At 42.7% G+C, this 144,179-nt stretch overlaps 1 protein-coding gene and 1 long non-coding RNA gene across 6 annotated transcripts; one reads left to right on the top strand and one right to left on the bottom strand.

Moving 5' to 3' along the window:
* Positions 1 to 7,608: 7,608 nt before the first annotated feature.
* Positions 7,609 to 120,464, top strand: SYT17 (synaptotagmin 17). 4 transcript variants are annotated; one of them, XM_077275091.1, is made up of 8 exons: positions 7,609 to 7,947; positions 51,063 to 51,085; positions 54,126 to 54,283; positions 55,266 to 55,414; positions 57,351 to 57,970; positions 84,819 to 84,939; positions 86,913 to 87,068; positions 119,034 to 120,464. In XM_077275091.1, exons 3-8 carry the CDS (start codon positions 54,273 to 54,275, stop codon positions 119,228 to 119,230), a joined length of 1,254 nt encoding a protein of 417 aa, XP_077131206.1. In that variant the 5' UTR covers positions 7,609 to 7,947; positions 51,063 to 51,085; positions 54,126 to 54,272; the 3' UTR covers positions 119,231 to 120,464. The 4 variants fall into 4 exon arrangements, with proteins under 4 accessions (XP_077131206.1, XP_077131204.1, XP_077131205.1 ...); XM_077275089.1 differs by having other exon boundaries at positions 51,068 to 51,085; XM_077275090.1 differs by having other exon boundaries at positions 51,068 to 51,085; positions 54,126 to 54,274.
* Positions 14,731 to 21,675, bottom strand: LOC143785946 (uncharacterized). 2 transcript variants are annotated; one of them, XR_013218166.1, is made up of 3 exons: positions 21,565 to 21,675; positions 16,725 to 16,832; positions 14,731 to 14,885 (listed from the first exon to the last, which is right to left on the bottom strand). It is a non-coding gene; the product is annotated as an uncharacterized LOC143785946 (long non-coding RNA). The 2 variants fall into 2 exon arrangements; XR_013218165.1 differs by lacking the exon at positions 21,565 to 21,675 and adding an exon at positions 20,022 to 20,113.
* Positions 120,465 to 144,179: the final 23,715 nt, after the last annotated feature.

Raw genomic sequence — 144,179 nt, forward strand, 5'->3', positions numbered from 1 at the left:
TCCTCAACCACTAAGGATCATAACAGTAGAGCAGGCCAAAAAGTGTTTAATGCATTGCAGAAGTGGGATAAAAAGAAGACCTGAGTACATTTTTTTTTTCTCCTCCCGCTTTTCCTTTGCTGCAGTCTGTTTAGCTTCTTTCATCCCCTTGAACTCTGGGTGGTTTTGAGCTCAGCTGCAGACATGAATGTTCAGACTCTGACTTCTAGTGTGGATCATCTGACTGCATGGGTGCAAAGTATTCAGGATTTTGTTATTCATAGCCCTATGTCAGAACCAAAGATACCCATTCCTGAGTTGTTTTTTGGTGATAGATCTAGGTTTCTAAACTTTACGAATAATTGTAAGTTATTTCTATCTCTGAGACCTCGTTCCCTTTGGTGATTCCGCTCAGCAAGTTAAAATTGTTATCTCCTTGTTGCGTGGCGACCCTCAAGATTGGGCTTTCTCTCTGGCGCCAGGAGATCCTGCATTGCTTAATGTAGATGCATTTTTTCTGGCTCTTGGACTGCTTTATGAGGAGCCTAATCTTGAGAATCAGGCAGAAAAAGCGTTGCTGGCTATCTCTCAAGGTCAGGATGAAGCAGAGGTGTATTGTCAAAAATTTCGGAAATGGTCGGTGCTTACTCAATGGAATGAGTGTGCCCTGGCTGCAAATTTCAGAGAAGGTCTTTCTGAGGCCGTTAAGAATGTTATGGTGGGGTTTCCCACCCCTACAAGTCTGAGTGATTCTATGGCTTTAGCCATTCAGGTTGATCGGCGTTTGCGGGAGCGCAAATCTGCTCAACCTTTGGCGGTATTTTCTGAACTGAGACCTGAGTCTATGCAATGTGATCGAACTCTGACCAGAATTGAGCGACAAAGTCATAGACGTCAAAATGGGTTGTGCTTTTACTGTGGTGATTCTACTCATGTTATCTCAGCATGCTCTAAACGCTTAAAAAAAAATCGCTAACCTGTCACCATTGGTACTATGCAGCCTAAATTTATTTTGTCTGTTACTTTGATTTGTTCTTTGTCATCCTACCCGGTTATGGCTTTTGTGGATTCGGGTGCTGCCCTGAATCTGATGGATTTGTCGTTTGCCAGGCGCTGTGGTTTTGTCCTGGAGCCTTTGGAATTTCCTATTCCTCTGAGGGGAATTGATGCTACGCCATTGGCTGAGAATAAGCCTCAGTATTGGACGCAAATGACCATGTGCATGACTCCCGTACATCAGGAGGTGATTCGCTTTCTTGTTCTGCATAATTTGCATGATGTTGTCGTTTTGGGTCTGCCATGGCTGCAGGCTCATAATCCAGTTTTAGATTGGAAAGCTATGTCTGTGTCAAGTTGGGGTTGTCAGGGAATTCATGGCGATGCTCTGTTGGTGTCTATTGCTTCTTCCACTCCTTCTGAGGTCCCTGAGTTTTTGTCTGACTACCAGGATGTATTTGATGAACCCAGGTCCAGTGCCCTGCCCCCTCATAGGGATTGTGACTGTGCTATAAATTTAATTCCTGGTAGTAAATTCCCTAAGGGACGACTTTTTAATCTGTCTATACCAGAGCATGCCGCGATGCGGAGTTATATAAAGGAGTCTTTGGAGAAGGGACATATTCGCCCATCCTCTTCCCCTCTTGGTGCAGGATTTTTATTTGTGGCCAAGAAGGACGGTTCTTTGAGACCTTGTATAGATTATCGTCTTCTGAATAAAATCACAGTCAAATTTCAGTATCCTTTACCACTATTGTCTGATTTGTTTGCTCGGATTAAGGGTGCCAGTTGGTTCACCAAGATAGATCTCCGTGGTGCGTATAACCTTGTGCGCATTAAGCAGGGAGATGAATGGAAAACAGCATTTAATACGCCTGAAGGCCATTTTGAGTACTTGGTGATGCCTTTTGGACTCTCTAATGCTCCTTCTGTGTTTCAGTCTTTCATGCATGACATCTTCCGAGAATATCTGGATAAAATTATGATTGTTTATCTGGATGACATTTTGGTCTTTTCTGATGATTGGGAGCCCCATGTGAAGCAGGTCAGGATGGTGTTTCAGGTCCTGCGTGCTAATGCTTTATTTGTGAAGGGCTCAAAATGCCTCTTCGGAGTACAGAAGGTCTCCTTTTTGGGTTTTATTTTTTCTCCTTCTACTGTGGAGATGGACCCAGTCAAGGTCCAGGCTATTCATGACTGGACTCAGCCCACGTCTGTTAAGAGTCTTCAGAAGTTCTTGGGTTTTGCTAATTTTTACCGTCGTTTCATCGCTAATTTTTCTAGCGTGGTTAAACCTTTGACGGATTTGACCAAGAAGGGTTCTGATGTGACTAATTGGTCTCCTGTGGCCGTGGAGGCCTTTCGGGAGCTGAAGCACCGGTTTTCTTCAGCTCCAGTCTTATGTCAGCCAGATGTCTCTCTCCCCTTCCAGGTCGAGGTTGATGCTTCTGAGATTGGAGCAGGGGCTGTTTTGTCGCAGAGAAGCTCTGATGGCTCTGTGATGAAACCATGTGCTTTCTTTTCAAGAAAGTTTTCGCCTGCCGAGCGGAATTATGATGTTGGTAATCGGGAGTTGTTGGCTATGAAGTGGGCATTTGAGGAGTGGCGACATTGGCTCGAAGGAGCTAAACATCGTGTGGTGGTCTTGACTGATCACAAAAATCTGATTTACCTTGAATCTGCCAAGCGCCTGAATCCTAGACAGGCTCGTTGGTCGTTGTTTTTCTCCCGTTTCAACTTCGTGGTCTCATATCTGCCTGGTTCGAAGAACGTGAAAGCTGATGCACTTTCTAGGAGTTTTGTGCCTGACTCTCCGGGAGTTTCTGAGCCAGCTGGTATTCTCAGAGAGGGAGTGATTTTGTCTGCCATTTTCCCAGATTTGCGACGAGTGCTGCAGAAATTTCAGGCGGATAGACCTGACCGTTGTCCACCAGAGAGACTGTTTGTCCCGGATAGATGGACCAGCAGAGTTATTTCCGAGGTTCATTCTTCGGTGTTGGCGGGTCATCCTGGGATTTTCGGTACCAGAGATTTGGTGGCTAGGTCCTTCTGGTGGCCTTCCTTGTCGCGGGATGTGCGTTCCTTTGTGCAGTCTTGTGGGATTTGTGCTCGGGCTAAGCCTTGCTGTTCTCGTGCCAGCGGTTTGCTTTTGCCTTTGCCTATTCTGAAAAGGCCTTGGACGCACATTTCCATGGATTTTATTTCGGATCTTCCAGTATCTCAGAAAATGTCTGTCATCTGGGTGGTGTGTGATCGTTTTTCCAAGATGGTCCATTTGGTGCCCTTGCCTAAGTTGCCTTCTTCCTCCGATTTGGTTCCTCTATTTTTTCAGAATGTGGTTCGCTTGCACGGCATTCCTGAAAATATTGTGTCTGATAGAGGATCCCAGTTTGTGTCCAGGTTTTGGCGGACTTTTTGTGCTAAGATGGGCATTGATTTGTCTTTTTCGTCGGCCTTCCATCCTCAGACTAATGGCCAAACCGAGCGAACTAATCAGACGTTGGAAACTTATTTGAGATGTTTTGTTTCTGCTGATCAGGATGATTGGGTGACTTTTTTGCCGTTGGCCGAGTTTGCCCTTAATAATCGTCCAAACCAGAAAAGATAGACTCATATGGTGTGCACACTCGCAAGAATAAAAAACATATATGTAAATGTATCAAAAAGAACACCTTTATTACATCTCAGCAGTGTCAGCACACATATTAAAAACATCTAAAACATAACACACATCATACCCCAAAATTGTAATGAAAACACCCCATCAATATGCCAGCAACATCATATGAATGCATACAGATGAATATCCCCTATACTCAAGTCAGCACTTCCTGGTATAAGGTGCCTCTAGTACTGGCTATCCTGATCTCAATGAGATAAGTGTGTATACTGACAAAGCATACAAATACACCATGGATGAAAGTCAAGATATGCAGAGTCATCCAAAGGAATACTACCTGTTGGTGGTCAAAGGGCAGTGGGACAAAGCTGTCAGAGATGTAGCAGATCTAGGAGGGCCAGAGATATGAGCAAGGATAAAATCCCTATGCAGCCAGTAGGGGAATGGGCATAATAGCCTAAACAAATGCCGGGGGTATGGTGCGAAGAGGCCCCACGCGTATCGCTGCCGCAGCAGCTTCGTCAGGGGAAGTGGCTGAGAGCATAACAGGTGAGTTTAAATAGTAACTCAAATGTAAAAGATTACATACCGCTGTGTGTGGCGCGTCATGTGCGAGGGGGAGGCGAGGAGAGCGGGAGACGCCAGGTGCGTCACGTAAAGGTAAACGGCATAATACTGGAGCAAAGGCAGCGTCCATTGGATACAGTGCGCATGCGCACACCGCGATTCCTGATAGGGTCGCGTTGCGCAAGCGCCGTCCCAGGCCGGCCGGACGCTGCATAGCAAAATATCCAAGAGTGGGGAGAAGAATGAGAGCACAGATGGAGGGGCTGTGTTGGAGTTGCACGAAAGGAAACGTAGTAGTCAACAGGAAACATCAATATTCATAAAAGCCGTAATAAGCTATTCGTATGGATGGCAAGTGAACTGATGTATAATAATCGGGCTAGTTCTGCTACTTTGGTTTCGCCTTTTTTCTGCAATTCTGGTTTCCATCCTCGTTTTTCCTCGGGTCAGGTTGAGCCTTCTGACTGTCCTGGGGTGGATTCTGTGGTGGATAGGTTGCAGCAGATTTGGAACCATGTGGTGGACAATTTGAGGTTGTCACAGGAGAAGGCTCAGCGCTTTGCCAACCGCCGCCGCGGTGTGGGTCCCCGACTTCGTGTTGGGGATTTGGTGTGGCTGTCTTCTCGGTATGTTCCTATGAAGGTCTCCTCTCCTAAATTCAAGCCTCGCTTCATCGGTCCTTATAAGATCTTGGAGATCCTTAACCCGGTGTCTTTTCGTTTGGATCTCCCAGCATCGTTTGCCATTCATAATGTGTTCCATAGGCCTTTGTTGCGGAGGTATGTGGTACCTGTGGTTCCTTCTGTTGAGCCTCCTGCTCCGGTGCTGGTCGAGGGCGAATTGGAGTACGTGGTGGAGAAGATTTTGGATTCTCGTATCTCTAGACGGAGACTTCAGTATCTGGTTAAGTGGAAGGGCTATGGTCAGGAGGATAATTCCTGGGTTGTCGCCTCTGATGTTCATGCGGCCGATTTGGTTCGTGCCTTCCACGCGGCTCGTCCTGATCGCCCTGGGGGTCTTGATGAGGGTTCGGTGACCCCTCCTCAAGGGGGGGGGTACTGTTGTGAACTCTGTTTTTGGGCTCCCTCTAGTGGTCACAAGCGGTACTGTGTAGTGTTGTCTTTCTGCAGGTTGGCAGCATCAGCTGGTTCGTTATCCTTGGTTGGTTTCCTATTTAGCTCACCTGGATACTCAGTTCCTTGCCTGCTATCAATGTATTCAGTGCTCTTCAGATTCCTTGTGACTACCTTGCTCCCAGTCTCTCCAGGACAAGCTAAGTTTTTGTTTGATCATTTTTTGATTATCAGCATTTATTATGTTTTTAGTCCAGCTCGCTAAAATGTGATTTCCTCGCTTGCTGGTTGCTCTAGGGGACTGAGTTTCTCCCCCCCACACCGTTAGTTGGTGCGGGGGTTCTTGAAATCTCAGTGTGGATATTTTGTAAGGGTTTTTTACTGACCGCACAGACCCCTTTACTATTTTCTGCTATCTAGTATTAGTGGGCCTCATTTGCTAAATCTGTTTTCACCCCTGTGTATGTGCCTTCCTCTTACCTCACCGTTATTATATGTTGGGGGCTTCTATATCTTTGGGGATTATTTCTCTGGAGGCAAGAGAGGTCTTTTCTTTCTCTCTAGGGGTAGTTAGTTCCTAAGGCTGGCTCGAGACGTCTAGGATTTTTAGGCACGTTCACCGGCTACTTCTAGTGTGTTTGGATAGGTTCAGATTTGCGGTCAGTCCAGTTTGCCACCTCCCTAGAGCTTGTCCTATGTATGTTACTTAGCTGGAGTAATTTGTGATCCTCAAGCACTAAGGATCCTAACACAGTACCTTACAGCGCTTATCCCAAGACATGGACTCTAGAATGCACTGATTACAAAAAGACAGCGAGTTCTCATAAACTCCCATTTACCACCAGAAGCCACCGCTGGTCACCCCCTTGGGAGGTCAAGGCTTTAGGAGACCTGTGTTTCGGTTTAGTTGATTTGTGCTCCACTGCCATGGACTTTGTGACCTCCAAAGGCCAAAATGCAGTTTGAATGACAAAGAAAAAAAATAAAATAAACTTGCGCTTTATTTCTAATCTGTTTGCAATCAGTAAATGAATGGGTATTACATGTGGCAATAGTTCATTATAAGCTTGACTTAATAATCAGTTCCCACATTTTTGCACCATAATAACCAGCAAAATGCACTGAATGGAGGAGGATGGGTCTGTATTGGTATGATTATAGTTATACTTGTGAATGTGATCTATTACATCGTTGTTAGATTAACAAATTAGAAATTTCCACAGTTTGAGACCTAATAGAGTGTCAACAAGCAGGCACTGCCGTCTGCTGTTTAAATGGTCAAATGTTGTAGGACGCGATGGGACAACATGTGAGTGCAGTCCGATTTTTTTATGGACCTATAGACTTACATTACTCACTTTGATATGACCCCCGGATCAAAATTGGTCAGAATGGTGGACCATTCTGTCCGCAAAAAAATCCCAGACATATTAAAGGCCACACAGACTATCAGAAGTATGAGTGCTGTCTGTGAAAAACACGGATAGTACAAATCCCCTAATAAAGTAATATGTAACGTTTATTCACTTTCCATGCTGGACAAAATTAATAACAACAAAGTAAACTGTATAATGTTCAAACAAATGACTTGGAAACCAAAGTAGTAAAAAAGCAAATTAAAAATGTTGTTTTGGAAAATGTTAACAAGGAAGAAAAAACTCTGATTAATATTTAGAATTTTCAAAATAGTATTTAGAATAAAAAATCAAAATATTATTATTTTTTTACCACAAGGTGGCGATAGACAGCCAGTCTTTGCACTGTTTGGTCTAATCCACCTGTCTGACTCTTTCTACAGGCTCTGTTTTTTATTACCCCTCTTTATGGAACTTTACAATGAGATTATTGATTTATTCCTTTACCTGGACAGACTGGGAGTGTCCTATAGAATAAAAGGCTGCTTTCATAATACATTTAAAGAGACAGCACGCATTTTATATTTACAAGTGGCACAAAATTATTATAAATATATATATATATATATATATATATATATATATATATATATATATATATTTTTTTTTTTTCTGGTTTAAACTAAGGGAGGGCCATTAACGTCGTTTAATTAGAGGGCACCGATTCTTCCACTGCAAATTTGTTATTTATTTTACACCAACATCTCAGAAGGAAACTGAATTAATAGCAAGGAAATACAAGTTTTAATATAAGGCAAATTGTATTACCAATCAGAGCCACACTCTGATGCTGGAAGCACAAGAGAACAATTACATCAATGCTCATTTATACATTGCCTTAGGGCTCTTATTAGGTAAAAGAAGACAAAAAATACTGTTGGTGGCCACAAGGTGGCGACAGTGAGTCTATGCTGGCAATATAGGCACTATTCAAAACAAAATAGGGAAAGCAGCAAAGAGGACACTAATAATCAAAGCGACACAGTGTGTAAGTGACAGGAGGAGGGAGCCTTTCCCTGAAGCAGGCTCTGTCACTGAAAATGGCCCCCAAATAAAGCAAAGGGGGCACCTGATGTGTCATGCAAGCAACAAGTAGGAGTCGCCTCCTGTCTACTGATGGGGACGTGTCACCATGAAGAAGAGCCATCCAGTAATCTGATCATCAACTAAACAAGTCACGTCTGTGTCTCTTTTTTTGCTTTTATTGAGGGGAAAGAAAAAGGAGAAGGAGGAGGCCATGCACAGGCAGCACCCCAGGCACCTGATGGCACTGTGAGGGAAGATGGCATACATACAGGTAGGTGGCATGCACTTACTGATTGCCCAAAATCAAGTTGTGCTAAGAACTTCAGCCAATGAAGAAGTCAATGGGCAAAGGCTGTGTATATATATATATATATATATATATATATATATATATATATATATATATATATATATATATAATATGAATATATATAAAAGTTCTTCTAGAGGAAGAAATATGCAAAACGGAATATTCTCATTTCTAGATTACATTAATACATGTCATGTGTTATTGATATTATGCTAACTATGCCTTCTAATAAAGCAGGGTTAGACTCACAATGCCAGTTATGTCAACCTCATTTTATATATATAAAGAAATAAAAAAGAAAGACAGATAGCATAGGTTACTCCTACTTTATGCTATCTATCTATCTATCTATCTATCTATCTATCTATCTATCTATCTATCTATCTATCTATCTATCCATTATCTATCTATCATCTATCTCCATCTATCTATAAAAATAATTTTGTTCATCTATCTATTATCTATCTATATATTTATTTATCTATCTTTATTTGTTTATACATATGTAAACTAACTGAGTAAAAGTAGAAGTCACTTATGCTATCTATGTTTATTTTTTATTTGTATATATATATATATATATATATATATATATATATATATATATATATATATATATATATATATATACAGTACAGACCAAAAGTTTGGACACACCTTCTCATTTAAAGATTTTACTGTATTTTCATGACTATGAAAATTGTACATTCACACTGAAGGCACCAAAACTATGAATTAACACATGTGGAATTATATACTTAACAAAAAAGTGTGAAACATCTGAAAATATGTCTTATATTCTAGGTTCTTCAATGTAGCCACTTTTTGCTTTGATGACTGCTTTGCACACTCTTACCTTGACAAGCCAGAGATGGTATGTCACTCTCCATAAGGAGAAACGATACCCCTTAGACCCCATGTCCAGAGCCTCTCACCTAGCCAAATCAGTTCTCATGCTTCGCACTGACGAGGGCCAACAGCCCGAAACACTGTGTCTGCGAATTGAGATACTGATTTGGCTTTTATCCTAAGTCATATTGCACGACTCGTTAAAGGGTTGATTGTGACTTGTAGGATCGCTACTTCCAATAGGTGGCGCTATAGAGTTTAAGTCCTCTTTTTCTCAGAAGAGGCAATTTGCATATTGCACACTCTTGGCATTCTCTTGATGAGCTTCAAGAGGTAGTCACCGGGAATGGTTTTCACTTCACAGGTGTGCCCTGTCAGGTTTAATAAGTGGGATTTCTTGCCTTATAAATGGGGTTGGGACCATCAGTTGTGTTGTGCAGAAGTCTGGTGGATGCACAGCTGATAGTCCTACTGAATAGACTGTTAGAATTTGTATTATGGCAAGAAAAAAGCAGCTAAGAAAAACGAGTGGCCATCATTACTTTAAGAATTGAAGGTCAGTCAGTCCGAAAAATTGGAAAAACTTTGAAAGTGTCCCCAAGTGCAGTGGCAAAACCCATCAAGCGCTACAAAGAAACTGGCTGACATGAGGACCGCCCCAGGAAAGGAAGACCAAGAGTCACCTCTACTTCTGAGGATAAGTTTATCCGAGTCACCAGCCTCAGAAATCGCAGGTTAACAGCAGCTCAGATTAGAGACCAGGTCAATGCCACACAGAGTTCTAGCAGCAGACACATCTCTACAACAACTGTTAAGAGGAGACTTTGTACAGCAGGCCTTCATGGTAAAATAGCTGCTAGGAAACCACTGCTAAGGACAGGCAACAAGCAGAAGAGACTTATTTGGGCTAAAGAACACAAGGAATGGACATTAGACCAGTGGAAATCTGTGCTTTGGTCTGATGAGTCCAAATTTGAGATCTTTGGTTCCAACCACTGTGTCTTTGTGCGATGCAGAAAAGGTGAACGGATGAACTCTACATGCCTGGTTCCCACCATGAAGCATGGAGGAGGAGGTGTGATGGTGTGCGGGTGCTTTGCTGGTGACACTGTTGGGGATTTATTCAGAATTGAAGGCATACTGAACCAGCATGGCTACCACAGCATCTTGCAGCGGCATGCTATTCCATCCGGTTTGCGCTTAGTTGGACCATCATTTATTTTTCAACAGGACAATGACCCCAAACACACCTCCAGGCTGTGTAAGGGCTATTTGACCAAGAAGGAGAGTGATGGGGTGCTACGCCAGATGACCTGGCCTCCACAGTCACCAGACCTGAACCCAATCGAGATGGTTTGGGATGAGCTGGACCGCAGAGTGAAGGCAAAAGGGCCAACAAATGCTAAGTATCTCTGGGAACTCCTTCAAGATTGTTGGAGACCATTCCTGATGACTACCTCTTGAAGCTCATCAAGAGAATGTCAAGAGTGTGCAAAGCGGTCATCAAAGCAAAAAGTGGCTACTTTGAAGAACCTAGAATATAAGGCATATTTTCAGTTGTTTCACACTTTTTTGTTAAGTATATAATTCCACATTTGTTAATTCATAGTTTTGATGCCTATAGTGTGAATGTACAATATTCATAGTCATGAAAATACAGAAAAATCTTTAAATGAGAAGGTGTGTCCAAACTTTTGATCTGTACTGTATATAAATATAAACTATATACAGATAGATAAATAATAGATAATAGATAGATAGATAATAGAAAATAGATAGATAGATAGATAGATAGATAGATAGATAGATAGATAATAGATAGATGATAGATAAAAAGCCAAAAAAGTGGAACCGCACAACAACAGGCCTTCTCAGCAGTTCATCCAATACTTGCCCAAGTCCAACGTTTCAGCTCATAATGAGCCTTCCTCAAGGCTTGAGGAAGGCGCATTGTGAGCCCAAATGACGCCACGCCATGTTGGTTTAAAATAAATCTGCTTTTCATTTGAATATATTCGAGTGCTGCCTTCCTTTTTTCATGTTATAGATAGATAATAGATAGATAATAGATGATAGATAGATATACCGTAGATAGATAGTTAGATAGCTAGATAGATAATAGATAAATAATATATGATAGATAATAGATGATAGATATAGATAGATAGATAGATAGATAGATAATAGATAGATAGATAATAGATAGATAATAGATCGATAATAGATAGGTAGATAATAGATGATAGATAATAGAAGATAGATAGATAATAGATAGATAGATTAGTTGACAGATAGCATGGGTTACTACTCAGTGATGCAGAAAGTTGTACACGTCCTTGCAGCCATCACATAAAGTCCGACCCTATCGGAACCTCCCACCACAAAGAAATACGGCAGGCGCGGCATAATGATGGTGACCGTACGCCAATGTGTGGGTGACACATTGCTGTGAACTTGATTCAGTCCGACCAGCCCCCTGTAACACCAGTATAGTATAATTCTAATAAATGAGGACACATATTTGCTCCATCATTAGGGACCTTCACCCTCGTTCTTTTCTCTTATGTGGTTACTGGTAACGGCGTCGGTATGGTGCCTGTTTTTTAGCAGGAGATACATTTATTTGTGCCACTTACAATTTTCAGACTTCATCAGGTCAATGCTTCTTTGTTTTTTTTGTTTTTTTTTACTGACGTTCCTCTTTAAGCCTAGCATAGCGTTTATCATGGGGCTAATCAGGATGTGACATGCACACGGCTCTGCGGCATATTGTAGGCAGGTTGTTTTCTGGCTGCTGGGAGTTTGGACGGGCGCTGGGTGTAATGCAGGCGCTGAGCAGTATCTGGGAAGCAACAGGTGAACCTGTCGGTAGCAGATGTTCCTCGCTTGTTATAAATGTGTCATGTTACCTGCAGCCGGGACTGTATCCGTGTATTGTGTCACAGAGGCCATAATGTATCCACGTTACCATTCATCTGTCACATGGGGATTATCGTCCAGAATGATTATTTACTGTTACATAGTGTCAATAATGACAGGTTGTCATGGTAAACATTAAATATTTGTAAAATAAATGATCTATATATAATAAATACATGGCCACTGATGAGCACCAAACCCACTGACTCATTGATTATCTCATCTCAATGACGGCTCGCGAAGGTTGGGATTAGGCAGCAAGTAAGCGATCAGTTCTTGAGATTGATGCATTGCGATCAGGAAAACTGGGTAAGAATAAAGATCTGAGCCAGTTTAATAAGAGGACATGAGAATGATAGATGACTTGGTTACAGCATCTCCAAAATGGCAGCTTTTATGGGGTGTTCTGGGTATGCAATCATAAGTACCCAACAAAAGTGGTCCAAGGAACGGCAATGGGTGAACTGGCTACAGGGTCATGGGGTGCCCAAGACTTATTGGAAGCAAAGCCTAGCTTCCTAGCTTTTGTCTGTCCGATCCAACAGAAATCTACCTTGGCAGTGACTATGCTGAACCCTGTCCATTTACTGTGCTTATTTTCAGTGCCCCGTTGGGGCTCATAATCTAAATTACTTATCGGTATGACATTGGATGTACTGGAAAAACAAGCCCGATCCTTGGACGCTGCACTCATGAATTTAAAGGAGTTGTCTGGGATCACGGTATTTGTGCCCCTCTGATTAGCTATTTAAAGGGGCAGTTGTCTCTTCTGTGTGTATTCTGCTCAGTATCCCTGCACGCAATCTACCTAGTAGTATCAGATTTTGCATCAGTCTCACAATGGTGCAATATTCATTACATGCGCTATTACAGTAAGAAGATGATGTGCAGGTAGGCGAAGTAGAGTGTACAGTGCACATGCGAGTGCAGAGGCCACATCAAAAAACTGATTGTCAGGGGTGCAGAGAGTCAGACCCACATTGATCTGACATTAATGGTCTCTCCTAATGATGGGAAATCAATATTATGATCTTGAAAAACCCCTTTTATTTGGTGCAAAATACCTGTCATGCTTCTACTCAAAGCAAGGCAAAAGGTGGAGGAAGCTCTACCACTAGAAATGGATACAATGTGGCACCCCTGATACTTTCCCTACATCATTCTGAGCCCCCTAGCATCCCTAGATGAGTTCTTTCACCCCGGCGATCACGTTCCTATCCCAATCTTACCCTAAGTACCACCCTGACATGTGAGTAGAATAGCAGGAACGCCAGTCCTGCCTTAACGTAATGACACACAGGGGAAACGGACAGGGATAACAGAAAACCACAATTATACAAAAACACTCTCAAACAATCGAGTGGCAAATAGAGAAGGAGAGAGTGAGGCAAACCAAATGGGAATAGAAACTGGGAGACACACACACAAATCAACTACACGCAGATATCTCCTGAAACAACTCCAAATGTCAGCTCATTTCTCAGCTCACTCTTCCAGCTCCAAACCAGGTAGTTGCAATATATCACTGGCAACAGCTGAAGCTTGAGGAGAGTATTTAAACCAAAGGGAAGTGGTGAACTCAGAACAGCTGAGACAACTAATTGCAGAGAGCTCCAGGAGACAAACAGGACTGTTTAACCCTTTGTAAGAACATAGCAAGGAAAGCCTGAACTGCTAATAGGAGGGTGAAGCAGCTCTAACTAACACAGATGTACGTGTAACCAGGCACCGCGATCTTCTGGCACCACTATGTTGTGAAATCCCTGTGACAATACCACAGAAGAGTGTCGTATATTTGTCATTTACATGGCTTGGTTGGGGAGAGCTGTTTTGGTGTAACATGTAGTGGCTGCATAAGGTGGTTTTAATTCTAGGGCTGATTGGTGTGTAGGCTCTTTGTACATAGGTCTACTATATTAATAAATTCTGTGTTGTATATACCCATTGTTTATAAGCTGAACTGTGCAATCAGTGCTTGTCACATAAAGCGCTCTGTATCTATCCACGGCCCAAGGGCATTATTCCCCAAAGCCTGTGATAGATCCAGAGCGGTGTTTGTAATGACACACAGCTCTGCTCTCTGAGATCTGTGCCACCTGGTTAGCTATGAGTCTTATTATATCAAATTGAAAAAAGCTGGTTCTAACATTTTCTGGGGACGTCATTCCTTTTTTTTTGCTGCCTGCCTTTGGCCCAATCATAAGTAGGAGACATCAAAAAGTACACTCCCGAGAAAAATCTGTGCTAACACCCCCTTAGTTATAGTGGAAATTAGGCTACGTTCACACTAGCGTTGTGCGCCGTTGCGTCGGCGACACAACGCACAACGCACGCAAAAACGCGTCAAAACGCACGCAAAAACGCTGCGTTTTGCGACGCATGCGTCGGTTTTTGCCGAAAATCGGACGCAAGAAAAATGCAACTTGTTGCGTTTTCTTGGTCCGACGCTTGCGGCAAAAAAGACGCATGTGTCGCACAACGCAACAAAAAAAACGCATGCGTCCCCCATGTTAAGTATAGGGGCGCATGACGCATGCGTCGCCGCTGCGTCGCCGACGCAAACCCGACGCACATTAGCTTAACGCTAATGTGAACGTAGCCTTAGTATACCAAGATTACAAGGTAATAGCTCTGCAACCGAGATGAAACATAAAAAAATAATAACTATGTTTTATTGAGATCTTCAGTCACTTCATCATGAGGTTAGCACATAAAATGCTGTGAACGGTTCTCATGAAAAACAGTTGGTGACCAAATTGATTAAACAAAAGATTTGACTTTTCATTGTTCAAACCAAAGTGAAGAAAACTCATAGAATCTCATGTATGGCACAGAAGCTTACTTGCTGAAACTAGAACGTTCTAGAACATAACAGTGTTATCAACAAATAGACTCCAACTTCAAGTGGGCCATTGTTAACTTCACCGAGACCACATGCATACTTTATCTGAGGCCGTCAGCTCAGAAAAGGCTACCTTAGACATTAATTAAAAAAAAGGATAAAAAACTATCAGGTCACCACCATGCCGCAGCCTGTGGAGGATGTATTAGTTCGGAGATAGATAATCCTCGGATCTTCTGGGCCGGTATCCACAAATAGACAATAGTGAAGTAAGAAGGTTGTTCCGGCACTGAAAAAATAATAAACAATAATACAATTTTACTCAGACTTAATTCAAAGTGCTGTACATAGAATAAAACAAAAATTTCAGGACATGGGAAAAATCCTTACGCATTTTGGAGAATAATGTCTTTACTCATAGGTATACCATGGGCAAACTTGGCACTAGCCACTACCTCTAGTAGATACCAGATGAACCCCAACTGCAACACCTCAACCCGTATAAAGGGATCTGGACTTACAAAGGGCCCTCTGAGTTGCATATATGGAGTAGCTGCTAGCTGGAGGAGTGAGCATGGGAAAGGATAGTCAACCTACAGGGTCCAGGAATAACCAGGGTCTGATACCAGGTGGTCAGTTTAATTAATAAATCTAAAATGTAAAGGCGGATTAGCCCATAATAAATTGCTTGAGAAGCCTCACAAATGTATGGGGAGACATTAAACACTCAAATATATATATATAGGCAACAAAATGAACTTGCCAAAATGTGCCCAATCATAGCCATGCTCGGGTAGTAATGGTTAGATCTCACTCATGCTCAATGAAGTCATGTCTTGATGGACGGAGCAACATAGATACAACTATAGGGATAGTTGTGTATTAGGGTCAACTGAAATCCCTGTCGTCCCTCATGTAAGTGCTCCCATTAGGGCGGTACCCAAGTGTGGCCGTAACCTTAAATAAATCCCTCCTGATGCATTTTTTCATGAAAAAGAGGAGTCATCTGCGAGTGGCTAGTAAGAAAGGACCCAGCAATAACAGGTACCCTACATAAGGTGCCCTGAGTGCTGCACCACCTTTAAAGTCTACCAACATTTAGGAGGCCCCTTTTCTGCAGCTGTCATTCTTCTGTTTTTTTCTCAGGATCCATGGCATCACATATTGTACATTGTTAATGTTTATTTCTGAGGAGAGGGCACTGCCTCAGTGTACGCAATGTCATCAATCAAGTGGCGATCATGGGACTGGGCGACTTAATGTAGCTTTGAACCTGGGCATAGGAAGCAGCAGCTCCAGCCCAGTGTGCATTAAAGAGTTTTTTTTTCCATTTCATAGAAGGATTTTGTAGTGTAATGATTGTAAAACCAAGCATTTTTATTTCAATTTACTTCCTATTAAAATTTGCACCAGTTCTTGAAATATTAACAATTTTCTTTTGTTTACTGCTTGTTTCCTAGGAGACCGACCACTGATGTGTCTAACCTGTAAGCACTACGCCGAAGCTGGTCGGGTTTAGGCGCTAACAGCGCTCTCCAGCTACCCCGGACAGTTATAAAATAATGCTTACAAGCTTAACATAACAAAGCTTGTAAAATAGTGCATGATCTGCTACTGTATCTAGCAACGGTGGTCGGACTCCAAGGCAATGAACTGCAAACAAAACACGGCTGACAATTTTAATATACAGTAACATGAAAACTTGCAAGCTGAATTTAACAATATCTGTCTATGAAGATGGAAATAACCCTTTACATAGGACAGGACATTTTACCTGCAGTATTGTGCTGTTGTGAAAGTGTAATGGACATTAGTGAGAGACTTAGGAAGTATAGTGGGCAGGTTGAGATGAAGACAACAATACAGTTTGCAACACTGCAATGAGGGAATGGTCACTTCTACGTGCCCCAAAAAACGGAGTAAAAGTAAGCGTTATGTGCCAAGAAAAAGGGGTCAAAAACAACAATGTGCACTAAAAGGTATGAAGTCATTATTATTTACCCAATGAAGCACCTAATGAGCATCTATCACGTCTGGTGCTGCTCTTTTATTTAAAGCATTATATTTGTATTTTATCCCCGGAGTGGTATCACTAATGCATGTTTCCTGTCCCTAGTCTTATACTTACCGTTTCTCCTGTTCTCAGCACCGCTCCGGTTGGTCTCCTGCAGGTTGTGACTTGCTGGATCTCTTCAGTGTTTGCTGGGTGAGTCGGAGGTCACTTCTCAATGTAAGCCTATAAGAGCCAGAACAAGGTCAAAGTGAGACTCTCATGGACCTATATTAAGAACTTGTGACCCTTACTTTGACTTCCGATAAGTCAGATGTTGTGGTCACAACAAGACCGATTTGGCGCCGGGAAGAGCAGAAGATGGCAACTGGTATTTTATTATAGGCAGGGAACAGATATTAGGTGCACCACTCCTGGGGTGAATTTTAAAAACAAACAAACTCCGAAGTGGTGCTTTAACAAAAGAGCAGGCAGCTCCAGACTGGTGAATTTCCAAAATTTGAACTATTGTCCAAATTGCACAGTTCATCCCCATCCCTGCCCAAACTTCTGGTTTTGGGATCACAGCCTGCAGAGTAAAAATCAGACTGCATATTCACCAATGTAATTCAATAGGGATGTTCAGATTACAGTATTCTCGCATGGACTGAGTGTCCGTGTAAAAGAAAAAATTGGAGCATACAATGTTTTCTTCCATATTTAGGATAAATCTCGCAAGTAGAATTCTAGGTGTGGGAAAAAAATTGCATCCCATACTGATCATCCGTGTAGCATCTGATTTTTATGGATGCGTTGCAATTATTAACCCACTTTGTATTTGATTATGTCCATTTTAAATATGGATATCACACTGATGTCACATGGACATGAAATACAGACAAACGAACGGTACACGGATGACAATTGTCCAAGTTTTAAACATTTTTTGTTTGGAACTAGCCAAAGAACTAGTCTTAAGTAGAGAACTAGTTATAGGGCCTCCGGGCATTTGAAGGTTCAGAATTAGAAAAAAAAGTGATATTTATTTCCTGAAACAGCTCCATTCTTGTCTATGTGCTCTATCTCATATAGCAGCTCATCCCCAATCAAGTTATTTCTAACCTTGGACAATCCCTTAAAATTCTTTCTGCTAGTAGAGTACCAAGGGCAAAAGGCTAAAAAGTGTGATTTGGCCTACCCCTTTTCCTTAGTTGATCATACTCCTGAAAAACTGTAGCTGTGGGCCAAATTTTCATTCAGCAGACTCCTATCTCTCCCAACTACTCCATTCACGAGTATTCTTCTCATCTGACCATTAATTTGTAACAGGTAGAAAGGAGAAAACTCCTACCAGACACCTCTGACAGCAGCTTATCTGAAAACAAAAGGATCTCGTGTTCGAATTCCAACAATCCTTCTCTCCTTACATCAGTGAGAGTGAGGAGACCTCCATACACATCATATGAAAATTGTCTGGTTTGGCACACTTTCCTCTAATATGAAGGGGGCCTTTAGTGTCAAGGTTGTAGGCGTCTTTTTACTTCCTGTTTCATGTATTCTTCCTCCTCCGTAATCCTCCTCCATGCTTCTCCTCCTCCATGCTTCTACCTCCGCATTTTCCAAGTCGTCTTCCACTCTTGCCATTTTCCTACCTCCTATCACTAATGTCCATCACTCTATACCACGCTTCTTCAGACCTTCAGCCTGTTTTTATTTTCCATTTCCCTCCTACACTCATCTCTGTACCACTTCTCATCCTTCCCACCGCTTGTTTTTTCTAGAGACCTTCTCTATTATCTTTTCCCATTATATATATTTATATATACTGTATGTACACACTGGATTTTGTTGTGTGATCTAGGAGCAGGCATATACTTTGTCATTGCTACGCGACTATCTCTATGTAATCAAGTGTAATCTAATATATCAGTGGGTCTGGAATATCAGAGCAGCTCACACACAGTCTGCTTTGCATTGATTACGAAAGACAATGATTGTAAGTATTCCTATAGCATCTTAAAAAAATTGCTGTATGTCATCGATTATACCATTATAGCCTATATTCTGACTATGGGGATATGATCTGTTGCGAGATTGCTTCCTACTAATAAGGAGATATAAATGGATACAAGAAAAACTATAACCATATATTCTAAAACTATGTAGAACCTTGCAGTCATTGTTTGACTACTGATGTATCATAATATAATATTATCTGACGAGATCCTGTTAATTCTCGTACATATCTTTTTTATGTAACTGATAAGGGTGTGTATGATTGTACGGTTACATTGCTTCCTATGTTTTTACTGTATTGTATTGATTGCAGATATATACGTAGCTATTGTACACAATAAAAATGGATCTGTTCTTCACAACCTGTTGAGTCATGGATGTAGCTGGATTCTTGCACAGATCCTAGCCCGACCATCTCTATAGTTTATAGCTATTTGTTTAGAAGCTGAAGCGAAGGGAAAAAATAGAATTAAAGGACGTTATTATTGTGAAAAAAAAAGAAAAAAAAATCTCTATTATCTTGTTGTGATTTATAATGTTCATGTTTTGCAATTTTGTTTTATTGCATAATTACAGATGTGTTAATATCTGCATCTACAGCTGGAAGTGTTACAATGAATATGTTGGGTTTATACAATTATTTGTTCATATATAATAATAATAATAATAAAAAAATAATAATAAAATAATATATTATTATTATTTTATCTCTTGTATTATTAGCAATGGTAAATTTGTTGACTATTTATCTAGTGTATAAGGATGTGCTGTGTATTACATATCATCTTTTAAAGCTACATTATTTCCAATAGGGTATAGGTGCCTTTTTTATTTACTGCAATTCACATTCCCTTAATGTCTGCCCATACCTTTACATGCTAAGTATTTGTTGCAGAGATTTCTGCAGCCAAAACGTGTTTCTTGGCAGGAAAAAAGTTGCATAAAAAACATGAATTTTGCTGCTTTATTTCTGTTGCAATTTTTCCCATTTGTTAGAAAAGTGCTGCAAAAAGGCTGAAAGAATTGAGCTGCTGCAGATATCAAACTGCTTCAAATCCGCAAGGAAAAAATAAGCAGCGTGCGGATGACATTTCAGAAATCTCGATCACTTTGCTGGGACAGTAAAATGTTGTGTTTTTGTCAGCAAAATCGTGACGTGAACATATCTTAAGGGTACTCTTCCACTATGAGCTTTTGGTGAGTTTTTGATGTTGCAGATTTTCAGCACCCAATAGATAAAATAAGTTACTTGCATTTTTTCAAGAGTCCGCGGCATAAAAAAATCACCAAAAACTCATCGTGGGAACGTAGCCTGTTTTCCAATGTTTCATGTTGGGGTCACAAAACGTTTCAGTGGCACTATTTAGAGACAGAGAATAAGGCCATGTTCACACGTTCAGTATTTGGTCAGTATTTTACCTCAGTATTTGTAAGACAAAACCAGGAGTGGGTGATAAATCCAGAAGTGGTGACGTGTTTCTATTAGGCCATGTTCACACGTTGGGTATTTGGTCAGTATTTTACCTCAGTATTTGTAAGCCAAAACCAGGAGTGGGTGATAAATCCAGAAGTGGTGACGTGTTTCTATTAGGCCATGTTCACACGTTGGGTATTTGGTGAGTATTTTACCTCAGAATGTGTAAGCCAAAACCAGGGGTGGGTGATAAATACAGAAGTGGTGACGTGTTTCTATTATACTTTTCCTCTGATTGTTCCACTCCTGATTTTGTCTTACAAATACTGAGGTAAAAAATTGACCAAATACTGAACATGAGAGACTAGTGATCCAGATAATCAGCTCTTTTTGCTCGCTGGCTGTGTGTCTTCATCTTCAGTGTCCTGAATTAATTTAAGGGGTATAATGAAGGGAACATGAGCACTGGGTAAATATGTGAAGGGGCAAATGTCGCCATAAGTTCCAGGCTGTGTTCTCCATTAGTGTTGATGTGTTCTCATTGCAACCATCAGTGGTGACTTCACCATGGACCATCAACCACCACGGACCAATATCGATGTCTGTATTTAAGAGCAGGACACTGAGTGGTTTGGGGGTTACCTGGTGGAAGTTTGGCAACTACTTATATGCAAGAATTGTTTACAGGCTTATTCCCAAAATATTTAGCTATCCCCTATAGGATTTAAGATAGGGGATAACGGTATTTTAGGAATAACAGATGTAGACAACTCTTTAGGCTGTAGGTCTTTATGGCATTGATGACAGCAATCCTTGGCTGTTACGATTTATATAGGGTATACAAAAATGTTACCAGGATTTTCTTGTTGATGTACATTAAAAACTGTCACATTGGTAAAGCCGATATACACTATATTGGACGTATTTCCACTATGAGCTAACTCTACCCATGATGTAAATGTCAGGCAAAATAGCTAGGGTAATGGAAATATTCCGCGCTTACTGGCGAAACGACATCCAAGTTTAAGAAAACATTGTGCACAGTTGTCCTGAAGAAGGAGTCGAAGTGACTCTGAAACGCGTTGACAAATACACCAGCATTTTATACCCTAACTTAGATGTCATTTTGCCGGTAAGTGCAAAATACGTCCATTGCCCTAGCAATTTTTCCTGACATTACGTTATGGAAGCTTTATCATCTGGGTTATAAGTTTTGTAGTGGTTGTGTCTCACACAGCCCTATAAGGTGAACACTTTACCTTTTTTGTCCTTTTTGTTACTTAGATAAGACCCTTAGTGCTTTTGCCTTTACTCAGCCATGATGTAAATGTATGGCAGTGGCATATTATTGAGGTTCCTATGGGAGGACACCCCAGTACATCCTCTTTATGCGTCTTCTATGATGTCATTTATTGACTTTCAAACATCCAATATTAAATGACTTTTAAATAACCTTGCCAATAAGACAAGACGGACTTCTCTTCTTTTCATCAAGGCTGGCTCGCTCAGAGACTTGTATCTACAATGATTAAATTTATGCCCAAAAACCTGGCTGGGGACTGATGTGATAAAGCACTCTATGTCTTGAGGAGGGTCTGAATTTTTTTTTACTTGTTGCAAATGCTGTAGGCACATAGGAGGAATCATTTGTGGTGTCTGATTCCCTTTCTCCCAGGAGAGGTGAGGGGGTCTGCAGCCGTGCCATCCTTTGCAGATGTTTCTATGGTTACAGCCTGAGCTAATTTCTCAGCTAAGATCTGTCCTCCGATGGAAAAAAAACAATACAACAATCACCCATACACAGTCTACCGGGAATCCAGGGCTGTCGCCAGAAGGTCACAGGCCATGGTGACAATTTCCCAAGACTACCTTTATTGTCACCCTGCAATTACCCATGAGCACATATGTAAAATAAACGCCACAACATTTTTTTTTTTTATCTTTGGTATTAGGCCATATTTAATAAAATCAAAATCTGTTCCAAAAACGGTAGCAATTATGTAACAATATGGGACAATAACCCCATAGTGTCCAGTTCTGAACTCCAAACACAGACTTTTTTCTGTATGTCCGGTTTCTTGTTCAGGTTCTAATAAAGCTTGTTGAAAGGCTGCAGTGAGGGACAGATAGTGACTGCACACTCTACAAATAAAACACTGTGTGAACACTGCAACCCATATCTGTGGGAGCACTGTGCTAAAAGCCGCTGTGTGCACTCTGCAACCCCGTCTGTGAGAGTACTGTTCTAAAATCTGTTGTGTGCACTCTACACCCCCGCCTGTGGGAGAACTGTCTATAAAGCAGCTGTGTGCACTCTACATCCCTGCCTATGGGAGAACTATCTATAAAGCCACTGTGTGCACTCTACATCCCCGCCTATGGGAGAACTGTCTATAAAGCCATTGTATGTACTCTGCAGCCCCAGCCTGTGGGAGAACTGTCTATAAAGCCACTATATGCACTCTGCACCCCATGCCTGTGGGAATATTGTCCTTTAAGCTGCTGTGTGTACTCTGCACTCCACAGCTGTGGGAGTACTATTCTTAAAGTCGCTGTGTGTACTGTGCATCTGGAACGCCCACCAGGGCCGTGGGAATACTCGGTACTGGGCTGGTTCTTAAAGGGGATGTGTCACGGCAGCAGTGACCCGGTCCGTGGCCCTGGGCGTCCAATAAAAGGGACAAATAAGGTATTTGGCAAATAAGAGATATTAGCCGACGCTGCTTGAAGAGACCGCTGGGGATGATGGTGATGCAGCATTGTTGTTACAGCTCTCCACAGGTAGAGCTACACCCCAAGGCAGTGATGGTGTTAAAGGTGATGATGGTGGTTGTAGTGCAGGAATGATTGGAGGACACAGGGACTGTAGTTTCTTTACCTTTAATTGTAGGTGCAGTCAGGAGCATAGGTACAGTTCATATTGGAAATCAGGGCAGCCAGGAAGCAGTTCAGAATCCCCCTAGCCAGGTGGGGTTGGAAACCTCCCTACTGCGCTGTTCTTTAGGTTCTTGCTGCCTTAAGCTCTCTTCAAGTCCCTCTCTTAGTCTGTCCTTTTGGTGGAACACTACCCTCATGGCAAGCAGCTTGAGCCTTTTTCTGATGTCACTCCCTCGTGGTAACTCCGGGCTCTCTAGTTTGCTGCTGTGCCTTTGGGCGTCACTTGTGGCCAGGAGACCTGCAATCTCCTCTTCTCCAGATTCAGTTGCGGGGCTTGAAGTTCCCACACAACCACGGACTCTGGTGTCTGGTTTGTTGCACTCAGTGCTGGGGTGAGCTTAGTCGCAGCTCCTATCCCCAGCTTCTCCTCACTTGCTTCCTCTTCCTTCACTGTCTCTCACTGACTGACTAACCTGGCCTCCATCCCAGAATTTATCAGGGAAGCTCCTCTGAAGCTGGGTTTAGAGCTCCCCTTTCTGGTCTGGAGTCAGGAAAGTGTTGCATGCTAGTATTTCCTGTTTAGGGGATCCCTTCTTGCTTCCAGGCATGGCATTACCCCCTGTGAGGGAGGCATTGCCACTGTGGCATCCGGACTCCTGGGGTGCCTCATTTCCCCCTGATGTAATTCAGATAAAATAAAATAAAATAAACATATTAACAAATGAACAGTTATGGCTATTACAAGATTTCAAAAATGAAAAATTACAAAAACTTTAAAAACGGTGAACAATTGACAAGAAAGTTCCTGAGGGCAACACTGGTCCATTTGCATTACCCTAAGGACTTTTGCGTTTCCTTGTTGGAAACCGCCCCATCCCACCTTTGCTTCGTTCCCGGGCGTGACTACGGGACTCCAGACCTGACTTTACCTGGCTCTTTGGCCACGCCGACGGTTTATATTTACGTCAGGTCGGGGAACTATATACAATGAAGGTCCTGACTAGTGTTGAGCATTCCGATACCGCAAGTATCGGGTATCGGCCGATATTTGCTGTATCGGAATTCCGATACCGAGATCCGATACTTTTGTGGTATCGGGTATCGGTATCGAAACAACATTAATGTGTAAAATAAAGAATTAAAATAAAAAATATTGCTATACTCACCTCTCCGACGCAGCCTGGACTTCAGCGAGGGAACCGGCAGCGTTGTTTGCTTAAAATTCGCGCTTTAACTTCCTTACTTGAAGTCCCGGCTTGTGATTGGTCGTGCGCCGCCCATGTGACCGCGACGCGACCAATCACAGCAAGCCGTGACGTAATTTTAGGTCCTTCAGGATTTTAAAATTACGTTCCGGCGTTGTGATTGGTCGCGTCGCGGTCACATGGGCGACGCGACCAATCACAAGCCGTGACGTCACGGGAGGCAGGACACGCGCGCATTTTAAAATGTCCAGGCTGCGTCGGAGAGGTGAGTATAGCAATATTTTTTATTTTAATTCTTTCTTTTACACATTTATATGGTTCCCAGGGCCTGAAGGAGAGTTTCCTCTCCTTCAGACCCTGGGAACCATCAGGAATACCGTCCGATACATGAGTCCCATTGACTTGTATTGGTATCGGGTATCGGTATCGGATTAGATCCGATACTTTGCCGGTATCGGCCGATACTTTCCGATACCGATACTTTCAAGTATCGGACGGTATCGCTCAACACTAGTCCTGACCACTCATAGTCCTGTGGCCAATTGTCCTTTAACAGGTTATTATGCATGTTTAAAAGTTCATACAGCAGTCTCTGTAGGTACTCATGCTTTAACAGTTGCAAACTTATACATTTCAACTTATTTATATTATTAATACTTTTATATTTTAGTCCCTATACCAGGCTGGGATCTGACCTTTGGTACTACGGGTGGAGCTATGCAGTACAGGTACCTTTGATGACCTAGCCTGGTCTGATGTGTCTGCTTCTGCTGTTGTGGACCCACTAGTGTCTGTGCTACTGGTAAGCCTGCATTGTATTGGCAAACTGGGCAACCATCTGCGACTTCTTAGACTCACCATGGGTCTGACAGATTCACCGCTAGCAGGGGGTAGATTTTCTTGCTCTGCTGCTGGTGTGGTATCTGCTGCTTGAGCCGACAGACCTAGTGTCTCTGCTGCTTCAGGTGCAGTAGGCTGGGGAAAGATCAGGACAGGTACTACGATGGCTTGGTTTACCTGTATCCATGACTGGGGAAATTCTCCAAGAATGGTATGGATCTTCTCTTTCTCCTCTTCTATAGGTTGAAGGGCAGATTGGTCTTCCTCTTTGATTCTTAATTGGTCAGGACATACTTTCATGTGATCCCTTTATACTGTTGCTGAAGTTTCTCCTCCATCTTTACTGATGAGGCACACCTTGGTGTTATCAAAGTCCCCTCTGTATCCCAGTCTGCATCTGGTGATAAAGTTTCAGGTGTTAAGACCCCCATGTCCAAGTCAATGGGTAACTTGCCATGCCTCACTGTCATTAGATAGGCAGGTGTACAGTTGGTGGAATTCACTGGGATGTGGTTGTAGAGATCTACTAAGTCTGGCAACTTTTCTGGCCACTGGTTTCTCTCTCCCAGGGGCAATGTCTTAAATAGGTCAATTACCACCTGGTTCATTTTCTCACACATGCCATTTGTCTGCGGATGGCATGGCATTGTTCTGATTTTCTTGCATCTGTACAGGTTACAGAACTCCTGGAACACTTCTGCCTCAAAGACTGGGCCTTGGTCGGTGAGTACCTTTTCAGGGTAACCGTGTGGTCAACAAAAGTGTTGTTGAAATGCCTTGGCTGCCGTCTTCGCTGTTTGGTCCTTGACAGGCACGACTACCAGGAACCTTGAGTAATGGTCCACTATGGTGAGGGCAAAGACATAACCTGAACGGCTTGGGGTCAGCTTCACGTGGTCCAAGGCTTCCAGTTCAAGCGGCTGTTTGGTGATTATTGGCTGTAGTGGGGCTCGCTGGCTCTTACGGTCTCTCATGCCAATCCAGTAGAATCTTTCATGAATTAGGACCTCCAACTTTTTCCACCCAAAGTGTCCTGCTCCAGTGTGGTACGCCTCTAAGATCATTGGCGCATCCCAATTCGGGACTACTACCTGCCAGACCAGTTCATAAGTGCGTGGGTTAATGTTCCTCTGACACAGCTTACCCTCATAGATGGATAGCTTGCCCTTCTCTTTTCACAGCTGTTGTGTTTCTTGTGGGACATCTGGACCAGGGTGCGAATCAGCTTGGGTCAGTAGCTCCTTTACTAGGCGGACTGCTGGATCGCTATCCTGCGTCTCTGCCCACTCATGGTGGGGCAATAGGTTTAACGTGGCCTCTTGCACGATGCAGCGCTTGTTCCTCACCCACTGGGAGCGTTTGGCCGCAACTGGGTGGTGGGAGGCTGGTAACTCGATATTTTCGAGTGCTTCCAGATCTTCTCCCCCATCTGGTGAATTGGGCATTCTGGACAGCGTATCAGCATTAGTGTTCTTATGTACTGCTCAGTACTTGATGGTAAACTCGTAGTTGGACAGCCGGACCATCCATCACTGTTCCAGTGAACCTAGCTTTGTGGTTTCAAGGTGGGTCAGTGGATTATTGTCCACCCAGACTATGGCAAGGAACTCCAGTTTAAAGGAACTGTAGTTTTTGGGGTTCCTTTCAGTGGGACGAAGCTTCCTTATTGCGTAGGCAATCAGTCTCTCTCTGTCTTTCTGCACTTGTGACAGCATGGCTCCTAATCCCACGTTGCTGGCGTCAGTGCAAAGTTCAAATGGTTGGTCATAGTCAGGATAGGCCAGGACTTTATCTCCTGTTAGAGCCAGCTTCATCCGAGTGAAGGATTCTTCTAGCCTGTCATTACTCGAACTGAGGACTCTTGTTCTTAGCCTTCTTGGATTGGCCCACTAGTAAGTCTTGCAAAGGTGCGGCTATCTTGGTGAAGCCCCTGATGAATCTCCAGTAGTAGCCTACCAACCTGAGGAACTGCCAAACTTCATGAATGTTGTTGGGTTTTGGCCAGTCCCTGATAACAGTGACTTTGTCAGGGTCTGGTGCCACACCACTAGTGACTCCTCAATTCTAGGTAATGGGTAGGTGTCCTTGTGTGTAATGCTGTTAATTCGCCTGTAGTCAACACACAGTCTCATGGTACCATCTTTCTTTCTAACGAGGACTAACGGAGATGCCTAGGGGCTACAACTGTCTCTGATCACCCCAGCCTCCTTCATCTCCCATAACATATCTTTGACACATTGATAGTGAGCTGGGGGTACAGGCCGATACCTTTCTTTAATGGGCGGATGAGCTCCAGTGGGGACATGATGTTGAACCCCTTTTCCCTGCCCAAAGTCTAGTGGGTGTTTGCTGAATACCCATTCATACTCCTGGACCACTCAGTAAGCCCCATGCTTTTGGTGCAAAGGAGTGGAGTCGGTGCCTACATGTAGCCATTGACACCAATTCTCCAGCTGCCCTTCAGAGCCATTGTCCTGGTCGGACCAAGGGTTCTGCTGTTTGTATTGCATTGTTACTGACAGTGAACAACTTAACAAGGGTGGCATATCGGGGTAAATGGACCTCTTTTCCCCCACAATTCAGGATGCATATCGGTACTCTCCCCTTGCGGGCATTGACTACCCCCCTGGCTGTCAGGACAGTGGGCATACTATCAGAGTACACCGGTTCTACCAGGGCCTGGTAATCTTGGCCCCTGAGGCCTATTGCTGCCCAACACCAAATTAACATTTCACTCCTTGGGGGTACTGCAGTGGGGAATGGATCACTCACTCTGACACTGCCGACTTCTCCACCAGACACCTCTCCAAAGTCCAGGGCAGGGTTTTGCAGGGCCAGGAGGCGCAGCTGTGTCCTGTGGGTGCTGGACAGGAGTCCCTCCATAAACTGCTCCTTTAATAATCTGTCCCCATCTTGCAAGCTGTCAGGGTCAACCTGCTTAATGGCCTGCAGCGCCACCTGGAGGTTAAGGGCATAGTCCAGTATACTGTCCTGTACCTTTGTTTGCACCCAAAGAATCTCATTTTTTTTTCTGCTGCAGTGCGGGTGTCAAAGGTGTCCTTCAGCCCGGCCAAGATTTGTTTGACAGTTCTGTTATCAGTGTCCGGCCAGGACTTTACATGGGCCGCACCAGTTAACTGACCAATGAGGATGCTGACTTTTTGCTCCTCAGACAGGGGGCACACTTTAAACAAACTACAGAGTCTTTCCTTAAAATCGCTCAAGGTGTGTGACTCCCCTGAGTACTGCAGTAACCAGACCACTCCCGGTATGTACGGCATTGATAGCAGCATTATGGGAACTGCGGCGGCGGTTGCCAGATCTCGCAGCACTCTGGAGGTTGCGGCTGTGTCTGCTGCCGGATTCTGCTGTACTATGGGGGCTGCAGCTGTGTCTGGCACTGAATCTCCACTCGCATTAGACATGTTCCTCCCCCCCAGTTATCCTCAGCCAGGCTCTGGATAGCATTACCGTAGTCAGCGGCTGCTTCTCCGGTGGGATGAATTGCGCTCCTCTCAGTTTCCGGTCGGGGCCTCCTGCTTTTTCGCCCGCTGGCAGCAGAGCACGGAGCGTGGCTTCCTTCATGCTCTTTCTCTGGCTCTGCCCATGAAGACACACTTCCTATGCTTCTCTCACGCCGCATGGCGCGACAATGGTGGCGTTCAAACAGTTTAATAAAGTCTGTGGCGCACAGGACCCAGTGTGCTGGGTCGGTCCATCCTGTTCATGTTGCCAAGTTGGAACGCCTGCCAGGGCCATGGGGTACTCGGTACCGGGCCGGTTCTTAAAGGGGACGTGTCACGGCAGCAGTGACCCGGTCCGTGGCCCTGGGCGTCCAATAAAAGGGGAAGTGATGATTGAATAGAGGAAATAAAGTTTATGAAAGTTATTGTTCTTGACGCCACCTGTGGTATTCGGCAAATAAGAGATGTTAGCCGACACTGCTTGAAGAGACCGCTGGGGCTAATGGTGATGCAGCAGTGTTGTTACAGCTCTCCACAGGTAGTTACACCCCAGGGCAGTGCTGGTGTTAAAGGTGATGATGGTGGTTGTAGTGCAGGAATGATTGGAGGACACAGGGACTTCCTCCCTACTGCGCTGTTCTTTAGGTTCTTGCTGCCTTAAGCTCTCTTCAAGTCCCTCTCTTAGTCTGTCCTTTTGGTGGAACACTACCCTCATGGCAAGCAGCTTGAGCCTTTTTCTGATGTCACTCCCTCGTGGTAACTCCGGGCTCTCTAGTTTGCTGCTGTGCCTTTGGGCGTCAGTTGTGGCCAGGAGACCTGCAATCTCCTGTTCTCCGAATTCAGTTGCGGGGCTTGCAGTTCCCACACAACCACGGACTCCGGTGTCCGGTCTGTCGCGCTCAGTCCTGAGGTGAGCTTAGTCGCAGCTCCTATCCCCAGCTTCTCCTCACTTGCTTCCTCTTCCTTCACTGTCTCTCACTGACTGACTAACCCCACCTCCATCCCAGAATTTATCAGGGAAGCTCCCCTGAAACTGGGTTTAGATCTCCCCCTTCTGGTCTGGAGTCAGGAAAGTGTTGCATGCTAGTATTACCTGTTAAAGGGATCCCTTCTTGCTTCCAGGCATGGCATCACCCTCTGTGAGGGAGGCATTGCCACTGCGGCATCCAGACTCCTGGGGTGCCACACATCCTCCTGCTTGTGGCAGTACTGTCTTTTAAGCCACTGAGTGTACTCTGCACCACCTGCCTGTGGGAGTACTGTCCTTTAAACTGCTGTGTGCACTCTGCACTCCCTCGCCTGTGGGAGTACTGTCTATAAAGCCACTGTATGCACTCTACACCCCCTGCTTATGGGAGTACTGTCTATAAAGCCATTTCATGTACTCTGCACCCCCTCACCTGTGGGAGTACTGGCCTTTATTCCACTGTGTGTATTCTGCACCTCCTGCATGTGGGAGTACTGTCTATAAAGCCACTGTGTATACTCGGCACCCCCCATCTGTGGGAGTTCTAATAAAGCTTGTTGAAAGGCTGCAGTGAGGGACAGATAGTGACTGCGCACTCTACAAATAAAACACTGTGTGAACACTGCAACCCATATCTGTGGGAGCACTGTGCTAAAAGCCGCTGTGTGCACTCTGCAACCCCGTCTGTGAGAGTACTGTTCTAAAATCTGTTGTGTGCACTCTACACCCCCGCCTGTGGGAGAACTGTCTATAAAGCTGCTGTGTGTACTCTACACCACCGCCTATGGGAGAACTGTCTATAAAGCCACTGTGTGCACTCTACACCCCCGCCTATGGGAGAACTGTCTATAAAGCCATTGTATGTACTCTGCAGCCCCAGCCTGTGGGAGAACTGTCTATAAAACCATGGTGTGCACTCTGCACCCCCTGCCTGTGGCAGTACTGTCATTTAAACTGCTGTATGTCCTCTGCACCCCCTCACAAGTGAGAGTACTGTCCTTTAAGCTGCTGAGTGTATGCTGCTCCCCCCTGCCTGTGGTAGTACTGTCCTTTAAGCTGCTGTGTGTACTATACACCCTCCTTCCTGTGGGAGTACTGTCCGTTCCACCGCTGTGTGTACTTCGCATCCCCCTGCCTGTGGGAGTACTATCCTTTAAGCCACTGTGTGTACTCCGGATCCCCCTGCCTTTGGGAGAGTTGTCCTATAAGCTACTGTGTGTACTCTGCACCCCCCATGCCTGTGGGAGCACTGTCCTTTAAGCCACAGTTAATTGGCATCAGCCGTCTCATTGCATTTAGTAGGCCAAATAAATAATTTTGTCAAGATGGGTGTGTGCTTTCTAGTAGTCTGGAAAAAAAATAATTGTCATCAGCCAGCTTGTTGCCATTTATAGTCCAAAGAAATAATTTTCCTGGACTGGTGTATGTTTTGCAATAGTCTGAGAAATAAATAATTGGCATCAGGCATCTCATTACCATTTCTAGGTCTAAAAAAATATGTTTTCACGAAGAGTGTGCATTTTCCAGAAAAAATCTTTATATATATATATATATAAAGTAATTATACTCTGTCACTGTGTTTGTACGAGTTGTATGCCTAAAAAATAATTATACTCTGCCACTGTGTTTGTATGAGTTGTATCCCTAAAAAATAATTTTTCCCGGCACCCGTGTTTGTAGGAGTACTGTGCGTAAAAACACATTTTTCTACTCTGCTGCCGTGTCTGCGTGAATACTGTGCTAGAAAAACCTGTGCATGTACTCTGCACAAGTCTCTGAGTGAGTACTCTGAAAAAAGTTTTCGTAGGGGTACTCTGCAAAACACCCTCTTTTTTTCATGGCAGCTCTGGTTCAACTATGTTTTAAATGTAGCTTTTTTCCTTTCAGGACCAGCCATGGTTAATGCCAGTTTTACCCTTGCTGGCAATCTGCTGGAACTGCAGAGTTGCTGGGTAAGCTGATGTGGGTAGTGACCACACCAACCATCCTTTAAATGGTCACCTGGTGCATCAGCTGACTGTCGGTGATAGAGTTTCTCTATGGAGACCAGCCATGCAGTTGCAGCTCTCTGGTGTCAGCTACTTCTGGAGTTTTGGAGTCCTGTTTCTGTGATATCTCCGGAGTGGAGCTTGGCAGTGGAGTCTGGAAATTAAGTGTTGTGTTTTCACCTTGCCTTTCTCGTGTTTTTTACTGTCCCCTGTGTTGAACCATTTGCAGTGGTGATGCTAGCGTCCTTGTCAGCCAGGGCATTAGCCAGGGCAGTGCGAGGTGACAGCAAGGGACGAGATTCCTGATGGTGGGGGGGAAGGACTCACTTAGGGCATTTGGGGAGTGCAGGGACAAACTCAGGTTTGAGTTCAGGTGGTGATCATCCCTCATTCCCTATCGGTAGGGCCTTCCCCTTCCCTATACCATCCTGTTGTGTGTGTGTTGTGCCGTTCGCTGACCGACCCCCTGCTTGGTCGATATATATATTCCATGTCAACAACCTTATAATATTATCACAATACATTTATGTCACCATTATCAAAATATACATGAGTCATCACAACATTACTATAAAAACATTCTACAGCATTATTCACATCACAGCAAAAAGCGTACCCCTTTAATAGGAAGGGACGAAGTGCATGCTTGTCCCTGACATACTCTTACAGTAGCTTCTTCTCCAGGGCGGTGCTGCTTCTCTCAGCTCAGTGCATAAATTAAATTTAATTTATTCAGTTCACCTGCCATATGGTCTTCCTGGACTACATACTAGTTTTTCCGTGTTCGCAGATGGCAGCTTTATCTATGAGCTACATAATGATGAACATAGGAGATTGTGGTAATCTTGACCTGTACTGCAGGCACTGAACCCCGAAGCTGATTATACATGTACATTGGATACAGCAGTGTCTTTCTTTGCACTTGCATATTGAGGTGAAAAAAGTCAGGGTTTTTTTGTTCCTATAAAACTAATAAAACTAATAAGCAATTACAAAAATGTAAATTTTTTTATGTGAAAGCAGTAGTTGGTGATGTAATGAGGAGAATTTTGTGTACTTGATTTGTATTGCAGGCTCCGACTCCACAGGCAGATTATACTGATATATTATACGCAACAGAGTATTTCTATGTATTGTATTCTAGAGGGAGAATAAAAGAGATTTTTTTACTTCCTATGAAATTACTAAAAAAGGATGAAAAACACTTGAAATAATGTCATGTTTCATGTGCTTTTTAAAAAATAATGAACATTACAACTCGCTAAATAACGTGGACATGGTGTCCCTGTAATCGTAACGACCCGCACAACACAGTAATCAGATTATTTATGGGAATCGGGAAATGGGGTAAAAAATTATGTGATTCATATTTTCTCTATTAAACTCATAAAAAAAGTATTAAAAATGTAATACTGACGCCATGTTCCCACGCAGTGTAAATGCTGAGTTTTTTTTCTACTCCTTTTTTTCTGCAGGTGTCCGCACCACACGACGCAATAACAATCTCCTCTGATTATTACGTGTTTGCTAGTTTCTTTTATGCGTTTTCCCCTTTATTTGATGCATTTATGATGCAGATATTAAGCAGAATTTTTAAAGCTTATTTAATAGTATAGAAAAGCTATTATTCTGCACTTAAAAATGCTACAGTGTTTTTTTCTTCATTCATTTTTTTTTTTCAGAAGAAGTCTATGCAGAAAAAATGCACCAAAACTGCAGGGTTCAACATCATCTTAAGGCCGGCGTCACACTTAGCTTAGGTAAATACGGTCCGTTTTTTGCAGGCGTAATACGCAGAAAAGTTCCTGAACAGTGATCCGTATTCAGCGCGAGGATGCGATTTTTTCTCAAAAAATTATCTGTGTGTCATCCGTATTGCATCCGTACGGCGAGATTTTCTCGCCGGCTTGCAAAATGGACATAGAATGGATCCATGGGCTCAAGTATTCGTGAAAACATATGTACAGTCTATATATATATATATATATATATATATATATATATATATATATATATATATATATATCTATATATATATATATATATATATATAAAAATGTCAGTGAGACACACATATATATATATTTATATTTAATACAGCGCTAGATAGCAGAACAGCCGGTAATTCAATTGCTTTCAATTTTGCTATCTCCTTATCAAACCTGACAGGATATGAGACCTGGTTTACATACAGTAAACCATTTCATATCCCTTATTTTTTTACATATTCCTCACTACTAATGTTAGAAGCGTCTGTGTGCAAAATTTAGGAGCTCTAGGTGTTTAACCCCTTTACCCCCAAGGGTGGTTTGCTCGTTAATGACCGGGCCAATTTTTACAATTCTGACCACTGTCCATTTATGAGGTTATAACTCTGGAACGCTTCAACGGATCCCGGTGATTCTGACATTGTTTTCTCGTGACATATTGTACTTCACGATAGTGGTAAAATTTCTTTGATATTACCTGCGTTTATTTGTGGAAAAAAATGGAAATTTGGCAAAAATTTTGAAAATTTCGTAATTTTCAAACTTTGAATTTTTATACAATTAAATCACAGAGATATGTCACACAAAATACTTAATAAGTAACATTTCCCACATGTCTACTTTACATCAGCTGGTCCCGGGGGGGGGGGGGGGGGGCTGGGGGGGCGGGGGTTGGGGCGGTCGGGAGGTGGGAAGAAAAAAAACAAAAAACACCTTGCTCGCTTGCTCAGGTGCCGCCCCCCGCATCGTCCCCGCCCTAGGCACGTGCCCTCGAGTGCCTAGTGGCAAATACGGCCCTGCATATGTGGAGGTAAACCACTGTTTGGGCGCATGGCAGAGCTCGGAAGCGAAGGAGCGTCATTTGACTTTTCAATGCAAAATTGACTGGATTTCAGATGGGACGCCATGTTGCGGTTGGAGAGCCCCTGATGTGCCTAAACATTGAAACCCCCACAAGTGACACCATTTTGGAAATTAGACCCCCTAAGGAACTTATCTAGATGTGTGGTGAGCACTTTGACCCATTAAGTGATTCACAGAAGTTTATAATGCAGAGCCGTAAAAATAAAAAATCATGTTTTTTCACAAAAATTATCTTTTCGCCCCCAATTTTTTATTTTCCCAAGGGTAAGAGAAGAAATTGGACTCCAAAAGTTGTTGTACAATTTGTCCTGAGTACGCTGATACCCTATATGTGGGGGTAAACCACTCTTTGGGCGCAAGGGAGAGCTCAGAAGGGAAGGAGCGCCGTTTGAATTTTCAATGCAAAATTGACTGGATTTGAGATGGGACACCATGTTGCGTTTGGCGAGCCACTGATGTGCCTAAACATTGAAACCCCCCACAAGTGACACCATTTTGGAAAGTAGACCCCCTAAGGAACTCCTCTAGATGTGTTGTGAGAGCTTTGAACCCCCAAGTGTTTCACTACAGTTTATAACGCAGAGCCGTGAAAATAAAAAATCATTTTTTTCCACAAAAATTATTTTTTAGCCCCCAGTTTTGTATTTTTCCAAGGGAAACTGTTGTGAAATTGGATTCTGGGCTCCCCCGGTGGCCACTGGTGGAATTGAACTTGTGTGCATCATCCCCTCTGTTCACTTGCTCCCATCAGGATGTGGGAGTCGCTATATAACCTTGCTCCTCTGTCAGTTTCATGCCGGTCAACAATGTAATCAGAAGCCTTTCTGTGCATGTTCCTGCTACCAGACAACTCTCAGCTAAGTTGGACTTTTGTCCTTGTTTGTTTTTGCTTTTTGTTCCAGTTCACAGCTGCTGTTTCGTTACTGTGTCTGGAAAGCTTTTGTGATCGGAAATTGCCACTCTGGTGTTATGAGTTAATGCTAGAGTCTTAAAGTAATTTCTGGATGGTGTTTTGATAGGGTTTTCAGCTGACCATGAAAGTGCCCTTTCTGTCTTTCTGCTATCTAGTAAGCGGACCTCGATTTTGCTAAACCTATTTTCATACTACGTTTGTCATTTCGTCTTAAATCACCGCCAATATATGTGGGGGCCTCTGTCTGCCTTTTGGGGAAATTTCTCTAGAGGTGAGCCAGGACTGTATTTTCCTCTGCCAGGATTAGTTAGTTCTCCGGCTGGCGCTGGGCATCTAGGGATAAAAAAAACGTAGGCATGCTACCCGGCTACTTCTAGTTGTGCGGCAGGTTTTAGTTCATGGTCAGTATAGTTTCCATCTTCCAAGAGCTAGTTCTCATATATGCTGGGCTATGTTCTCTCGCCATTGAGAATCATGACAGTTTGACCGGCCCGAGCACAAACGTCACAAGACTGCACAAAGCCTTGCACATCTCGTGACAGGGAAGGCCACCAGAAGGACCTTGCCACCAAATCCCTGGTACCAAAAATTCCAGGATGACCTGCCAACGCAGAAGAATGAACCTCAGAGATGACTCTACTGGTCCAATCATCAGGAACAAACAGTCTACCAGGTGGGCAACGATCAGGTCTATCCGCCTGAAACTCCTGCAAGGCCCGCCGCAGGTCTGGAGAAACGGCAGACAATATCACTCCATCCTTAAGGATACCTGTAGGTTCAGAATTACCAGGGGAGTCAGGCTCAAAACTCCTAGAAAGGGCATCCGCCTTAACATTCTTAGAACCCGGCAGGTATGACACCACAAAATTAAACCGAGAGAAAAACAACGACCAGCGCGCCTGTCTAGGATTCAGGCGCCTGGCAGACTCAAGGTAAATTAAATTTTTGTGGTCAGTCAATACCACCACCTGATGTCTGGCCCCCTCAAGCCAGTGACGCCACTCCTCAAAAGCCCACTTCATGGCCAAAAGCTCCCGATTCCCAATATCATAATTCCGCTCGGCGGGCGAAAATTTACGGGAAAAAAAAGCACAAGGTCTCATCACGGAGCAGTCGGAACTTCTCTGCGACAACACCGCCCCAGCTCCGATTTCAGAAGCGTCGACCTCAACCTGAAAAGGAAGAGCAACATCAGGCTGACGTAACACTGGGGCGGAAGAAAAGCGGCGCTTAAGCTCCCGAAAGGCCTCCACAGCATCAGGGGACCAATCAGCAACATCAGCACCCTTCTTAGTCAAATCAGTCAATGGTTTAACAACATCAGAAAAACCAGCAATAAATCGGCGATAAAAGTTAGCAAAGCCCAAAAATTTCTGCAGACTCTTAAGAGAAGAGGGTTGCGTCCAATCACAAATAGCCTGAACCTTGACAGGATCCATCTCGATGGAAGAGGGGGAAAAAATGTATCCCAAGAAGGAAATCTTTTGAACCCCAAAAACGCATTTAGAACCCTTCACACACAAGGAATTAGACCGCAAAACCTGAAAAACCCTCCTGACCTGCTGGACATGAGAGTCCCAGTCATCCGAAAAAATCAGAATATCATCCAGATACACAATCATAAATGTATCCAAATAATCGCGGAAAATGTCATGCATAAAGGACTGGAAGACTGAAGGGGCATTTGAAAGACCAAAAGGCATCACCAAATACTCAAAATGGCCCTCGGGCGTATTAAATGCGGTTTTCCACTCATCCCCTTGCTTGATTCGCACCAAATTATACGCCCCACGGAGATCAATCTTAGAGAACCACTTGGCCCCCTTTATACGAGCAAACAAATCAGTAAGCAGTGGTAACGGATATTGATATTTAACCGTGATTTTATTCAAAAGTCGATAATCAATACACGGCCTCAAAGAGCCGTCTTTCTTAGACACAAAGAAAAAACCGGCTCCTAAGGGAGATGACGAAGGACGAATATGTCCCTTTTCCAAGGACTCCTTTATATATTCTCGCATAGCAGCGTGTTCAGGCACAGACAGATTAAATAAACGACCCTTAGGGTATTTACTACCCGGAATCAAGTCTATGGCACAATCGCACTCCCGGTGCGGAGGTAGTGAACCAAGCTTGGGTTCTTCAAAAACGTCACGAAAGTCAGACAAGAATTCAGGAATCTCAGAGGGAATAGATGATGAAATGGAAACCAAAGGTACGTCCCCATGAGTCCCTTTACATCCCCAGCTTAACACAGACATAGCTTTCCAGTCGAGGACTGGGTTATGAGATTGCAGCCATGGCAATCCTAGCACCAAAACATCATGTAGATTATACAGCACCAGAAAGCGAATAATCTCCTGGTGATCCGGATTAACACGCATAGTCACTTGTGTCCAGTATTGTGGTTTATTACTAGCCAATGGGGTGGAGTCAATCCCTTTCAGAGGTATCGGAGCCTCCAATGGCTCCAAATCATACCCACAGCGTTTGGCAAAGGACCAATCCATAAGACTCAAAGCGGCGCCAGAGTCGACATAGGCGTCCGCGGTAATAGATGATAAAGAACAAATCAGGGTCACAGATAGAATAAACTTAGACTGTAAAGTGCTAATTGAAACAGACTTGTCAGGCTTCTTAGTACGCTTAGAGCATGCTGATATAACATGAGTTGAATCACCACAATAGAAGCACAACCCATTTTTTCGTCTAAAATTCTGCCGCTCGCTTCTGGACAGAATTCTATCACATTGCATATTTTCTGGCGTTTTCTCAGTAGACACCGCCAAATGGTGCACAGGTTTGCGCTCCCGCAGACGCCTATCGATCTGAATAGCCATCGTCATGGACTCATTCAGACCCGCAGGCACAGGGAACCCCACCATAACATCCTTAATGGCATCAGAGAGACCTTCTCTGAAAATCGCCGCCAGGGCGCACTCATTCCACTGAGTAAGCACAGACCATTTGCGGAATTTTTGGCAGTATATTTCAGCTTCATCTTGCCCCTGAGATAGGGACATCAAGGCCTTTTCCGCCTGGAGCTCTAAATGAGGTTCCTCATAAAGCAACCCCAAGGCCAGAAAAAACGCATCCACATTGAGCAACGCAGGATCCCCTGGTGGTTCTGGTGAGGGTTCGGTGCCCCCTCCTTGAGGGGGGGGTACTGTTGTGAAATTGGATTCTGGGCTCCCCCAGTGGCCACTGGTGGAATTGAACTTGTGTGCATCATCCCCTCTGTTCACCTGCTCCCATCAGGATGTGGGAGTCGCTATATAACCTTGCTCCTCTGTCAGTTTCATGCCGGTCAACAATGTAATCAGAAGCCTTTCTGTGCATGTTCCTGCTACCAGACAACTCTCAGCTAAGTTGGACTTTTGTCCTTGTTTGTTTTTGCTTTTTGTTCCAGTTCACAGCTGCTGTTTCGTTACTGTGTCTGGAAAGCTTTTGTGATCGGAAATTGCCACTCTGGTGTTATGAGTTAATGCTAGAGTCTTAAAGTAATTTCTGGATGGTGTTTTGATAGGGTTTTCAGCTGACCATGAAAGTGCCCTTTCTGTCTTTCTGCTATCTAGTAAGCGGACCTCGATTTTGCTAAACCTATTTTCATACTACGTTTGTCATTTCGTCTTAAATCACCGCCAATATATGTGGGGGCCTCTGTCTGCCTTTTGGGGAAATTTCTCTAGAGGTGAGCCAGGACTGTATTTTCCTCTGCCAGGATTAGTTAGTTCTCCGGCTGGCGCTGGGCATCTAGGGATAAAAAAAACGTAGGCATGCTACCCGGCTACTTCTAGTTGTGCGGCAGGTTTTAGTTCATGGTCAGTATAGTTTCCATCTTCCAAGAGCTAGTTCTCATATATGCTGGGCTATGTTCTCTCGCCATTGAGAATCATGACAGGAAACAGTGTAAATCGAACCCCAAAAGTTGTTGTCCAATTTGTCGTGAGTACGCTGATACCCAATATGCAATATGTGGGGGGGAACCACCATTTGGGCGCATGGCAGAGCTCGGAAGGGAAGGAGCGCCATTTGGAATGCAGACTTAGATGGATTGGTCGGCAGGCGTCACGTTGCATTAGCAGAGCCCCTGATGTAACTAAACAGTAGAAACCCCCATAAGTGACCCCATATTGGAAACTAGACCCCCCAAGGAACTTATCTAGATGTGTTGTGAGAACTTTGAACCCCCAAGTGTTTCACTACAGTTTATAACGCAGAGCCGTGAAAATAAAAAAATATATTTTTTTTTACACAAAAATTATTTTTTAGCCCCCGGTTTTGTATTTTCCCAAGGGTAACAGGAGAAATTGGACCCCAAAAGTTGTTGTCCAATGTGTCCTGAGTATGCTGATACCCCATATGTTGGGGTAAACCCCTGTTTGTGCACACGGGAGAGCTCGGAAGGGAAGGAGCACTGTTTTACTTTTTCAACGCAGAATTGGCTGGAATTGAGATCGGACGCAATGTCGCGTTTGGAGAGCCCCTGATGTGCCTAAACAGTGGAAACCCCCCAATTATAACTGAAACCCTAATCCAAACACACCCCTAACCCTAATCTCAACTGTAATCCTAACCACACCCCTAACCCTGACACACCCCTAACCCTAATCCCAACCCTATTCCCAACCATAAATGTAATCCAAACCCTAACCCTAACTTTAGCCCCAACCCTAACTTTAGCCCCCACCCTAACTTTAGCCCCAACCCTTACCCTAACTGTAGCCCTAACCCTAGCCCCAACCCTCCCTAACCCTAACCCTAGCCCTAACCCTAGCCCTAACCCTAGCCCTAACCCTAACCCTAATGGGAAAATGGAAATAAATAATTTTTTTTAATTTTTTGTAACTAAGGGGGTGATAAAGGGGGGTTTGATTTACTATTTATAGTGCAATTTCTAGCGGATTTTTGATTGGCAGCCGTCACAAACTAAAAGACGCTTTTTATTGCAAAAAATGTTTTTTGCGTTATCACATTTTGAGAGCTATAATTTTTCCATATTTTGGTCCACAGAGTCATGTGAGGTCTTGTTTTTTGCGGGACGAGTTGACATTTTTATTGGTAACATTTTCGGGCACGTGACATTTTTTGATCGCTTTTTATTCCGATTTTTGTGAGGCAGATTGACCAAAAACCAGCTATTCATGAATTTCTTTTTGGTGGGGCGTTTATACCATTCTGCGTTTGGTAAAATAGATAAAGCAGTTTTATTCTTTGGGTCAGTACGATTACAGCAATACCTCATTTATATCTTTTTTTATGTTTTGGCGCTTTTATACGATAAAAACTATTTTATAGAAAAAATAATTATTTTTGCATCGCTTTATTCTGAGGACTATAACTTTTTTATTTTTTCGTTGATGATGCTGTATGGTGGCTCCTTTTTTGCGGGATAAGATGACGTTTTCAGCAGTACCATGGTTATTTATATCCGTCTCTTTGATCGCATGTTATTCCACTTTTTGTTCGGCGGTATGATAATAAAGCGTTGTTTTTTGCATCGTTTTTTTTTTTTTAACGGTGTTCACTGAAGGGGTTAACTAGTGGGACAGTTTTATAGGTCGGGCCGTTACGGACACGGCGATACTAAATATGTGTACTTTTATTGTTTTTTTTTTATTTAGCTAAAGGAATGTATTTATTGGAACAATATATATATTTTTTATTATGATTTATTTAGGAATTTTTCATTTTTTTTTCCCCTGTACCGCCGGAACACTGCGATCATGTTTGATCGCAGTGTGCCGGGGGTTAATGTGCCGGGGGCGGTCCGTGACCACTCCTGGCACATAGTGCCGGATGTCAGCTGCGATAGTCAGCTGACACCCGGCCGCGATCGGCCGCGCTCCCCCCGTGAGCGTGGTTGATCGCGCTGGACGTACTATTCCGTCCTTGGGAAGTAGGGCCCACCCCATATGGAAGGAATAGTATGTCCAATGGCAGAAAGGGGTTAAATAAAGGGTTAATTCACGGAAAAAACTGGCGTGGGCTCCCGCGCAATTTTCTCTGCCAGAGTGGGAAAGCCAGTGACTTACGTGGCTGTGCAATATACTACGTGGCTGTTATATACTACATGGGCTGTGTTATACACTACATGGTCTGTGTTATATACTACGTGGGCTGTGTTATATGCTGCATGGGCTGTGTTATATACTGCGTGGGCTGTGTTATATACTACGTGGGCTGTGCTATATACTACGTGGGCTGAGCTATATACTACTATACATATTCTAGAATACCCGATGCGTTAGAATCGGGCCACCATCTAGTATATATATATATATATATACATATATATATATATACCTATACTATATGTATACATTTATTTTATTTCATCTATTCTATTGTAACCTGTCAGTGTGATTTTACTGTACAGCGCACTGAATTGCCGGCTTTTGTATAGAACACCGGTGCGTATTTCTCACAAGTCACATGTGTGGTCCGAGTGTAATCCGTATTTTTCTCGCCCCCATAGTGTTGTGAATTCTGTTTTTGGCTCCCTCTGGTGGCTACTGGTGGTACTGGCTTACTTTTGTCTGTTATTTCCAGTGCACCTGTTCCCATCAGGAATTGGGAGTTTCCTATTTAGTTTGGCTTCTCAGTCATTCTAGTGCCGGCAATCAATGTTACCAGAGCACCTCTGTTGCTTGCTTCCTGCTCCAAGTCTGCAATTCAGCTAAGTTGGATCTTTTGTATTTTTGTGTTTGTTTGTCCAGCATGCATTAATATTCTTTTGCTGCTGGAAGCTCTAGTGATCTGAAATTACTACTCCGGTGTCATGAGTTGATATCGGAGTTAAAGGTAATTTCAGGATGGCTTTTTAGGGTTTTGAGGTGACCGCGAAGTCCTCTTTCGTATTTTCTGCTATCTAGTCAGAGGGCCTCTCTTTTTGCTGAACCTAACACACAAATAATAGTAGCCGGGGGCGTGCCTACGTTTTATCCCTAGACGTCTCGCACCAGCCGGAGATCTAGCTACCCCTAGTAGAGGAATACACAGACCTGACTTGCCTCCAGGGAAACCCCAAAAGTGATAGTAGCCCCCCACATATAACGGTTAGGTAAGAGGAAAACACGTACGCAGTATGAATATAGGTTCAGCAAAGAGAGGCCCTCTGACTAGATAGCAGAAAATACGAAAGAGGACTTCGCGGTCACCTCAAAACCCTAAAAAGCCATCCTGAAATTACCTTTAACTCCGATATCAACTCATGACACCGGAGTAGTAATTTCAGATCACTAGAGCTTCCAGCAGCAAAAGAATATTAATGCATGCTGGACAAACAAACACAAAAATACAAAAGATCCAACTTAGCTGAATTGCAGACTTGGAGCAGATAGCAAGCAACAGAGGTGCTCTGGTAACATTGATTGCCGGCACTAGAATGACTGAGAAGCCAAACTAAATAGGAAACTCCCAATTCCTGATGGGAACAGGTGCACAGGAAATAACAGACAAAAGTAAGCCAGTACCACCAGTAGCCACCAGAGGGAGCCAAAAACAGAATTCACAACAGTACCCCCCCCTTAAGGAGGGGGCACCGAACCCTCATGAGAACCACCAGGGCGATCTGGATGCGCCCTATGAAAGGCGCGGACCAAATCAGAGGCATGAACATCAGAGGCAGTCACCCAAGAATTATCTTCCTGACCGTATCCCTTCCATTTAACCAAATATTGAAGTCTCCGTCTGGAAACGCGAGAGTCCAAAATCTTTTCCACAACATACTCCAATTCACCCTCCACCAGCACAGGAGCAGGAGGCTCAACAGAAGGAACAACCGGTACCTCGTACCTCCGCAACAACGACCGATGGAAGACATTATGAATGGCGAAAGATGCTGGTAGGTCCAAACGAAAAGATACAGGATTAAGAATCTCCAAAATCCTATAAGGACCTATGAACCGAGGTTTAAACTTAGGAGAAGAGACCTTCATAGGGACAAAACGAGAAGACAACCACACCAAGTCCCCAACACGAAGACGATGACCCACACGACGATGACGATTAGCAAACTGTTGAGTCTTCTCCTGAGACAACTTCAAATTGTCCACCACATGACTCCAAATCTGGTGCAGTCTATCCACCACAGTGTCCACTCCAGGGCAATCTGAAGATTCCACCTGACCAGATGAAAAACGAGGGTGAAACCCTGAATTGCAAAAGAGAGGAGAAACCAGAGTGGCAGAACTGGCCCGATTATTAAGGGCAAACTCTGCCAACGGCAAAAAGGCGACCCAATCATCCTGATCAGCAGACACAAAACACCTCAAATAAGTCTCCAAGGTCTGATTAGTTCGCTCCGTCTGGCCATTAGTCTGAGGATGGAATGCAGACGAGAAAGACAAATCAATGCCCATCCTGGCACAGAACGCTCGCCAGAACCTAGACACAAATTGAGATCCCCTGTCAGAAACGATGTTTTCCGGGATACCATGTAAACGAACCACATTCTGAAAAAACAAAGGAACCAACTCCGATGAAGAAGGCAATTTGGGCAAGGGTACCAAATGAACCATCTTAGAAAAACGGTCACACACCACCCAAATGACGGACATTTTCTGAGAAACCGGGAGGTCCGAGATAAAGTCCATAGAGATGTGCGTCCACGGCCTCTTCGGAATAGGCAAGGACAACAACAATCCACTAGCCCGAGAACAGCAAGGCTTGGCCCGAGCACAAACATCACAAGACTGTACAAAAGTACGCACATCCCGAGACAGGGAAGGCCACCAGAAGGACCTGGCCACCAAATCTCTGGTACCAAAAATTCCAGGGTGGCCTGCCAACACAGAAGAATGAACCTCCGAGATGACTCTACTGGTCCACTCATCTGGAACAAACAGTCTCCCAGACGGACAACGATCAGGCCTATCAGTCTGAAACTCCTGCAAAGCACGTCGCAAGTCTGGGGAGACAGCAGACAAAATCACCCCATCCTTAAGGATACCCGTAGGTTCAGAATCACCAGAGGAGTCAGGCTCAAAACTCCTAGAAAGGGCATCAGCCTTCACATTTTTCGAACCCGGCAAGTATGAAACCACAAAATTAAACCGGGAGAAAAACAACGACCAGCGCGCCTGTCTAGGATTCAGACGCCTGGCAGACTCAAGGTAAATCAGATTCTTGTGATCAGTCAAGACCACCACCTGATGTCTAGCACCCTCAAGCCAATGACGCCACTCCTCAAATGCCCACTTCATAGCCAAGAGCTCCCGATTACCGACATCATAATTTCGCTCGGCGGGCGAAAACTTTCGAGAGAAGAATGCACATGGTCTCATCACTGAGCAATCGGGACTTCTCTGCGACAAAACCGCCCCCGCTCCAATCTCGGAAGCATCAACCTCGACCTGAAAAGGGAGCGAAACATCAGGCTGGCGCAACACAGGGGCAGAAGAAAAGCGGCGCTTAAGCTCCCGAAAGGCCTCCACAGCCGCAGAGGACCAATTGGCAACATCAGCACCCTTCTTAGTCAAATCAGTCAGAGGCTTAGCAACACTTGAAAACCCAGTTATAAATCGACGATAGAAATTAGCAAAGCCCAAGAATTTCTGAAGACTCTTCAGGGAAGTAGGCTGCGTCCAATCACAAATAGCCCGAACCTTGACAGGATCCATCTCAATAGAAGAAGGGGAAAAAATGTACCCCAAAAAAGAGATCTTCTGAACCCCAAAAATACACTTTGAACCCTTTACAAACAAAGAATTGGCCCGCAAAACCTGAAAAACCTTCCTAACCTGTTGAACATGCGACTCCCAGTCATCCGAAAAAATCAAAATATCATCCAAATACACAATCATAAATTTATCCAGGTATTTACGGAAAATATCGTGCATAAAGGACTGAAAGACTGATGGGGCATTAGAAAGACCAAAAGGCATTACCAAATACTCAAAATGGCCCTCGGGCATATTAAATGCAGTTTTCCACTCATCTCCCTGCTTAATCCGCACCAAATTATACGCACCCCGAAGATCAATGTTAGAGAACCACTTTGCCCCTTTAATACGAGCAAATAAATCAGTCAATAGTGGCAAAGGATACTGGTATTTGACTGTAATCTTATTCAACAGGCGATAATCAATACAGGGCCTCAGGGAGCCATCTTTTTTACCCACGAAAAAAAAACCTGCTCCTAAAAGGGATGAGGATGGACGGATATGTCCCTTTTCCAAGGACTCCTTAATATACTCTCGCATAGCAGCATGCTCAGGCACAGACAGATTGAACAAACGACCCTTAGGAAACTTGCTGCCAGGAATTAAGTCTATAGCACAATCACAATTCCTGTGAGGGGGGAGAGAACTAAGTTTTGGCTCCTCAAAAACATCACAATAGTCAGACAAAAATGCCGGAACTTCAGAGGGAGTAGATGAAGCAATGGAAACCAAAGGTACTTCCCCATGAGCCCCCTGACATCCCCAGCTTAACACAGACATTGTTTTCCAGTCAAGGACTGGATTATGAGTTTGCAACCATGGCAATCCAAGCACTAAGACATCATGCAAGTTATGCAACACAAGGAAGCGAATCACCTCCCGATGGTCAGGAGTCATACACATAGTCACTTGTGTCCAGAATTGTGGTTTATTCCTAGCCAATGGTGTGGAGTCGATACCCTTCAAAGGGATAGGAACTTCCAAAGGCTCTAGGCTAAACCCACAGCGCCTGGCAAAGGACCAATCCATAAGACTCAAGGAAGCGCCAGAATCCACATAGGCATCCACGGTAAAAGATGATAATGAACAAATCAAAGTTACAGACAAAATAAACTTAGACTGTAAAGTGCCAATTGCAAAAGACTTATCAACCTTTTTTGTGCGTTTAGAGCATGCTGATATAACATGAGCAGAATCACCACAGTAGAAGCACAACCCATTTTTACGCCTATAATTCTGCCGTTCACTTCTGGACAGAATTCTATCACATTGCATATTCTCCGGTGCCTGCTCAGAAGACACCGCCAAATGGTGCACAGGTTTGCGCTCCCGTAAACGCCGATCAATCTGAATAGCCATAGTCATGGATTCATTCAGACCTGTGGGCGTAGGAAACCCCACCATGACATCTTTAACGGCGTCAGAGAGACCTTCTCTGAAATTCGCCGCCAGGGCGCACTCATTCCACTGAGTAAGCACAAACCATTTTCGAAATTTTTGACAATATATTTCAGCTTCATCATGCCCTTGAGAGAGGGCTATCAAGGCTTTTTCAGCCTGAATCTCCAAATTAGGTTCCTCATAGAGCAACCCCAGTGCCAGAAAAAACGCATCCACATTGAGCAGCGCAGGATCCCCTGGTGCCAATGCAAATGCCCAATTCTGGGGGTCACCCCGCAACAAGGAAATAACAATTTTAACCTGCTGAGCGGGGTCTCCAGCGGAGCGAGATCTCAGAGAAAGATACAATTTACAATTGTGCTTAAAATTCAAAAAACGTGATCTATCTCCAGAAAAAAACTCAGGTATAGGAATCTTGGGTTCAGACATAGGAGCATGTATAACAAAGTCTTGGATATCTTGAACTTTAGAAGCAAGAGTATTCAGGTTTGAAGCTAAACTCTGGATATCCATTTCTCAACAGCTGAGATCTGAGCCATTCAGGGGTTGAGAGGAGAGAAAAAAGCAGCAGATTGCAATTATGGCTAGACAGAACTTCTGAGTAAAGAAAAAAAAAAAGTGTCAGAAACTTCTTTTTTCTCTCTTTCTTCAGCCAATACCTTTAATACATTAGGGCCGGCAATACTGTCATGATTCCCAATGGCAGGGACTCAGGCAAAAACGGACTAGCTCTAGGAAGATGGAATCTCAGATGACCGCGATGCTGAACCTAACACACAAATAATAGTAGCCGGGGGGCGTGCCTATGTTTTATCCCTAGACGTCTCGCACCAGCCGGAGATCTAGCTACCCCTAGTAGAAGAATACACAGACCTGACTTGCCTCCAGGGAAACCCCAAAAGTGATAGTAGCCCCCCACATATAACGGTTAGGTAAGAGGAAAACACGTACGCAGTATGAATATAGGTTCAGCAAAGAGAGGCCCTCTGACTAGATAGCAGAAAATACGAAAGAGGACTTTGCGGTCACCTCAAAACCCTAAAAAGCCATCCTGAAATTACCTTTAACTCCGATATCAACTCATGACACCGGAGTAGTAATTTCAGATCACTAGAGCTTCCAGCAGCAAAAGAATATTAATGCATGCTGGACAAACAAACACAAAAATACAAAAGATCCAACTTAGCTGAATTGCAGACTTGGAGCAGGTAGCAAGCAACAGAGGTGCTCTGGTAACATTGATTGCCGGCACTAGAATGACTGAGAAGCCAAACTAAATAGGAAACTCCCAATTCCTGATGGGAACAGGTGCACTGGAAATAACAGACAAAAGTAAGCCAGTACCACCAGTAGCCACCAGAGGGAGCCAAAAACAGAATTCACAACACATAGATGTTCATTGGCGGGTTTCTTGCGCAATATACTGACAAACGCAGCATGGTGCGATTTTCTCAGCCTGTAAAATCCGGCCGAGAAATATACGGCAGATAGGAGCTGCCCCATAGAGAAACATTGGTCCGTGTGCAATGCGTAGTTTTTGCGGCTCTCATACGTCCGTAAAACTCTCTAGTGTGACGCCGGCCTAAGACAAACAGAGGGCGGAGATTTTATGAAATCACATCCACTTTTGCTTTTACAATTAAACTCTGTTCACATGTAATATAAATTAGATTTTTTCTGCTGTTTTTTTGCACATAAATTCTGCTGTGTTTAGCTGTTAACTGTCGTAGCAAAGTGGATGTGATTTCTCAAAAACTGCGCCCCCTGTGGTCTAAAGACGCCTCTGAACTGTGCAGTTTTGGTGCTTTTTTTTTCTCTTTTGCCTTCTGTATGAAGCCTAGCAAAAAATACATGTAAAAATCTGCAGTTACTTTATTAAGTGCACCAAAAAGGCATCAAATAAGAGGCCTAAAAAATGCAGCAATAATCGGAGAAGATTGTTATTGTGTAGTTTGGTGTGGACATCTGCAGAAAACAAAAAACACAGTATTTATGCAACGTGCGAACACGGTCAAAGGCTACATGCACACTTTGCGGAAAGTCCTAAGGATTTTTCCGGACTGATTTTGGTAAATCCGCAGGTAAACCGCACTGCGGATTACCTGCGGAATTACCGCGGATTTACCGCAATTTTTTTTGCGTTTTTTGTGCGGATTTCACATGCGGTTTTACACCTGCGGATTCATATTATGGAGCAGGTGTAAACTCCTGCGGAATCCGCACAAGGAATGAACATGCTGCGGAATAAACAATGCAGTGTTTCCGCGTGTTTTTTTTCGCAGCATGTGCACTGCGGATTTTGTTTTCCATAGGTTTACATTGTACTGTAAACTCATGGAAAACAGCTGCGAATCCGCAGCAAAATCCGCAAGGTGTGCACATACCCTTACAGATGAGCATGACGCACAAATGACAACAAACCGGCCCTGGCTAATCAAACGCCGGAATGTAAGAGATTTGTGGCCTCCTGTCCAGCAACAGGTACCAATGACCTGGACGCTGGACTGGAGACCCGTAAATTGGCCAACTTATCTGTTCCCGATCCTGCGACAGTCCCGGATTTGGGTCTACGCCCTGCAGCCTCGAGCGTCTGCTGAATTACACTCACCGTCACCGCCCCTCTGACAACTCCTCCTGCCAGTGGAGAAAGAAATGGTAAATCTGCATGGATTGGGGTGTGTTCATGGGCATGGTCAAAATTTGCCATACCACGATACACGCGCCGCAACATTTTCCCTCTTTCTATTCTTCAAAAGTTGGCAGGTATGAGAGTAGTTGCTAATTGAGGCAATGACCGGCCTGTTGTACCCAGCACCGGCTCCTGCTTGCAATTTAGATGCTCCATGTCAACAGAGCAGCTCTTCTTCTTCTGGGCTGCTCTGTCGACAGGGTGTGACAGATTGACCGCTGGCTCCCCGCAGTCAGGCATTGGGGAGCCGGCTGTCAATAATCATGATGTCGACAGTCATGCCCCATAAACAGGGCAGAAGACAAGCTGCTGCTCTATCGAAGTGACGTTAGCAGAAGCCGCTGAATCACCGGCAGGACAGACCGCTCTATGCTGGCGGAGATCGGCGCCGGGTACAACAGGCAGATAGTTAGCCACTACCTGCCTGTTAGTTCCTAGGCCCCTTGTTAAAAAAATATAGTTCCAGATAACCCCTTTAATCCTCCCTTTCCTATTTGTACATCCCTGCCTGTTAGCGTGAAAGAAAATTCACCATCTACGTGACTATGCGCTAAGTTGTGGTGAAACAATTAGCCGGTCATTATTGCTTCGTTAACAAAGGAGCATATATGGCGACACTGAACTATAACATCCATTACTTTGCCTGTTATCTAATGTGCCCAGTGTTTTAGTAACCAGAATCTAATGATCAATGCGTCTGGCTAATTTACAATTATGTTCCCTAATGAGTTTCTTACTAATGAGAAGCACAGGAACACTGCTTTCTATGTTTCCAAGCTGCTGGTTTGCCTGTGGAGAAGAATTGTTTCTACAATTTAAAGGGAATCTGTCACCAGGTCTTTGACACCTAATCTGAGTGCAGCATATTGTAGAGGCAGAGAGCCTGATTCCAGCGATGTATCACTTACTAGGCTGCTTGCTGTAGTTTTGATAAAATCACTGTTTTATCAGCAGGAGATTATAACTAGAGGACTAATAAACCTGCTGCCATGTAATTCTCCATATTCATGAGCTCTGTATAAACCAGTCCCCATCACTGATTGGCAGCTGTCTGCCTATGCACAGTGTACACTGCCAATCAATGGTGTGGAGTTACACAGAGCTCAGCATTCAGAGAACTAATAGATCTGCAGCAGGGAAGACATTGATTTTATCAAAATTTTATCAAACTGCAGCAAGGAGACCAGAAAGTGACACATTGCTGGAATCATGGAATCAGGGTCTCTGCCCCTACATTATACTGCTCTCAAATCATGAAATCAGGGTCTCTGGCCCTTTATCATACTGCTCTCAAGTCATGGAATCAGGATCTCTGCCCCTGCATCATGCTACTCTCAAATGGGGTAGAAAAACCTGGTGATAGATTTCATTTGACATATAACTGTTTGTATAGAATATATATGATGATGTCCAGGATTTTCAGAAAGTTATCAGGAATTGTTGTGAACCAATAAAAGAATCAATACTTTCCTGATCAGTCCCCCTTTGCTCCTTCACAACAACTCTGGTCTATCTCCACCAGTCGTGCACCAATAACATTATGTCCATTGGCCACATGACCTCTGCAGCCAATCATTGGCCTCATTGGTCATGTGTCATATATGCAAATGTCACTACTGAGATCAGTAATTGGACACCACAGTCACATGACCAATGGACATCATCGATGCTGGTGGACGAGGACTGATTAGTCAAGTAATAGTTATTTTATTATTTTTTTTATTATTTTACAAGTTCTAATCCTAATACTTGCTAACTCCATTTCTATTTTAGTAATGGCTTATCTACCCTGTGTTTTGGGTCTTTTTTTTTCCTCTGCTGCCTAATGAAACTGTATATTTTTTTCTTTGTGGCTGCAGAATCGGCAGGCTATTCCTGGTCTTCCACTTTTACTTGCCCTTCCAGAGGAGAAAGAGAGAAACTGAAGCTGCATCTCCCTCCTCCCAGTCGACTATCTATTTTATAGACCAAAATGAACAGCTTATACCATATTTCTGTTTTTAATACTATTACTTTTAATTCCAAATATGACATTTAAGGAAATGGATCGTCTCAATCTGATATCTGGTGTATACAAAATTGGATCTGACAACAATGTTTAAAAAAATAAAAGAGCCAAGCACTAAATTGGTTTTGTTCTTTCTTTTAATGCTTTCCTATTTACTGAATTTCGGATATCAAAAAGGACAGTTGGAGCCAATAAATGAGGTGAGTGGATCTGAAGTTCTCTGATTATGCTTTATCCTTGTGTATGGCCGGATAGGTCAATGAAAAAATAAAAGTACAACATGTTTTACCCTTTTAAAGGTTGATCTGTTGAAGGTGGTCATAAATCATCTTTAAGGATAAGAGAGATAAGAGTTACTCTTGGTCAGTACAAGCTGACTGATGGATTTGATCGTTAGCTCGTTTAGCCATGTACTGTCATACATAGAGGCTGAAGAAGCTTTTAAATGAAATGAGATTGCAAAATTATTTTTAATGTTAGTCAAAGAATGCATTAATTTTGCTAAAAATAAATGTCCCCAAATTTGTTAATATATACTTTTAGGGGGCTCTACTGTACCTCTCTAGTTCTTCATTGCCTTAGTCCTTCCAGTTTCATTGACTATCTGATTTTAGTATTGCATGACTTGCATCAGAATTTAAAAGTAACTTGAAGGGAATCAGTCACCAGGTTTTTATCTCCTAAAATGAGAGTAGCATAATGTAGGGGCAGAGACCCTGATTCCAGTGATGTGTCACTTACTCGGTTGCTTGCTGTAGATTATCACTAGAAGACTAGTTGTCATGTGCCATATAGTTCTCCTGCTCTTTGTAACCCTGCCTCCTCCACTGATTGGCAACCTTCTGCCTATGCACAGTGTACACAGAAATCTACCAATCAGTGGTGTGGGCGGGGATATACAGAGCTCAGTATTCAGAGAACTGCTAGATCTACAGCAGAGAAAACCGGGATTCTATCAATACGACAGCAGGCAGCCCAGTAAGTGATATATCGCTGGAGTCAAGGTCTATGGCCCATGCTACTCTCAGATGGGGTAGCAAAAAAAACGTAGTGACAGATTCCCTTTAAGGACCAAAAACAGTGCCACTTTTCTTCAAGAGTTGTATCTGGTATCATAGCTTAGCCCAAATATAGTGACCAGGGCTAAATTGCAATACCAGTAACAGCCCCTACACAGAGGTGGCGCTGGGTTTTTCTGGTCAACAAGCTTTTATTCTAACAATTCTGTTTCTAAGGAAAGGATGTCTGGTGTTTTCTATTATATGGCAATTATACATCTGAAATCAGTGCTGTACAGTGCAAGTAACCAGCGCGTACAATACACAGGAAGGACAGGAGGAGTCTGTTATTTGGATTCCAGGCGTAGATTCCATTGTTTCTGATTACACAGAGTTGAGCACATACAGTTGAAACCAGCAGTTTCCATACACTATATAAAAAGACGTACATGCATGTTTTTCTCAATATCTGACATGAAATCAAAATAAACCTTTCCCGTTTTAGGCCAAATAGGATTACCATCATTATTAATATTTTCCAAATGCCAGAATACTGTGAGAGAAAGAGAATGTTTTAAGGTATTTTATTACTGCAAAGTCAAAAATTTCTATACATTTCATTATTATTAGGTATCATTGCCCTTAAACTGAATGACTTGGGTCAGACGTTTGGGGTATCCTTTCACAAGCTTCTCACAATAGTTGGTCGGAATTTGGGCCCATTCCTCCTGACAGACCTGGTGTCACTGATCCAGGTTTGTAGGTCGCCATGCTCGCACCGGCCTTTTCAGCTTTGCCCATGCATGTTCAATAGGATTGAGATCGGGGCTTTGTGATGGCCACTCCAGAACATTGACTTTATCTTTAAGCCACTTTACCATTTTGGCAGTATGCTTTGGGTCATTGTCCATTTGGAAGATCCATTTCCGCCCAAGCTTTTACTTACTGGCTGATGTCTTGAGATGTTGCTTCAGTATTGCCACATAATCTTCTTTTCTCATGATGCCATCTATTTTGTGAAGTGCACCAGTCCCTCCTGCAGCAAAACAACCCCACAACATGATGCTGCCTCTCCGTGTTTCACGGTTGGGATGGTGTTCTTAGGATTCAAAGCTTCTCCCTTTTTCCTACAAATGTAACGATGGTCATTATGCCCAAAAAGTTCAATTTTAGTTTCATCAGACCACAGGACTTGACTCCAAAAATTAAGGCCTTTGTTCCTGTGTGCATTTACAAACATTAATCTGGCTTTTTATGTTTCTTGTGGAGTAATGGCTTCTTCCTGGCAGAGTGGCCTTTTAGCCCATGTTGATACAGTACTAGTTTCACTGTGGATATTGACACAATCTTACCAGCTTCCACCATCATCTTCACAAAGTCTTTTGCTTTTGTCCTTGGGTTGGTATGCACATGTCAGACTAAAGCACATTCATCTCTGGGACACAGAACCCGTCTCCTTCCTGAGCGGTATGATGACTGGACATTTCTCATCTTGTTTGTATGTGTGTATAATTGTTTGTACAGATGAATGAGGAACCAAGGATGAGCCAGACTTGTGCAAGTCCACAATTCCCTTCCTGATATCTTGGCTGATTTCTTTTGACTTTCCCATGATGCTACACAAATAAGCAGTGTGTTTCAGGTGTGCATTAAAATACATCTACAGGTGTGCCTCTAATTAACTCAGATGTTGCAAAAAAAACTTCCAAACACATGACATCATCATCTGGGAGTCCAGAATTGTGTAAAGACAGTAATCTTAGTGTATGTAAACCTTTGACTTGCAGTAAGGAATAAAAATGCCTTAAAACATTCTCATTTGTTTGGCATTTGGCAAATATTCATAATTCTGGTAATCCTAATTGACCTAAAACGGGAAAGTTTTATTCTGATTTCATGTCTGATATTGAGAAAAACATGCAGATGTGTATTTTCATATAGTGTGTGTAAACTTCTAGTTTCATCTGTATAGTTATACCCCTAATATGATTTTTCTATGGACATTTTAATTGATTTAGGATCAATAATAATTGACAATAGATTGTATTATGTTATGTTCCTCATTTAAGTAAATAATTGAGGATAAAGAGAAAGTAGGAAAACACAATGTTGCAGAATGATGACTATCTTTGGCTCTCGATAACTGCTGACATTCCTCCATGAATCACACCACACATGATTGCCAATGGAAGTTGAGTTCTCCAGGTTACAAATTGCTGTTTGTTGCTTTGTTTTGGAACAGGGGTTCCTATCTAAGATTTCAGATCTGCTGTTGTGCCGATGGACATGCAGAAACTGCTGTCAGAAGTGCTACGAATGCAGCTGCTGCCAGTCAAGTGAAGATGAAGTGGAGATCCTGGGGCCCTTTCCTGCTCAAACGCCACCATGGATGTTAGTAAAGTGAGACTTCATGCTGCTGTATCATCTGTTAGGTTCTATTGTTTGTGTTTGCTTTTTTTTTTTTTTAAGAAGTGGCATTCATTTTATCTTTGGAAAGGACTAAAAAATAAAATAACATACAATGTATTAAAACAATTTGATTAATGTTTTGGTGAGAATCAAAGGAAAAAAAAACAGATATTACTTTAGCACAAAAACAATTGTGAAAATATCATTTATTTTTGGGTCATCAACTCATCATATTTTGAAAGCCCGTACTTATTCTTTAATTTTTCTTTCCATAGAGACGTGTGAGGTCTTATTTTCTAAAGGATGAGCTGGAATTTATTTTGAGGCAGCAGAAAGAACAAAAAGAGCAATTCTGCCGACATTTGTTATCTTTTGCTCTTCTTTTTAAACCTGGTAACTTTATAGTTTAGGCTATTTTGGACTTGACAATGCAAATTACGTGCATTTGTTATTATTTTTTCATATCACTATATCAGGAAAAGTATTTATGTCCTTTTTTATACTTTTTAACAGCTTGAAAAATAGTTCTTTATTTTAGTCCTTCTAAGGGATTTGAGCACAAGATTTATTAATTGTCTAATTTACTGTAATAATGCAGTATTTCTGTGTATTATTAACTATTGCCGGTCAGTGGTACACCTATTAGACCTACGTCTTGCAGAACCTAATAGGGGTGCCAAGATGGCAGACGTGGGACATTGTTGCTCCCTTAGCTATTTTAGGAATCAGCACCAAATAATTACAGCATCTAATTGGATAAATGGCAATCTCTGGTCATTGACCGCTCCAGGTGTTGATCATGGGCTTTGCTCCTATTTTTTGTCGTATATGTACCATTCCCAAAATTGTTGCATAGGAAAAGAGATGATGGAACACTTCACGAAAAATTGATTCACTCTGTTATACTGTTATCTCATAAAGGCAGTATTTCTATTGTTTGCAAATAAAATATGTTGTGCCATAAATTTACCAGGATAAGTAATCGGAGCGAAGACAAGGAGGGGGATTCAGACAACGCAACAAGTGAACCTCCTCCTACTCCACAGGAGACATCACCCGACAGAAGACGTTCTTCTTCAGATACATCCAGATCTACATATAGTCTTACCAGACGTATTTCAAGTAAGACTTCTAAACCCACATATACAATATTTATTATCATCGAACATTCCACCGACACTAAAACTATAGATCTGTAACATTTGCACTCAAGGAATCTTCTACTTTTAGATTCTGGAGAGATTTGGTCACCTTGTGATCCAAGCCAATCTCTATATACTATTTGTAGTAGTCACATTGGAAGTCTGTGTGAGGTGGGAATCTGTATTAAGGGGGTCTTTCAGGATGGTCACACCTGTGTATGGAGACATGTCAATTGTTTCTAGTGAAAGGAATTGTAACCTGTGGTCTGTTTTTAACATCAATTAATGAACTTTTCATTTACCGTAATTGGGGCTGACTAAAAAAAAAAATTCAAAGATGGGAGACGATCCATAATTCAATGCACGACAAAGTGTTTGAGATTTCAAAAACTTAGCATCTTTCTTGTAGATACAGTGTCACTCTTGTCTGTTGGCAGTGCCTGGTGTTGTGGTTTAAGCCTCCATACACATTAGACAAATGTTGGTCACATCAACCGAAATTGATGGTTTTGGCCAACCGGCTAATATGTATAGGTTATGGGAGCATCGGCCAACTGAGTGTCGGGAGATATGTTGATCGGGCATGTCTGATTTCGGAAAGCCTATCACTTTGTTCTCCTGGTGATAAGCCACCAGCTGAGATGTCTTTTGGCAGCTTTCTCAAAGAGAATACAGCAGCGTTCGGCTGAATGAGCTCTTCTACGTAATAGAGAGACGACCAAGATGACTGTTGGCTAAACGATTGGCTGAAGCATCACTCGGCCGACAACTATCTAATTTGTATGGGGGGGTTAAGTCTATTTACTTGAAGTCCATGAATAAGAATGGGGCTGAAATCTCGTAAACCCTTTTTAATGAGATACTTTAGTTAAAGTTAGTCTGATGGTGGTTTGGCAGATGGCGACCTCGCTGATCAAATACAAACAAGGACTGTGTTCAATTCTTGATGGGCCTCGCATTATCTACTGATGTGATTGGAAATATCATAACCTTCTGAGGCAAGTTTCTGTATCTTCTTTATACCGGCACTAAGGGTCAGGACTGGGTAGTTCCCAACTACTCGAGCTCCACCAAGTTGTCTTTTATTACATGGCTTCATTATCTACATATTACGCTTTTTTTTAAACTTTATTCCACAGTTCAGTATCCATATTGCATACCTTTTAAAGGGAAACTGTAAACACGATCTCAAACTATTTATATGATCATGTTGCTCTCTCGAAGATAATGTCATCCTCACTTTTACTGATGCATCCCGGGCTCTATTCCCCAACCCTTAGCCCCACCTTCTTCCACTTGATTGACAGCTCAGTGGCTTGATAACACAGCCAGTGAGCGATAAGTCAAGTAGAAAAAGTTCAATCTGGTGACACAGAGGCTTGGAAAGGGCATGTGGTGCTGGATTGTGCCGACTGATTCTCATTAAGGGGAGTATGTAAGGACCACAATTACCTATGCTGTTCATTTTCATGAAACGGGGGCAAAATGATTAATAAAACATGACTTCAATAAATGTCTCTTAAAGAATAGGTTATAAATGTTTAAATGCCTGAGGTTTGACTGCTGAGTCTATCATGATTACTAGAATGGGGTCCCAATCCCTCTGTTCTTTCTCGCTGCTTGGAGTTTCTAGTGATAAGTCCTAGTACTGGGACCTCCAACTATTGGACATTTAATACCTGTCTGATGGACAGTTGATTAATGTAATTCATGGGAAATACTATTAACATTTTAATGTTATTTATTTTTAAAGCACCATTGATTTCTTGGTGCTGTTTTACTTATTAATTGTAAGAGCTTATATTACAGGTATAAACAGTATCTAGCAGGTGATTATTATTTTTGCTTTGTTACATTCATGTGGACTGTATCTGTATCTTCATTCATACAAAATGTCACATATTGTCATTTTTTAGGTTTAGAATCCAGAAGACCAAGTTCTCCATTAATTGACATTAAACCAATTGAGTTTGGTGCGTTGGGAGCAAAAAGAGAAATTGTCCAACCAACCGTCCTGAGAAAAATATACACCCCTGAGGACTATTTTAGGAAATTTGAACCTCATCTGTATCCTGTCGATTCTAGTAATGATGACGTAGACTCATTAACCGATGATGAAATACTAACCAAGTATCAACTAGGTATGCTGCATTTTAGTACTCAGTATGATCTACTACACAACTATCTGATTGTCAGAGTAATTGAAGCCAGAGACCTACCACCACCCATATCTTATGATGGTTCTAGACAAGACATGGCTCATTCAAACCCATATGTCAAGATGTGTCTACTGCCAGACCAGAAGAACTCTAAGCAAACTGGAGTCAAACGTAAGACTCAGAATCCAGTATTTGAGGAGAGATATACCTTTGACATCCAATTTTTAGAAGCCCAAAGAAGAACATTGCTCTTGACGGTGGTGGATTTTGACAAGTTTTCACGACATTGTGTTATTGGGAAAGTCTCCATGTCTCTGAATGAGGTTGACCTTGTGAAAGGAGGACATTGGTGGAAAGCTTTAATACCAAGCTCTCAGGTAAAGTAAACATCATATATGTATTGGCTATAAATGGTGAAAAGACCAATTGGCGTTTACTAAATTGTTAATAGTTACAGATCTGTTGGATGAGTACTTACTTTCTTAGAAGTTTTAAGGGTTAATACTGGAACTATGTGTAATTGATGTGTACGTGGTGTATATATATAAGTGATGTATATTTAAGTCGTGTAACTTGAAGTTTGTGGGCCCCGAGGCAAAATGTCCAACAGGGCCTCAAACTCATGGGACTGCAATATTGGTTTTCTCATATGGGCCAAAGGGACCTTTTGGGCCTTTGGGCCCCTCTGCACCCACTCTAATTACTCTGGATGTATATTGCAAATATATATTGCCCTTCACATACTGTATTGAGTTTCAACAATACTATTTGTAAGACAACATCTTTAAGGGAACCTGTAACCAATCATGAGCAAAGATTCTTACAATCTTGAGATGAGGGATGACAGCTTACGCACATTAGGTTTGTTGCATGCACGCCACTCAGGATATGAGGGTGATACAAAGGAAACATGAGTTCTTGTTGGAATCCTGAGGAAATCTTATTCAGGGCAACCATTAATTATAATTCTTCACAGTAGAGGTGAGGTAATGGTTTACAGGTTCACAGCTATGATACAGTTCTGAGCTGAAGTCGATCACAGGGGTTTTATTCAAGCTTCTTTTCATCACATAGAATCCCTTCTCTTCATGCAATGCTTCATAAACATATATGAAAGTCTCTTTACAGAAACTTTCTCTTCACAGATAACTTCTCTTCACACACAGTGTCTTAACCTAAGCAGACTTGCACCTTGCTCATGCAGTGAGTTGGGAGGAGGGAATGAGTCCGGTGCTGGAGCTCTGTCACTTCTATCTTGATGTAATAAAGATGCTCCAGGCTGTCCTGACTGCTTCTATGATTACAGCAATCACTTCCCAGGAAGAACTGGCCTATGCAGCTTGTCTAATTTCAGTCTGACAGGAGACTCTCTAGCACACACCTTACTTTTGACTTTTCAGGACACAATAACAACTTTCCCAGTATCCCTTGGGGCTGTGCTAACCACTCCCTGTCTGCTATAACCATTTTAACCCCTATAGTAGCTGGTTCATTCTAAATCAACATCTCCTATCTGTCACAGGTTCTATGTAGAACTGTAACTGTTGTTTCTGGATAACTAGTTGCTAATCCGCTCCATAGATTTTTAAAAGCACAAATAGTTATCTCCTCTCTCCAAAAATATGTACAATATATACAAGTTAAAATAATTTCTATTTAAAGGGCAATGCCATTTTAAATGTTTTTTAGCTGTTCTTTCTGGTTGTAAAAAAAATGAAAAATTTTTGAAAAATAGAAAAGTATTTCTTATTTTTCTTTACATTTTCCCCAGATATTAGCTACAAAAAGGAAAATTGACATCAAAATAAAGCCTCATTTAAGCCCCCAAAAGGGGCAAAGTTATCTAAATATCTGAACAATAAAATTCTTTATAGTCATTAACTCCTTAACGACCAGAGGTATTTTTGGTTTTGCATTTTCATTTTTTGCTCCCCTTCTTCCCAGAGCCATAACTTTTTTATTTTTGGTCAATATGGCCATGTGAAGGCTTGTTTTTTGCTGGACGAGTTGTACTTTTGAACAACACCATTGGTTTTAACATATCGTGTACTGGAAAACGGGGAAAAAAATTCAAAGTGCTGTGAAATTGCTAAAAAAAAGTGCAATGCCACAGTAGTTTTTTTGTTTTGCTTTTTCACTGTGTTCACTAAATGCTAAAACTGATCTTCCATTATGATTCTCCAGGTCTTTTAGAGTTCATAGACATCAAACATGTCTAGGTTCTTTTTTATCTAAGTGGTGAAAAAAATTCAAAACTTTGTTAAAAAAAAATTGCGCCATTTTCCGATACCCGTAGCGTCTCCATTTTTCATTATCTCGGGTTGGGTGAGGGTTTATTTTTTGCGTGCTGAGCTGACGTTTTTAATGATACCATTTTGGTGCAGACACGATCTTTTGATCGCCCCTTATTGAATTTTAATGCAATGTCACAGAGACCAAAAAAATTTAATTTGTGGGTTTTTACTTTTTTTCTCGCTACATTATTTAGCGATCAGGTTAATCCTTGTTTTTATTGATAGATCGGGCGATTCTGAGTGCAGCAATACCAAATATGGGTATGTTTGATTTTTTATTGTTTTATTTTGAATGGAGCAATAGGGGGGTGATTTGAACTTTTTTATTTTTTTTATATTTTTAAAAACATTTTTTTTACTTTTTGCATGCTTCAATACTCACCATGGGAGACTAGAAGGTGCCATAATTCAATTGCCACTGCTACATACAGGTGATTACATCTCACTTGTGCCGGAAAAGATGTGGGCTCAAAGCCGGAGCCCACATCAAAGGGAGGGTGTCTGACAGTGGCGTACTATTACGCCTGATGTCGAAAAGGGGTTAAAATCGCATGTGCAATAAAAACCTAAAATATGCCTGGTCAGAAATGGGGAAAAATGACCCCCATTGGTAAGTGTAAGAGGAGTCGATGGTAATCCTGAAGAGCCCCTGCATGATGTGTGATTAGTGCGGGAAGACTGCCACCTACTGGCTAGATGAGATCATGCAGAACCAATCGGCACCGAAAAATCTGCAGGTGGGACGAGTTGAAGTGCAGCACCCAGTCAGGTGCCTTTGATGACAAAGTTCCTGGATATAAAAATCCTGGGCCCCAAACTGCAGCATGATTTGGCACCAAGGGAAGGTGAGGTGTGGCCAGAGATGATGGATGCTGAAACCATAGAGACAGGCCTCAGCGAAAAGCATGCGACAGCAGGTGCTGGCCACTGTCAGAAGTAACCCGGACGATGCCCAGTGACCCAAAGACCCAACTATGGCGGTCAAGACCCTAAGACCAGATTTGCGCCGCTTAGGGTCCAAACCCCCTGCCAAACGATGCCAGCCGAAAGCCAGAGTCCAGCCTTCTTTCCCCCAAGCCCAGGAGACACCCTCCGTCAATCAAACACTGAAGATCCGAGAGGAGACTTTGACCGGGGAAGGACGCTTGCGGTGATAGGAGGGAGACACAAGTGAGCTGGGCCATCACTTTTGGAGCCAACTTATGGTACAGGGATCAGCCTGGGGTAGGACAACAGATGGGGTGGGATTGGCTGGGACAAAAGAGGCTCAGCGTTCCTTGATAGACTTCGTTAGGAGGATTTGTGGCCTAGCGGGAATTCCCAGTGACCCCCATTAGGGCCATTGTGTAAAGATGAGCTAGCGTAGCAGCTATCCGAGGAATGGTTGTAACACCCCTGTCAGACAGATACCAGTATAATCCTTTAAAAGGCTTTGATTATTTTGATTTAACTTGAAGACTTACTGTATGTTTTGCATTATAGAACCCACTTGTGTGTTTGCTGTTTTTCTGTTGTTAAACTGCTTCCCCAGTTCCACAAATTTCCACCTTACTGGAAACAGTAAATAGTTTGTTGTCTGTTCCTTCCTTGTGCTCATCTGTGCATTGCATCCGGTCACCTCCCTACATAAGGACCATTAAAATCAGTATTAAATAAAAAGAGAAAAGTGTCAATTCCGCTCACCACTCCTGTCTTAGAGACTAGTAGCCCGGGAAACTTCCAGAACAGACAGTCTGTGGTCTTGGTGTTGTTCCCGGATTTTGCACTGGTCTGGCTTCCAGGTCACATAGCTCTCAATTGTCCAAAAGTTGATGTTCTCCAGAACTAAAGGAAAGTACAGTAGATAAAACTTAGCCTTTAATCATATAGGATAAAAAAAAGTCAGAATGTGAACATATTACAAAAAGGGTTATGATTAAGGCTTTTTACACCTGAAATCCATAAGCATTATGGATTTTTTTAATATGTGCACATTCTGCAAGTTTTTTTTTATCCTATGTGATTAAAGGCTAATTTTAATTATTTTCCTTTGGTGCTGGAAAAAAATCCCTTTTTGTCCATTTAGAACTATATTAAAAACCCATATTTCAATAACAATAGGGCGGATTAAAAAATAAATATCGAAAAACAGAATACTCAGGGGAGCAGCAGGTATAAAATAAGAAATAAAACAGCCTACTTTTGACCTCGTGACAGGTCCTCTTAGAAGTATCTGGATAGTCTTTCATATGCTATATCCATATTGCTATACTACCTAGGGAAATATTCTTAGGTAACACTTAAGTCTCCATTAGTATCATTGAAGATCATGTCAAAATGTACTTGTTCATCCTATAAAGTAAGAGCTCAAGAGTTTTCTGGGAAAGTAAAAGAAGATCCTATTGGAATGGCACCAGCGTGACTCACTCTCCGCTAATGATCTTGTACATCATGTTCTGGATGGATTGTGTTTGCTCTTTCCTCTGCATCATAAGTAGGATCCAGCAGCATATGTTCCGGCCATGGCCATGCAGTAATGAGGAAGCAGTTGTGCCCGAGACGAGGACTCTTGGTACATCGCTGACAAGTGCAGTATCCAGGGCAACTAATGTACAATTAAAGTTCCTCTGTAACCAGCTGTTTCTGTACAATTATGATCCTTTCGTAATTCTACAAAATTCTGCAATGTTTCTCGCTGCTTATAAATAAGAGAAAATCGTTTAATCCCTAATTATAGGTCCATGGTAACATTATCAAAGAGAAGGCGCAAGTCTCTATGGAGACTTCTAATATTTTTAAAGGGAACCTGTCACCTGAATTTGGCGGGCCCTTTTTTCGGTCCAATGGGCGGTGTTTTCGGGTCTTTTATTCACCCCTTCCTTTCCCGCTGGCCGCAATATTGTCTTGAAGTTGATTCGCTTTCCTCCGTAGAACACGCGTGCGCATGGCAATCTTGCCTTGCGCATGCGCAGTATGCTTTGCTCAACTGCGGGTAAAGCCGAAAAGCATTAGTGCGCATGCGCCGGCGCACTATGTCCCGGAACACAGCAAAATACTTCCGGGACATAGTGCGCCGGTGCATGCGCACTAATGCTTTTTGGCTTTGCCCGCATTTGGGCAAAAGCATACTGCGCTTGGAAAGCAAAACAACTTCAAGACAATATTGCGGCCAGCGTGTGGCCAGCTGGAAAGGAAGGGGTGAATAAAAGACCCGAAAACACCGCCCAGCAGACCGAAAAAAGGGCCCGCCAAATTCAGGTGACAGGTTCCCTTTAAAGTAGAACTGAACTTTTGCATTTTTTTCGTATGTTGCAGGCCCTTAAAAGTCATAGTACACAATTTTTATTTAATAACAAACACATCTATACTCACCTTCCCCTGCTCCAGCGCTGCTTTTCCGATCCTTGTTGATAGGCTGCAGCGGTGATATCAACATTACAGCGCATGTCACCTCTGCAGCCAATGACTGAGCTCTACCGATAAAGATGGCATGAGCTGCAGAGCCCAGTGATTGGCTACAGCTGTCAGTTGTGCTGTATTGGTGGTGATGTTACCGCTGCAGCCGGTCAACAAAAACTGGCAAAGCAGCAGAGAAGCAGCACTGGTGAGCATATCTGAGTTTGATATTTCATACAGCAGCAACCCGATTATAAAATAAATATATATAATGAATAACCCTTTAAAATTTCCTACAGACCACTGCGGGTCAAAGTCCTGATACCCCCACTGATTGCTCAGGTTTTTGTAATTTTTATGGTCCTTCCCAAGGAGGTGTCATTTTCCCCTAATCTTGTTCAGGCATATTTTAGGGTTTTAGTGTATAAGAGCTTTTAATATCTCTAAAAACTTTTCTTGTTGAGAAATTCAAATAGCTCTTGCCTTTTCTTATGGGAGGATACACGAGGCTTAAATTTTGATGTCATTTTTATCCCTTTTTTTAGGGGAAAATGTACAGAAAAATAAGAAATAAGATTTTCTTTTTTAAATGTTTATTTTTTTTTACAACAAAAAAGAACTGCTAAAAATCATTTACAAAATATATAAATATTTCTACAAATATCCGAAGGTATGTCACAGTGTAGAGGGATCATCCTTATTCTCATTTGCACATGGAAACATGAGAAGCAATGGATGAAACTGAAGGGGAGAAGATTCAGATTAGATATTACAAAAAACTTTTTGACAGTGAGGGTGATCAATGAATGGAACAGGCTGCCCCGAAAGTTGGTGAGTTCTCTTTCAATGGAATTTTTAAACAGAGGCTGGACAGACATTTGTCTGAGATGGTTTAGTGAATCCTGCATTGAGTAGGGGGTTGGACACAATGACCCTGGAGGTCCCTTCCAACTCCAACATTCTGTGATTCTATGATTTAAAATTGCCCTCCCCTTTCCGAAGAAGTTATCATAACTCGTACATATTGTTCATGGAACGCTCGCCGGGGCCTAGGGGTACTCGGTACCGGGTCCGGTACTTAAAGGGATGTGTCAAGGCGGCGGCGACCCGGTCCATGGCCCTGGGTGCCCATGGTAAAGGAAAGGTCTTTAAAGGGGTTTTGTAAATAAAGTTTGTTTATGACACCACCTGTGGTATTCCGTCAGGGATGACTGATGCTGCTTAAAGGGGTCCTCTGGGGTGATGTGGCAGCAGGGATGGGATGGCTTCCCACAGGTGAAGATGGGTCACTCAGGGCTCCCGGTGTGTAGATGGAGATGGTGGGTAGTGTAGAAAGAAACGGAGGACAGAGGTTTGCAGTCTCTACCTGGTTTACTGAAGACTTCAGGCAGCCACAGTCCAGGACACCAGATCACAGGTACAGGCAGAGTCTGGCCGGCTTGGAAGCGAGTTCAGGGTCCCCTTTACCAGGTGGAGTTGAAAGCCTTCCTACTAGTGTGGTGGTGTAGTCCCTTGCTGCCTGTGGCTTCTGTCAAGGTCCTCGCTGTTCTCTCTGTCCTCCTTAAAGGTGGGACACTAACCCGTATGACAGGTGGCTCGAGCATTTTTACAGGGTCTCTATCGTGACCCGGGCTCTATGCGCCACTGTGTCTCCACATGTTAGGGCGGACAGGTGATGTGAAGTCCAGCTGTCCTGCCGGTTTCAGCTGTGAGTCTTGGAGTCCCTCACAACCTCAGTCTTCCGGCTACCGGTGTCTGCGCTCTGCAGGGAGGTAGCTCAGTCGCAGCTTTTCTTCCCAGGTCTCACTCTCCTACGCTTCTCTTCTCCTACACACTCACTACAATCTGTTCTTCCTTCTGTTTCCCTTTTCCAGGATTTTCAGCACCCTCGTGGCTGCACGGCCCCTTCAGTCCTTCCGGCACTCACTGTTCTCGTCTCTGTCTGAGCTTTCCCTCCAGACTAAAATATATATAGGGGAGCCATCCACAAGCTGGATCAGAACTCCCCCTTCTGGCCTGGAGTGTAAACATGTTGTATGCTTCTGTTTACCTGATACAGAAGATCCTCCCTCGCTTCCAAGTGTGACATCACTCTCCCCGGGAGGAAAGCAATGCCACTGTGACAACCAGGAACCTGGAGTGTCACATTTATATGTTAGGAATGAGGAGATGACAGTTGGTTCTTTTAAAAATCGATGGGGAGGGGAGGAGCGCTCCGGCAAAAGAATATTTTGAAGCTCTCACTTCTGGGAGCAGAAGTATAGAGCTCCTGCATGAGGGCACGCACAGTCGTGTAAGGACTTTCAACTAAGCTTGTACACTGCTGGGCTCCGGCTTATGCAGGTCTTTTATTATTATTATTATTTATTTATATAGCACCATTAATTCCATGGTGCTGTACATGTGAATAGGGGTTACATACAGTTTTATAGATATCGTTAACAGTAAACAAATTTACAATGACAGACTGGTACTGAGGGGACTTACATTCTATGGGATAATGGGGAAGAGACAGGAGGTTGGTGTGGCGGCAGCTCTGGTTGTGGTTAGGCGGCAGCTCGGGTGGTTGGTGAGGCGGCAGCTCGGGTGGTTGGTGAGGCAGCAGCTCTGGCGGTGGCGACACGGCAGCTTGGGTGGTTGGTGGGGCGGCAGCGGCTCGGGTGGTTGGTGGGGCGGCAGCTTGGGTGGTTGGTAAGGTGGCAGCTCGGGTGGTTGGTGAGGCGGCAGCTCGGGTGGTTGGTGAGGCGGCAGCTCGGGTGGTTGGTGAGGCGGTAGAATGGTTTTTGCAGGCTGAAGGCTTTCCTGAAGAGATGGGTTTTCAGGTTCCGTCTGAAGGGTGGTGGATAATCGGACGTGTTGAGGCTTGGAATTCCAGAGGATGGGGGATATTCGGGAGAAATCTTGGAGGCGGTTGTGTGAGGAACGAATAAGTGTGGGGGAGAGTAGGAGGTCTTGGGAGGATCAAAGATTACGTGAGGGAAGATAGTGGGAGATTAGTTCAGAGATATAGGGAGGGGACAGGTTGCGGATGGCTTTGTATATCAGTGTTAGTAGTTTGAACTGGATTCGTTGGGGAATTGGGAGCCAGTGGGGGGATTTGCAGAGGGGTGAAGCAGGGGAGTAGCGAGGAGAGAGATGGATTATCCGAGCAGCAGAGTTGAGGACAGACTGGAGTGGTGCAAGGGAGTTAGCGGGGAGGCCACAGAGGAGGGTGTTGCAGTAATCAAGGCTGGAGATGATGAGGGCATGCACAAGAGTTTTAGTAGATTGTGGGCTGAGGATGGGACGGATTCTGGCAATATTTTTGAGTTGGAGGCGACAGGAAGTGGCAAGAGTTTGGATGTGCGGTTTGAAGGACAGGGCAGAATCGAGAGTTACCCCGAGGCAGCGGATTTCAGGTGCGGGAGAAAGCGTGATGCCATTTACCATAATAGATAGAGCAGGTAGGGGGGATACACGAGATGAGGGAAAGATGATGAGTTTGGTTTTGTCTACATTGAGTTTTAGGAAGCGAGAGTTGAAGAAGGAGGATGTGGCTGACAGACACTCTGGGATTCTGGGCAGAAGAGAGGCGACATCTGAGCCAGAGAGGTAGATCTGAGTGTTGTCCGCATATAGGTGGTACTAGAAGCCATGGGACTTTATGAGTTGTCCTAGGCCAAGGGTATAGATGGAAAAAAGTAGAGGCCCTAGGACAGAAAAGCTAAATGTGCGGTCGGAAAGGTATGAGGCAATCCAGGACAGGGCAAGGCCTTTGATGCTGATGGAAGAAAGAATCTGTAGCAGTAGGCAGTGGTCGACTGTGTTGAAAGCAGAGGACAGGTTGAGAAGGAGGAGGATGGAGAACTGTCTGTTAGCTTTGGCTGTGAGTAAGTCATTAGTAATTTTGGTCAGAGCAGTTTCGGTGGAGTGGTGGGGGCGGAAGCCAGATTGGAGGTTGTCAAGGAGAGAGTTAGATGAGAGGTTGGAGGAAAGTTGACCATGGACATGCTGCTCAAGGAGTTTGGAAGCAAACAGGAGCAGGGATATGGGGCGATAGCTGGGCATAGCAGTTGGGTCAAGGTTAGCTTTTTTGAGGATGGATGTGGTGGTGGCATGTTTGAAGGCAGAGGGGAAAGTACCAGAAGATAGCGATAGGTTGAAGAGATGGGTTAGGGCTGCAATGAGCGTGTTAGTGAGGTTGGGGAGCAGGTGAGAAGGGATGGTGTCAAGTGCACAGGTGGTGAGGTGTGATTTGGAAAGGAGGCAAGTAAGTTCTCCTTCAGTCATGTTGGAGAGGGAAGTTATTGGGGAAGGGTCTTTTAAATGATCCATGATGGTCTTACTTCCTGAACTCCCACTAATCTGCAGTATTCTTCAAAATATATAAAAAAAACTTTAAGAAGTTTAGTTCCACATTAATATCAAACAGGACAGAGGAAACCATAGGTGCCGCACAGGGACCCTAAAGGCAAAGGATGAACCCTGCCACTCTTAAAAAGGGCAGCAAGTTCCCTCGACTCAGAATTACTGATGGATTTTTATCCATGAGACAAGAGATTGACTAAAGAACTATAGTACGGAGTTAGAAGTTTTATAATTTCTATTTCTACACATGGGATCTCGATTGTCTACTTCTACCTATGATACATCAACATACGTACTAATATTTGAACACCTAATTTTGGGGGCATTTAAACCCCACCCCAAAGACTGTCCAAAAACATCCTCCCTCAAATCTCTTGAAAACCCATAAGACACCCACTTTTGGACGGGACAAGCACAGACCCCACCCGTTTATGTCATTTAGAACCTGGAATTGTCCTGGCACAATCATGGCTTCTTCTTGGCTAGTATGTAGCCTTGGTTCATGCCTTATAATACACATTCCATCTGCTCTGGATGTATTAGCATCATTTCAATTATTGACTGAATATGTTGATTGAATGATCCTTCATCAAGAAGTTCTAAAGTGTGGATTATAAAGTCCATATCTCCATCTGCTGTGGAATTTTTTAACAAGTTGATTGGCTGGACAATTATTTCAAGAAAAAGCCCTCGAAAGAATGAGGTAGAAGCTGTAGAGGGCTTTGGGATGGCTAGCAGTCCTGTAAAAATTTGTTTTCAGTGCCTTGTAGTTATACAAAGGCAGTGGAGATTTTGTATTCTGCTTTTGTACTAATAATTCCTTATTTTGTTGTTGGAATTGGAGGAGTAAAGCATTATACATTTCAGATAACTGGTAATTAGTGTTAAAAGCTTTAATGGATTATCATCAGTGCTTAACCATGGGAACAGAAATATGAACCCTGACGACCTATGTCTCTATGTACAAGAAGCAATATTAAACTGATATTATGCGCAGGTAAAAATAAAATAAGGGAAATATCTATTAAATCTTCCTTTAGGGATGGGAAATTGAAACTGGCAGATATCGGTATGCTGTGAATCCAGTGGAATCTAATTAAAAAGAAGAATTACCAGTGAAAAAATTCCCATCACGTAGTACATTATTGGACATGTACTATGTACCATTTAAAAGAGGACCCATTTTTCATATATTTCTCATTGCTGTTGCAAAAATATCAGCTTGTAAACTTTATATGGAAATTTCCCCTTCACTAAAGGGGGCATTAGCTAAGATTCTTCTCTGGAGGTGTTTATTTTTCCCCTGTAGGAAATTGCCCAATCATAATAAGGCAGTGTCATAGATGGAAATAAAAAAATTCCCCCAGAGAGGCTTAGAACTGTTTTTCTCAATGTGATCTGGTAAGACTGATGTGTATTTACTAAGGATGAGTGAGCACTAAAATGCTCAGATGCTCGTTACTCAAACCAAGCAATTCCTAATGTTCGGATGCTCGTTTCGAGTAGGAAGTATGATGGGAGTCAATGGAAAAGCAGAGCTTTTTTCCGGCAGACCCTACAAAGAGGTCTGGGGGGGGCAGTGCAAATGTTGAAATGGATGGAAAAAGTGCTGAATGGAATGAGACCAGCATGGGGAAGACCCCTGGAAATATCTCTGACTGCCTGATCGCTGTTGAGAGCAATGGTGTCACACTTTTACCCCACTTTAAGGACTGACAATAAAACATTCAAAATCGTCGAGAAATTGGAGTTTACAGGAAAAAAAATGTCAAGAAACATTTTTCTCTTGTATAATGACTTGTATATAAGGCACAATTTAAAAAGGATTTAAAAAAATAATAATTTAAGTATACCAAAATTGATTTTTTTTTTATTATTAAAAATGTGGAAATTTCAGTGTAATTTGTGAAAGAAGCAAGAACTTCCAAAAATTAGATGGAAGACATTAGACATTAAGGAGGGCCTCTAACATATTCTATTCAAATTGTCATGTAGTGGTACTCCTAGACTCACAAAGGCAATGCACTAAGTGCAAAGCCTGTCAAAAATGACAAGAAGGGTCATCCATTCACCCTTGAAGGCACCAACAGTAGTGCCTCATTCAAGTAGTGTGAACAAAGTGTAGTTGTGGTACTCCTACACTCATTAAAACTCTGCGCACAGTGCAAAGCCTGCCAAAAATTACAAGCAGGGTCATTCAAACAACTCTGAAGGCACCAACTATAGTACATAATTAAAATATTGTGAACAAAGTGTAACTCTGGTACTCCTACACTCATAAAAGCACTGTACATAGTGCAAAGCCTGCAAAAAATTACAAGGAGGGTCATCCATATATCCTTAAAGGCACCAAGAAAGTGTAGTTGTGGTACTTCTATACTAATAAAGGCTTTGCACACAGCACAAAGCCAGAAAAGAATAAGGAGGGTCATCCAGTCATCCATACACCCTTGATGGCAACAACTGGAGGGCATCATTCAAGTGTATTTGATGTACTGCTACAATTATAAAAGCTTTGCACAAAGTGCAAAGCCATGAGAAAACTCCTAGGAGGGTAATACAGTAATCCTCTTCAGGTGTCCACTTCTTCTTCTCCTTCCTCAGGAGACTGGAGGGACTGCCTCCACCTGCTTCCTGGAGTCCTATTCCTAGATGCTTGGGCTGTAGGAGATCTGGCTTCAGCTAGTGCCAGAGCCCCCAACATGTAGAAATGGGCGATAGCCCCTTGTGTCACCTGCACCATCGGCTGCTTCCGCATAGGAGGTGGGGAACTTCAAGGACAGTCTTTTGGGAGTGGTAGTCCCGTCTCATGCTGCCTTGAGGAGCATCTCCCAGGCCCATTAATTTTGTAGGAAAGGTTCATCCTGCTCCCTTCCTCCTTGGAGCATACCCACCACATGCCAGCAATGTTGCCCCTCCATTTTGAGGAATATCACCCTGGTTCCAGTCGTCATCTCTTACAGACTTAGAGGCAATTTTCCGTCTCTACTGCCCGCTGGTTGAAGAAGATGAAATGACTGGTCCCAAACTCTTCTATGGACCCCCATCTCCACTGCCTGTCATACGTAATGACCTCCCTTTGGGATGACAAGTGTCGGTACCTTGTGGCTAGCAGACCAGCTGGCACCAGTCTAGCTCTAGCTCTGGTTCTGGCTCGTCTCCTCTCTTCCAACCAGCCTAGACCCCACAGTCCATTTACTAGTTGTTGGATCCTGGCTGTCCCGTCCACAATCCGCAAGAACCCAAATGGCGAAGGCTGTGGCCTGGGTTCAGGCCTTGGTGGTTCCGAGAAATCGTCTGGTTCCGGACCACATGCTCCTGCCACCTCTGATGTCGCTCCAGCTTGGTCTAGCTCTGATATTCCCCCAATCGCTCCCTCGGGAGTCTCGCCAGATTCTGCCATCTTTGTCGCCTTGTCGCCCACTAAGCATGTTACACTGTTTGGATTACTAATTCATTCCAGAAAAAAAAGTTTGAACTTCTTTTAAAGTTTATATACCACTATAATGTAACAGAAAGCACGTAATACTCTATGGATGACAAATTAAGTCCCGGAAAAAAATTGGATGCTTATTTGGAGTGTTTTACACAACTGAAATGTAACACAAAGCACGTAATGGTCTATGGATGATAAATTCAATCCAGAAAAAATTTTGAATGCTTTTTTGGAGTGTTATACTGTATATCCACAAAATTTTACAGAAAGCATCTAATACTCTATGGATGACAAATTCAATCCAGAAAAACAATCCAAATGGGATTGTTGCTATGGTCATACTTACCACTTTTTGTCAAAGAGTTTTTTCTGTTGTTTATCATTACTATTTGTTATTAATATATAGCATGGTTCTTTAGTATCATATGCTCCACTTCACTTCATTTATTTGTTATACCTGTGGCAGGTTGTCAGTGCCAGTCTTCACTGCTATATTTTGAGTTTGATTCCTTCCTGATCTACTGATATTACTTTTTATACATTTTTTTCTTTCGTATACTCTTATCTCTAGGACTGCTTAGCATTCCATTCCTTAAGAATAACTTGATATATTGATATGGGTTGTCACTTGACTTTAACTAAAAAAAAAAGCATCCCATTGTTATGATTGTTACGTTTTCATCAATAGAGCAGTGATTTACTTACCGCTTTGGACACTGTGGTGACCCTCTTACTAGGCACTCTGTGACTTTGTAAATGGTCTTCTAATAAAGATTTATCGATTTTAATTCTGATGGTTCTCTTCTTACTCTGGATAATTCTTTCTAGACAGAATATGTGTTTGAAGTATTATATGACGTGCCATTAACTTATTACTTGGACATTTTTTTGATCATTGATTTTGTCAGATACATGAGTGTCCGTGTTTGCTAGAATGGGAGCTGTGTCTTTCTTAGTAAACCTCAATATTGGCTCATAAAGGGCTTTTCTTGCTGAGAAGACACCGGTATTGTAAATATGATATACAGTAGGTCGGGGCCCCTATTACAAATTTTGCACCAGGACCCGGGAGCTTTAAGTTACACCTCTGGTGGAGTTACCATGACACATTATATGGTGTTTCTCATATAACGGCATCAGACATTTTTAATTTACAGTTTTTCATCCAAGGAATGCTGCAGTAGATTCATAACGCATGTTATGTCATGTCCTAGTGTATAATTACAAGCGCGTTCTGTCTGTGTCTGCAGTTATAATATTCTGTCTCTGCGCAATAGAACACTTTTGTGTGAATACACAGAATATTGCATTTTATTTACAGATAAGTTAATAAAACGTCTTCGGGCACACAATTCTGTAGAAAACTGGAGTTTTCTATTTCCTACTCGTTTCATATTTTTTAGCTTTGCTATTTGCTAAACAGTGGCCAATTTCATATCAACCGAAGTCCAGAAGTTTAATTTTTCTGAATGCAATGTTACATCTAGCAGCAATTTATGTCATTCTCATATATGTGTTCTGTTATGTTGTGACACAGTGATGTTTGCACAGGAAATATTCTTACTGTCATGTCAAAGGACATGGATAATGCACAAACTGGTATCTCTCCAATCTGAGATGTCATAATACAGGCATAAGACATAATGCTATGTCACAATATAGAGATGATTTACACAGTGATGTAACAGTAGAGGGGTATTAAATACTGATATCACAATAATGACATAATAAAGTAATGTCACTATACAAATCTACTAGATAGAGTGATGTCACAATACAGGAATAAAAAACTCAATGATGTCACAGTGCAGGGATTCACGGGACTGAAAAAATAGACAAAGTAATGTTACTATACAGGTTTACTAGATGATGTCACAATACAGAAGTGATAAAACACAGTGATGTCACAGTGCAGGGATAATAAAGGCAGTGATACTGATGTGACAATAAACATAAATACAGTGATGTCATAATATAGGGATGAGGAAACCAGACTAATGTCACTAAAAGGTATTGATCAAGTCACAATAAAGAGATAATAAACACAGTGACGTTACAGTAAAGCTATAATAAATACACTGATGCCATATTATACAGGTCACAAATACACTAAAGAAGATCTGTTAACATTTGAAAAGTGTCCAGTATTTTATTTTATTTTAGTTCTGCTTCTCTTCTAAGCATTCCCTTTTTTGGCATTTTTAATACCAAAATATGGTTTCAAAGATATGGGAGTATTAACTTAGTGAAAATGATGATGGTCTTTACAAGAAAGGACTCATCCAGACATCCTTTTTTTTGCATATCAGTCACTTTAAGTATCCCCAGCCAATCGCTGGTAGACACTTACTACTTGAGGCACCTCCACCTTTTGTGTGTTGCCTGAGCAATGTTTGCACAAAGTTAGTTAATACTTGCCAGCCTGCTGTTAGGTCCACTTGTCCACTTGCCTGCTGTTAGGCCCCCTTGTCCACTTTAAATAGCAATAGAGTCATTAGGTACATACAGTACAGACCAAAAGTTTGGACACATCCTCTCATTTAAAGATTTTTCTGTATTTTCATGACTATGAAAATTGTAAATTCACACTGAAGGCATCAAAACTATGAATTAACACATGTGGAATTATATACTTAGCAGAAAAGTGTGAAACAACTGAAATTATGTCTTATATTCTAGGTTCTTCAAAGTAGCCACCTTTTGCTTTGATGACTGGTTTGCACACTCTTGAGACAGAATATAATTAATAAGAGCTCTGACAACAATCTTGAGAGATGTGTAGTCAGTGCCCATTCAACGTTCCCCCTCATACTATTATACCTATCTTATCATGCCTAAATGACTGTATAATGAGAGACCAGACATCTAGCTACCACTCAGGAGGATTTAGTGTTATTTTGGGACAAGTATCATCATCAAGTCTCATATTATTGAGAGTCTGAAGCACGGGCAATGGCTGTTTACATAATCCCTCATATAATTTTGCAGAAAATTGACTTCTTGACTTGGTGCGCTTTCCGGATTAATATATTTTGAGCATAAAAGGTGTATAATTTATTCCTGTATTTTTTTATTTTTTTTTACATTTGGTAATAGCTTTTTTCTTTCATTGTAAGGTTTTCAGCAATCACTCCCATACCACATATCAATCTATTTCTCTGGATTATTTTTTTTTTACCACACTTGGCATTTATATGACTTTCTTTTTTTTTATCTTCTAGTAAGATTCATTAGTTTACTGAATACTATTTGCAAGCTATTCCAATGAGGATTAAAAAAGCAGATGTCACAGTGCTTACTGATGATGATGCATTCATCATTATGTAGATTCTGTTCCCAGAGACGGCAGAATAGTATGACAGACGACAGTATTTTCATATGATAATGTTTATGTGTTCCTCGTCTTGTAAAGGCATTATGCGACTCATTTGCCCTAATCAGAGGACTGGGAAAGGGTGAAGGTGGTTTTGTGGCATGCAGTGGGTGAATGGCATACACTATCTTACGGTTATTGAAGGTAGTGGTATTTCTAACCTAATCACAAATCACGAGAGTAAGCCACTTGGATGTATCTGAACAACTCAAAGCACTGAAAAATATATAACAAAACTCTATGAAACTTAAAGAGGACTTCCAGAAAATTTTTCACTTTGAACTGGACACACAATAAAATAGTGGCTACAGAGTGGATTTTTTTTAAATTTATAGTATAGCAATCAAAGTATTTGGGATTTAATATGTTAACTTTTGGTAAGTCCATGTTGGATGTCATCAGAGAGTTTTTACTAGAGGGCGTGTACTTGTTCCCCTGTATGATGCAGACCAATCATAACCAGCGAGCAACACACTAGAGAAAGAAATAGCACACCTGCACCATAACAGGTTTCTTAGGCTACTTTCACACTTGCATCGGTACGCGGCCATCGCAAAGCGTCGGCGCGACGTACAGAGGGACGTTGTGCAAATCCGGCAAAACGTGGGCTGCGGATGCAGTTTTTCAACGCATCCGCTGCCCATTCTAGTCCCAGGGAGGAGTAGGCATGCGTGGTAGGAAATGGCGGATCCGACGTACGAAAAAAACGTTACATTGAACGTTTTTTCGTGACGACGGTCTGCCAAAACACAACACATGCAGTGCACGACTGACGCCACGTATGGCCATACGTCGCAATCCATCGGCAATACAAGTCTATGGGAAAAAAATGCATCCTGCGGTCACATTTTCAGGATGCGTTTTTTCCCCAAACGACTCATTGCGACGGATCTAAAACAGCGCAAGTGTGAAAGTAGCCTTATTGTGTTAAATGTAATTACACTTATGTCTGTTGTTCTAAAGCAGCTTGTAATAGTTCTGCAGTGAAAGCAGGTTGTCATTGTCTCTCACACAGGAGCAGTCTGTTCTGGACTCCTTCTGTGTGAGATGTAATACCACACCGCTCTTATCTCACTGTAGAGTGAGTACAAGTTGCTCTCGGCACAACAGACATTAGTGCGATTACTGACACATCTTTGTAAAGTCATTATATAAGGAGGGGCAGCACAGCAGAGGTGACTTTGCTATGAGAAGAGGAGAGCTGTTAGATGGTTTGTGAGCTTGTAATATAACACAGCTAAACTCAGCTGTGCTTCTCCTTTCCCCACACTCATTACCGGTACTTTAATTGAAAGGTGTTTATCATCTACACTTTCTGATCATGCAGGAGTTTAGGCCAGGATATCAGGGCTATCTGTTATACATCTCACACACTGATAAGCCTGCTCTAAACTATGGTGAGGCATATTCTTTTTCTGAAGTGTGTTTTGACCTCTTAATGATTAGTCAGCATAATACAGGAAGAAGAAATATACACCAGAGTAAAAACTCTGCTAACACCCCCTTTGACTTTACAAAAGTGAATTCATTATTTGCCAAATACTTTGATTTCCAATATCTTCACAATAGAAATAAATCATACTGTTCAGTTCTGAAGCCTCTATTACATCATGTGTCCAGTTGAACTGAAAAATTTGGTGAAAAACCCTCTTTAACTTTTGATAACATGCATTAAGACAATACAACACGTAGGACAAAGATGTTCACCACATCATTTGTATATGTAAAGGCAAATTTGTGCAAAGTCAGTGTGCCCCGATGGGATGATTGTACGTGGCCATAATATAAAGTGCTTTTTGTACCCTTGTTTCCATCTCTATTAAGCCCTAAAAACCCTCTTACTAAACGATGAAAATAATAGTTTTATTTTAACTTCTCAGTCATACAGTCATGGCCGAAAGTGTTGGCTCCTTTGAAATTGTTCCGTTAGTAATTCTACAAGAAAATTATTGCAATTACACATTTTGTTATACACATGTTTATCTGCTTTGCATGTATTGGAGCAACACAAATAAAAACTGAGAAAAAAAGGCAAATTGGACATAATTTCACATAAACCCCCCAAAATGGTCCAGACAAAATTGTAGGTATCCTTCGAAAATTGTGGGTAAATAACTTTGTTTCAAGCATGTGATGCTCATTCAATTTCACCTGTGGCAAGTAACAGGTGTGGGCAATATGAAAATCACACCTGAAACCAGATAAAAAGGAGAGAAGATGACTCAATCTTTGCACTCTGTGTCTGTGTATGCCACACTAAGCATGGAGAACAGAAAGAGGAGAAACTGTTGACTGTATTTCTGTTTGGCTTAGGCTGTGTGCACACGTCAGGATTCTTTGCAGAAATTTCCTGAACAAAACCAGACATTTTCTGCAGGAAATCCGCATTGCGTTTTTCTCGCATTTTTTGTGTGTATTTTTCGCGTTTTTTTCCGGAGCTTCCCAATGCATTAAATAGCGGGAAATCCGCGAAAAATCCACAAAATTAATGAACATGCTGCGTTTTTTACCACGATGCATTTTTTTCCGTGGGAAAAAAAACACAACATGCGCACAAAAATTGCGGATTGCATTCTATTAATGGGATGCTTAATGGATGCGTTTTTTCGCAGTTTTATTGCGTCTTTATAGCGAAAAAACTTGAAAAATCCGAACGTGTGCACACAGCCTTAGACCAACTTTATCATTTGGATTAATTAGGGTCAGAATAAAAGAGTTTTAATTATGTTCCAGTTCAGGGATTCAGCCAGATTAATCAGACTGGTAACAATGAGAGACTTGAATATTGATTCATTATAAAGATGAATCCCACGCCCCCTAGGTAAAGTCAGGTGGAATACAGAAGAGGATGTGTCTATCCCCAAAAGGTTTAGTAAATATCACTATTTATGTTGTTATGGAAGGAAGTTTAATGTCAGGTTTGTGTCTTAAATGTGTAAATGCTTTAGGCAGGTCTAAAAAAAATACTACAAAGTAAGAATTCTTTAAAAAATAGAAATGTTAATAGTTTACTTTTATTAATTAACAAAATGCTAAGTGAATGTATAAAAGAGAGATATAAATTAGATCAATATCACATGTGACCACCCTTTACTTTCTAAACAACATCGGCTCTTCTAGATACACTTGTGCACAGTTTTTTAAGTAACTCAGCAGAAAGGTTGTTCCAAACATCTTGGAAAACTAACCACAGATCTTCTGTTGATGTAGACTTGTACAAATCCTTCTGTCTGCTCATTCCTTTAAAGGGAACCTGTCACTACGTTTTTTCAGTATGAGATAAAAATACCGTTAAATAGGGCCTGAGCTGTGCATTACAATAGTGTATTTTGTGTACCCTGATTCCCCACCTATGCTGCCAAAATACCTTACAAAAGTCGCCGTTTTCGCCTGTCAATCACGCTGGTCTGGTCAAAAGGGCGTGGTAAAATGGCTGTTTCTCCCCCACCTCTTGCTTATCTTCCTGGCGTTGGCGTAGTGTTTTGCGCATGCACAACTGCCGAATGCACTGCGCAGCGGCAGACAAAGAGCGCGATCTGCGCTATTCACCGGCTTTTCCGTGGCGGCGGCCATCTTCCTGAGGCCGTTCGTGCGCAGATGGAGTGCTCTGCTGCCCGGGGCTTCAGGAAAATGGCCGCGGGATGCCGTGCGTGCGCAGATGGAGATCGCGGCAGCCATTTTCCTGAAGCCGAGTTCGCATCTCTGCTTCAGGAAAATGGCCGCCCTTTTGACCAGACCAGCGTGATTGACAGGCGAAAACGGGGACTTTTGTAAGGTATTTCGGCAGCATAGGTGGAGAATCAGGGGACAAAAAATACACTATTGTAACGCACAGCTCAGGCCCTATTTAACGGTATTTTTATCTCATACTGAAAAAACGGGGTGACAGGTTCCCTTTAATCTGGGCTCTGTGGTGGTCACATCATCACTTCCAGGACTCTTGTACTTCTTTACGCTGATGATAGTTATTAATAACATTCACTGTATGTTTGGGGTCATTGTCCTGCTGCAGAAGAAATTCAGAGACAAGCATACCTCTTGCCTGATAGATAAGTGTCTAATTGTATTTCTCAGAATTGAGGATGACATTAATCCTGACCAAATCCACAAATCCATTTGCTGAACTGTAGTCCCAAACTTGCCCGGACCTTCCACCATGCTTTACTGCTGTCTTCTGTTACAGCCAAATATTTCACATTTTGACTCATCAGTGCATTTTTTGTGCACCCCTGCTCCTATTCTTTTGTGCACAGTTGAGTCACTTGGTCTTGTTTCCATTTCAAAAGGTACGACTCTTGTGCTAAAATTTTCCTATGAAGACCATTTCTGGCCAGACATCTCCACATTGTACGCGGGTTTAGCTGGGTCCCACTGGTTTCTGCTAGTTTTGAGCTAATAGCACTACTGGACATCTTCCGTTTTTGAAGGGAAGTAAGCGTGATGTGTCTTTCATCTGCTGCTTTAGAATTACTTGGCTATTCATTGTGTCTACAATCCTCAACGTTGACAATTTCTTCGTGCTTCTTCAAAAGTGTTTGAGCTGTACATCTTAAAACCATTGCTGATGCGGTATAACTACCTTGTGACTTGATACAGCACTCAGTCTTCCCCTGTGGCAGGTGTATGATTTGTAACATGAAACTGTCTTCTACAACCTTACCTTTTAACAGAGTTTGCTTGTTCCTTACTTAGTTTTAAAATCTCTTACACAGCTGTTTCTCTTTTAGTCAATGATGGTGTTTCAACCTACTTATCAAAATGATGATAATTTAGTATAATTGGTTACCCATATGCCTGGCTACAATGCTACAAAGTCTCTAATAAAATTGTTTTTATATAATACTAGCTGTACTACCCGGCTTCGCCCGGGTTAATGACTGCTGTTAGCAAAATAGAATGTGTTAACAAAAATTTATTCTGCACACAAAAACCACAAAACAAATAGATAGAAATGTAATTATTAAAAGGCAAAAACTAAGCAAATAGAAGCATTTCACAACATATATTAGCTTTGTTATACTGAGAATGTCTTTGTTGCCTATATTAACCAATCAGAGCTCAGGTTAATTAACTGTAGCAAAATAGAAGCTGAGCTGTGATTGGTTGCTATTGGCAGCCTGATAAATCCCCAGCCAACAGGAAGCCCTCCCCCCTGGCAGTATATATTAGCTCACACATACACATAATAGACAGGTCATGTGACTGACAGCTGCCGTATTTCCTATATGGTACATTTGTTGCTCTTGTAGTTTGCTTATTAATCAGATTTTTATTTTTGAAGGACAATACCAGACTTGTGTGTGTTTTAGGGCGAGTTTTATGTGTCAAGTTGTGTGTGTTGAGTTGCGTGTGGCGACATGCATGTAGCGACTTTTGTGAGATGAGTTTTGTGTGGCGACATGCGTGTAGCAACATTTTGTGTGTTGAGTTGCATGTGACAGGTTAGTGTAGCAAGTTGTGTGCAGCAAGATTTGTGCATGGCGAGTTTTGCGCGTGGCGAGTTTTATGTGTGGTGCATTTTGAGTATGTGCAAGTTTTGTGTGAGGCAACTTTTGCATGTGGTGCAACTTTTGTACATGTGGCAATTTTTCTGTGTGTGCAAGTTTTGCATGAGGTGAGTTTTCCATGAGGTGAGTTTTGCACGTGTGGCGAGTTTTGCGTGAGCCTAGTTTTGCATATGGCGAGTTTTGCATGTAGCGAGTTTTGAGTGGTGACTTTTGTGTTTCGACTTTTATGTGGCGAGGTTGGTGTGTGTGTGTGGTGAAATGTGTGCTGAGGGTGGTATATGTGTTCAAGCACGTGGTAGTGTGTGGCGCATTTTGTGTTTGTGTTCATATCCCCGTGTGTGGTGAGTATCCCATGTCGGGGCCCCACCTTAGCAACTGTACGGTATATACTCTTTGTCGCCATCGCTCTCATTCTTTAAGTCCTCATTGTTCACATCTGGCAGCTGTCAATTTTCCTCCAACACTTTTCCCTTCACTTTTTCCCCATTATGTAGATAGGAGCAAAATTGTTTGGTGAATTGGAACGCGCGGGGTTAAAATTTCACCTCACAACATAGCCTATGACGCTCTCGGGGTCCAGACGTGTGACTGTGCAAAATTTTGTGGCTGTAGCTGCGACGGTACAGATGCCAATCCCGGACATACACACATACATACATACACACATTCAGCTTTATATATTAGATATACCTGTATGTAATCTCCTGTATATAGTATATACCTGTGTGTCATCTCACCTATATATAGTATATATCTGTGTGTCATCTCCTGTATATAGTATATACCTGTATGTCATCTCCTCCTATACATAGCATATACCTGTGTCATCTCCTCCTGTATATACTATATACCTGTAGGTAATCTGCTCCTGTATATAGTATATACCTGTGTGTCATCTCCTCCTGTATATAGTATATACCTGTATGTCATCTCCTCCTGTATGTAGTATGTACCTGTATGTCATCTCCTCCTCTATATAGTATATACCTGTGTGTCATCTCTCCTGTATATAGTATATATCTGTGTGTCATCTCCTCCTGTATATAGTATATACCTGTGTGTCATCTCCCCTGTAAATAGTATATACCTGTGTGTCATCTCCTGTATATAGTATATAGCTGTATGCCATCTCCTCCTGTATTAGCCCTCGTTCACACGTTATTTGGTCAGTATTTTTACCTCAGTATTTGTAAGCTAAAATGGCAGCCTGATAAATCCCCAGCCAACAGTAAGCCCACCCCCTGGCAGTATATATTAGCTCACACATACACATAATAGACTGGTCATGTGACTGACAGCTGCCGGATTCCTATATGGTACATTTGTTGCTCTTGTAGTTTGTCTGCTTATTAATCAGATTTTTATTTTTGAAGGATACCAGACTTGTGTGTGTTTTAGGGCGAGTTTCGTGTGTCAAGTTGTGTGTGTTGAGTTGCGTGTGGCGACATGCATGTAGGGACTTTTGTGAGATGAGTTTTGTGTGGCGACATGCGTGTAGCAACTTTTTGTGTGTCGAGTTGCATGTGACAGGTTAGTGTAGCAAGTTGTGTGCAGCAAGTTTTGCGCATGGCGAGTTTTGCGCGTGGCGAGTTTTATGTGTGGTGCCTTTTGAGTATGTGCAAGTTTTGTGTGAGGCAACTTTTGCATGTGTTGCAACTTTTGTGCATGTGGCAATTTTTCTGCGTGTGGCAATTTTTCTGCGTGTGCAAGTTTTGCGTGTGGCGAGTTTTGCACGTGTGGCGAGTTTTGCATGTGGAGAGTTTTGCGCGTGGCGAGTTTTGAGCGGCGACTTTTGTGTTTCTACTTTTATGTGGCGAGGTTGGTGTATGTGTGGTGAAATGTGCACTGAGGGTGGTATATGTGTTCGAGCACGTGGTAGTGTGTGGCGCATTTTGTGTGTGTGTTCATATCCCCGTGGTGGTGTGATTATCCCATGTTGGGGCCCCACCTTAGCAACTGTACAGTATATACTCTTTGGTGCCATCGCTGTCATTCTTTAAGTCCCCCTTGTTCACATCTGGCAGCTGTTAATTTGCCTCCAACACTTTTCCTTTCATTTTTTCCCCATTATGTAGATAGGGGCAAAATTGTTTGGTGACTTGGAAAGCGCGGGGTTAAAATTTCACCTCACAATATAGCTTTGACGCTCTCAGGGTCCAGACGTGTGACTGTGCAAAATTTTGTGCCTGTAGCTGCGACGCCTCCAACACTTTTCCTTTCACTTTTTCCCCATTATGTAGATAGGGGCAAAATTGTTTGGTGAATTGGAAAGCGCGGGGTTAAAATTTCACCTCACAACATAGCCTATGACGCTCTCGGGGTCCAGACGTGTGACTGTGCAAAATTTTGTGGCTGTAGCTGCTACGGTTCAGATGCCAATCCCGGACATACATACATACATACATACATACACACACACACACATTCAGCTTTATATATTAGATTGTCTGTGACAGATGCCGCTATCAATCTGATAACAAAAAAAAAGAATATATATTTCATGTGGAGCGATTTTGTACTCAGCTTTGTACAGTTTATTTCTTTGTTCTTTTTCTAAAGCATTGCATGAACAATGGTATAAAGGTCACAGACTCTGTTCTCATGGACCAAATGTGTGAGGCTTTGTTATTACATTTCTGTAGAAATCCCATCTACAGTATTCCAGTGACAACCTGTAGAAGGAAAAGGTCACACTGGTTTGGAGCATGGTTATCTCATAAACCCACAAAATATACAATTATTAGCATCTTATAAGGCAGTCATATCATTTAGATATGGAAAATGTAGCATTTGTGACCTGTCATTTGCCGATTGTAAATCTTTGTTATCATGCATCATTTTCATGTATGAGCTTATTGTAAATGTTACAATGTTTGTTCAGCCTCACAGATGATGAATATATGAATACATATTAGTCTACAGTATAGGACAATTATATGGGTTGTGACAAAGTCACTGCCAAGTGCTGGAGGGGAGATATGTTTCACTGAGGCTAATGGCTTCAGTGATTTAAAACCCAGAAGTTTTCCTCTTAACTAGCCATTTTGTTGAATGGCTGGGTTTTTCTGGACATCCATAGAGTGAGTGGGAGGTTGCTTAAATAGTTGGCCTCCAGATGCAGTCAGTGTTCAGTAGGGCTGGAGTGAGGAACTCCAGCGTTTAGTGTCCTGAAGAGGAAAACTGAGCGTGTGGATGCTAAGTTCTCCGGAGTGGGCAGATCCCCGTAGATGTAGAGGCTACATACCATTTTGTTTATTTGTTTTCCTGTTTTGCCCGAAGGGCTGTGTTTATTTTCACTTCGTGTTGGTCTATGCCTTCTGTATAATAAACCAGCAGAAGATTTAAAGAGACAGTGTACCTGTGTCTACCTCCGTGTGCAGCCGTGTGAGCCTATCTACCACAGGCAATAAAGCAAAACATGTAATGTTTGCAAAGCTTTATATACTGTAGAATAGATAATGCGTGACGTGGCAGAGAGCACGCCCAACAGCAGCTTCATTCAATCTACTCCTGGCCACAGTGTTATTGCTGGCGGGAATAGAGTTCCTCATTTTTGCGACGAGTCAGGAATCCAGTACATGATCTCCACCAATTTAGTATTTATCACCTATCCAGTGGTGAGGTGATGAATGATTCCTCCTGGAATACCTCCTTAAAGGGACTCTGTCAGCACAGAATGACTGTTCTAACCAATTCCCGCGGTTTGGTGCATCATGGCGGGGTCAATCATTTATATACACTTTCCCACCTGCTTGTTTTGCTTTTATCCACACCGCCTTTTTTTTTTTGATTGACAGCTCTGGCTTTTTACGGCCAGGAAAAGGTGGAAATAGATGGAAAACAAACAGGTGGCAAGGTTTGTATAAATGATTGATCCCTTCATGGAGCAATGACCGCCTGTACTTGGTTTGAAAAGTCCTTCTGTGCTGACAGAGTCCCTTTTAGATCCAAAATGGCTTTCTCATTGAAATCCCAGTAGGTCTCCTGACATGTCTGCTTTACTAAATACTTAAATTCCCCACTTTCTTATAACTTTTTCGCTGTAGACTTCTTCTGATATTCCGAATAGAAATTTGTAAATAAATTGACAACTGAGAGTTACCAGTTGGGTGCATGTCTCTGAACATTGTCACATTACCCAATCAGTGCTGATACTGTCAGACCAACTGTGTAAGGACACACCCGTTTGACGACACAAATGTTATTCAGAACTGTATTTCTACAGTTTCTAAATATTAAACCATTTGCCAGTGCCACAAGAGTAGTACGTGAGGGTCCTATATTATCCTATTATTGACAATGTATCCAGCACTGTATGGCGTATGCTTCTGATCTTCCAGGCAGACAGCATGTGTCCTATCCTCTATGTATAGTCCTACATCAGATAATTGATGTTCTTTCACACAAAACCAAGCACACAAATGTAAAACGCTAGTGCGTCTTTTAATCTTTCAAATTCTGATAAATTCTGGGAGAGGGACAGACAGGGTTTTCCCTAGTCTGAGGGATATCGCAGGGGCCCGGGTAACCAGCCTTAGCCTACCTAGTCTCCCCGTGACAGTATAAGCCAAAACCAGGAGGGTGATAAAAGCAGAAGGGTGATAAAAGCAGAAGTGACGTGTTTATTTTATACTTTTCCTCTGATTGTTCCTCTTCTGGTCTTGGCTTTCAAATACTGAGGTAAAAAACTCACCAAGTACTCAACGTGTGGACATGGCCTAAAAGGGCTTTCGATATTGGATTGACTCCACCACCAATTACATTTCTTTATTTTAGTGTTAATATACAGATCTACAGCTTGTTAGTAAATTTCAGCAAGACCGTCCGGGGCTGAGGTAACGGCCTGGAGAAATCTACCACTGGATGTCTTGCTCATATATCTTCTTGTTTCAGAATGAAGTTGAGCTGGGAGAGCTGCTTCTGTCTCTTAATTACCTGCCAAGTGCTGGAAGATTGAATGTGGATATTATCCGAGCAAAACAGCTTCTTCAGACTGATATGAGCCAGGGATCTGGTAAGGCTTGAGCTTGCTAATGTCTTTGTCTAAGGTCTCGTTCAGCATTTGGTCAGTATTTCACGTGTTTCTATTATACTTTTCCTCTGATTGTTCCTCTCCTGGTTTTGGCTTACGCGTGTAAACGTGGCCGAAAAGTAAAACCCAAACATCTGTACCACTTCTGCATTTTTGACTCTCTCCTGGTTTTGGCTTACAAATACTGATGTTAATTACTGACCAAATTACTGACGTGTGACGGCCCACACACTGACCAATGAAAGTCAATGTGGAATTTCACGAGAACATTTTTACACATGGACTGATGGTCTGCGATTAAAAAAAAATTGCAGTATGGGCTATTTTGTTCTGTATTTTGGATCAGACTCACCCATTATAAGCCGTTGGGTGCGCAAAAACCGAATCACATAGGGTTTTGATCCATACAGTATCTGGGTTTTTTTTTACAGATCCATTACAGTAATTAATATAGGAAACTATATTTTGCCATTTATTGCTTAATAATTTGTTTATGATGACAATACAAGTAGCATACTGATGACAAATTGTCTGCCTGGATGAAAAATTGACTTTTTTGCATGTACTCATCTATTCTGAACCAGTCGCAGATCTTCAGACATTTGTTTTTTTGGTACTTGTGCTATCCATTATTTTTATGGGTAGATCATGTACCCATTACAATGAATGCCTCTTTTCACATGTCCTTTAGTTTTGCAGACTGATTGTCCGCAAATTTATTTATTTATTTTTAAAAATGGAGAAAACATCCTACATTGATTTGTGTTGCGGATCAATTTCTCAAATACAAGGCAATGGCTCTGAAAAAAAAACGGATTGCGCTCTGATGTCATCCATGTGCTGTCCGTACTTTACTGTTTAAGACTACTTTCCCACAAAGAGCTTTTGGTGAGTTTTTGATGTTGAGATTTTCTGCACCCATTAAGTAAAATAGGTTATTTACGTTTTTTGAAAATATGCAGCATAAAAAAATTCACCAAAAACTCACTGAGGGAATGTCGTCTAATGGATAGGAGAATAGAATTTTTTTTTTTTTCATATATGAAAAAGGGATGCAACAAGAATTGTAAAAACTGACACATGGTCAGCATCGATCCATAGCTTGTTCTAGTGATCGCTGGGGGTCTCAGTAGTTGCACCCTCACTGATTTATCATCTATCTGTGCTGTAGATAGGTGATAAATGTGCTGATTTAGAATTCCCCTATATATATTTACAGTCATGGCCGAAAGTGTTGGCACCCTTGAAATTGTTCCAGAAAAGCAAGTATTGCTCCCAGAAAATTATTGCACTTGCTCGTTTTGTTATACACATGTTGTTTATTTCCTTTGTGTGTATTGGAACAAAACAAAAGGAATAGAGAAAAAAGAAAACTTTCACACAAAGCCCCAAAAATTGGCCAGACTGTTAATATTTGGTTGCACACCCTTTGCAATAAATAACTGCAATCAATCGCTTCCTATAACCATCGACACACTTCTTACACCTCTCAACTGGAATTTTCATCACTGTTCTTTTGCAAACTGCTCCAGGCCTCTCATACTTGAAGGTGAGTTTTTGGTGATTTTCTGACACTGCATATTTTTGCTGCATGAAAAGTGCAGTATTTACGGGTATGCTCACACATTGCTTTTTTGGGCACATTTTTTCCTTTGTTTTTTCAGCACTTTTTTTTCCCATGAAAAAAGCAGCATTTCACTGTACCAGCAAAATGAATGAGATTTCTCAAAATCTCATGCAGCTGCTGCTTATTTTTCAGCATTTTATACTCATTCCTATTTCACCCAATGGGAAAAAACGCATCAAAAACTTAGCAAAAATATGTGTGTGTATATATATATATATATATATATATATATACTGTATATATATATTTGTACATGTATCTGCTTTTCTGTAATCTGTGTAGTTATTACTATATAATTATGACTAGGCTTTACTTTATTTTTGGACAGATCCATTTGTGAAAATCCAGCTGGTTCATGGGTTAAAGTTAGCAAAAACCAAAAAGACATCATGCATGAGAGGCACCATTGACCCATTTTACAATGAGTCCTTCAGTTTCAAGGTTCCTCAAGAAGAGCTTCAGAATGCCAGCCTAGTATTTACAGGTAAGCGGAAGAAGTAAAATAATAAAATAATCCATATGTCTAAAATTGGGGAAACATTCCCTGGTTTACTCTCATGTTTACACCTCAGCAAACTGTTTTAACAATATGAGGCTCATTGTAAACATTTTATATATAAAAAAAAAAGAGGTTGATTTTTTTTCTCACAACAGCGCCTCCCTGTCCGTAGGCTGCATCTGGTATTGCAGCTCAGTCTCATCAACTTTTAAATCAGACTGAGCTGCAATACCAGACGCATCCTGGGGAAAAGAGTGGAGCAGTTTCTGAAATAAAGAAAGGAGAATTTTTTTTGTAATCTGATTTACCTGCAGAACTGTATTTTCATGACTATGAAAATTGTACATTCACCCTGAAGGCATCAAAACTATGAATTAACACATGTGGAATTATATACTTAACAAAAAAGTGTGAAACAACTGAAATTATGTCTTATATTCTAGGTTCTTCAAAGTAGCCACCTTTTGCTTTGATGACTACTTTGCACACTCTTGGCATTCTCTTGATGAGCTTCAAGAGGTAGTCACCGGAAATGGTCTTCCAACAATCTTGAAAGAGTTCCCAGAGATGCTTAGCACTTGTTGGCTCTTTTGCCTTCATTCTGCGGTCCAGCTCACCCCAAACCATCTCAATTGCCTTCAGGTCTGGTGACTGTGGAGGCCAGGTCATCTGGAGTAGCACCCCATCACTCTCCTTCTTGGTCAAATAGCCCTTACACAGCCTGGAGGTGTGTTTGGGGTCATTGTCCTGTTGAAAAATAAATGATGGTCCAACTAAACGCAAACCGGATGGAATAGCATGCCACTGCAAGATGCTGTGGCAGCCATGCTGGTTCAGTATGCCTTCAATTTTGAATAAATCCCCAACAGTGTCACCAGCAAAGCACCCCCACACCATCACACCTCCTCCTCCATGCTTCACGGTGGGAACCAGGCATGTAGAGTCCATCCGTTCACCTTTTCTGCGTCGCACAAAGACACAGTGGTTGGAACCAAAGATCTCAAAGTTGGACTCATCAGACCAAAGCACAGATTTCCACTGGTCTAATGTCCATTCCTTGTGTTCTTTAGCCCAAACAAGTCTCTTCTGCTTGTTGCCTGTCCTTAGCAGTGGTTTCCTAGCAGTTATTTTACCATGAAGGCCTGCTGCACAAAGTCTCCTCTTAACAGTTGTTGTAGAGATGTGTCTGCTGCTAGAACTCTGTGTGGCATTGACCTGGTCTCTAATCAGGGCTGCTGTTAACCTGCGATTTCTGAGGCTGGTGACTCGGATAAACTTATCCTCAGAAGCAGAGGTGACTCTTGGTCTTCCTTTCCTGGGGCGGTCCTGATGTGAGCCAGTTTCTTTGTAACACTTGATGGTTTTTGCCACTGCACTTGGGGACACTTTCAAAGTTTTCCCAATTTTTCAGACTGACTGACCTTCATTTCTTAAAGTAATGATGGCCACTCATTTTTCTTTGCTTTTTTCTTGCCATAATACAAATTCTAACAGTCTATTCAGTAGGACTATCAGCTGTGTATCCACCAGACTTCTGCACAACACAACTGATGGTCCCAACACCATTTATAAGGCAAGAAATCCCACTTATTAAACCTGACAGGGCACACCTGTGAAGTGAAAATAATTCCCGGTGACTACCTCTTGAAGCTCATCAAGAGAATGCCAAGAGTGTGCAAAGCAATCATCAAAGCAAAAGGTGGCTACTTTGAAAAACCTAGAATATAAGACATATTTTCAGTTCTTTCACACTTTTTTGTTAAGTACATAATTCCACATGTGTTAATTCATAGTTTTGATGCCTTCAGTGTGAATGTACAATTTTCATAGTTATGAAAATACATGAAAATCTTTAAATGAGAAGGTGTGTCCAAACGTTTGGTCTCTACTGTATATACTAGTGATGATAGGTTTAAACAATGCCAGACAGCAGAAGACAATTACTTCTGGCCTTGACATGACATATTTCAGGTTTTTGCTGCCTGCATGTGTCAATCACCAGCGAAGCTCTTGGCTCTTACTGAGGCCTTTCAGCACAGAAAGTGGCACATATGTCATTACGTGCACTGCTTATGAAACCAATTGTACACTATTACAACTCATAGTCCTTTTATAATTTGAGAAAATATACGGTATGTTCAGCAGGTGACATATGTATTGAACACGTCAACAGTTATCTAAGTAAATATATTTCTAAAGGTGCTATTGACATGAAATCCTCACCAGATGTCGGTAACAACTCATCCAATGCACACAGGCCAAGAAATCAACTCATAGATGTCCATAAATTAAGTTATGACGAGTAATAATGAGAAATGACACAGTGAAAAAAGTATTGAACACATGAAGAAAGAGAGGCACAAAAAGCCATGGAATGTCATGACACCAGCTGAAATCTATCAGTAATTAGCAAGCAATCCTGCCACTTAGTGAGAAAGAATACCAGATGGATCAAATGATGAACTATAAACCAATATCTCATTACCAAGGTGCCACACATGAAAAATCTTATGATGGGTAAAAACAGTGAGCTGTCTCAAGACCTTTGCAACCTTATTGTTGCAAAAAAATTCTTATTACTATATTTTTCTGTCATGTGGAGGTGACAAAAAAAAGCGATTTTGCAATTTGCATATTGTTATTTTTTATTTCAGCATTCACTGTATGGGATAATTTAAGGTTAATAATAGTGTTAGATTTTATTACTGCAGACAGCTATGAATGTGGTGATACCAAATATGTTATTTATTTTTTTTAAATAGATTTTATTTTCATTCCCAGAAAAGGGGGTAATAAGAAATTTTATATATTTTTTAAATGTATTTCATTTTAAAAAAAATATTTTTTTTACATTTTTATTAGTCCTCCTAGGGGAATTTAACTTGAGATTGCTTGTAGAATGCATTGTGTCATGTACAGAAACATTAAAGAAAATGTATCCAAACCCACTGATTTCAGAACTGGGTAGCGACTCTGTGTATGTAAATTTGGGTTTACCCAATTACGTTTACCTTCAAACATAGACTGGTTATGGCCTATTATGATGGATATTGCTTAGAACAAATAAGTCTCTAGATCCGGCCTTATGATCACATCTTCTCTAGTCGCATGTAATATGTTATTCAGTATGCAACAGCACGTCGTCTTCCACCTGTCGTCTTTGCACTCATATCTTCATGGCTGGTAGGAAATGTGACTGGCAGGCATCTGGCAGACAGGAATGTGTCATTATGTTCAGTCTTAGGTTAAACAAGGTGATTCACATCTAATGGATGAGTCTCTTAATACCTCAGGGAGAACAACATGACAGCCCTTACTTTCGGTTCTGTGGAGTTTTCCTGAAGACCTCTGTATTAATTAGTGACTTCTCCAAAAATAATGCTGCTAGGTGCAGCTAATTAATTATTTCAAAGGCGCCCTTTAAAGAGGATCTGTCACCAAATCAAAGTGGCCAGTTTTGCTATTAATTTCTTTCCACTGCTTACTCAGTACAAATTTTTATGGAATGAACCTAGAGGGCGTGGCTCATAGGATTCTCGGGGGCTGGGGTGTTTTTAGGCTGCTCTGCATAATTACCCTATGAGCCACACCCCCATAATAAAGACCATAAAACTTTGCAATAAATAACTACGCCCACGTCTCTGGAACCGTATGGAGGATTTAAATAAAATTAAAAATGGCGTACTCAGTGGAGCAACAGGAAGAAAGTAAGACCACACCTTTTTTGACCAAATGGTCCTGTTTAATAACTGAAATATGTGTAGTACAAAAGCAGTGATGAAGCGTAACCAGAGGCAGAAATATTAAAAGCTTGCCATTTAGCCAAATATTTGTCACACCTGTCAGAGGCTGCAGGCTCAAGAAGTCTACCTCAGACAGACTTGGCGCAAGCCACTCCGCCTTGAAAATTCCAGACGAACACCAACACACACACAAACAGAAACACCCACAAACACACACGCACATTGTCACCAGAACAAATGTACATAGGCTGTAAAAACAGCAACTGTTAATTTTAAAGACTAAAATTTTTTTAAAAAAATTGCGTGGGCTCCCACGTAATTTTAATAAACAGCAAAGGGAAAACCAATGACTATGAGACGTTCATATTCTGAGGAGCCAATAGCCATAAAGGTTCAATGGCTATTAATATCAGCTCGCAGCTGTTTGCTTAGCCTTTACTTGCTAGTTTACAGGGGGACCCCAGAAAAAATTGACATAGGGTCCCCCTATAAAATATCACCAGCAAGGCTAGGCAGAGAGCTGTGGGCTGATATTAATAGCCTAGGAAGGGGCAATGGATATTGGCTCCTCCAAGACTAAGCACATCAGCTTTCAGCCGCCCCAGAAAAGACGCATCTATAAGATGTGTCATATCTGGTGCTTAGCCTCACTCTTCCCATTTGCCCTGTAATGGTGGCAAGTGGAGTTCATATTTGTGGGGTTGATGTCACCTTTATATTGTCAGGTGACATCAAGCCCACAGGTTAGTAATAGAAAGGTCTCTATAAGACACCTATCCATTATTAACCCCATAGTGATATTGTATAAAAACACACACCCAGAACAAAGTCCTTTATTTGAAATAATGACACAGACTGCTTTAATGAATCTTAATTAAACTATACTCACCAAACTCCTAATCCATCGAAGCCAACTTCTCCTGCAACAAAAATAAAATAATAAACCACAATATTGCTCAACTGTCCACAGAGACGATAATCCCTAATGTCCCATGACTATCCTGATGACTGTGAGAGCAGTCACTGAGCAAATACCTCCTGCCAGTGGCGCCGTTGGCCGGGTAGAGCGATCACATCTTCCGAAACTCGGGATTATGTGGACTATGGAAGAGAAGGTGAGTATATATTGGTTTATTATTTTACATTATTTCTAGGAGAAGAGGGCATTGGGCATTTGGTGTTATGAGTGTAATTTTTTTATTTTTATGTGAATGTGTATGTAATTATATTACTTTTTTTTTTAACTGTGAGACTACGTCTCCCATCAACAGCTGACAACAGACGTAGCCCGATGGGAGCATTAGTCTCATCAGCCCACGCCTGCTGACCTGTGGTAAGCTTTTTACTACAGGTCACCGCTGTGGGTCACAGTCACAGCTGTAGGGTCATGCTGACATCCGACAGCATGACCTCGCAGCACTCTTACTGACAGTCTTACCAGGGGTAGGTTATCGCGGGTCACAGTCACAGCTGCTGGGTCACGCAGTGACCAACCTTTGCCTTCAAAACAGCATCATTTCTTATAGGGACATTTATACACAGTTTTTGAAGGAACTTGGCAGGGAGGTTGTTCCAAACATCTTAGAGAACTAACCACAGGACTTCTGTTGTGTATGAGGCTTGTGCAAATCCTTCTGTCACTTCATGTAATCCCAAGGCAGACTGATGTTTGGGCCATATCTTCACCTAAAGGACAGCAGGCAGACAAAAAATGACGGCAACAGAACAATCGCTATTACGACCATTCTGTCCCCATACAGTATCACATTGTTAGCAGCATATTCCCAATAACCATCATTTTTAGCACAAACCATTTGATCACTGACAAATGAGTGTTTCAGATGATTCCCAGCATGTATACACTGGTCAATAATAATCAGAAACCAGCATTATTAGAAACACTGATCCACCAGTTATCAGCTCATCTATATCTGCCATTAGACTCCTCAGTGCACTGTCGCTTGCTTAAAGCACCACTTCAGAGTTTTTTACTTTAATTTTACCTCTGTAATGGTGTCACTAATCTAAGTTCCCTGCCTCTAGGGTTCTTCTACTGCAAAACCCAGAGTTTTGATAGGAAAATTCAGCGTAAAAAACATGCATTTTTGCCACATTTTTGTATAATCTTTACGTGGGTTATCCAGATGGATATTTTTAAGATGTTCTGCCTTCTTAAATAACACTACATCGAAGGCTAAGTGGTGAGATATTTGATGACAGGATCCCTGAAAAACCCTTCAACGTTGCTCAACATTTTTTTGCATTGATGTGATGACACTGTTTAAACAGATGTGTCAAATTTCCAGTATCAGAAAACTTTGAACATCGCCAAATAGTTTTTGAGCGTTCTATGGGTTTAATCATATGCATAAATTTCAGTAGGAGAACCCATGGTTCATATATGAAACATATCCATATACCATCCTTGCACATTGGCATAGTTTCTTCTACCTTATAGGAAAACATAATGGCTGACATATGCCTATGTCAGAGGTTTCGCCCAAGGTTAACATCCGTGGGTTTTAAATAGTCAAACTTGGGTAACACAATTGATTGTCATGGTGGTTTTACTTTATGAAATAGTTGCCCAGATTGGACAATATTTTTAATCAAAGTCGAGCAGTAGGCTTGGAAATACTCATAGAGTACACAGTTACCACCAGTCATGGACTCATGGGTTTTGTTTCACTTATGCCTCAACAGAACTGAAGATTCCATAATCTGTCTTGTTATGGATCCTGAAGACCTCTGATTTATGGTAGATTCTCACGACCAATTTCTCCACATACTTGAAAAACGTACCGATTATTCAGATCAAATCAGAATGTCATCAGGGTTTCTCGTACGTGTAGAGAAAATAAAGCGTATGTTCACTTTTTCCTTTCTGTCAGTTCGTGAAATTCAGATGCCATCCGAGTGCGGCCCTATTTTTTTACGGACTCATAGACTCGCATTGCCGATTTTGATCCGACCTCTCTTATCCAAATCGGACATGTTTCTGTTTTTTCCACCCAAAATCGGACATGTGCACAGTGCCATAAAATATCATATGTATGAGTGAAATCTGTGAATATCATGTTTTTTATGGATGCGCCTTTTCTGAGGCAGCTGAGAGCTAATATTTTTAGTATGGTTGTGGCCAATTTCCATGGCTCCTTCCTAGGCTATTAATGTCAGCCCGCAGCTGTCTGCCTAGCCTTTGCTGGTTATATTTTATATGGGGACCATATGTCAATTTTTTTCTGGGGTCCTCCTGTAAACTAGCCAGTAAAGGCTAAGCAAACAGCTGTGAGCTGATATTAACAGCCTGGGAATCTTTATGGCTATTGGTTCCTTCCCAGAATATTAACATCTGCTGTTTATTAAAATTACCCGGGAGCCCATACATTTTTATTTTCTTTAAAATTAACAGTTGCTGTTTGGTTACAGCCTATTACGTTCATTCTGTTAACGCTCCTACATAGGAGGAGCGTTAACAGAACAAACTGGTGACAATGGTTGTGTAAAGAAAATTGGTTGTGTGCACGGGCCCTTATAATGAGTGTGAATAGCACAACATGCCACGTTATCCTGGTGCAATGAGCTACTGCTACCATGCATCACCTCACTCATAACATTTCCATCATATCAGCCTTTACGATGGACACATTTGCGTTAATATTCTAGCTCTTTGCCTCTCATTGTGATCATTATTTTCTTTCAAAAAGTAGAGAACGACAAGGCACTCAACAAAAAATAACTCTTGGATGGTGCTCAAGTAGGGTATCCATTATTTTCTTTCATCGGCTAAACTGACTTTTTTCTTTAAATCAGAAATTTGCTAGTGAAGGGCTGCATGTTGGCCGGCATTACAAAACCTTGCCGTTTGAAAAGCAGTCGCCAACTGCGCGCTTACAAAAGATTCCTGGAATGAAAGCGGTTTTGCTGAGAGTGAAGTGCTCAGAACCTTGGTGGCCAGCATGAGACGCTAGAAGTAAAAATTAATTGCTTCATATTAAGGGTTTTATTGTGTGTAACCAACGGTGATTAAAGTCCCGTGTTCCTTTCCCCTTAATGCAGTTTTCTTTTCAAAATAGGAAATGCATCATATATTTCTTGCTGTTAGCTTTTATAAATTTTGATTAAATATTTAACAGCAACCTGGGGCTTAGCTGAATTCATTATTTCTGAAAGATGTAGCTGACCTGCTTTAGTAGATTTCCACCTGAACTCTATTGTGTTTGTATGCCATTAGGATTGCACAGTGAAATCAAGCAAACCCATACAAAGAGCTCCATGAGCGCTCCTTTAGCATCGTTCCATCTTATATGGCCATGATAATTGCTTTATGTACATACAGTGAGACACAGGGAGAGGGACGAAGGAGCTTACCACGCTGAGAATGTGTGGCTGGAAATTTGGCCCCGAGTTCCTCCTGAGGGTGCCGCTTCCACTGGTGATCACAGGAAGGTAGACGAAAAATGGGGAAAAATTCTGGCACAACCATCCAGGGATAAAATGGATTCTTCATTCAAACGTAATTAAAACACTAAAAGACGAGGCCTCGTACCTGACGCGTTACAGGTGTCTACACACCCTTAGTCACCCTAACGTGTCAGTACAAGGCCTCACCTTTTAATGTTCTAACTACGTTTGAATAAAGAATCCATTTTATCCCTGGATGGTTGTGCCGGAATCTGTCCCCATTTTTCATGTACATACAGCCAAGGGCTCACCACTAACATTGATTCTATGGGCCCACTCTTCAGCTACCAGCAATATTATGTGACCAATGTTTGTAAATAATAATAATAAACTGGGTAGTTTCTTAAATCAATGATGAGATGATCCCCTTCTCAATACATGTTGAATTAGGTGTACTGTGCCAAACACTACTAATGCAAGAGTGTGAGGGGCCCACCTGGGGTTTCTTCTGTTCCTCCGTGGACCAGTCCGAGCTTTTGTACATACATAATATCTTATGAATTCTAAAAGTACGTCTGAACAGGATTGTCCATTTCAGAAAACACATTTCGTATCGCTAGTTGAGGAATTAATACTGGTCGAAACCTTGTTCAGGATCCATACCTCTTGATCAGGATGGAAGGAGTTACGAAGAACATTTCTTGTTCTGAGGGACCTGTTCTGCATTGCATTACACAGACAACACCTTGACTTGAATCGGCACTTTGGAATGCTTAGTCTCTCCTGACGTGGTTCTGACAGATTTTTGAATAAAAAAACAGTTGATAGCTGGAGGTCGCAATAAGAGAACCGATTGTTTTACCCGTTTAGTGTCAAGGGATCCTTTTAATAAGTTGAGGTTCTCCAAGGTGGAGAACCCCTTTTAAATTTTAAACTGATCCAAGAAAACTTCTACTCCATTATCAAGGTATATAACTAGATTATTAGCAAGAAATCAAGTGCATACAGTTATTAAAAGTTTGAGAAGATAGCATTGAGGCTTAGCGTTCACAGTGACTTTTGGCCATACAACGTGAAAATCTCATAGTCACGCTGCAACATCTTATCTAACGTATGTCAATGTGGTTCCAATGCCGAGCACCAAAAATGCAACTGTGATTCCGTTGTCACCAAAAATACAGAAGTTGTGCGTGAGTTTACCGTTATTGACCACAGTATAAGTTGCGTTCAACTATGAGTAGTCTGTGATCTTGCCACTTTAGGGTTTTTTTCTGCAATCTGTAAAATAGTTACATGACAGCAATTAGCAGACAAATATTGTGCATATTTTTTTGGTCATGCAACTTGCCTGAGTGTAGATGTTTCATGACCAAAGTAACCTTGTAGTCCTGACCTAATTGTACGTCCTGATCTAGTGTTTTGGTAATACATAATTAGTTGCAACATCACATAAAATTGTGTGTAATAGGTATACATGACATGGAGTCAACTGAAAAATGAATCCCATAAAAAGTATGTAAGAACCAAGGGTCGAAATGTCTAGAAAAAGGACAAAAAGGTGAGTTGCGGAGATTAAAAATGTCCAGTGTATCCAACCCATAATATGAGATCCTCATACTTAACTCCACTTGACATAAATGTCTTTCCTGTTGTCCCAGCGTATCCAGTTCTTAAATATACTTCCAAAAATATATTGAATAATATTAACATATTTTATACTTATTTTGGTAGGAAAGTTAAATGTCTATAGAGCTGTGATCTCACAATTAGGGTTGAGCGAAACGGGTCGATCATTTTCAAAAGTCGCCGACTTTTGGCTAAGTCGGCGTCTCATGAAACCCGATCCGACCCCTGTGCTTGTCAGCCATGCGGTACGCGACTTTCGCGCCAAAGTCGCGTTTCAATGACGCGAAAAGCGCCATTTCTCAGCCAATGAAGGTGAACGCAGAGTGTGGGCAGCGTGATGACATAGATCCTGGTCCCCACCATCTTAGAGAAGGGCATTGCAGTGATTGGCTTGCTGTCTGCGGCGTCACAGGGGCTATAAAGGGGCGTTCCCGCCGACCGCCATCTTACTGCTGCTGATCTGAGCTTAGGGACAGGTTGCTGCCGCTTCGTCAGAAGCAGGGAGAGCGTTAGGCAGGGTCCACTAACCACCAAACTGCTTGTGCTGCAGCGATTTCCACTGTCCAACACCACCTTCGGTGTGCAGGGACTGTGGAAGCTATTTTTTTTTTTTTTTTCCCCTCAGCGCTGTAGCTCATTGGGCTGCCCTAGAAGGCTCCGTGATAGCTGTATTGCTGTGTGTACGCCACTGTGGAAACCAACTGCTTTTTTCAAAGCACATATCCTCTTGTTCCTTCCTTTCTGCACAGCTATCTTTTTTGTTTGTCCACACTTTTTATTTAATTTGTGCATCAGTCCACTCCTATTGCTGCCTGCCATACCTGGCTTACATTACTGCAGGGAGATAGTAATTGTAGGACAGTTTTTTTTTTTTTTTTTTTTGTGGGAGATTAAGATTGGCATTTCTGCTACAGTGCCATCCCTGTGTGTGCCATCTCTCACTGAGTGGGCCATAGAAAGCCTATTTATTTTTTCCGTGATTTGTGTTCTAAAATCTACCTCAACACAAAAACACTACATCAATCAGTGGGAGAAAAATATTGGCCTCAGTCAGGGCTTGTGTGCCACTGCTGTGTGTGCTATCTCTCATTCAGTGGGCTATAGCAAGCCTATTTTTTTTTTTTTTTTTTTAATATTATTTGGTTTCTAAAGTCTCCCTGAAAAAAAAAAAAAAACCTAAAAAAACAGTGGGAGAGTAATATTGCCCTTTCAGCTTGTGTGCCAGTCTTGACTCCTGGGTGTGCCACCTCTCTCCCTTTCATTCAGTGGGCCATAGAAAGCCTATTTATTTTTTCCGTGATTTGTGTTCTAAATTCTACCTCAACACAAAAACACTACATCAATCAGTGGGAGAAAAATATTGGCCTCAGTCAGGGCTTGTGTGCCACTGCTGTGTGTGCTATCTCTCATTCAGTGGGCTATAGCAAGCCTATTTTTTTTTTTTTTTTTTTTTATATTATTTGGTTTCTAAAGTCTCCCTGAAAAAAAAAAAAAAACCTAAAAAAACAGTGGGAGAGTAATATTGCCCTTTCAGCTTGTGTGCCAGTCTTGACTCCTGGGTGTGCCACCTCTCTCCCTCTCATTCAGTGGGCCATAGAAAGCCTTTTTTTTTTTTTTTTTTAATATTATTGGGTTTCTAAAGTCTCCCTTAAAAAACAAAAAATACATAAAAAAACAGTGGGAGAGTAATATTGCCCTTTCAGCTTGTGTGCCAGTCTTGACTCCTGGGTGTGCCACCTCTCTCCCTCTCATTCAGTGGGCCATAGAAAGCCTATTTATTTTTTTTTTTAAATATTATTGGGTTTCTAAAGTCTCCCTTAAAAAACAAAAAATACATAAAAAAACAGTGGGAGAGTAATATTGCCCTTTCAGCTTGTGTGCCAGTCTTGACTCCTGGGTGTGCCACCTCTCTCCCTTTCATTCAGTGGGCCATAGAAAGCCTATTTATTTTTCCCGTGATTTCTGTTCTAAATTCTACCTCAACACAAAAACACTACATCAATCAGTGGGAGAAAAATATTGGCCTCAGTCAGGGCTTGTGTGCCACTGCTGTGTGTGCTATCTCTCATTCAGTGGGCTATAGAAAGCCTATTTATTTATTTATTTATTTTCTTATTATTTGGTTTCTAAAGTCTCCCTGAAAAAAAAAAATACATAAATTAGGTGGGAGATTAATATTGACATTAGTGCTTGAGTGACAGTCCTGCGTGTGTGTCATCTCTGTGATTTTGTGCCACAGAAAACAGAGTGTGTAACATTGTGCCTGATTTTCCTTGTGGTCTCACCAACCTGTTAAGGGATATTGAAATCATACTGAAGTTATAGCTCACCGTGTAAGTTGTTTGACAGCAACAAATAAAGTTACTTTGGTTAAGATTTTAAAACAATGAGGAAGTCTGGTGCAAGAGGTCGTCGTGGGCGTTCATTGTCAGCTGGTAATGATGGTAGTGGTAGTGGAGCATCAGGTGGTCGTGGGGATAAAAATATTCCACCTAAGTCTGGAGCTGTGGAGCCAGTTTCGTCGTCAGGCTACACAAGGCCTCGAACGCTCTCTTTTCTGGGAGTAGGAAAACCGCTTTTAAAGGCGGAGCAGCAACAGCAAGTTTTGGCTTACATTGCAGACTCAGCCTCTAGCTCTTTTGCCTCCTCTTCCGAAACTGGTAAATGTAAAAGCAGCGCGTCGCTTGTGGATGTTCACGGTCAGGGACAAGTCGCTTCCTTGTCCTCCTCAGCAAAAACTACAACAAGAGAGAAGGATGCAGCAGGCGACACAACGGGTCACTCCATGGAGCTCTTTACACATACCGTCCCTGGCTTAGAAAGTGAAACATTTAACAGGCCATGCCCATTACAAGTAGATTCTGACATGGAGTGCACTGATGCACAGCCACAGCCAGAGTACTATGCTGCTCCTTTGACTCAGACCACCACATTGCCCTCTCAGGGTACAGATCCACAATCAGACCCTGATGAGACTATGTTGCCCCGCCACGAACGCTATACCACCGACCGACACAGTGACACAGACGAAGTTGCACACGAGCTCGAAGAGGAGGTAATAGATGACCCAGTTATTGACCCCGATTGGCAGCCATTGGGGGAACAGGGTGCAGGCGGCAGTAGTTCAGAAGCGGAGGTGGAGGAGGGGCCGCAGCAGGCATCAACATCGCAACAGGTTCCATCTGCCGGGCCCGTATCTGGCCCAAAACGCGTGTCAAAGCCAAAACCTGTTGGAGCACAGCGTTGCCATCCGGTTAAAGCTCAGTCTGCAATCCCTGAAAAGGGATCCGAGTCTAGGAAGAGTGCAGTCTGGCATTTTTTTAAACAACATCCAACTGATCAGCGCAAAGTCATCTGTCAAAAATGTTCAACTAGCTTAAGCAGAGGTCAGAATCTGAAAAGTCTAAATACTAGTTGCATGCATAGACACTTAACCACCATGCATTTTCAAGCCTGGACTAACTACCAAACGTCCCTCAAGGTTGTAGCACCCTCGGCCAATGAAGCTAGTCAGCAACGCAACATCCCTTCCGTCACTGTAAGGCCACCATTTTCCGCACCACCGGCAGTATCTGTGCAGGTTTCTTTGCCAGCCAAAAGCAGTCAGGGTCAGGGAATCACCAGTTTTGTAGGAGGAAATATTGCATCTAGGGCACCGGCGGAAACAATATCGTCTCCAACCGTCTCTCAGTCTGCCATGTACACCGGCACACCCGAAAGTTCCACGATCTCCAGCTCTCCAGTCCAGCTCACCCTACATGAGACTCTGGTTAGAAAAAGGAAGTACTTATCCTCGCATCCGCGTACACAGTGTTTTAACGCCCACATAGCTAGACTAATCTCGTTAGAGATGATGCCCTACCGGTTAGTTGAAAGCGAAGCTTTCAAAGCCCTGATGGAGTACGCTGAACCACGATACGAGCTACCCAGTCGACACTTTTTTTCCAGAAAAGCCATCCCAGCCCTGCACCAGCATGTTAAACAGCGCATCGTCCATGCACTCAGGCAATCTGTGAGTACAAAGGTGCACCTGACTACAGATGCATGGACCAGTAGGCATGGCCAGGGACGTTATGTGTCCATCACGGCACACTGGGTGAATGTGGTGGATGCAGGGTCCACAGGCGACATCAATTTAGGGACAGTTGTGCCTAGCCCACGGTCTAGGAAACAGTTGGCTGTAGGCGTTCGCACCCCCTCCTCCTCCTCCTCCTCGTCCTCCTGCAGAAGCTACAGCTCTTCCACAGAACGCAGTCTGCCAACCACTCCATCGGCAGATGACACTGTTGCACACCAGTTGTCCCATTATGGGCCAGCTACTGCCAAGCGTCAGCAGGCTGTATTGGCTATGAAGTGCTTGGGCGACAACAGACACACCGCGGAAGTTCTGTCCGAGTTCTTGCAACAAGAAACGCAGTCGTGGCTGGGCACAGTAGATCTTGAGGCAGGCAAGGTAGTGAGTGATAACGGAAGGAATTTCATGGCTGCCATCTCCCTTTCCCAACTGAAACACATTCCTTGCCTGGCTCACACCTTAAACCTGGTGGTGCAGTGCTTATTGAAAACTTATCCTGGGTTCTCCGACCTGCTCCTCAAAGTGCGTGCACTTTGCTCACATATCCGACGTTCGCCTGTACACGCCAGCCGTATGCAGACCTATCAGCGGTCTTTGAACCTTCCCCAGCATCGCCTAATCATAGACGTTGCAACAAGGTGGAACTCAACACTGCACATGCTTCAGAGACTGTGCGAACAGAGGCGTGCTGTTATTTATTTGTGGGAGGATACACGGGCAGGCAGTAGGATGGCAGACATGGAGTTGTCAGGTGTGCAGTGGTCGAAGATACAAGACATGTGTCAAGTCCTTCAGTGTTTTGAGGAATGCACACGGCTGGTTAGTGCAGACAACGCCGTAATAAGCATGAGCATCCCCCTAATGCGTCTGCTGATGCAAAGTTTGACGCACATAAAGGAGCAGGCGTCTGCACCAGAGGAAGAGGAAAGCCTTGATGACAGTCAGCCATTGTCTGGTCAGGGCAGTGTACAGGACGAGGTAGCGGGTGAAGAGGAGGTGGAGGACGAGGAGGATGATGGGGATGAGTATATTTTTAATGCCGAACCTTTCCCGGGGGCACAGGAAATTGGTTGCGTGTCACGGCCGGGTTCTGGTTTTTTGAGGGACACAAGTGACGTAGATTTGCCTGCAACTGCCCCTCAACCAATCACAACCGGAGATTTGACAACTGGAACTTTGGCCCACATGGCGGATTATGCCTTACGTATCCTAAAAAGGGACACACGCATTACGAAAATGATGAACGATGACGATTACTGGTTGGCCTGCCTCCTTGATCCACGCTATAAAGGCAAATTGCAAAATATTATGCCACATGAGAACTTGGAACTAATATTAGCAACCAAACAATCAACTCTTGTTGACCGTTTGCTTCAGGCATTCCCAGCACACAGCGCACGTGATCGTTCTCACACGAGCTCCAGGGGGCAGCAGACTAGGAGTGTTAGGGGTGCACACATCAGAAGTGGCGTTGGACAGAGGGGTTTTCTGACCAGGTTGTGGAGTGATTTTGCTATGACCGCAGACAGGACAGGTACTGCTGCATCAATTGAAAGTGACAGGAGACAACATTTGTCCAGTATGGTTACTAACTATTTTTCATCCCTTATCGATGTTCTCCCTCAACCGTCATTCCCATTTGATTACTGGGCCTCCAAATTAGACACCTGGCCAGAATTGGCAGAATATGCATTGCAGGAGCTTGCTTGCCCGGCAGCAAGTGTCCTATCAGAAAGAGTATTCAGTGCTGCAGGTTCAATATTAACCGAAAAAAGGACTCGTCTGGCTACCCAAAATGTTGACGATCTAACATTCATTAAAATGAACCACAACTGGATTTCGAAATCTTTTGCCCCACCTTGCCCGGCCGACACCTAGCTTTCCTATGAAAAGCTCTTGCCTGTGAATTACTTTTCTAATGTCTAATTTGCTGCAGCTGATTGTACAGCATACGACATGTTTACACCTCCCTAAATGGCAAAACTCCCCACACGGGGCCGTGGTATCGCGACTTGGCGCAAGCACCCGTGAGACTGCTGTTTGTCTGAAGAGGTGGGTGTGCTCGCTTTTGGTTGACGGCATTGCTACTGGGTCCCTCATAGTACAATGTAGTGTCTCTGGCGGTGGTGGTGCGCACCCAACGTCAGACACACCGTTGTAACATGAGGGGCCCTGGGGCGGTCCCGCCGGCCTCAAGAGAGTTCCCCCCTACCCAAGCTCAAAATGTGCTCTACCACGTCCAAAATTATGTCGCACAGCTCCACCAATCTTTAGTCTATTCGCTGACATCATTCAATGTCTGGCACTGACAATACAAATTTGTAGACATCTATGATGCAACTTAAAGTAGTCTGTGTCTGTGTCCTATATTGGCACCATTAAATAGTTACTGCCAAATTACTATGTCAGAAACTCAGTAGATGAGCCCACCCCTGTACCTAAGTATGCCACCTTTTTTTTTGTTGTGGTTGTTTTGCGAGACATTAACATCTATTTATATTTTGGGAGTACTGGGACAGACACTCCTTGCACTACTCCTCCACTCACCACCAAGCTGCCTGTGTATCCATGTAACCGCTGTAAAGCTGCCATGAGCCTATTGTTTGTTATTTTAGGCCTTTGATAGCCTGTCTGCGGTCCCTACTTTAAATACTCCTCCACTGACCACCAAGCTGCCTGCCCGTGTATCCATGTAACCGCTGTAAAACTGCCATAAGCCTATTGTTTGTTATTTTAGGCCTTTGATAGCCTGTCTGCGGTCCCTACTTTAAATACTCCTCCACTCACCACCACCAAGCTGCCTGCCCGTGTATCCATGTAACCGCTGTAAAACTGCCATGAGCCTATTGTTTGTTATGTTAGGCCTTTGATAGCCTGTCTGCGGTCCCTACTTTAAATACTCCTCCACTGACCACCAAGCTGCCTGCCCGTGTATCCATGTAACCGCTGTAAAACTGCCATGAGCCTATTGTTTGTTATTTTAGGCCTTTGAAGCCTGTCTGCGGTCCCTCCTTCCACTAGTCCTCCACTGACCAGACCACTGCTGCCCGTGTACCCCTGGAACCAATTATAAAGTGCCTACAGCCAGCCCATTTTCTTATGTTAGGCCTTTGAAGCCTGTCTGCGGTCCCTACTTTAAATACTCCTCCACTGACCACCAAGCTGCCTGCCCGTGTATCCATGTAACCGCTGTAAAACTGCCATGAGCCTATTGTTTGTTATTTTAGGCCTTTGAAGCCTGTCTGCGGTCCCTCCTTCCACTAGTCCTCCACTGACCAGACCACTGCTGCCCGTGTACCCCTGGAACCAATTATAAAGTGCCTACAGCCAGCCCATTTTCTTATGTTAGGCCTTTGAAGCCTGTCTGCGGTCCCTACTTTAAATACTCCTCCACTGACCACCAAGCTGCCTGCCCGTGTATCCATGTAACCGCTGTAAAACTGCCATGAGCCTATTGTTTGTTATTTTAGGCCTTTGAAGCCTGTCTGCGGTCCCTCCTTCCACTAGTCCTCCACTGACCAGACCACTGCTGCCCGTGTACCCCTGGAACCAATTATAAAGTGCCTACAGCCAGCCCATTTTCTTATGTTAGGCCTTTGAAGCCTGTCTGCGGTCCCTACTTTAAATACTCCTCCACTGACCACCAAGCTGCCTGCCCGTGTATCCATGTAACCGCTGTAAAACTGCCATGAGCCTATTGTTTGTTATTTTAGGCCTTTGATAGCCTGTCTGCGGTCCCTACTTTAAATACTCCTCCACTCACCACCACCAAGTTGCCTGCCCGTGTATCCATGTAACCGCTGTAAAACTGCCATGAGCCTATTGTTTGTTATTTTAGGCCTTTGATTGCCTGTCTGCGGCCCCTACTTGCAATACTCCTCCACTGACCACAATGCTGCCTGGAGTGCCTGCCTGTGTATCCATGTAACCGATGTAAAACTGCCATGACTGCCTACTGTTTGTTATTTTAGGCCTTTGATAGCCTGTCTGCAGCCCCTACTTGCAATACTCCTCCACTGACCAGACCACTGCTGCCCGTGTACCCCTGGAACCAATTATAAAGTGCCTACAGCCAGCCCATTTTCTTATGTTAGGCCTTTGAAGCCTGTCTGCGGTCCCTACTTTAAATACTCCTCCACTGACCACCAAGCTGCCTGCCCGTGTATCCATGTAACCGCTGTAAAACTGCCATGAGCCTATTGTTTGTTATTTTAGGCCTTTGATAGCCTGTCTGCGGTCCCTACTTTAAATACTCCTCCACTCACCACCACCAAGTTGCCTGCCCGTGTATCCATGTAACCGCTGTAAAACTGCCATGAGCCTATTGTTTGTTATTTTAGGCCTTTGATAGCCTGTCTGCGGCCCCTACTTGCAATACTCCTCCACTGACCACACCAATGCTGCCCGTGTACCCCTGGAACCTATTTAAAAGTTCATAGAGCCTAGTTATATATTTTATTTACTATTAATAAGGCCATGATGGACTACGCTGTACCACGCTACAAGCTAACCAGTCGACACTTCTTTTGTGAGAAAAGCCATCCCAACCCTCCACCAGCATGTAGAAGACCGCATTGTCCATGCACTCTGGCAATCTGTGAGTACAAAGGTGCACCTGACAACAGACGCATGGACCTGTAGGCATGGCCACGGAAGATTACGTGTCCATTACGGCGCAATGGGTTAATGTGGTGGATGCATGGTCCACAGGGGACAGCCTACTAAGTCTGTCTGCAGTCCCTAATTCAAATTGTCCTCCACTGTCTAAATCGGAGCTTCCACCTTCTGGCTTTCGGCCTATAGTATCAGAAATTAAACTGCATTTGGCCTTCAACTTTGGTTAGGGCCTACTAACGGCTTCTGCCCCTCCCTGGTGTTGCCCTCAACTAAATAAAGCTGAGCTTCAACCTTCTGCTCCAAATTACCATTTTGAAAAATGCAATAGGCTTTTCCGGCCTACTAAAGGTGTCTGTCTGTGTGCCCCTGCCTGGTGTTGTCCTCAACTAAATAAAGCTGAGCTTCAACCTTCCGGCTCTCATTAAGTGGTTTTAAAAAAAAAAATGGTGGTTAGGGCCTACTAACGGCTTCTGCCCCTCCCTGGTGTTGTCCTCAACTAAATAAAGCTGAGCTTCAACCTTCCGGCTCTCATTAAGTGGTTTTAAAAAAAAAAATGGTGGTTAGGGCCTACTAACGGCTTCTGCCCCTCCCTGGTGTTGTCCTCAACTAAATAAAGCTGAGCTTCAACCTTCCGGCTCTCATTAAGTGGTTTTAAAAAAAAAAATGGTGGTTAGGGCCTACTAACGGCTTCTGCCCCTCCCTGGTGTTGTCCTCAACTAAATAAAGCTGAGCTTCAACCTTCCGGCTCTCATTAAGTGGTTTTAAAAAAAAAAATGGTGGTTAGGGCCTACTAACGGCTTCTGCCCCTCCCTGGTGTTGTCCTCAACTAAATAAAGCTGAGCTTCAACCTTCCGGCTCTCATTAAGTGGTTTTAAAAAAAAAAATGGTGGTTAGGGCCTACTAACGGCTTCTGCCCCTCCCTGGTGTTGTCCTCAACTAAATAAAGCTGAGCTTCAACCTTCCGGCTCTCATTAAGTGGTTTAAAAAAAAAAAAATGGTGGTTAGGGCCTACTAACGGCTTCTGCCCCTCCCTGGTGTTGTCCTCAACTAAATAAAGCTGAGCTTCAACCTTCCGGCTCTCATTAAGTGGTTTTAAAAAAAAAAATGGTGGTTAGGGCCTACTAACGGCTTCTGCCCCTCCCTGGTGTTGTCCTCAACTAAATAAAGCTGAGCTTCAACCTTCCGGCTCTCATTAAGTGGTTTTAAAAAAAAAAATGGTGGTTAGGGCCTACTAACGGCTTCTGCCCCTCCCTGGTGTTGTCCTCAACTAAATAAAGCTGAGCTTCAACCTTCCGGCTCTCATTAAGTGGTTTTAAAAAAAAAAATGGTGGTTAGGGCCTACTAACGGCTTCTGCCCCTCCCTGGTGTTGTCCTCAACTAAATAAAGCTGAGCTTCAACCTTCCGGCTCTCATTAAGTGGTTTTAAAAAAAAAAATGGTGGTTAGGGCCTACTAACGGCTTCTGCCCCTCCCTGGTGTTGTCCTCAACTAAATAAAGCTGAGCTTCAACCTTCCGGCTCTCATTAAGTGGTTTTAAAAAAAAAAATGGTGGTTAGGGCCTACTAACGGCTTCTGCCCCTCCCTGGTGTTGTCCTCAACTAAATAAAGCTGAGCTTCAACCTTCCGGCTCTCATTAAGTGGTTTTAAAAAAAAAAATGGTGGTTAGGGCCTACTAACGGCTTCTGCCCCTCCCTGGTGTTGTCCTCAACTAAATAAAGCTGAGCTTCAACCTTCCGGCTCTCATTAAGTGGTTTTAAAAAAAAAAATGGTGGTTAGGGCCTACTAACGGCTTCTGCCCCTCCCTGGTGTTGTCCTCAACTAAATAAAGCTGAGCTTCAACCTTCCGGCTCTCATTAAGTGGTTTTAAAAAAAAAAAATGGTGGTTAGGGCCTACTAACGGCTTCTGCCCCTCCCTGGTGTTGTCCTCAACTAAATAAAGCTGAGCTTCAACCTTCCGGCTCTCATTAAGTGGTTTTAAAAAAAAAAATGGTGGTTAGGGCCTACTAACGGCTTCTGCCCCTCCCTGGTGTTGTCCTCAACTAAATAAAGCTGAGCTTCAACCTTCCGGCTCTCATTAAGTGGTTTTAAAAAAAAAAAATGGTGGTTAGGGCCTACTAACGGCTTCTGCCCCTCCCTGGTGTTGTCCTCAACTAAATAAAGCTGAGCTTCAACCTTCCGGCTCTCATTAAGTGGTTTTAAAAAAAAAAATGGTGGTTAGGGCCTACTAACGGCTTCTGCCCCTCCCTGGTGTTGTCCTCAACTAAATAAAGCTGAGCTTCAACCTTCTGCTCCAAATTACCATTTTAAAAAATTCAATAGGCTTTTCCGGCCTACTAAAGGTGTCTGTCTGTGTGCCCCTGCCTGGTGTTGCCCTCAACTAAATAAAGCTGAGCTTCAACCTTCTGCTCCAAATTACCATTTTGAAAAATGCAATAGGCTTTTCCGGCCTACTAAAGGTGTCTGTCTGTGTGCCCCTGCCTGGTGTTGTCCTCAACTAAATAAAGCTGAGCTTCAACCTTCCGGCTCTCATTAAGTGGTTTTAAAAAAAAAAATGGTGGTTAGGGCCTACTAACGGCTTCTGCCCCTCCCTGGTGTTGCCCTCAACTAAATAAAGCTGAGCTTCAACCTTCTGCTCCAAATTACCATTTTAAAAAATGCAATAGGCTTTTCCGGCCTACTAAAGGTGTCTGCCCCTCCCTGGTGTTGTCCTCAACTGAACAAAGCTGAGCTTCCACATTCTGGCTTTCGCCCTATACTATCAGATATTAAACTGCATTTGGCCTACTAGTGTGGTTAGGCCCTTGAAACAGTGTCTGCTGCTCTTGGGTTTGCTACTCCACTGAACAAAGCAATGCTGCCTGTTTAGTCCTGTTACCAATTTTGAACTGCATGTAGCCTACTTTATTCTTTGGCCCTATATCTGTTTCCTCCTCATCCTGCCCATTGCCCAGCCACTGCTAAATGAGTCTGCTGGTACATTGACCTAGACCACTACATTCCCCTTGTACTCTACACAGCCAGAATCTGTCCCTGCTGAAAGTAAGGTTCCCCTTCCCGCATGTTATACCACCTTACACAGGGACAAAGAGGAAGGTGCAGATGAAAGTGCAGGTTCCTTCATCAGGTGGGGGGGCATACTCGTTGGCGACGTCACTGGCACAGGGCCCCTCAGAGTACGCAAAAGTGTCGCTGCTGGTGGGAGGCGCCCCCGCCATGCAAACACACCGCCGTACTTTGAGGGGCCCTGTGCCAGTGCCAATGCGAACGAGTGGGCCCCCCCCTGCTTGCTCAGGATCACAGCACTTGCAACTTTTAAATACTTACCTTTCCCTGCAACACCGCCGTGACGTAGTCCGCATTTCCTGGGCCCACGAAAAACTTGAGCCAGCCCTACTCCCCCCACAACTTTCCCCCAATTCCCTATGCCCAACTATTATTATACAGTTAATTAAGATTGGCAAGCTTCAGAAACAAGAATGGATGTTTTTGGCATTAAAATGGGCACTGTAGGTGTTTTCCTGGCCTCCACTCACTGCCGACTATGCTTCCCCATTGACTTGCATTGGGTTTCGTGTTTCGGTCGATCCCCGACTTTTAGCGATAATCGGCCGACTGCACTCGACTCGACTCTGGACAAAATCGGGTTTCCCAAAACCCTACTCGATCTTAAAAAAATGAAAGTCGCTCAACCCTACTCACAATGTGTTCCCAATGCAACAATTTTCCAAAAACACAGCAAATTCTCCATGTTCACAGCATTATTGATAAATTGTGGCAAAAAAACAAACTTTGGTTCACAGTTTTATTTAAATAGAGTATGCTGTTGAAATGGGTGATAAGTGGGGTAATAATAGGAAGTCCTATTTCTCTATAATATAATACACTCGGGCCATGGACTGCTATGTCCCAGTTAACCGTCATCTCCCATTTATCTCATCGTTAACGTGTAAGGTATCCACATCCAGAGAAAGGTTCACAGCGTGGTATCTACAGTATCACGGCTTCATTATTCGGAGGTCTCGGCACTGCTCACATTGTCCGAAGAGACATAAGTGGAGCTGAGTGATGACACTAGTAACTATATATAGTAGTGAGTACGTGCACCCATCTTATCACGAGGCAAGCGGTGCAGTGACAGGTCCGTTATCTGCGGGGGATTCAATGATTATCTGGTTAATAGTATTTTGGCTACAGGAAAATCTTTTTTCTTCAAATTACCCAGCACTTTACGAAAATGATAAGTTATAGTGGTTCCTCTATATACGGAGATTTGTAAGAGGGGTTTCCCTGTGTGACAAACAGATAAAGATATGATTCTTAAAACAACCTAAAGGGCTTCCATTTTATAACCTAGGAAATTAGGCAGTAGCACCGTCACTTCTGTGGAGTATTTCCGCACCCATTGTTATTTGTAGATATATCTGGGAGTGAAATAAAGGTGAGAATAGTTTCCTTGACTGAATACTCCATCATGGTATTGCATTGGACCTATCCTGTCCCCACTAGGGTTAATCACTTTTACCTACAGTCCTCACCACTTTGCTTTCATGCATGCCCGGTTCTTGGCACTGACTTGCACATGTAGTGATCATGTCCTTAGGTCTTAGTCTTCAAGTCTCAAATGTCACAGCTCAACTTCCAGGTCTTTGTTCCATTTCTGATCTTCCCATTTGTTATCATACTCTCTGATAATCCCATGGGCCTCTCTAATCAAGCTTTTTCAGCATTTATTGTATGTATACTCATGTTGCTTTCCAATGGAAGCTCCCTTGTTGCTGTATGGACATGATTAAATCTAGAATTAATCGGACTTTTGAAAAGATTCATGCCTACCAGGTTGAGACTGTAAACCAATTCCTTAAAACTTGGGTTGACTAGATTGACATCCCACACATCGTTGACTCCTTTGTTTGGGTTCACCAAGCTTTACCGCTCTTCCCTACTCTTGAAGCATTCTTCCCCTGGGCAACCCTTTTCTGATTCATTTCTCACTGTATTCTGTCATAAAATGGAAAGTAGGTGCAGCACCAGCAAAACATTATACTGTGCCAAGCCCAATCCCCCAAATATTTTTAAAAATGGAGGCAGCACTCTAACAAAGCAAGGTTAGAAGTCAAGTGACTTTTTTAGTGGCCATAATTGCGATCCACCTGAGGACCTTTGTCAAGAAAGGTCCTCACGTGGACTGAAACTTCGCCATTATGAGCCAATAAAAAGTCCCTTTATTTCTAACCTTGTTTTATTAGAGTGCTGCCTCCATTTTTTGAAAGTAGTAGACATACTGCGAGGAGGAAACTGCCAGTCATACAATAAACTAAGACTTGATCATCGTCAGCACTCAAGCTGCCGCCGAATTACATCTTCTATGATGCAGATAGCTGAGCAACAGACTAAGGTTATCCGCGCTGCCATTCATTTATATATTGTTCCATGTTACAAGCAACAATCGGAGATAAGAGCCATTTTAGTGATGGCGACAATTGTTCTCACAAATCCTGCCAGCTACCCATGAGGGCTGTCATTGGCCGCTCTCCACAAAATGAAGCAAAAATATTCATTTCTGGCTTCTATTGTGTTTCTTTGAAATGCTCCTGGCTTTTTCAAACCAAGGACAAATGCCTGGCATGGAAATTCTGAGGCTTTACATGAATAATTGCTTCGTGTTTTAATTTACACATGAGGTAAAATATCAGCTTGTGTATCCCCCCTAGATTACTCATCTGCTGGGGCACTTTATAATTCAATCACACAGGCTCTTAAGAACTTGTAATGCAAAGTGACACATTGGCTTGCCGTGCAGACACTGTGCGTCTGACTGTGAGTGGGGCACTGCTATTATGTTAATGTGGAGCCTTGTTACCCTTCATAAGTAGACATGTAACTGCCAGGCAGGATCGGGGATGGTTCGAATAGGGCCCCTGTGCATGGGTAACATGGCGGTTGCTGTGGGCGAGGTACTCCCCTCCCACACCATGGCACACTACATGAAAGAGGACCCTGGCTGGGTGTGTGGACTTGCGCTATGATGGTGCTACGCCCGTGCAGACCACATGGAATCGATGTTACTGGTTTGCCCAGAGCAGATATTTCACAGTACAAGGAGGGAGACCACAATTTGAAAATAAACTTTTTACCGAACGGGAACTTTGTAGGGAATATATAGCGAGTACACAGTCTTATGTAGGTTTCCTTTACAACTTGAAGCATTTTCCACACAGTTTCCTTCCTGCTTTTCTCTATGGTTCTCTTTTCCTTTTTACTCTCTTATCCTCTGTCTCCACTGTTTCTCGCTAGTTTTCCATGACCCAGCTCAACTTTACAGTCCTGTGTTGTAAGAGTCCTTTATTATCCCCGCGGTACCGTGTCCTCTTTCCCCTTAGGGTGCCAGCATGGTCGGCACTTATCTCCTCTGATGCTGGCGATCTGGAACTCCCACTCGTGACACTTTAGTCTTCTCACGTACTCAGTCTTGTCTACAGTAGGCCCGTTACCTTCAAGCGTTATAAATTCTGGTCCTTTCGGTTAGGTGTCCTCTCCCAGGACCCGTCTCCAATATACCACAGTGTCTAGTGTGTTCCTTGGTTTTCATGATGCTGTTTGATCCCTAATGTAGTCAAACAAACCTCTGAGGTCTTCAATGAACAGCTGTAGTTATACCGAGAATGAATTACACACATATGGACCCAATTTACTAATTATGTGACTTCTGAAGGCAATTGGTCATTCAGGATTTTATTTAGGGCTTTCTGACTACAGGGGGCTGAATACAAATGCATCAACCATCCAGTAAATGACACATCACTGGAATCAGGCTTTCTTCCCCTACATTATGCTGCTCTCAGGGTTTAACCGAATTTGACAGCAAATTCATCATTTTATAGCACCACATTAATAGACAAGCATTATCAATCTCGGATAGGTCATAGCTTTTTGGTGAGAGGTGAGTTTGTCATTTGGCACAGCTCACCGTTAAATCACAATTTGTTATATGTAGTTTTACATAGGACTGCCGGCACACATAAGCAGTTGCACAGATTAACAGTTACATCTGTCAACAAATAATTAATTTCCTATCAAGAAGTTACTACCAAATCAATTGCAAAGCATTGCCATACAAAAGTTTTAGCAGTTTTTAATAATAAAAAAAAACAGAAATTAAAGCCTAACAGAATTTTAGAAATGTATAAATTTGGGATTATTTTTTTTTAATGTGCTTTTATAATTCATTAGATTGTGTAACAGTGCTTGGTTTTGTTTCCTTATATTGAATGTTAATCGTTAATCCTGTTGAGGGCAGCAAAGTTCTTGTTGGTTTCTAATTTTTGTAACCTCCCTTGTTCTTCAGGATCATAAAAAGCATTGAGATCACTTAGAATCAGCGCACTACAGACTACGAAAATACTAAATACTATGCAAAAAAAATGCTGTGAAGGAGTTACCCAGGCTAATAGTATGACTTATAGTGCAAACCAATGCAAATAGATCAGACTTAAAAATAATAATAATAATAATAATAATAACTAATAATATTTTATAGTTATTTACTATAGAATGTAATATTAGTATATGTCTGGTTTATAAACTCCGTTGAATTCAAATTACAGTCATACTTGCATTTTTAGCTAAGGAAGTTGTCGAGGAGTTTGATGGCCTGTCCTTAGGATACAAAACCCAGCACCCCCGCCGATCAGCTGTTTCCGGTGCAGGTGGCGGTTGAAAGTGCTCAGTTGTGGAGCTGCACAGCTCCATCAACTGTATAGTGGCCGCAACTGGGTACTGCAATCATCATTTGAACATCATCATTACAGTAGGATAGCCAACTTTTGAAGTTATTTAGAAACTTAAGATAAGGGATAACTTCACGATCATTGGTGATCCAACTGCTGGGACCCCCACCGATCCCGAAAATGGAGCTCATAAAACCTCCCTCTGGATAGTGTGGAGGTCGAGTATTCGGACCACCACTCCATTCATTCTCTGTAGGACTGTCTTCACTGACTATTCTACTACCGAAATTAATAGATTCAGAGTGAGAAAGTGACTAGGGTTAAGGCATAGAGGATTGGAACGCGTCATGTGCGTCATCATGCAGCAGACGTTCTGGATTTTAAATGCTTTCCATGTTCTCCAAACAAATATCTAGAATTAGCTCTTTTCCTAAATGGTACAGTTACTCATCTAACATATTTGGATGGTTGGCACGCTGTGATGTACATAAACCCACAGATGATTATACAATGTCAGATTTTTGGCTTATATGAAAACCTTCCCACTCAACATCTGAGAAATGAGGTCTTAGAGTTATGAAATGTAATAATTTGGTCAAATTGTACAATAATAGGTCACTTATTTGACAACGTAATCTCTGTGGAATGTTTTGAAGCCTTTTGAATACATCTTGTAGTCGTGTACTAGATTTAGCTCAGCCAGAAATAATGTACATACCCTGCATATTTTGGGTGGTAACTTCCCCTCTTCATCATTTCTTTATCTGTACCTGTTTTCTCTGTAATTGTGTTGAGTGGGTGGACCCCTCCCGATGTGATGTCAGGGTAATTTGCCCAGGGCGGTAGCAATGGGTGAGATGCTGCTCCTCCACATCCTGGCTCGTTACAAGCAAACAGTGTCCCAATCCATATTTGATGTGCTGTGAAGTTTGCCTTGCACTCACTGGTAGGCCGGAAGCCTCAGCTGTATTCATGTCCTTGGTTCCAGGATCAGGTGCACACACATCAGGGGACACCCGGTTCATTTTAACAAAAATCAACTTTACTGGACAGTTCAATACATCAGTCTTTAACACACATTATTGGGCACAGCACCCTCCGGTTCCAGTTCCATCAACATAGTACATTTTAAGCTTCTTTTCACATTCAGCTCAGTCTATCACTACTCTTAATTCTCTTGTTAGCCCCAGGGATTCCCAAATTCACCCCACAGCATTCCCGAGATTCGTTACATCTCTCTCGTGGTTTCCCATCTGGCTTCCTGTGTATGGTCAGAATTAAGGCACACTCCTCAGTACCTAGTTCGGGACGTAGGGTCCAGACGTTTCCGGAAGGTCCTCAAGAAATTTGGTAAGACCTCTTGCTTCTAAAACGATATGTACTCCACGTGCCTTCAGCCCACTGCACCTTCAACTTGATCTTCACACAGACCTCACACTTTCTCTAACTAAACCATGAAGTAGTTCCCCTTTATACTTGACCAAGACACAAATAAGGCCCACCACTCCCTAGCTTGCTCTGTCACTGCCCTGGGTCCTAAACCCTAGCCTACACCTGCGATGAATGTACCAAAGTTACCTTAGGCATTACCTTGTAGGACCCACACAGCAGCATCAGTACCTAACACTGTACATTAGTCACATTTCACAATAAAATGATATAGAAACGCATGTCAATATTCACATAACGCAATTTGTTTTCTTCGGGGGCAATTCTACGACCATCTCTGTCACACCTTTACATCATAGCAGTCTTGAGCTAATGAAATTACACTTTTCACTTGGGCTGATTCCTTCTTTTCTGCTTCCTGAGGCGCAAATTGAAACGGAGTAATACAGTAATCATCCATCATCCCTCCACATTATCATAATAATGAATCCCTGTCCACAGTGTAAAATCACATATTACCTTATAGTAATAATTAATGATTATAATAAATCAATCAAATAAAACTTTAATAAATGAATTATTAATCATACACCTATGTAACGCTGGTGTATAAACACACCCCCTTCTCAGAAATCCCCACTTTGACACACACACACTGGCAGAGGCAGTCAATACTTTTTGTGCTGTCAATCCCAGAAGTTCTTCTAATCAGGCTGCATAACACTCACATATAGAAAATGTACACATACTAATACATTACACACACGCACATAGCGATGCACTCAAGCATATAGTGGAGAGGAAAAGTATTTAATCAGCCACCAATTGTGCAAGTTCTCCGACTTAAAAAGATGAGAGAGGCCTGTAATTGACATCATAGGTAGACCACAACTATGAGAGTCAAACTGAGAAAACAAATCCAGAAAATCTCCTTGTCTGATTTGGCAAGATTTATTTTCCAAATTATGGTGGAAAATAAGTATTTGGTCATTAACAAAAGTTCATCTCAATATTTTGGTATATATCCTTTGTTGGCAATGACAGAGGTCAAACGTTCTCTGTAAGTCTTCACAAGGTTGGCACACACTGTTGGTGGTATGTTGGCCCATTCCTCCATGCAGATCTCCTCTAGAGCAGGGATGTTTTGGGTCTGTCGCTGGGCAACACGGACTTTCAACTCCCCCCAAAGGTTTTCTATGGGGTTGAGATCTGGAGATTGGCTAGGCTACTCCAGGACCTTCATATGATACTTACGAAGCCACTCCTTCGTTGCCCTGGTGGTGTGCTTGGGATCATTATCATGCTGAAAGACCCATCCACGTTTCATCTTCAATGCCCTTGTTGATGGAAGGAGGTTTGCACTCAAAATCTCACCATTTATGGCCCCTTTCATTCTTTCATGTACAAGGATCAGCCGTCCTGGTCCCTTAGCAGAGAAACAGCCCCAAAGCATTATTCTGCCACCCCCATGCTTCACAATAGGTATGGTGTTCTTTGGATGCAACTCAGCATTCTGTCTCCTGCAAACACAACAAGTTTTGTTTCTACCAAACAGTTCTACTTTGGTTTCATCAGACCATATGACATTCTCCCAATACTCTTCTGGATAATCTAAATGCTCCCTAGCAAACTTCAGACGGACTCGGACATGTACTGGCTTAAGCAGGGGGACACGTCTGGCACTGCAGGATCTGAGTCCCTGGCGGCATAGTGTGTTATTGATGGTGGCCTTTGTTATGGGGGTCCCAGCTCTATGCAGGTCATTCACTAGATGGTAGCTCGATTCTAACGCATTGGGTATTCTAGAATATGTATGTAGTTTATTTATGAAGATTTTAGAATAATACATTAAATACACAGGATTCGGCCGGCCACGACCAATTAGCGAAGCATGGTTCAAATCCCGCACCAATTCGCAGCCGGACTGCGCCTGTCGCTGATTGTTCGCGGCCGGCCATGTAGTATATAACAGCCCATGTAGTAAATAGCACAGCCACCTAGTATATTGCACAGCCACGTAGTATATTGCACAGCCACGTAGCATATAGCACAGCCACGTAGTATATAGCACAGCCACGTAGTATATAGCACAGCCCACAGAGTATATAGCACAGCCCACAGAGTACATAGCACAGCCACGTAGTATATAACACAGCCCACAGAGTATATAGCACAGCCACATAGTATATAGCACAGCCCACGGAGTGTATAACAGCCCACATAGCATATAACACAGCCACGTAGTTAATAACAGCCCACATAGCATATAACACAGCTCACGTAGTATATAACAGCCCACACACGCAGTATATAACACAGCCCACGTAGTGTATAACACAGCCCACGTAGTCTATAACACAGGCCATGTAGTGTATAACACAGGCCACGTAGTGTATAACACAGCCCACATAGGGTATAACACAGGCCACGTAGTGTATAACACAGCCCACGTAGTATATTGCACAGCCCACGTAGTATATTGCACAGCCCACGTAGTATATTGCTCAGCCCACGCAGTATATCACACAGCCCACGCAGTATATCACACAGCCCACGTATTATATCGCACAGCCCATGCAATACATCGCACAGCCCACGTATTGCACAGCCCACGTAGTATATTGCACAGCCCACGTAGTATATTGCACAGCCCACGTAGTATATAGCACAGCTCACGTATAATATTGCACAGCCCACGTAGTATATTGCACAGCCCACGCAGTAAATTGCACAGCCCACATAGTATATTGCACAGCCCACGCAGTACATTGCACAGCCCACGTAGTATATTGCACAGCCCACGTAGTATATTGCACAGCCCACGTATTATATTGCACAGTCTACGTATTATATTGCACAGCTCATGTAGTACATTGCACAGCCCACGTATTATATTGCACAGCCCACGTAGTATACTGCACAGCCCATGTATTATATTGCACAGCCCACGTAGTATATTGCACAGCCCACGTATTATATTGCACAGCCCACGTATTATATTGCACAGCCCATGTAGTACATTGCACAGCCCACGTAGTATACTGCACAGCCCACGTATTATATTGCACAGCCCACGTAGTATATTGCACAGCCCACGTAGTATATTGCACAGCCCACGTAGTATATTGCACAGCCCACGTATTATATTGCACAGCCCATGTAGTATACTGCACAGCCCACGTAGTATATTGCACAGCCCACATAGTATATTGCACAGCCCACGTATTATATTGCACAGCCCATGTAGTACATTGCACAGCCCACGTATTATATTGCACAGCCCATGTAGTATATTGCACAGCCCACGCAGTATATAGCAATGTGGGCACCATATCCCTGTTAAAAAAAAGAATTAAAATAAAAAATAGTTATATACTCACCTTCCGTTGGCCCCGGATCCAAGCGAGGCGTTTACCGATGCTCCTCGCTCGCTCCGGTCCCAAGAGTGCATTGCGGTCTCGCGAGATGATGACGTAGCGGTCTCGCGAGACCGCTACATCATCATCTCGCGAGACCGCAATGCATGGAGCGGTCACCGGAGCGTCGCGAGGAGCGGGAAAGGCCGGTTCCTGATCCGAGGGGCCGACGGACGGTGAGTATATAACTATTTTTTATTTTTTTTTATTTATAACATTAGATCTTTTAACTATTGATGCCGCATAGGCAGCATCAATAGTCAAAAGTTGGTCACACAGGGTTAATAGCAGGGGTAACGGAATGGGTTACCCGCGGCATAACGTGGTCCGTTACCGCTGCCATTAACCCTGTGTGAGCGCTGACTGGAGGGGAGTATGGAGTGGGCACTGACTGCGGGGAGGAAGGAGCGGCCATTTACCCCCGGACTGTGCCCGTCGCTGATTGGTCATGGCAATGGTCGTGGCCGTTTTGCCGCGACCAATCAGCGACTTGGATTTCAATGGCAGACAGAGGCCGCGACCAATGAATATCTGTGACAGACAGACAGAAGGACAGACAGATGGAAGTGACCCTTAGACAATTATATAGTAGATATACATACACCAGTACAGTATTCCTGTATAGAAGAATATAGATATTTAGATACCGTATATAGGAAGAGAAAATTCTCCTATTCTTAGCAGTGAAGCCTTTGGATCATTGCTAAAGGTTCTGACTTTAAATCCTGGTTCAGACCAAACTTCAAATAAAAGCAAATAATGAATTAACAATATATAAATGTATTTGCATAGAAATGCTGGGACCCTTCCTAAGTTTCAGTGGAGTAACAGAATGATCACAGCAGGCTCATGTCACAAAACATAGGCTGAAAGACAGGTAAACTGTTGAGAAATATTTTGTGAATTTTCACGTAAAGAAAGTGATATTTGACATTATTGAATGTTATTTTGCAGTGTATGGACACAACATGAAAAGCAGCAATGACTTCATTGGGAGGATAGTGATCGGTCAGTATTCATCGGGCTCCCCAGAGTCCAGCCACTGGCGACGCATGTTAAATACGCACCGGACGGCAGTGGAGCAGTGGCATAGCCTGAGGTCCCGTGCAGAATGTGACAGAGTATCCCCAGCATCTTTGGAGGTGACGTGAGATCCATGGAAGCCACGTCACCCAACGTTTTCTTGCAAGGAACCATGAGATTGGAAGCAATTATTCTGCTGCTTCTGATTGAATGGCAGCATTTAGCCTATGTGCCTCAGTAAATATCCACGATGCAAAGCATTTGTTAAATGTTGGTCTAATCGGCTTCTTCTGACCACGTCCTTCAAAAATGTTGATTATTCTTCTAAGTGTCAAGACCTTCCACAACCATTGCCTCTTCCATCTATAACGAGATACATAGAAAGCTACGCATCAGAGGTCCAAAATCTCATCGAAGGACTTTTAGAGTTGAGATTGCAGCAAGCCTATGGGACACTGCCATTCCCTCAGCCTCTCATACTCCATGTCAAGGGAGATATTGATATCCGTGGTCCAATTTGTGAATGTGGTGAAACTCCTGAAAACAACAACAAAAATACGTAGTGTGCAGTTTCGTCCTTCAACGTTAAATTCTGTACCTGTTGGCATATGTGGTACGTTTGTGTGTTGTTAAGGCATATCTATATTTATATACTTGTTTATATGGTAAATATACAAATCCATATTTATAGAAATATAATAAATATATATATATATATATATCCGGATAAAAATATAAAGCTGTAAAATAAATCTATGTATTATAATAAAACATATGTAACATGAAGATGCATCTCCCAGGATACTGTAATACCCTTATAGGTTATATTTTACTTTAAAGTGAAACTCCACCTTCTACTCTTTGGCACTACACTTTGTACCATGACTGCATTTTCCTTATTTTCAGATCATTTTTGCTAAATATATGTCCTTAGCTGCCTGGAAACCACCAACAAGTAGGTTAGCTGCTATTAAGGGCAGGTGCAGACGAGCGTATATTCTCTCATCTGGGAGAATCGGGTCAATTATGCAAATGACATTCTCATCCAACTCTGATCAGAATGTGAACATAGTGTGATTCGATTCTCTCAGATGAGGAGAAGATGGAGTAAAACATTTCTCCATCTTCTCCATTTTGTGAGGCCACAGAAATCGGACTTCACTCAGATGTCATCAGAGTGCAGTCCGATGTTTTCCACGGACTCATTGACTTGAATGGCCAAGTGCGATTCGAATACCCAATCAAACTCGTGCATGCAGTGATTTGTTCCTTGGACCATCTCGGTCTTATTAAGGGATTTTTTAACATCATTATATCGATGCGTCATCAGAAAAAGATCTACTGTTTACATTGAGTTTTTGTGTGCTTTTATAATTATATATATATATATATATATATATATATATATATATATTGAAAAAATTAGAACAGCATCATATTACCACACTTGTAGTGCAAAGCTTCCCAAGACAGTATTCCAGCGGCTCCAATAATATAAGAAAAAAACAGAAAACAGCACAAAAAAGTAACAAAAGAAGTGGGTCTTTAATGCCTGGATGGCGTGGCGACGTTTCGGATTTTCCAATCCTTTTTCAAGCTTGAAAAAGGATTGGAAAATCCGAAACGTCGCCACGCCATCCAGGCATTAAAGACCCACTTCTTTTGTTACTTTTTTGTGCTGTTTTCTGTTTTTTTCATATATATATATATATATATATATATATATATATATATATATATATATATATATATATATATATATATATATATATACATAATCATGTTCTGAACTTGAAGAAAAAGATAGAATTCCTGCAATTTCCATATTGGCCACTTGGGCTATTCTGGACTCATACTTCCTGTTCTTTCAGGAAATGCACATGTACATTAGCAGCAATAGAGTGATTCAGACCCTACAGGGCCTTGCGAAAGTATTCGGCTCCCTGGAACTTTTCAACCTTTTCCCACTTGTCATGCTTCAAACATAAAGATACCAATGTAAATTTTTGGTGAAGAATCAACAACAAGTAGAACACAATTGTGAAGCTGAACGAAATTTATTGGTTATTTTACATTTTTGTGGAAAGTCAAAAACTGAATAGTGGGGCGTGCAATATTATTCGGCCCCTTTAGCTTAATACTTTGTTGCGCCACCTTTTGCTGTGATTACAGCTGCAAGTCTCTTGGGGTATGTCTCTATCAGTTTTTTACATCGAGAGACTGAAATTCTTGCCCATTCTTCCTTGGCAAACAGCTCGAGCTCAGTGAGGTTTGATGGAGATCGTTTGTGAACAGCAGTTTTCAGCTCTTTCCACAGATTCTCAATTGGATTGAGGTCTGGACTATGACTTGGCCATTCTAACACCTGGATACATTTATTTGTGAACCATTCCATTGTAGATTTTGCTTTATGTTTGGGATCATTGTCTTGTTGGAAGACAAATCTCCGTCCCAGTCTCAGGTCTTTTGCAGACTCCAACAGGATTTCTTCAAGAATGGTCCTGTATTTGGCTCCATCCATCTTCCCATCAATTTTAACCATCTTCCTGTCCCTGCTGAAGAAAAGCAGGCCCAAACCATGATGCTGCCACCACCATGTTTGACAGTGGGGATGGTGTGTTCAGGTTGATGAGCTGTGTTGCCTTTATGCCAAACATATCGTTTGGCATTGTTGCCAAAAAATTTGATTTTGGTTTCATCTGACCAGAGCACCTTCTTCCACATGTTTGGTGTCTCCCAGGTGGCTTGTTGCAAACTTTAAACGACACTTTCTATGGATATCTTTGAGAAATGGCTTTCTTCTTGGCACTCTTCCATAAAGGCCAGATTTGTGCAGTGTACGACTGACTGTTGTCCTATTGATAGACTGTCCCACCTCAGCTGTAGATCTCTGCAGTTCATTCAGTGTGATTATGGGCCTCTTGGATGCATCTCTGATCAGTCTTCTCCTTGTTTGAGATGAAAGTTTAGAGGGACGGTCGGGTCTTGGGAGATTTGCAGTGGTATGATACTCCTTCCATTTCAAGATGATCGCTTGCACAGTGCTTCTTGGGATGTTTAAAGTTTTGGAAATCATTTTGTATCCAAATCCGGCTTTAAACTTCTCCACAACAGTATCACGGACCTGCCTGTTGTGTTTCTTGGTCTTCATGATGCTCTCTGTGCTTCAAACAGAACCCTGAGACTATCACAGAGCAGGTGCATTTATACGGAGACTTGATTACACACAGGTGGATTATATTTATCATCATTAGGCATTTAGGACAACATTGGATCATTCAGAGATCCACAATGAACTTCTGGAGTGAGTTTGCTGCTCTGAAAGTAAAGGGGACGAATAATATTGCACGCCCCACTTTTCAGTTTTTGATTTTCCACAAAAATTTTAAAATAACCAATAAATTTCGTTCAACTTCACAATTGTGTTCCACTTGTTGTTAATTCTTCACCAAAAAATTTACATTTGGTATCTTTATGTTTGAAGCACGATATGTGGGGAAAGGTTGAAAAGTCCCAGGGAGCCCAATACTTTCGCAAGGCACTGTATGTGTTTTAAATAACACATGATTTAAACAATAGGTGATTTTCTGATGATACATTTCCTTTTAAGGGTCCAACTCTGGGGTCATGGGTATTGCAGTGTTGTGCTATCAAAAAGGAATGCAATTCCCAACACAGCTGCTACAATATAGACAGTGCTCGGGTAAGCAGCACAGGACGCAGCGGCACTTTCCCAGCACCGCTGCGATCTCAGCAACTATGCCGACAGCTGGACCCCCAACGATCAAAAAATATGATGGTGATATATTCAACCTGGAACACGCTTTTAGCAAATTTACCAAAAATAATAGACATAGCATGCACCAAATTACTAATGTTTTCTTTTCTACTTTTTATGATTAAAAGGATTTAAAATGTTAATAAATAAATTATTAAATCATTCTACAACTTTGGGCCAGATCAAGCTTGGTGGGCAACAAATTTGATGCGAACCTCCTCTACAATGGCAGTATCAAATAATGTGAGGGCCACAATAAAACCGTTTTCACATATTACTGTATATGTTATTCCCCTGAACCATCCCATTTACGGTGGAGTTACACTTTAAAGATGATACTTTAAGGTTTATTCTTTGAAAAAACAAGAGGGAGCTCGGCTAGATACTGTGTTGTATATTTGGGGAAAAAAAGTGTAGTCAAAGTGTATATTTATTAAAAATAAATATATTTATTTGTTCCATCCATACCTTGTGTGTGGACTGAAAGATCTGTGAAAAAAAAGTGTCTTTGCTGAAAATAATATTTTTTAATAGAATGTTTGTTTGCCTTAAAGCGGTGTTCAAGATTTTTCAAAAATGTTCATAAAGCAGAGAATGTGAAAAGATAACAAAGTAACTTAAAGGGAATCTGCCAGCAGGTTTTTGCTACCTGATTGGAGAGCAGCATAATGTAGGAAAAGAGACTCTGATTCCAACGATGTATCACTTAGTTTACTGGGTGCACAGAGTTTTTTGATGTAGCATGGAGCAGAGCTGAAGCAGCTAGCCCCGCCCACACCACAGCTTTCTGTGTATATTGTATATTGACAGTGAGCTGCTTATCAGAAGAGGGGGCGTGGTCGGAACAGTGCTCACTTGAGCACTAGTCCTTGCCTTGATAATGTCCTGGTGATAAAACCTTCATTGGAAGAAAACAACAGCACACAGCTTGATAAGTGACACATTGCTGAATTCAGTGTTTTAATCCTTACATCATGCCTTCCTTGGATTACATAGCAAAAACCTACTGACAGATTCCCTTTAAATCTGAATGGTATTGGGGTATTATCCATGTTAGTAAAAGTTTTTTTTCCTTTTTACTGTATTCTCTGCTTTTAGTATTTATTAAATCATGCACAACACTATTTAAAACAAAGACCCTCAACTGTGGTTTTTGTTATTTTATTTTTGTAACGTGCCACTGTCATGAGACAGGCATCAGTAAGATCACAAAGGGGAGACATAATAGTGCAGATTTCGAGAGTGAGACAATTTGCTCATTCAGGCCACTAAAAATGGATGGCCGATATCACGTTGACCGCACTGCAGTCAATCATTGAGCTCAGCGGCTCTTGCTGACAACGTGCGCCGAGCGGCCAAGCTCACTGATGGTCTGCAGCATTGACGCCATTTTTGCAGCACTGCAGACCATAACAATGACCAGAAGCAGCAATGGGAACGGTGAATAAAGCACAGTTTTCTTTTTTATGCCATTCCTGTTGTTGTGCCCACGATTGCACAACCAGTATTGGTGAGCAATTTTTTTTTCTTAATCCCCTTTATTTTACCTTATTACTTTACAGCCCACCATCAATCCTTTCTTTTATTTTTAAGTGGACTTACAGAGATGTCCATACATCCTTTTTTCGAGACTTGACCCAGTGGTTCGAAGCGACTCTGAAATAACATTGTACCCCAGCTACTATAACCACGTGGGCATTTTTTAACCAGTGGCGCTTTGAGAAGCTTTTAGTGCCATTTATCTGTCTATTTCGATCTCTAAATTTGTATAAAATATATGTACATATATATATAAACATCATATAAAATCTATACATACATATTGCTCACATGACGCCGTATATGATGATGTCACACTGTACAGAAATAATATGTACCATATTAAAAACAAAAGCACTGTATTGTTCAGCTCCTTAGCACGGTACCGTATGTTATTGTGATGCTACTCCATTCACTTTTTGGTGTGTTCTGTTATGTTTTATTGGCACCCTTCAGGCAGGTCTGGTGGCATCTGACAAAGTCTGTACAGTTCAGCTGCCTCATATGTATTGCATTGTGGGGACGTGTTATTACTCAATGCCCTCCAGGCTCGATGTCCGGTTCTGGCTAACAAAGGATATTGGTGTAATAGTTGGAAGGCCGTCACAGAAGATTTTGGTATCTCCACCATCACATTATTTTTTTTACTTGTCCTTAAGGGAAGTCACCACATTGTGAAATTGTATTTTATGCTAACTGAAATAAAGATGTGAGCCGGTCAACATTTTCTTTTCAACATTGACTTCTACAAACTTATGAGTCGCACCGCCAGGGCCATGGGGTACTCGGTACCGGGTCCGGTGTTTCACAGGAGGGATGTCATGGTGGCGACCTGGTCCGTGGCCCTGGGCACCCATGTAAAAAAGCAAAGGTCTTTAAAGGGAATAAAGTTTATGTTTGTGACGCCACCTGTGGTATTCGGTCAGTGGGGACCGACGCTGCTTTAAGGGGTCCACTGGGGTGATGTTATGGCAGCTAGATGGTATAACTTCCCACAGGTGAAGTATATCCCCAGGGCTCCCGATGTGTAGATGGAAGATGGTGAATGGCGCAGTAAAGAATGAGGATGCAGGTTTGCAGTCTCTTTACCTGGTTTACTGAAGACTTCAGGCATCCACAGTCCAGGATACCAGATCACAGGGCAGGCAGGGTCCGGCCGGCTTGGAGGCAAGTTAGGAGTCCCCTTATCCAGGTGGAAATCAAAGCCTTCCTCTAGCGCCGTGGTGTTGTAGTCCCTTACTGTCTATGGCTTCAGATAAGGTCCTCACAGATGTTCTCTCTCTCTCTGTCCCCCCCCCCCGTATAGGATAGGACATAACCCGTATGACTGGTGACTTGAGTCTGTTTATAGGGACCCTATCATGCCCCGGGCTCTAAAGGTGTCACCATGTCTCCTGGGTATTAAGGCGGACAGGTAACTTGAAGTTCAGCTGTCCTGCCGGTCTCTGATGTAAGTCATAGAGGCACTTTCAACCGTGGTGTTCTAGCTACCGGTCTTTGCGCCTCAGAAGGAGGCAGCCTGCTCAGGGCTGGTCTCCCGCTGGTATCCTCTCCTGTGCTTCGCTCTCCTACACGCTCACTGCAATATATTTGGCTTTCTGTAAGTCTCTTTCCAGGAACTGCAGCACTGTGGCTACACATCTCCGTAAGCCCTCCTCTGCCTCAGACTGATCCAGTCTGTTCCCTGGCAAGAACTGTTCTGACCTTTTTCACCAAAACTACCATATGTATATACATATATGGGGAGTCACCTAGTAAATAGGATCAAAAGCTCCCCCTGGTGGCCTGGAGTGCGAATGTGTTGCATGCTTGGGTTTACCTGGTGCCAGTTATCCCTTCTTGCCTCCAAAGGTAACATCATTCTCCCCGTGAGGAAAGCAATGCTACTGTGACGACAAGGATCCTGGGGCGCCACACTTATATCTTGACCCACAAAGAAAACCTTGAGGATAGAACCCATGTTCAAGAACTGTCTATGGGCCGACTACCTAGTAGACCCTTTATGACCACAAGGTATAGTAGATGAAACACTCAAAGGAACGGAGACATGACCACACTTCTTATGTGTAGTAGTATTGTTATGTTTTTTTTTTATGGAGGCTATGTATGCCATTTCTTTAACTGTCCAAATACACCAAAAACGTTCTTTATTAATGGGAACCTGTCACCATGAAACTGCAGCCCAATCTGTAGACATCATGTTATAGAGCGGGGGAGCTGAGTAATTTGATATATAGTTTTATCTACAGATTGGACGGCTGCTATGTCCCGGAAGTATTTTGCTGTGTTCCGGGACATAGTGCGGCGGCGCATGGGCACTAATGCTTTTCGGCTTTGCCCGCAGTTGGGCAAAGCATACTGCGCGTGCACAAGGCAAGATTGCATTGTGCACGCGTGAACTACGGAGGAAACCTACTGAAATTCAAGAAAATATTGTGGCCAGCAGGAAAGGATGGGGTGAATGAAAGAAGAGGAAAACCGCCCATCGGACCGGACACAGGGCATTTACATAGCCCGCCAAATTCAGGTGACAGAGTCCCTTTCAGTCTAAAAGGGTTGGATCGACCAAGTGCCAACATGAAGATACACTTTAGTTGTTATATTCAACATTAAACTAATCACCTTGCAAAATGTCATAGCCACAGATGCATATAACAAAAGAAGTAAAGCAACTTTCTAAATAGTAATCATAAAAAATAATCTGCAACTGTTTTGTGCCACCGTTTTGTGCCACCGTTCTGTGCCTCCTATACAGATCTAGGGGCCTCCATGGTTACATACTACAAACAATTCACATGTATTTTAATTTCTTCCGGCTTCCTCTCATTTCTTGCTAACCAGGAGAAAGACTATTAGTAACAAGTAGACAATAGACAGAGGGTGTTCTGAAAAGCCCCATGGGAATGGTGCAGTGGTCAATCATGTGCGCTGCTACTCCATTCATTCTTTTAGTGGTGCCGGAGATAGCCGAGCATTGCAATCAACCATCTCTGGCGGTCCCATTAAAGAATTAATAGAGTGGAGGTATGCATGCTCAACCTCCGCTCCGTTATACTCTCAAGATCGGCAGGGGTCACAGCAATCGGACCCCCAGCGATCGGGAATAACTTTCAGTCCAAAAATTACCCCACTTCGAATAAGGAGTTTGATAATTGGTTCTTTAAACAAAAAGAAAACACACTTAAAATGGTTCCAAATGAAGTTTTGGTTTAAATTACACGTTTTTCATATTTAGTGTGTCACTGATGGTAGTTTGCTATGTAGTTTTATTTTGCAGGAATTTCAGTTCAGAGAATGGAAGAGAAAAAGTACAGAGGAAAAAAAACACTGGGAAATTATTAGTAAGATCTTTACTAACCCATGAGCTCTGATTACACGTTACACTCTGAGGATTCACATCTCTCGAAAACTGAGAGACGGACGATTTATGCAACCTCCTATTCATCAAAGAGGTCAACATTTCACATAGAAATAGGCCACTTTAAGTGCTCCACTGGGTATGAACCCAATTATGAGATATTGATAGTGTTACTGCAACTGGTAGAATTCTCTAACAAGTTGCTTAAGCTGAGAGATGAGACACATTAGCCTCTATGGATGCCATCTATACACAGGCCTCCATGTACCGTACTTACTGCTTCTGTTTACAATGGATTATTAAATGTATATTTTTATGATTATAAGCACAGCCATCCATCCTTGCAATAGTAATTTCTAAAATCCACGATCCAAAATCAAGATCAACAAGATGTATAATAAAATCGTTGCCCAAATGCAAAATCTGTAAAACTGGCCCTCAGCTTTTATGGAAGTAGCGAAGTCACAATCAACCCTTTAACGAGTCGTGCAATATGACTTAGGATAAAAGCCAAATCAATATCTCCAAAGGCCATATGGCCATTATCACATTGTCTTTACCACCTAGAGTATAGACCAAAGAAAGGAACATTAAAAACCAAGAATAAAAGGCAAACAAACTTTATTCAGGTAATATAAAAATATAGACAATCAAAATACAGTATATATTTTTTAAAAACATCACAAATGGAACCATGGGTGGGTGAACTTGGAGGGTAGATAGAATGTATATATAGAAAATGTGTGCCAAGTGAGGATATTATTAAAGCATAATAGTCATGTAGCTGTTATAGATATTAGTATATATGCTACGTGTATCTATAATGACATATAGGTGAGATATAAAATGAAAACGGCAACACAAGGCATCAAACAAAAGTAGTTCAAAAAGCTATGACAGCAAGATAGTCTTGGTACATATCATTTTGTGTTTGTATAATACATGTGGCCACCAATAGACATACAGTATATGAAATAAGGTACAATAAATATCCAGAACATTAGATACAATAAATATCCAGAACATTAGATAAAGGTAAAGACTATAATAATATTGTACTACCAATATGTATCATGGCCAGTTAGTTGTCAGTATTGCCTATTGAACCCATATCATAAGCACAGTCTAATACACAAACAACTCATATACTTTAAAGAGTCAGGTTATCCAGGTACCCACCACACCCGACGCGCGTTTCGCATTGAACTGCTCGTCCAGGGCATTGGTTACCTATTCCTCTCTGCAATATCCTTGGTTTTATCCATGAGGGCCAATTTCTTCTTCCTGGGAAAGTCTACATCAACTGCATTGAAGCTTAAACCTAGTTACATGTTCCTCAGTCCTTGAGGTAGCACAGCAATTGGCAAGCATTATGCACCCACACTTGCTAGCTACCTATCTTGCACAAATCTTGCTTGCTTCAGCTTCCAAGTTCTCTGACAAACTTTCACAGCCTCGGCAACATTACACTGGACAATCTAGCTCTCTCACACATCCTGGTAGAGTGACAGACATACTAATTCTAAATTCACACTTCCTGTGTCTTGGCATTTCACACAGCAGCTCAGTGTGTTATCTCTTTATGCTCAGCTCAGTGTGCTATCTCTTTATGCTCAGCTCAGTGTGTTATCTCTTTATGCTCAGCTCAGTGTGCTATCTCTTTATGCTCAGCTCAGTGTGCTATCTCTTTATGCTCAGCTCAGTGTGCTATCTCTTTATGCTCAGCTCAGTGTGTTATCTCTTTATGCTCTGCACTATTCACACTGAGGAATCACTTCTGCTATTTAGTGGCATCCTTTCTCAGCATGTTATATCTGTGGCATTTACCCATACAATGTATTTATGTGCATATCACCAATTTCTGACATTCTTATGCAGCATATCACTTGTTGTGCAGCACAGTTTTCTCAGCATGCAATGAATTACAAATGACAACAGATATTAACCCGAATGTGATCCTGTACAGGACAGCAAGTAGCAATAAAGCTTTACTTAGCAACGATCTGTGATATTTGTGAGAGAGGAGGCCAAATTCAACCACCTTACAAGTATTTCACCTCAGCCTCATAGGCACAGTCTTTTCCTCAAGTCAGTTGAACCAACCAACTGCAAATCTGTTAGCCTCATATAAAGAGGTGGATCCACGAAGCCCCAGGTCGGGTAGGCACAAATCACAGGAGTCGGTTCAGCAGGCAAGAAGGCAAGGCATCTCGGGAGCAAGCACTTGTCACAATGGAGACCACAGGACCACAATAGCAGTTGAAGAGAGACATGGTCCAAAGCATCACCCAGGTTAAGTAGAAGAACAACAGGATGAGTGCAACAACACATTTTCAATATGAACAGAATCCAACAACAAAATATAGATTACTGTGTGACCAATGGCTAGATCAAGGAAGAGGATTGCAGAAAGTTGATGAGTAGGGCAGAGAATATGTAGGGTAGCTGATAGCGGAGGACACCAAACTAAACACATAAGACTTAATCCTAAAATGCAGGTGTGCACCTTAGTTGGCCTTAAATAGGCCTACGGAAATTATGTCTTGCAAAACCTGGCGTGGAGCACAACCGAGTGCAGCATACCAAGAGGAAGGAAGCGGAGCCTGGGATACCCGGGACAGGTGCATAATAAAAATCATTCAATCGTAAGTATGATAAAAGGATTTAGATCTCTGTTTCTGCTGAGTACTGTGACACTGTAAGAGTAGCTGCTTGCAGCCACCACTAATGGAAACTCACTGAATACCTATTACCCAGCATCATATCCAGTTAGCTTCTAGAGTTGTACATGTAAGAACAAATGATATCATTTTTCTAAGCCCACAGGAGAACATGAGATTCCTCCGGCGGGCCCCTGTGCAGGAGTGGGCCACCAGCTTTTTATCTGATCAGTACTTGGCGCAATACACTTGATTCACTATGTACAGACAAAGGGAGAATCGTATTTATTTAACAATCAACCCAATTTATTAATATAGAAATTTGTGAATGAGAATAAAGTCATTTTTGCCTGTAGCGGAAAAGTGGGGCCCTGGAGATGAGGTTCCTGGTGGAGCCTAGGCACCCCAGTCCGACACTGCCTATAGGACTAGGGTCTGCTACATTTTTTATTGAAGCTTTGACCTCCGTGATCCCCATATTCTGGTGCCGAAATGCTTATAGATATTGATGGCCTATCCTTAGCATCTATATCAAAATGGAGGGAGTCCGCCACCCAGCACCCTCACCCATCTACTGTCATTGGCTCCAGAGGCGACCAACTAGGTCATCAATATCATGTGACCGGAGAATTAGCTCCAGAGGCGACCAACTAGGTCATCAATATCATATGACCGGAGAATCTCTAAGTTTAATCCTTACTAAATTAAAATTGTTTACATGAGATACACCAATCGGGAGGTAAGAGCCACCTCACCTGGAAGGCGGGAAGGGGCTGAGAATCACGGTCAAACACTCCTTGGGGAGCCTACTGATGATAGGAATATGCAAATGCAAATTAGATGCAAATTAGAAGGTAGAACATTGTCCATCACCACCCATAGGGAGCTACTCTGTGAATGTCCCACCCATGAAAGAGTTTCTAATTGTCACCAAGAATATTAGTCAAATAAGAGCCAAACAGCTGTTTCTGGGTTCTTAAAAGAAGCAGAGAAGAACATTGAAGGTTAACTGTCACCAAATATTTGCTACTTAGTTTTAGGTCAGCACGCTGTAGACACCGATTCCTGCAATGTGTCACTTACTGTACTGCTTGCCGTAGTTTTTAGAAAATCACTGTTTTATCAGTAGGAGATTATCACTAGAGAACTACTTACCCTGCTGCCAGGTAGTCCAGCCACGCCCCCACCACTGATTAGCAGCTTTTTGCCTATGCACAGTGTACACAGAAAACCTCCAATCAATGATGTGGGCGGGGTTATACAGAACATAGCATTTCAGAGAACTGGTAGATCTACAGCAGATAAAACAGTTTTTAATCAAACCTGCAGCCCCCAGTAAAGTAAGTGACATCACAGGAATCAGATTCTCTGCTCCTACATCATACTGGTGTAGCAAAAATAGTAAAAACCTGATGAGAGGCTCCTTTCAAGCACAACAGAAAAAACCCACATGGATGAAGTAATGATCATTAATCGTCAGATGAGGCAACGATACAGGCAGAAACCATCATGGAGTTCCTGAGCACAGTCCATGGGCTGCAATGTGGACGGAAGAAACCCACACAATAATACCAGCGGAGCAGAGGGTAATTGATCCACAAAATGACAGTAGATTTATGATATTAAAGAACAATGATGTAAATATAAGTTCATGAAAGTCAAAAATACTAATATAAATGACTATTTTCAATGACTGATGTAAATGATTTTCCAGAACACAAGTAGTTAAGCGATCCTAAAACACGTGCAGGGAAATGCTTCTCACATTGTTTGTGGATTTATTGTCATCGTGAGAACACTTTTCAGTAATTGCGTTCTCTACAAACACATGCTCCTCGTATCATTTATTGGTGATAATCAGTTGCCTTCGTATTTATATTTGACTCTAGACAACTCTGAAGTCAACATTTCCCCATCCACGTCCATTACTGGCTCGGAAGTATAGATCGCATTACACAGGGAGATTGCTCATGCTGAATGGTAACCTTCCTCATACCTTCATATATTTCTTCCAGTATTGTTAAGTTTCTTCACCTCATTTGAGAAGCTCATAAGGGAATTGACCCTGCTAGCTAACACTCCATCTTTGAGGAGAAGAGGAGGATATGTTCAGTAATCATGAGACCTGCTGGGCCAGGGGTCAGTAGTGTATATATAATATATACTGACTTCAGAAACACATTTTTCTGCAGGTGATACAGCCAATTCTTGTGAGAGTTACGTTGTGCATGGTATAACAAGATGTGCTTCTAGCCATAAACGGCCTGATACTTGTCATATTCATCATATTACCAGAGAATAAAGCTGTGATATTGACTAAAACTAAACGCTGCTGTTAGAGGGGGTATTCCGTATTAATTAATTATTAATGCCGTATTATTAATGCCAGGCTTGACTATCAATAACATACCATATTTTTCACTTTGTAAGATGCACTTTCCCCCCCCCAAACTTGGGGGGAAAATGGGGGTGCATCTTAGAAAGCAAACATGCCTTACCGAGACTGTGGGTGTAGGCTGCAGTCTGGGATGAGGGGGTGTCTGGGTGTCTCCGGTGCCCAGCGGTGCTGTGTGGGTGTTCGGCGCTGCCCGGGGCTCTGCCAACATTTTGCGACAGGCCAGAGCCCCGGCACTTCTACGGTTCCATGTGCGGTGGTCTCCGGGAATATGGCCGCCGCTGGGGGCGGAGCATGCGCAGATGGTGATATTGGGACCAAGATCTTGAGAGATGAGATCTCAGTGCTGAAATCTCATCTCTCGAGATCTTGGTCCCGAGGTCACTATCTGCGCAAGCGCCTCCCCCAGCGGCGGCCATATTCCTGGAGACCACTGCACATGGAATCGTAGAAGTGCCGGGGCTCTGGCCTGTCGCAAAATGTTGGCAGAACCCTGGGCAGCGCTGAACACTCATGCAGCACCGCTGGGCACCGGAGACACCGGCAGCACCAGCCAACAACCACCGGGCACCCGGAGACACCCGGCCGCAGCACAAGACCCCCGCAGCAGCGCGCCACAAAGAAGCCCCCCTCATCCCTGCCTGCGGCATCACCCCACTCCTACCTCCTCCAGCAGCGACCCTGGGACCCCGCTTCACCGCAGCCACCACCCCCGGTAAGCAATAAGATGCAAGGATTGTAAGAAGCACCACCATTTTATAAAAAAAAAAATTTTTTCCTATTTTTCTCCTCACAATTTGGGGTGTGTCTTATAATCCGGAGCCTCTTATAATCCGAAAAATATGGTATATCCGGCTAATACCTCATTTCTTAACATTCTCTAGTTACTTTGCTATATATTATATGAACGGCCAATAACTGAGACAAAACCGTGTATCAATAAAGCAATATCTATTATACACACCCAAAAAGTGGAGGCAGTGGCCACTGCCAGGACAAAGGGTCACTTTGATCCTTTGTCCTAGTAGTTTGTGGCTGTCTCCTGACATGGTAATTAACCATGTTAGCATACAGCCACAGACAACAGATGGACAATTGTCCATCTTCTTTTATATGTCCGGACTGGTTTTGTCCTGGGCATATCTACAAGGATGGAGGTATTTATACATAGGAATATGTTGTCATTGTATGGGGACATAAAAGGGGACAGATATATGAAGAATCATGTGATGGAATTATTATATGTGTGGGGACACATGATATGAGCAGCATATATATGTATTTGCATACATAGGCTAGCATGTAGTGGGGAAAATAAGTGTTTTATATGTGACACCCCAGGAACCAGGCTGTCACAGTGGTACTGCCTTCCTCAAAGGGAGGGTGACGCTATGCCTGGAAGCGAGGAGGATCCCTTTAACAGGTAACAAGTACATACAACACTGTTCTGACTTCAGGCCAAAAGGAGGAGCTCGAGACCCGGATTCAGGGGAACTTCCCCACATATATTCTGGCTGGAGGAGGAGTTAGGGTCAGTCTGTCAGAGAGGAGTGGAAAGCTGGGGCCGTGCAGACAAGAGGTTCTGCAGTTCCTGAAAAGAGAAGAGAAAGACAGAGCAGTCTGTAGGAGACTGTGAGGGGAGAAGAGGGAAAGGAGAGGAAGGATACTGGGAATGGAGCTGCGAGAAGGCTCACTCCAGGATCAGCGCAGAAAACCAGAAGCCGGAATTCCGAGGTTGTGGGGGTAACTGTATGCCCCACAGCAGAAACCAGCGGGCAGGAGATTCCAGGTCGCCTGTCCACCATTACACCCGAAGGCACAGCAACATATAGAGCCCTGAGTCGCCACAAGCTGGGACCCCTGTAAAAAGGCTTGAGTTGCCTGCCGTACGGATATTGTCCTGCTAAAAGGAGAGAGAGAGAGAACCTTGTGTGAAGCTTTAGGTAGCAAGGGACTTAAATCACAGAGCAGTAAGGAACACTTCCAACCCCACCTTGCTAGGGGGATTCCGAATCGCTTCCAGGCTGGCCAGACCTCACCATCACCTGTCATCCGTACCCTGGACTGTGGCTTCATACTACCAGTAAAAGGTAAAGAGAGTACCCCAAGGTCCTAGCGGGTGCTCCAGATACACTGCCGATTTTGCAACTTTCCCACCAACAAAGAAAGGAAGTCTGTAAGTTTTATTGTAGCTACACTTCAACTATGAGAGACAGAATCTAAAAATAAAAAACAGAAAATCACACTGTTTGATTTTTACATAAGTAATTTGCATTTTTTGCATGAAATAAGTATTTGATACAATAGAGAAACAGAACTTAATATTTGGTACAGAAACCTTTGCTTGCAATTGCAGAGGTCAGACGTTTCCTGTAGTTCTTGACCAAGTTTGCACACACTGCAGCAGGGAGTTTGGCCCACTGCTCCATACAGATCTTCTCCAAATCTTTCAGGTTTCAGGGGTTTCACTGGGCAACATTGAGTTTCAGCTCCCTCCAAAGATATTCTATTGGGTTCAGGTCTGGAGAGTGGCTAGGCCACTCCAGGACCTTGAAATGCTTCCTATGGAGCCACTTTATAGTTGCCCTGGCTGTGTGTTTTGGGTCATTGTTATGCTGGAAGACCCAGCCACAATCCATCTTCAATGTTTTTACTGGGGGAAGGAGGTTTTTGGCCCAAATCTCAGGACACATGACCCCATCCATCCTCCCTTCAGTATGGTGCAGTCATCCTCTCCCCTTTGCAGAAAAGCATCCCCAAAGTATGATGTTTCCCCCACCATGCTTCACGGTTGGGACAGTGTTCTTGGGGCCAATTCTTGACCTTTCTCAAAATCATTCTTACCCCACGAGGTGAGATCTTACATGGAGCTCCAGACCGAGGAAGATTGACAGTCACCTTGTGTTTCTTCCATTTTCTAATAATTGTGCCAGCTGTTACCTTCTCACCAAGCTGCTAGCCTATTGTCCTGTAGCCCATCCCAGCCTCATGCAGGTCTACAATTTTGTCCCTGGTGTCATTAGACAACTCTTTGGTCTTGGCCATGGTGGAGAGGTTGGTTTATGATTTGTTGATTGATTGAGTGTGTGGACAGGTGTCTTTTATACAGGTAACGGATTCAAACAGGTGCAATTAATACAGGTAATGAGTGCAGATTAGTAGGCTTCTGAAAGAAAAAATAACAGGTCTGTGAGAGTTGGAATTCTTGCTGGTTGGTAGGTGATCAAATACTTACCGTAACTCACTATTATTTCCCATTGAATCAGAAATCCATACTGCCAATGATGGGGGAGCATTGAGAGCAGCCAGAGGTGCATGATTAAATAACGCAGGTTTCCCCTTCTAGGGCCCATGTACAATGTCATATCTTATCAGACTAGGTCTAGGGTTACTTTGTGTTACTTTTTGTTCTTCATTCCACAGGCATCTACAACACCCACTTCACTCCACTGCTGCATAGCCATATAATCAGTCCCATTCCACTTTATGTTATCACCAGTGGCTTAATGCAGACTATTTGTGTTCCCATCTGGTTCTTTACATGACAGTATCTGAATAGCATTTTATGGGATCTGTCACAAACCTGGAATTCTACTCCCACATACATGACGGTATGCAGGAGGATTCATGGTGAGGATGTTGTATATTTATTTTCACAAGATAAAGAAACATCAGCTTGTTGTGTGCAACATTGTCACAAACCTTACAACTGTATTCTTGCCCGCTGCAAATGCATTGTGTCACAATAACCAAAAGGCGATTCTCCAAATCCATAAAAATCCTGAAATTTCACTTTTTGCTTGATATTAGATCATTGGTACTCTACAAATTTAGATGTCATGTTGGATATACACTAAATTCTTATGCTGTAAAAGAGCTGGTGCACAATTTCTGTTCCCCATCCTTATTTTTGCTTTTTGAACCATCCAACAGGGGGCATATTTCATAAAGCACCACTAAAGCATTTTTTATGTCAGCGTTGTGTTATGATAGTGCAGCAATTCATTCAGGAAAATAGGTAACATACAAAAAATCTGTCACTGACCCTGCCAATTCCTGTACAGGCTAGAGATCCTGACCCCGCAGTCTCTAGTGGTTCCTGCATGACCTGAGAAAACCCAAACCCCAGACTAAAATGATGGCAACTTAGACCTATGCTGCTTGAAAGGCCATCAAGCGCTTTACGTACCTCCTAAGGAACGGAGGGCAGAGCAGAGTGTCAATTACTTACAAAAGGAAAAGTGTGCTGAAAAAAGGAAAGATCCCAGAGTGAGTAAAACAAACCAAGAAATACCAAGGGATTAAATATGTACTGTTAGAAAAAAGCCTAAAATTATATACTGCTCAAAAAAATAAAGGGAACACTAAAATCCCACATCCTAGATATCACTGAATGAAATATTCCAGTTGTAAATCTTTATTCATTATATAGTGGAATGTGTTGAGAACAATAAAACCTAAAAATGATCAACGTAAATCATAACTAATATCCCACGGAGGTCTGGAGTTGGAATGATGCTCAAAATCAAAGTGGAAAATGAAGTTACAGGCTTCAGTGGAAATGCCTCAAGACAAGGAAATGATGCTCAGTAGTGTGTGTGGCCTCCACGTGCCTGTATGATCTCCCTACAATGCCTGGGCATGCTCCTGATGCGGCGGCGGATGGTCTCCTGAGGGATATCCTCCCAGACCTGGACTAAAGCATCCACCAACTTCTGGACAGTCTGTGGTGCAATGTGATGTTGGTGGATGGTGCAAGACATGATGTCCCAGATGTATTCAATCGGATTCAGGTGTGGGGAATGGGCGGGCCAGTCCATAGCTTCAATTCCTTCATCTTGCAGGAACTGCTGACACACTCCAGCCACATGAGGTCTGGCATTGTCCTGCATTAGGAGGAACCCAGGGCCAACCGTACCAGCATATGGTTTCACAAGTGGTCTGAAGATCTCATCTCGGTACCTAATGGCAGTCAGGCTACCTCTGGCAAGCACATGGGGGGCTGTGCGGCCCTCCAAAGAAATGCCACCCCACACCATTATTGACCCACTGCCAAACCGATCATGCTGAAGGATGTTGCAGGCAGCAGATCACTCTCCATGGCATCTCCAGACTCTGTCACATGTGGTCAGTGTGAACCTGCTTTCATCTGTGAACAGCACAGGGTGCCAGTAGTGAATTTGCCAATCCTGGTGTTCTGTGGCAAATGCCAAGCATCCTGCATGGTGTTGGGCTGTGAGCACAACCCCCATCTGTGGACGTCGGGCACTCAGTCCATCCTAATGGAGTCGGTTTCTAACTGTTTGTGCAGACACATGCACATTTGTGGCCTGCTGGTGGTCATTTTGCTGGGCTCTGGCAGTGTTCCTCCTGTTCATTCTTGCACAAAGGCTGAGGTAGTGGTCCTGTTGCTGGGTTGTTGCTCTCCTACGGCCCCCTCCACGTCTCCTGGTGTACTGGCCTGTCTCCTGGTAGCGCTTCCAGCCTCTGGACACTAGGCTGACAGACACAGCAAACCTTCTTGCCACAGCTCGCATTGATGTGCCATCCTGGATGAGCTGCACTACCTGAACCACTTGTGTGGGTTGTAGAGTCCGTCTCACGCTACCACGAGTGTGAAAGCACAACCAACATTCAAAACAGACCAAAACATCAGCCAGAAAGCATAGGTACTGAGATGTGGTATGTGGTCCCCACCTGCAGAACCACTCCTTTATTGAGTGTGTCTTGATAATTGCCAATAATTTCCATCTGTTGTCTATTCCATTTACACAACAGCATGTGAAATTAATTGTCAATCAGTGTTGCTTCCTAAGTGGACAGTTTGATTTCACAGAAGTTTAATTTACTTGGAGCTATATTCTGTTGGTTAAGTGTTCCCTTTATTTTTTTGAGCAGTGTACTTACCAGCCAATGTCCCCAGCTCTTCCTGACGCCACTCTGGACCTGCACTACCATCTTGTCACCGCAACTTCTGGATGGAAAACAGAGGTAGCGGTCACAAGCTCTTTATTTAAGTCTATGAGAGACTCATTCTGGCTTTAATAATAATAATAATAATAAATAATAATCTTTATATAGCGCCAACATATTCCGCAGCGCTTTACAGTTTAACAGTTTCAAACGCAAGTCATAAGTAACAACGTTAACAATACAATAATAATTAAAGCACAATAAGACGACCCTGCTCGTGAGAGCTTACAATTTACAATGAAGTGGGGGAGATACAAAGTACAGGAGCTTATTTACAATTATGTATTTACAATGAAGGTCCAACCATCTTGAGGGAGTGGCTTTGCTCATTTTCTCATAGACTTACTGTGCGTTGTGACTTTTGGATTGACCCGCAAATACTAGAGTGATCCGGCAGGTAAAAAATTGCAGAAGATGACCAGAGTGGCGCCAATAAGGGAGGATGTTGACGGCTGGTAAGTATAAGATTAGGGACAGGGAACTTACTGGATTATGGGATTAGTGGCACCACTCCAGGGGTAAAGTAAAATGTTGGAGTAGTGCTTTAAGAAATAAGCTGTCACAACCACAGTGCCTATGACCATAAAAGCCACTCATTGGGCTCAGTGGTTCATGCCGTCTGCATCGGTGGCTACACATATGGCTTAAACAGCTCCCGACAGGATATTTGCAAAATTATGGTTTTTTTTTTAAAGCTGGTAGTCTCATGCCACTTATCTATTGATGAGTTGGGCTGAAAGGTAAGGAAAGACATATCTGTACATATGGCTTGTAAATATAGAAAAGTGTTGAAATTTGTATTAGTGTTGTGCATATAAAACCCCATGTAGAACATCTTTATGTTGATATCTTGCTACATGCCACCTGGTAGCCTTCTTAGCAGTTCTCCATATGGTGTTCATTAGCTGGCCAGTGCTGCATAGTCTGAAGTGCTGGAAAATTTCAGCCCTTACATGACATGTGGTCCTGGTTTACGTCCTGTGCATAAAACATGCAAATAAATTCACTGAAACAAGTTCAGATACATTATATGACGTTTGAACATTAAATATTGGTCTGGCAACTGGGGTAGCTGATATTCATCACAGTGATTATTGTGACTTTGCTTTTACATATATTATATTGTATGTTACTAGATTGTGAAAAGCAAAAAACTCCCTTGTAAGCAGAGAAGTAGTGCCCATGCATGGCCAACACTACATTCACTTGTATGGGTATATGGGAGTTGTAGTGTGTATGTATGACCACCGCTCTATACTTTTTAGTCATGTATGTACATTTTCTTAGACCTATAGAAGAGGAAACTAATCAATTGTGCAGACAATGCAAAGCTAGATATAGCTAATACTAAAGAAGACAGAAAGGGCAGTGACTAATAGAATGGTATTTAACAGGGAGAAATGCAAGATTTTACATCTGAGCAAGGAAAACAAACATTACATCTACAGAACGGGAGGTGTTGTGAATTTGGATTCTGGGCTCCCCCGGTGGCTACTGGTGGAATTGAACTGGTGTCTTCATCTTCTCTGTTCACCTGTTCCCATCAAGATGTGGGAGTCGCTATATAACCTTGCTGCTCTGTTAGTTGCTTGCCGGTCAACAATGTTATCAGAAGCCTCTCTGTGCTTGTTCCTGCTCCTAGACAACTACTAGATAAGTTGGACTCTTGTCCATGTTTGTTTTTGCATTTTGTTCCAGTTCACAGCTGTAGTTTCGTTACTGTGTCTGGAAAGCTCTTGTGAACAGGAATTGCCACTCTGGTGTTATGAGTTAATGCCAGAGTCTTAAAGTAATTTCTGGATGGTGTTTTGATAGGGTTTTCAGCTGACCATGAAAGTGTCCTTTCTGTCTTCTGCTATGTAGTAAGTGGACCTCAAATTTGCTAAACCTATTTTCATACTACGTTTGTTATTTCATCTTAATTCACCGCCAATACATGTGGGGGGCCTCTGTCTCCTTTCGGGGTATTTCTCTAGAGGTGAGCTAGGACTAATATTTTCCTCTGCTAGCTTTATTTAGTCCTCCGGCTGGTGCTGGGCATCTAGAATCAACGTAGGCATGCTACCCGGCCACTGCTAGTTGTGCGTTAGGTTTAGTTCATGGTCAGCTCAGTTCCCATCTTCCAAGAGCTAGTTCCTATATATGCTGATGCTATGTTCTCTTGCCATTGAGATCATGACAGGGAGGAATAGAACTAAGCAACAGCACATGTGAAAAAGACTTGGGTATACTAATAGATCACAGACTGCACATGAGTCAACAGTGTGATGCAGCAGCAAAAAAGGCAAACAGTTCTAGGATGTATTAAGAGAAGCATAAAGTCTAGATCATATGAAGTAATTAACCCCCTCTACTCCTCCTTGGTCAGGCCTCATCTAGAATACTGTGTCCAGGTCTGGACACCACATTTTAAAAAAGACACTGAAAAACTGTAGCAACCAGGATGGCGAGCGGACTGTAAAATATGTCCTACGAGGAACACTTAAAGGATCTGGGAATGTTTAGCTTTCAAAAAAGAAGGCTAAGAGGAGACTGAATAGGTGTCTACAAATATCTGAAGGGATATCACAGTGTAGAGGGAACATTGTTATTCTCATTTGCACATGGAAACACGAGAAGCAATGGAATGAAACTGAAAGGGAAAAGATACAGATTAGCTATTAGAACAAACTTTTTGACAGTGAGGGTGATCAATGAGTGGAACAGGCTGAGAGGTGGCGATTTCTCCTTCAATGGAAGTCTTCAAACAGCGGCTGGACAGACATCTGTCTGAGATGGTTTAGTGAATCCTGCATTGAGCAGAGGGTTGGACACGATGACCCTGGAGGTCCCTTCCAACTCTAACATTCTATGGTTCTGTGACTATAGGTTTCTGTTGTGAACTTCTGGGCTCCCTCTTGTGGTCACAAGTGGTACTGTGTGAGTGCTGTCTTTCTGCAGGTTGTGACTGGCATCAGCTGTCTCGTTATCTGTGGGCTGGTTTTCTATTTAAGCTCACTTGGACTCTCAGTCTATGCCTGCTGTCAATGTGTTCAGTGCTATTCTGATTCCTTCTGACTACCTTGCTCCCAGTCTCTTCAAGAGAAGCTAAGTTTCCGTTTTGTTCATTTATTATCATCAGTGTTCTATTTGTTTCTTGTCCAGCTTGCTAATATGTGATTTCCAAGCTTGCTGGTAGCTCTAGGGGGCTGCGTTTCTCCCCCCACACCGTTAGTTGGTGTGGGGGTTCTTGAATTCTCAGCGTGGATATTTTGGTAGGGTTTTTTGCTGACCGCACAGTTCGCTATCTGTCTTCTGCTATCTAGTATTAGCGGGCGTCATTTGCTGAATCTGTTTTCATTCCTACGTGTGTCTTTTCTCCTTACCTCACCGTTATTATTTGTTGGGGGCTTCCTATATCTTTGGGGTTATTTCTCTTGAGGCAAGTGAGGTCTTGCTTTCTCTTTAGGGGTAGTCAGTTTCTCAGGCTGCGTCGAGACGTCCAGGATTTTAGGCACGTTCACCGGCTACCTTTAGTGTGTTTGGATAGGATCAGGTTTTGCGGTCAGTCCAGTTACCATCTCCCTAGAGCTCGTGTCTATGTTTAGTTACTTAGCTAGTATTTCCTGTGATCCCCAGCCACTGGGATCATAACAGGTTTCATAGACAGTGAAAGGAGTGGTGGTCTTACATGAGCATTATGCTCCCATAGACCCAAAAAAGTAGATAGTGGAATAATGAAATGATCACACATGCCACTACTGCTTCTATAAACTCATAGCTGTAAATAGAGGCGTGGTCCTGCATGAACATTAGTACTGTCTTAGACCAATAATTGTGAATAAAGCAGTGGTCATGAATGTGAACTACAACTTTACTTTCCATTGAAGTGAATGGAACCGTGTTCACGCATTGTCAGTAGACATGGTGCAAAGTGAACATTGTGGCATGATGCTCTGAGCCTACTTAATAGCAGAAGATGCCAGCAGGTAGGCAGAGGTTTACAGGGCTCCAACTACCAACCTGACAGTGGATCAGGGTCCTGAAAATCTGTTTTTTCAACTCCAATGCTCACTACCACTCCATTCACAGCTGGGATACAATACCTCTAACATTCATATATTTATCGCCTATTCTGTGTACAGGTGATAAATATTGTTTGTGAAGTTACCTCTTTACCCCTTTTAGAAGTGCTAAGGCATGGATGGTGGTGCTGCAGAGGAATTGAACACTTATTTCTTGAATTTCCTATCTATTACGAACAACGACGGGGGACAGCGGCGTGAGCAGCCTTTTCTTACTTCAGCACTTCTGGTATCTAAAAGTATAAAATCAGAAAGACAGGATTGACTGCAGTGGGAGCCGCCTCTTTTTACCACAGCATCCCTGGTATTTCCAGTATTAGATCAGTAAGACATGGTACACAGCATTGTGAACAGCCTCTATTTACCTCAGCATCCCTGGTATCTCCTGTACTAGGTCAGGAAAATAGGGTGGACAGCAGTGTGAATAGCTTCCTCTTAACTCAGCACTCACAGTGTTACAGTATAACATCAGATAGACATGGTGGACAGCGGCGTGAGCAGCCTTTTCCTACTTCAGCACTTCCGGTACCTAAAGTATAAGATCAGAGAGACAGACAGGATTAACTGCAGTGTGAGCCGCCTCTTTTTACCTCAACATCCCTGGTATTTCCAGAGTTAGATCAGCAAGACATGGTACACAGCAGTGTGTGCAGCCTCTTCTTAAATCAACACTCCTGGAAACTTGAATGTTAGATCACAAAGACAAAGAACACCATCTTCTTACCTCAGCATGTCTCTTATCTCCAGTATTAGATCAGAAAGACATTGTAGACAGTAGTGTGAGCAGCCTCTACTTACTTCAGCACTCATGGTGTCTACAGTATTAAATCAGATTGACAGAGTGGACAACAGTGTGAGGAGCCCCTTCTTACCTCAACATTTCTGGTATCTTCAGTAGGGTTGAGCGAAACGGGTCGATCATTTTCAAAAGTCGCCGACTTTTGGCTAAGTCGGCGTCTCATGAAACCCGATCCGACCCCTGTGCTTGTCGGCCATGCGGTACGCGACTTTCGCGCCAAAGTCGCGTTTCAATGACGCGAAAAGCGCCATTTCTCAGCCAATGAAGGTGAACGCAGAGTGTGGGCAGCGTGATGACATAGATCCTGGTCCCCACCATCTTAGAGAAGGGCATTGCAGTGATTGGCTTGCTGTCTGCGGCGTCACAGGGGCTATAAAGGGGCGTTCCCGCCGACCGCCATCTTACTGCTGCTGATCTGAGCTTAGGGACAGGTTGCTGCCGCTTCATCAGAAGCAGGGAGAGCGTTAGGCAGGGTCCACTAACCACCAAACCGCTTGTGCTGCAGCGATTT

The sequence above is a fragment of the Ranitomeya variabilis genome, chromosome 7, assembly GCF_051348905.1.
Source record: "Ranitomeya variabilis isolate aRanVar5 chromosome 7, aRanVar5.hap1, whole genome shotgun sequence".
NCBI classification, from domain to species: domain Eukaryota; kingdom Metazoa; phylum Chordata; class Amphibia; order Anura; family Dendrobatidae; genus Ranitomeya; species Ranitomeya variabilis.

What these genes read in the sequence shown, in the direction of transcription:
- SYT17 (XM_077275089.1), top strand. An exon ending in TCTTACCAGACGTATTTCAA is followed by an intron (nt 55,415 to 57,350) that starts GTAAGACTTCTA and finishes GTCATTTTTTAG; the next exon opens with GTTTAGAATCCAGAAGACCA. An exon ending in CTTTAATACCAAGCTCTCAG is followed by an intron (nt 57,971 to 84,818) that starts GTAAAGTAAACA and finishes TTCTTGTTTCAG; the next exon opens with AATGAAGTTGAGCTGGGAGA.